The sequence below is a fragment of the Schistocerca gregaria genome, chromosome 9 (assembly GCF_023897955.1).
Source record: "Schistocerca gregaria isolate iqSchGreg1 chromosome 9, iqSchGreg1.2, whole genome shotgun sequence".
Classification (NCBI taxonomy): Eukaryota; Metazoa; Arthropoda; class Insecta; order Orthoptera; family Acrididae; genus Schistocerca; species Schistocerca gregaria.
Window position 1 is genome coordinate 160417715 of NC_064928.1, and position 144179 is coordinate 160561893.

General features: G+C 42.7%; 1 protein-coding gene across 1 annotated transcript; it reads left to right on the forward strand.

Annotated features, from left to right (window-relative positions):
- The first annotated feature begins 28549 nt into the window (after positions 1 to 28549).
- On the forward strand, positions 28550 to 120412 carry LOC126291966 (gamma-interferon-inducible lysosomal thiol reductase-like). The gene is made up of 6 exons (XM_049985720.1): positions 28550 to 28657; positions 31998 to 32165; positions 50133 to 50306; positions 111349 to 111495; positions 116475 to 116537; positions 120267 to 120412. The coding sequence occupies exons 1-6, from the start codon at positions 28598 to 28600 to the stop codon at positions 120327 to 120329; spliced, it is 675 nt and encodes a 224-aa protein (XP_049841677.1). The 5' UTR covers positions 28550 to 28597; the 3' UTR covers positions 120330 to 120412.
- The last annotated feature ends 23767 nt before the right edge of the window (positions 120413 to 144179 follow it).

The following is a 144179-nucleotide window of genomic DNA, read 5'->3' on the forward strand; positions in this document are numbered from 1 at the left end:
GTAGCACCACATTTCGAAAGCTTCTATTCTCTTCTTGTCCAAACTAGTTATCGTCCATGTTTCACTTCCATACATGGCTACACTCCAAACAAATACTTTCAGAAACGACTTCCTGACACTTAAATCTATACTGGATGTTAACAAATTTCTCTTCTTCAGGAACGCTTTTCTTGCCATTGCCAGTCTACCTTTTATATCCTCTCTACTTCGACCATCATCAGTTATTTTACTTCCTAAATAGCAAAACTCCTTTACTACTTTAAGTGTCTCATTTCCTAATCTAATTCCCTCAGTATCACCCGATTTAATTGGACTACATTCCATTATCCTCGTTTTGCTTTTGTTGATGTTCATCTTATATCCTCTTTTCAAGACACTTTCCATTCCGTTCAACTGCCCTTCCAAGTCCTTTGCTGTCTCTGACAGAATTACAATGTCATCAGCGAACCTCAAAGTTTTTACTTCTTCTCCATGAATTTTAATGCCTACTCCAAATTTTTCTTTTGTTTCCTTTACTGCTTGCTCAATATACAGATTGAATAACATCGGGGAGAGGCTACAACCCTGTCTCACTCCTTTCCCAACCACTGCTTCCCTTTCATGCCCCTCGACTCTAATAACTGCCATCTGGTTTCTGTACAAATTGTAAATAGCCTTTCGCTCCCTGTATTTTACCCCTGCCAACTTTAAAATTGGAAAGAGAGTATTCCAGTCAACATTGTCAAAAGCTTTCTCTAAGTCTACAAATGCTAGAAATGTAGGTTTGCCTTTTCTTAATCTTTCTTCTAAGATAAGTCGTAAGGTCAGTATTGCCTCACGTGTTCCAACATTTCTACGGAATCCAAACTGATCTTCCCCGTGGTCGGCTTCTACTAGTTTTTCCATTCGTCTGTAAAGAATTCGCGTTAGTATTTTGCCTGTAATTTTCACATCTGTCAACACCTGCTTTCTTTGGGATTGGAATTATTATATTCTTCTTGAAGTCTGAGGGTTTTTCACCTGTCTCATACATCTTGCTCACCAGCTGGTAGAGTTTTGTCATTACTGGCTCTCCCAAGGCCGTCAGTAGTTCTAATGGAATGTTGTCTACTCCGGGGGCCTTTTTTCGACTCAGGTCTTTCAGTGCTCTGTCAAACTCTTCACGCCGTATCTTACCTCCCATTTCGTCTTCATCTACATCCTCTTCCATTTCCATAATATTGTCCTCAAGTACATCGCCCTTGTATAAACCTTCTATATACTCCTTCCACCTTTCTGCCTTCCCTTCTTTGCTTAGAACTGGGTTACCATCTGATATTCATACACGTGGTTCTCTTCTCTCCAAAGGTCTCTTTAATTTTCCTGTAGGTAGTATCTATCTTACCCCTAGTGAGATAAGCTTCTACATCCTTACATTTGTCCTCTAGCCATCCCTGCTTAGCCATTTTGCACTTCCTGTCGATCTCATTTTTGAGACGTTTGTATTCCTTTTTGCCTGCTTCATTTACTGCATTTTTATATTTTCTCCTTTCATCAATTAAATTCAATATTTCTTCTGTTACCCAAGGATTTCTAGCAGCCCTCGTCTTTTTACCTACTTTATCCTCTGCTGCCTTCACTACTTCATCCCTTAGAGCTACCCATTCTTCTTCTACTGTGTTTCTTTCCCCCATTGCTGTCAATTGTTCCCTTATGCTCTCCTTGAAACTCTGTACAACCTCTGGTTCTTTCAGCTTATCCAGATCCCATGTCCTTAAATTCCCACCTTTTTGCAGTTTCTTCAGTTTTAACCTACAGGTCATAACCAATAGATTGTGTTCAGAGTCCACATCTGCCCCTGGAAATGTCCTACAATTTAAAACCTGATTCCTAAATCTCTGTCTTACCATTATATAATCTATCTGATACCTTTTAGTATCTCCAGGATTCTTCCATGTATACAACCTTCTTTTATGATTCTTGAACCAAGTGTTAGCTATGATTAAGTTATGCTCTGTGCAAAATTCTTCCACACGGCTTCCTCTTTCATTTCTTAGCCCCAATCCATAATCACCTACTATGTTTCCTTCTCTCCCTTTTCCTACTACCGAATTCCAGTCACCCATGACTATTAAATTTTCGTCTCCCTTCACTACCTGAATAATTTCTTTTATCTCATCATACATTTCATCAATTTCTTCATAATCTGCAGAGCTAGTTGGCATATAAACTTGTACTACTGTAGTAGGCATTGGCTTTGTGTCTATATTGGCCACAATAATGCGTTCACTATGCTGTTTGTAGTAGCTTACCCGCACTCCTGTTTTTTTTTTATTCATTATTAAACCTACTCGTGCATTACCCCTATTTGATTTTTTATTTAAAACCCTGTAGTCACCTGACCAAAAGTTTTGTTCCTCCTGCCACCGAACTTCACTAATTCCCACTATATCCAACTTTGACCTATCCATTTCCCTTTTTAAATTTTCTAACCCACCTGCCCGATTAAGGGATCTGACATTCCACGCTCCGATCCATAGAACGCCAGTTTTCTTTCTCCTGATAACGACGTCCTCCTGAGTAGTCCCCACCCGGAGATCCGAATGGGGGACTATTTTACCTCCGGAATATTTTACCTAAGAGGACGTCATCATCATTTAATCATACAGTAAAGCTGCATGTCCTCGGAAAAATTACGGCTGTAGTTTCCCCTTGCTTTCAGCCGTTCGCAGTACCAGCACAGCTAGGCCGTTTTGGTTAATGTTGCAAGGCCAGATCAGTCAATCATCCAGACTGTTGCCCTTGCAACTACTGAAAAGGCTGCTGCCCCTCTTCAGGAACCACACGTTTGTCTGGCCTCTCAAAAGATACCCCTCCGTTGTGGTTGCACCTACGGTACGGCCATCTGTATCGCTGAGGCACGCAAGCCTCCCCACCAACGGCAAGGTCCATGGTTCATGGGGGGGACATATCGATACTTTTCTGATATATCGAGGATCGTTGAAGATTTTTTTAAAATATTGATATAGGATTCTCGCTAGTTTCAAAAATATTAACACTCCTGTTGTGATTCTTGAAGTTTAATCGGCATACTGAATATTATATGAGGTTTCGGTATTGCTTCCGGATCATGTTGACTAGAGTCAGCTAGTTCAGGAACTATAAGGCCGACACCGTGAATTGGCCGACTCCAGTGGAGGACACTGATTTGAAGATGGCTGGACGATTGCCAGCCAAAATATTGTGGCAACAAGTCAACACGATCCGGTTGCAATCCTGAAACCTCACTGAATAATCGACAGTCCTATGCACAAGTAACCTACACTATATGATCACACATGCGTTTACCGTATTAGGTGCATTATGGTGCCACCTACTGACAGGTACTCCATATCAGCTACCTCAGTGGTCACTACACATCGTAAGAGAGCTATTGGGGCGCTCCGCGCAACTCACGGACTTCGAACGTGCTCAGGTGGTTGGGTGTCACTTGTGTCATACATCTGTACGCGAGATTTCCACACTCCTAAACATCCCTAGGTCCACTGTTTCCGATGTGATAGTGAAGTGGAAACGTGAAGGGACACGTACAGCACAAAAGCGTACAGACCGACCCAGTCTGTTGACCGACAGAAACCGCCGACAGTTGAAGAGGGTCGTAATGTGTAATAGGCAGACATCTATCCACACCATCACACAGGAATTCCAAACTGCATCACGATCCACTGCAAGTACTACGACAGTTATGCGGGAGGTGAGAAAACTTGGATTTCATGGTCGATTGGCTACTCATAAGCCACCCATCACGCCGGTAAATGCCAAACGACGCCTCGTTTGGTGTAAGGAGCGTAAAAATTTGACGATTGAACAGTGGAAAAATATTGTATGGAGTGGCGAATCGCTGTACACAATGTGGCGATCCGATGGCAGGGTGTGGGTATGGCGACTACCCGGTGAACGTCATCTGCCAGCGTGTGTAGTGACAACAGTAAACTTCTGAGGCGGTAGTGTTACGGTGTGGTCTTGTTTTTCATGCAGGGGGCTTTACGTGCCGGTATGATAGTGCAGGCCTACACTGAGGTTTTAAGCACCTTCTTGCTTCCAACTGTTAAACATCTATATCTACATGGATACTCTGCAAATCACGTTTAAGTGCCCGGCAGAGAGTTCATCGAACCATCTTTACAATTCTCTATTATTCCAATTTCGTATGGCGCGCGGAAAGAGCGAACTCCTATATCATTCCGTACGAACTCTGATTTACCTCATTTTATCGTGGTTATCGTTCCTCCCTATGTAGGTCGGTGTCAACAAAATAATTTCGCATTCGAAGGAGAAAGTTGGTGATTGGAATTTCGTGAGAAGACTCCGTCACAACGAAAAACGCCTTTCTTTTAATGATGTCCAGCCCAAATCCTGTATCATTTCTGTGACACTCTCTCCCATATTTCGCGATAATACTTTGAACTTTTTCGATGTACTCCGTCTGTCCTATCTGGTAAGGATCCCGTACCGCGCAGCAGTATTCTAAAAGAGGACGGACAAGTGTAGTGTAGGCAGTCTCCTTTGTAGGTCTGTTACATTTTCTAAGTGTCCTGCCAATAAAACGCTGTCTTTGGTTAGCCTTGCCCGCAACATTGTCTATGTGTTCCTTTCAATTTAAGTAGTTCGTAATTGTAATACCTAGGTATTTAGTTGAATTTACGACTTTTAGATTAAACTGATTTATCGTGTAACCGACGTTTAACTAGTTCCTTTTAGCACTCATGTGGATGACCTCACACTTTTCGTGATTTATATATTCGCATTCGGAGGAGAAAGTTGGTGTCTGGAATTTCGTGAGAAGATTCCGTCGCAACGAAAAATGCATTTCTTTTAATGATGTCCAGGCCAAATCCTGTACTGCCAGTTTTCGCACCATTCAGATATCTTTTCTAAATCGTTTTGCAGTTTGTTTTGATCTTCTGATGACTTCATTGGTCGATAAGCGACAGCGTCACCTGCAAACAACCAAAGACGGCTGCTCAGATCGTCTCCCAAATCGTTTGTATAGATAAGGAACGGCGAAGGGCCTTTAACACTACCTTGGGGAACGCCAGAAATCACTTCTGTTTTACAGGATGACTTTCCGTCAGTTACTACAAAATGTGACCTCTCTGACAGGAAATCACAAATCCAGTCACATAACTGAGACGATATACCATAAGCATGCAATTTCACTACGAGCCGCTTGTGTGGTTCTGTGTCAAAAGTCATCCGGAAATCCATAAATACGGAATCGATCTGAAATCCCTTGTCAATAGCACTAAACACTTCATGTGAATAAAGAGATAGTTGTGTTTCACAGTAACGATGTTTTCTAAACCCATGTTGACTGTGTGTCGTTAGACCGTTTTCTTCGGGATAATTCATAATGTTCGAACACAATATATGTTCTAAAATCCTGCTGCATATCGACGTTAACGATATGGGCCTGTAATTTAGTGGGTTACTCCTACTACCTTTCTTGAATATTGATGTGACATGTGCAGCTTCCAGTCTTTGGGTACGGATCTTTCGTCGAGCGAACGGCTGTATGTGATTGTTAATTATGGAGCCAATGCATCAGCATACTCTCAAAGGAACCTAATTGGTATACAGTCTGGACCAGAAGACTCGCTTTTATTAAGTGACTTAAGTTGCTTCACTACTCCGAGGATATTTATTTCTACGTTACTCACGTTGGCAGCTGTTCTCGATTCGAATTCTGGAAAATTTACTTCGTCTTCTTCTGTGAAGGCATTTCGGAAGGCTGTGTTTAGCAACTCTGCTTTGGCAGCACTGTCTTCGATATTATCGCCATTGCTTTCGCGCAGAAAAGGCATTGATTGTTTCTTGCCGCTAACATACTTCATATACGACGAGAATCTCTTTGCATTTTCTGCTAGGTTTCGAGACAAAGTTATAAGCATCTCGCATTCAAGTCCGCGCTAAATTTCGAGCTGCTGTAAAAGAACGCCAATCTTGGGGATTTTGTGTCTCTTTAAAGTTGGCATGTTTGTTTCATTGTTTCTGCAACAGTGTTCTAACGCGTTTTATGTACTAAGGAGGATCAGCTCCGTCGTTTGTTAATTTATTTCGTATAAATCTCTCAATTGCTGCCGATACTATTTCTTTGAATTTAAGCCACATCTGGTCTACACTTACATTATTTATTTGGTATGAGTGAAGATTATCTCTCTGCTGGTTATTAACTCAGAATTATTTGTTGCTAATAGGTCATGTGTGTTTTCACAACCGTTTTGTTTTCACAACCGTTTACTATTTGTGTGGGCTCATGAACTAACTGCTCGAGACAATTTTCAGAGAATGCGTTTAGCACAATGTCAGACGATATCTTATGCGTACCTCCGGAATTAAACATGTATTTTTGCCAACATATCGAGGGTAAATTAAAGTCACCACCAACTATTATCGTATGAGTCGGGTTACGTGTTTGAAATCAAACTCCAGTTTTCTTTGAACCTTTCAGCAATTGCATCCTCTGAATTGGAAGGTCGGTAAAAGGATCCAATTATTATTTTATTCCGGTTGCCAACAATGACCTCTGCCCATGCTAACTCACAGGAGGTATCTACTTCAATTTCGTGACAAGTTAAACTACTTCTGACAGCAACAAACACGCCACCGCCAACCGTGTTTAGACTGTCCTTTCGGAACACCATTAGGTTCTTCGTAAAAATTTCGGCTGAGCTTATATTCGGCTTTAGCCAGCCTTCAGTGCCTGTAACGATTTGAGCATCAGTGCTTTCTATTAGCGCTTGTAGCTCTGGTACTTTCCCAACAACGCTACGACAGTTTACTACTGTAATACCAATGGTTCCTGTGCCTTTCGGGGATGGCGGTTGCATGTTTCAACATCATCGAGCACCTCTTCGTAATGCACGGCCTGTGGCAGAGTGGTCACAAGACAATAACATCCCTGTTATGCACTAGCCTGCACAGTTCTGATCTGAATCGGCCGGCCGGGGTGGCCAGGCGGTTCTAGACGCTACAGTCTGGAACCGCGCGACCGCTACGGTCGCAGGTTCGAATCTTGCCTCAGGCATGGATGTGTGTGCTGTCCTTAGGTTAGTTAGGTTTAATTAGTTCTAAGTTCTAGGGGACTGATGACCTTAGAAGTTAAGTCCCATAGTGCTCAGAGCCATTTTTTTTATCTGAATCCTACAGAAGACCTTTTGGGATGTTTTGGAACGCCGACTTTGTGCCAGGCCTCACCGACCGACATCGATACCCCTCCTCAGTGCAGCACTCCGTGAAGAATGGGCTGCCATTCCCAAGAAATATCACCTGATTGAATGTCTGCCTGTGAGAGCTGTCGACAAGCCTAAGTATGGACCAACACCATACTGAATTCCAGCATTACTCGATGTAGAGCGCCACTAACTTGTAAGTAATTTTCAGCCAGGTATCCAGATACTTTTGATAACAAAATGTATGTTGCAAACGGCTCGTTAGCGGATCTACACTATCCTATCAAAACTATCTGGGCACCAGTTAATGGAGATCAATATGGGTTGTGCCCACCCTTCGCCTTTATGATGACTTGCATTATGCTTGGGTCTCTTCCAATGAGGAGTCTGAATGTCCTCAAGAGCCAAAACCAGAGAAGGAAGTGGTGCGCGTCGAAGGTCCAACACATCCAAAAAAGTATTCCGTTGGGTTCAGTTCGTGACTATGGACAGGCCAGTACATTTCAGGAATTTTGTTAGCTACAGACCGTTGCATGCAGCTTCACTGTATGATTAAATGATGATGGCTTCCTCTTGGGTAAAATATTCTGGAGGTAAAATAGTCCCCCATTCGGATCTCCGGGCGGGGACTACTCAAGAGGACGTCGTTATCAGGAGAAAGAAAACTGGCGTTCTACGGATCGGAGCGTGGAATGTCAGATACCTTAATCGGGCAGGTAGGTTAGAAAATTTAAAAAGGGAAATGGATAGATTAAATTTAGATGTAATGGGAATTAGCGAAGATCGGTGGCAGGAAGAACAAGACTTTTGGTCAGGTGAATACAGGGTTATAAATACAGGATCAAATAGGGGTAATGCAGGAGTACGTTTAATAATGAATAGGAATGTGGGTACGCTACTACAAGCAGCATAGTGAAGCATTATTGTGGCCAAGATAGATACGAAGCCCACGCCTACAACAGTAGTAAAAGTTTATGTGCCAACTAGCTCTACAGATGACGAAGAGATTGATGAAATGTATGATGAGATAAAAGAAATTATTCAGATAGTGAAGAGAGACGAAAATTTAATAGTCATGGGTGAGTGGAACTCGATAGTAGGAAAAGGAAGAGAAGGGAACGTAGTAGGTGAATATCGGTTGGGGGGAAGAAATGAAAGGAAGAAACGAAAGAGGAAGCCGCCTGGTAGAATTTTGCACAGAGCATAACTTATTCATAACTAACACTTGGTTCAAGAATCATGAAAGAAGATTGTGTACATGGAAGAATCCTGCAGATACTAGAAGGTATCATATAGATTAAATAATGGCAAGGCAGAGATTTAGGAACCAGGTAGGCCATTTCCAGGAGCAGATGTGGACTCTGACCACAATTTATTGCTTATGAACTGTAGATTAAAACTGAAGAAACTGCAAAAAGGTGAGAATTGAAGGAGATGGGACCTGGACAAACTGAAAGAACCAGAGGCTGTACGAAGTTTCAGGGAGAGCATAAGGGAACAATTGAAAGGAATGGGGGAAAGAAATACAGTAGAAGAAAAATGGGTAGCTTTGAGGAATGAAATAGTGAAGGCAGCAGAGGATCAAGTAGGTAAAAAAAGGGATTGTAGAAATTCTTGGGTAACAGAAAAGATACTGAATTTAATTGATGAAAAGAGAAAATACAAAAATGCAGAAAGTGAAATAGGCAAAAAGGAATACAAACGTCTAAAAAATGAGATAGGCAGAAAGTGCAAAATTGCTAAGCAGGGATGGCTAGAGGACAAATGTAAGGATGTAGAGTGGCATATCACTAGGGGTAAGATTGATACTGCCTACATGGAAATTAAAGAGACCTTTGGAGAAAAAGAGTCACTTGTATGAATATCGAGAGCTCAGATGGATTCCCACTTCTAAACAAAGAAGGGGAAGCAGGAAGGTGGAAGGAGTATATAGACGGTCTATACAGGGGCGATGTACTTGAGGACAATATTATGGAAATGGAAGAGAATGTAGATGAAGATGAAATAGGAGATATGATACTGCGTGAAGATTTGATACAGCAGTGAAAGACCTGAGTAGAAACAAAGTCTTGGGAGAGCCAGGCCTAACAAAACTCTACTATCTAGTGAGCAAGATGTATGAGACAGGCGAAATACCCTCAGACTTCAAGAAGAACATAGTAATTCCAATACCAAAGAAAGCAGGTGTTGACAGAGGTGAAAATTATAAAACTATCAGTTTAATAAGCCACGGCTGCAAAATACTATCACCTCTTTCTTTATAGACGAATGGAAAACCTGGTAGAAGCCGACCTCGGGAAAGATCAGTTGGAATTCCGTAGAAATGTTGGAACACGTGGGGCAATACTGACCCTACGACTTACCTTTGAAAATAGATTAAGAAAAGGCAAACCTACGTTTCTAGCATTTGTAGACTTAGAGAAAGCTTTTGACAATGTTAACAGGAATACTCTCTTTCAAATTGTGAAGGTGGCAGGGGTAAAATACAGGGAGTGAAAGGCTATTTACAATTTGTACAGGAACCAGATGGCAGTTATAAGAGTCGAGGGGCATGAAAGGGAAGCAGTGGTTGGGAAGGGAGTGAGACAGGGCTGTAGCCTCTCCCCAAAGTTATTCAATCTGTATATTGAGCAAGCAGTAAAGGAAACAAAAGAAACATTTTGAGTAGGAATTAAATTCCATGGAGAAGAAACAAAAACTTTCAGTTTCGCCGATGACATTGTAATTCAGCCAGAGACAGCACAGGACCTGGAAGAGCAGCTGAACGGAATGGACAGTCTCTTGAAAAAATGATATAAGATGAACATCAACAGAAGCTAAACGAGGATAATGGAATTCAGTCAAATTAAATCGGGTTATGCTGCGGGAATTAGATTAGGAAATGACAGGCTTAAAGTAGTAAATGAGTTTAGCTATTTGGGGAGCAAAATAACTGATGATGGTCGAAGTAGAGAGGATATAAATTGTAGTCTGGCAATGGCAAGGAAAGCGTTTCTGAAGAAGAGAAATTTGTTAACATCGAGTTTATTTTTAAGTGTCAGGAAGTCGTTTCTGAAAGTATTTGTTTGGAGTGTAGCCATGTATGGAAGTGAAACATGGTCGATAAATAGTTTAGACAAGAAGAGAATAGAAGCTTTCGAAATGTGGTGCTACAGAAGAATGGTGAAGATTAGATGGGAAGATCACATAACTAATGAGGAGGTATTGAATAGAATTGGAGAGAAGAGAAATTTGTGGCAAAACTTGACTAGAAGAAGGGATCCGTAGGTAGAGCATTTCCTAAGGCATCAAAGGATCACAAATTTAGCATTGGAGGGCAGTGTGGAGGGTAAAAATCGTAGAGGGAGACCAAGAGATGAATACACTAAGCAGATTCAGAAGGATGTAGGTTGCAGTAGGTACTGAGAGATGAAGAAGCTTGCACAGGATAGAGTAGCATGGAGAGCTGCATCAAAGCAGTCTCAGGATTGAAGACCATAACAACAACAGACCGTTGCCTCACAGATGATGCTGTATGACAGGGTGCAATCTCATAGCGATACAATGTTATCATCTGCAAACTGTTCCTCTACGCTATACGCATTACACAATGCTGTACAATGTCTTCATATAATTCTGCATTTACCGTTTCGTTAAGTTCAATAAGGCGACCACACCCTAACCACGAAAATCACCCCATTCATTACACCAACTCCATCATCCTTCACTATTGGCATCACACACGATGGCCGGTGACGTTCCCCAGGCATTTCTTAAGCCCTAACCCATTCATCGGATTGACACAGAGTACAGAGTGATTCATCACTCCAGATCACTCGGTTCCAGTGGTGTCGTTGTTTACATGAGGGGAGCGACAATGATCTAGAAAATACTAATAAAATATGATGCTTTTGAAACTCCCCTAAACACGAACGACGAAGAGCGGAACATTAGCACGAACAAACAGCGGAATTAGGGTCAGGTAAACATATCAGAACATACCGTGCAAGTTGAGAGGAGCCGCGCGGCAGCGGACACGGCCTGACTGACTGGCCCGATTCTAGGCGCTTCAGTCTGGAACCGAGCGACCGCTACGGTCGCAGGTTCGAATCCTGCCTCGGGCATGGATGTGTATGATGTCCTTAGGTTAGTTAGGTTTACGTAGTTCTAAGTTCTAGGAGACTGATGACGACAGATGTTAAGTCACATAATGCTCACAGCCATTTGACCCATTTGACTGACTAGCTGAAACCCTGAAAACGTTCACGCAGTGGCGCGAGAATCGCCAGAGGCCGGATGACGTGTACAAGGTGTGAAGAGTGGCGGGTGCTGAACATTTGATAAACAATTCCTTATGTATATTGTTTTTAAAAAAAGTCTAATACCACACTAGGTGGCGAATATAAAAAATGAGCAGTTAGTTAAAACCATAAGAATAATAAATGTGGTGGTTCTGAATGCGTAAGTCCCGGAGTACGCATAAAAATATATTGTACAGAACCTACTAACAAGTAAGGTATAGGGGTTAGGCTATCTGTTTAAGTAATCAAAATTTTCTAAAAGATCCTTGTGCCTCAGATCGTTCTTCTTCAGAACTCTGAAGATTTCAACCTCTTCCGATTCATTAAGGGTGTTGCCCTTACTTTCCAAGAGGAAGATAAGACGTCAATTATTCCGATGAACCCATCGGCTCCCAGACTTCGTGGTGTAATACAGCTCCATAAGGAACGTTTGCCTATCTGACCCATCTTTAATTCCAGGAATGGCCCAGGTGTTCAACTTGAGAAACATTTGCCTGAATATTTGAATAGAAACTTCAGGCATCGGGTAAATTTCAGTATCTCAAATGGAGAGGAATTGATTGGCAAACTTTTAGCCTTGACGATCCCAAAGGGTACTTCTCTGGTTTCATTTGATGTAAAAAATATGTATGCATGCATCCGAACCGATAACCTCCACGAAATAATTAGTGAAAATTTAAAGAAAAATAGTGGCAGACCATTAGAAGAGATAGAAGAGATATTGCAGCTTCTCAAATTGTTATTACTTTAAAACTATTTTAAATTTGGGGATAGTACATATATCCAAAAACAGGGCTTGGAATGGGATCTCCACTGTCTTATTGCCTTGCCAAGCATTTTTTAAGCATAATATGATGGTCGACTTAAGCAGGAATACCTGTACTCAACCTCCTCAAACGCATGTATGTTCACTTACATACGGACCTGTGATTTATGTAAACTCACCGGAAAAATATTGCTTACTCTGAAAGGATAATTTTTTGGGCTAGATATGTGGATGACATAATTTTGCTGTATAACGGTTCTTTCCAGGATTGTAACGTTTTCCTAGGTGAACTAACCAAAATACACGAGAGGATCCAATTTACTATGGAACAGAGCATTAATGGCACCCTTCCCTTCTTAGATCTATTAGTTAAAATCAATGGGAACTCGGTTAATTTTGACATTTTCAGAAAGCCCACTACTTCTGACGCCGCGATACATAGATCATCTAATCATCCTTTGCAATTCAAAAAGACAACATTCAAGGCTTTACTATACAGGAGACATACGGTCCCATTATCTCAAGAAACCAGGGATCGGGAATTTAAAGTAATACACACCCGGGACATTCACTTCCCTACAGACAGCAAATAGCGGATTAGCTATTGGAGTAAATTCCACGGGTACCTTTCTATCGTAACATTTCAAGCAGAATCGCCAAATTCTTAAGTTCTAAGAGAGTAAATCTGGCCTTTTATATGCCTAAAAACAATGGACAGAAGTTCAGGCACAAGTAGGCTGCATTACGGAATTGTTTCAGGTTGTCGGGGGTCTACCGCCTGTGATGATTGTGGAGCGGGGTACATAAGCCAGACAGGAAGACGTTTTGAGTGCCGCTTTAAGGAGCACATCAGCAGCCCAGGCTCGAAATCGGCCGTAGGTGCGCATTTGCGGGAAACAGGTCACCATATCACTGGTATCCAACTCAACATGCGGGTGTTCCACTTGGAAAGTAAGGGCAACACCCTTAATGTTTTGGAAGAGGTTGAAATCTTCAGAGTTCTGATGAAATCCCCTCGCTCTACACTTAATTCCCAGACCGATCTGAGGCACAAGGGTCTTTTAGAAAACTTTGACTACTTAAACAGTTAGCCTAACCCCTATAGCTTACTTGTTAGTAGGTTCTGTACAATATATTTTTATGTGTACTCCGGGACTTACGCATTCAGAACCAACACGTTTATTATTCTTATGGTTTTAACTGAAGCTTTTGAAATGTGGTGCTACAGAAGAATGCTGAAGATTAGATGGGTAGATCACGCAACTAATGAGGAAGTATTGAATAGGATTGGGGAGAAGAGAAGTTTGTGGCACAGCTTGACCAGAAGAAGGGATCGGTTGGTAGGACATGTTCTGATGCATCAAGGGATCACCAATTTAGTATTGGAGGGCAGCGTGGAGGGTAAAAATCGTAGAGGGAGACCAAGAGATGACTACACTAAGCAGATTCAGAAGGATGTAGGTTGCAGTAGGTACTGGGAGATGAAGAAGCTTGCACAGGATAGAGTAGCATGGAGAGCTGCATCAAACCAGTCTCAGGACTGAAGACCACAACAACAACAACATGGTTTTAACTAACTGCACATTTTTTGTATTGGCCACCTAGTGTGGTATTAGACCTTTTTTTTAAATAATAGACATAAGGAATTGTTTATCAAATGTTCAGCACCCCCCACTCTTCACACCTTGTGCACGTCATCCGGCCTCAGGCGATCCTCGCGCCACTGCGTGAGCGCTTTCCGGGTATCGGCCAGTCAGTCAGACCGTGTCGGCTGCCGCGCGGCTCCCCTAAAATAGCACGGTTAAGTTCCGGTATGTTCACATGGCCCTAGTTCCGCTGTTTGTTCATGCTAATGTTCCGCTCTTCGTCGTTCGTGTGTAGGAGGGTTTTAACAGCATCGTATTTAATTTTAATTTTTTAGGTCATTGCCGCTCCCATCTTTTAAATTTTTTTTCAAAAGAGCTTTAAGTTTTAACTACTGCTTTCACCAGACAACGAAATGTTGGACGTGAATGGTGGGGAGTGGCTACAAGGCAATGTTCAACGTTACTATGTTGTAAATAGCGTAGGTGAGTACTTTCTTGTTTCATTCAAAAAACTGGCTATTTAAAAGTTTAATTTACACCTTAGAATTGGGGGATCGAATAGTTTACATGAGCTCTTATTATATTATTTTTTGTACAGATTGCCTGAGGATGCACCGATAAGTGGTACGAAACCGGTCTCAGATTTAATAAAAATCATTCATACAGGCAGGGCGGAATTTTCTTTGAAAAATGGGGAAAACCTTATGGAAGTTCTGTTGAAATTAATCTGTATTTGATGAAGCATAAATTCTTATATTTGACATTACTGTTAACATTTCAAACAAACACATTTTAAAAAGGAGCGTTTGATACTGACCACGAAAATCATAAAACGTAACATTTTGGTGAGCCTGAATGTGCCACGCTATATAGCCAAGTAGACGCTGAATGTCCACTCAAGGCCTTACACTCTGACACCATTTACACAGAAATTCATTAAATGCTATATATTTCACATCAAGAAAAGAATCATAACAAGTAGGTCCTCTTTTTCTTCCCTTCTAGTTTTCTAACAGACAGGGAGCAGTATGTCGTCCTGAACGGGGTGACTTCAACAGAAACAAGGGCAACTTCAGGTGTGCCCCAAGGCATTGTAATAGGTCTGCTGCTTTTTACGATTTACATAAACGATCTGGTTGATGATACTGAAAGTGGCATTAGACTGCTTGTCGATGATGCTGTTGTCTACAGGAAAGTAGTATCACACGAAAGTTGTGAACAAATCAATGAGGCTCTGCAGAATTTAAATGCGTGATGTAATGACTGGCAGTTATCTCTAAATATTAGTAAGTATAACCTACTACGTATAACAAGGCGAAAAGCCCCATTAATGTACGAGTACAAAATAAATGCCCGGTCTTTGGAAGCGGTAACATCCGTCGAGTATCTGGGTGTGGCTATTCGAAATGGAATGATCAGATTACGGAAGTAACGGGCAAAGCGATTTCTAGATTGCGGTTTATTGGTAGAATCCTGAAGCGATGCAGTCCTCCAGCAAAGGAAATAGCTTACAATACAATAGTTTGTACAGTCTTAGAATATTGTTCGTCTCCATGGGACACTTACCAGTTGGGTCTGATTCAAGAGATTGAGAAGGTCCAAAGAAGAGCGGCGAGATTCGTGACTGGTACATTTAGCAATCGCGAGAGCGTTACAAATCTCACTGAAAGTTTGAAGTGGGACGCATTTGTACATACACAGCGCGCTAAGCGGAAGGGGCTGCTCACTAAATTCCGCAATTCGACCTTCGCCGAGGATGTAGAGCATATATTATTACCACCAACTTGCAAATCGCTCAATGATCACCATTCAAAGATAAGGGAAATAAGAGCTCGTACTGAGGCGTTCAGACAGTCGTTATACCCTCGCGTGATCCGCGAGTGGAACAGGCGGGGGGAATTGTGCCCTCCGCCACACACCGCTTGGTGGCTTGGGGATTATATACGTAGATATGTAGAAAGGAGACTTATTTTGCTTGACAGTCGAATTTGGGGTACATTACCTAAGGACGCTCATTGAAGTTCTGTCCCTTTTTGAAAGCAGAGAAATCAGTCCAGTCTGGTTCAATAATTTCTTATCTGAAGTGAAACATATTAGTGAAAGTTTGGTTGTCTTTAGTTTGCTGGTGTTAATATTCGTATTAGCTAAAGAAGCCGGAGCCTAAAAAATGCCTTCATCCATGTTGATCACCATAAAAGGTTATTTTTCTCTAGCTGTGGCCGCCATATTTTCCAGTTCTTCACTATTTTCCAGTTCTTCACGCAACATGCGTCTAACATTTTTTCCCTTATCTCAGTAATACCAGAGTCTCGATCGGAAGGCATGTTACTATCACCAAGGCACTGAAAATTTAATTCCAACACTTTTAAAGAAACCTTCTGGTACAAGCAAATTAAAGCTATCAGCATCATACGATTCTTGTTTTGCCGAACACAGTTATCACACCACAAAATGAGTTCACAAGGTATTCAAAGTACTACAATGGTAGGAGCTCACAGCAATCACAGGTTACAACAATCACTGCCTTTAAGGGTGTGTCACATTCAGCGTCCACTGGGCTGGTGCCGATGGAACATCAATTTTTCCACATCTATTGAACGTCTTGTGAACTAAAAGGAAACCTTTGTGATACTTCCAAAATTTTCCATGTTATTCGTCTTGGCACATGCAATGGTTTTTATGAAAAATCTTACACAGAACAATTTTTGCACTTTCAGGATTTCCCATTTGTAGTTTTCAGTTTTTGGTTATTTATTTACATTTTTAGGTTGATTCAAGTGTAAGTAAGTTGTTGTGATACTTATTTTACATTCTTAGTCTAAAAAGTTTTTTGTTCATTCTGTTATTGATCATAGTTAGTATTACTCGATTTGCACAATTAGGTATGAGTGTGTTAATGGCTTGCATGTTAACAGATAATGCTGTTGGTGTTGTTACTTTACTTATATTGTGCAAATATACATGTAGATGTGGTGTGAGGCATTGTGGAGCTATTTGACTGTTAGGAGGACGTGATGGTTTCAATTTCAGCTACGCTTGTCGTACATGCATGGGATAACTCTACAGTTAGTATAACTCTATAGTTAGTAGTTTGTATATACATGTATGTTGTTGTTGTTGTTGTCTTCAGTCCTGAGACTGGTTTGATGCAGCTCTCCATGCTACTCTATCCTGTGCAAGCCGCTTCATCTCCCAGTACCTACTGCAACGTACATCCTTCTGAACCTGCTTAGTGTATTCGTCTCTTGGTCTCCCTCTATGATTTTTACCCTCCACGCTGTCCTCCAATACTAAATTGGTGATCCCTCGATGTCTCAGAACATGTCCTACCAACCGATCTCTTCTTCTGGTCAAGTTGTGCCACAAACTTCTCTTCTCCCCAATCCTATTCAATACCTCCTCATTAGTTACGTGACCTACCCATCTAATCTTCAGCATTCCTCTGTAGCACCACATTTCGAAAGCTTCTATTCTCTTCTTGTCCAAACTAGTTATCGTCCATGTTTCACTTCCATACATGGCTGCACTCCAAACAAATACTTTCAGAAACGACTTCCTGATACATAAATCTATATTCGATGTTAACAAATTTCTCTTCTTGAGAAACGCTTTCCTTGCCATTGTGGACTCAAACTTAACAATTATGTCATAGTGTGTTAATCTAGCTTGGACAAGACCTACAAGGAAAAACTATGGCTGCAGCTATTGGCGGGGTTACATAAATGGGTCGGATATAGGAGCTGGAGAGAGTGAGATTAGCAATAGGCGATAAGTATTTATTGACTCTTCATCAACATCCATTGCATGTGAAGTAACAATGTTCGAGAATCTTGTGCGATTGGTAAAGTTTTTGTGCTTACGTTCAGTTTTTTTGGTTTTGTTAGTCTGGATGCACTGAGTGTTGAGTCACATGAGTAAGTATGGTGATAAGTGTTTCGTTTAGTGATGCTGTGATTTGTACTACTGTTTTAGCTATGTATGTGAATCTGTGGTTTGGTCATCTGTGTGTATGTAGCCAATGGTGTGTTGACAATGTCTTCCATGTTTCCTCTGTGTTGTAAGATGTGCCTCCCATATCTCGCTGTTAGTTTGAGCACGCCAGGTTCAGATTGGTTCAATTCTTGTTGTTTCATTGACATCAGCAGTGGGTGTAATTTTTCAATGCTGTGTAATAATCGCTGTTTTGTGTCGTACAGTTTTTGTGTGTATGATTTGGGTATGAAAGCCAGAGGGGCATTGGCATATGCCATTTACACGCATACTCACAAAATTTTATGAGCATTAAATATAAAACTGCGCAAGCTGATATTTTCTGCATCTTATCTAAGGCATTTGCGTGTGAAAATCGCAGTATTCTCCCAGAGAAATTGAAGTTTTGTGGTATTGATGGTATAGCAGACAAGTGGATAATATCAGAGGTAACTGAAAGACTGTACAAAATTATACTTAGTAATTAAACGAATGTAGTCTGTGGACATTATTCTAACTGAGGAGAAATCAGGCATCGGTTTACCAAGGCTTAATTTAGGACCACAATTGTTCCTCACATATGTAAACGATCTTCTGTCTAATATACAACACGCAGAATTACTTCTTTTTTCAGATGACACGAGTACTGTAATCAACGCAAGCACACGTGCAGACAGAAGAAATGGTAAACAGAGTTCTTAAAAGTATTATTGACTGCTTTTCTGCGAATGGTCTCGCCCTCAATTAAAAAAAATAAATCACAACATATTCAGTTCTGAACATCCAGGGCGACTACACCAGTGATAAGTATAATACATCGTGAGGAAATAATAAATAGGAGGGAAACTGCAAAATTATTAGGTGTTCATATTGACGAGAATTTACACTCCTGAAACAGCTTTCTTCAGCCACATTTGCACTTAGAATCATGACAAATCTTGGGCAGTAACAAATCAGAAGTTGAAATACACTCCTGGAAATTGAAATAAGAACACCGTGAATTCATTGTCCCAGGAAGGGGAAACTTTATTGACACATTCCTGGGGTCAGATACATCACATGATCACACTGACAAAACCACAGGCACATAGACACAGGCAACAGAGCATGCACAATGTCGGCACTAGTACAGTGTATATCCACCTTTCGCAGCAATGCAGGCTGCTATTCTCCCATGGAGACGATCGTAGAGCTGCTGGATGTAGTCCTGTGGAACGGCTTGCCATGCCATTTCCACCTGGCGCCTCAGTTGGACCAGCGTTCGTGCTGGACATGCAGACCGCGTGAGACGACGCTTCATCCAGTCCCAAACATGCTCAATGGGGGTCAGATCCGGAGATCTTGCTGGCCAGGGTAGTTGACTTACACCTTCTAGAGCACGTTGGGTGGCACGGGATACATGCGGACGTGCATTGTCCTGTTTGAACAGCAAGTTCCCTTGCCGGTCTAGGAATGGTAGAACGATGGGTTCGATGACGGTTTGGATGTACCGTGCACTATTCAGTGTCCTCTCGACGATCACCAGAGGCGTACGGCCAGTGTAGGAGATCGCTCCCCACACCATGATGCCGGGTGTTGGCCCTGTGTGCCTCGGTCGTATGCAGTCCTGATTGTGGCGCTCACCTGCACGGCGCCAAACACGCATACGACCATCATTGGCACCAAGGCAGAAGCGACTCTCATCGCTGAAGACGACACGTCTCCATTCGTCCCTCCATTCACGCCTGTCGCGACACCACTGGAGGCGGGCTGCACGATGTTGGGGCGTGAGCGGAAGACGGCCTAACGGTGTGCGGGACCGTAGCCCAGCTTCATGGAGACGGTTGCGAATGGTCCTCGCCGATACACCAGGAGCAACAGTGTCCCTAATTTGCTGGGAAGTGGCGGTGCGGTCCCCTACGGCACTGCGTAGGATCCTACGGTCTTGGCGTGCATCCGTGCGTCGCTGCGGTCCGGTCCCAGGTCGACGGGCACGTGCACCTTCCGCCGACCACTGGCGACAACATCGATGTACTGTGGAGACCTCACGCCCCACGTGTTGAGCAATTCGGCGGTACGTCCACCCGGCCTCCCGCATGCCCACTATACGCCCTCGCTCAAAGTCCGTCAACTGCACATACGGTTCACGTCCACGCTGTCGCGGCATGCTACCAGTGTTAAAGACTGCGATGGAGCTCCGTATGCCACGGCAAACTGGCTGACACTGACGGCGGCGGTGCACAAATGCTGCGCAGCTAGCGCCATTCGACGGCCAACACCGCGGTTCCTGGTGTGTCCGCTGTGCCGTGCGTGTGATCATTGCTTGTACAGCCCTCTCGCAGTGTCCGGAGCAAGTATGGTGGGTCTGACACACCGCTGTCAATGTGTTCTTTTTTCCATTTCCAGGAGTGTATTTTCAATCAATAATGTCATAAGGAATAATGTAATGAAGTAATTCAACTAGAGGACAGAAAGAATTCGTTGCTCAAAAACGTGCTGTAAGAATAATATGTGGTGCTCACCCACAATCATCTTGTCGACATCTGTTTAAGGAGTTTGGCATTCTTGTTAGGACGTCGCAGTATACAAGGTGTTTATAAATGAATATCTGTGTTTTAACGCTTTATAATATTTATTGTATTAAACTTACAGTTATAAATGATATGTCAAATGAAAGAGCAGCTCAAGCAGCTTTGCCAAGAACCTTACAAATGTTCAAGTGACCGCCATTTGTCATACGGCACACATCAATTCTATAGCCGAGTTCTTCCCAAACGTTGATAAGTGTATCTTCAGTGACTATAGCAACAGCTGCTTCAATCCGGTTTATTAATTCAGGGAGGTCTGCTGGTAGCGGAGGCACGTACACACGATCCTTGATGAAGGAACAAATCGCATGGCGTTTGGTCGGGTGAACGTGAAGGCCATGCAAAGCAAGCCCTATCATGGGGCCCCTTGCGGTCTATCCAGCGCTTGGCTGCAGTGAAGTTCAACCGATCGCGTACTTCGCTATTATTTAACATTTATAAGGTTCTTGGTAAAACTGTTTGAGTTGCTCTTTCATTTAACATATCATTTATAATTGTAAGTTTAATATAATAAATATTATGCTTCGTTAAAACCTCGATATTCATTTATAAACACCCTGTATTTATTCCCTCATGAGGTTTGTTGTAAACAATTAAATGCACTTCAAAAGAAACAATGATGTAAATGATTATTACGGTACTAGAAAGAAAAATGACGTTCGTACTCCACATTAAGGTTGGCTTTAGCGCAAAAAATGGTGCACATCACTGCAACTAATGTCTAATAAATGGAGCGTTCTAAGCGGTGAGAAAGCAGTGACATGCGTCGTAGTGATAATGTTTGTTTTTAATTGTTAAACGGAGTCGTTGTTATGTTCTTGCGTTCCATGCGTTAATAGTTTATCAAGAGACGTGAAATAAATGTGAAAACAGCCAAATAGCACTTATTCAGTAACATAAGCTACAACTCATTCATGAATAAATACTTTAGAATATGTCTTTATTTGTAGGGTATTCCGCTGAAAGCAAGAGAATATATACACATTTCATGCATGAGTAGCATAGATATTTCAGTTGTTGTATGTTGCTATTATAATAGGCACTTTCCTTGACATTAAAAATTTTTTGTGGGGTCCTATGATCCCCCCTTTATTACGTATCACTCGACTTTCTAATATACGAGTACTTTTGTAAATGTAATTACTTTTGCTTCGAAAGCGAATGTTTTGAAGATTCTTGCTGTTAGTGGCTCAGATTTAGTAACAATTATGGAATTTATTTTGCCTGCAGTTTTATTGTTTTTGACGATATATCATCATGTCTGTGCGATCTTTCCTTGAGCTACAATTGTGGTGTCTTTATTAATACGTTAAATAATGCGGGTATTACATTCCATACAGGTTTCCTACGTTCCGCATTCGCCAATTTGGCTGAAAGTGTAGCGAACAAAACTCTGCTTTGTAGGATAGATATATGACGACTTTCTGTAAAAGGTCAGATCTTATGTTGTACATTAGCAATTTCGTTGTTGTTAAAGGAAACCGACATTATTCAGTAAATGTCTGTACGTTACAAGAGAATCGTAAATAAACTGTCCCGTAATGCACTGTTTTGTATCTCCCAGGGACCTTAGGAAACTTAATAATCACAAACGTGGTGTAATTTTTCACCTATTGTCGATTTTTGTGGCATTCCATACACTTCCTCTTGTAAGAACTATGTTACAAATCAGTATAAACGCTATTAATCGCACTCATGCAGTGTCGGATTTATAAGTGTCGCTTGCTGCCCACTTGGGGCACTGCCATCGCTGAGATAACAAAAACGACATGGAACGTCGCGACTGTTATGTTAGACTGTGGCTGCATCTAAGAACTTTGATGAGCTTCCCAGTGATATAAAATGTCTGACAGACACCAAAGTAAAATTTGGAAACAAGTTGAAAAATTTCTTCTTGACAACTCATTCTGTTCCATAGAAGAATCTCTATTATTGCAATATACACTGAAGAGCAAAATAAACTGGTACACCTGCGTAATATTGTGTAGACCGTTCATGGAGCCACTTTGTAGCAATTCCGGAAGCGTGGAGTGTCGCATTGTCTTGCTGGAATTGCCCAAGTCCGTCGGAATGCACATGAATGGATGCAGTTGACCAGACAGGATTCTTAAAGTACGTGTCACCCATCAGAGTCGTATCTAAGACGTATGACCTGGCCCATATCACTCCAAGTGCACACGGCCCACTCCATTACAGAGACTCGACCAGCTTCAACAGTCCCTGCTGACATGCAGGACCCATGGATTCATGAGGTTATTCATACCCATAAACGTCCATCCTCTCGATACAATTTGAAACGAGACTCGTTCGACAGGAAACATGTTTCCAGTCACCAGTCATCAACAATACAATGTCGGTGATGTCGAACCCAGGCGAGGCGTAAAGGTTTGTGTCCTGCAGTCATCAAGGGTACACGAGTGGACCTTCGGCTCCGAAAACCAATGTCGATTGTGTTTCATTGAATGGTTCGCACGCTGACACTTGATGATGGATCTGCTTTGAACTCTGCGCGGCTGATTCCGGCGGAGGTTCGAGCTCTCTCTCGGGCATGGGTGTGTGTGTTTGTCCTTAGGATAATTTAGGTTAATTAGTGTGTAAGCTTAGGGACTGATGACCTTAGCAATTAAGTCCCATAAGATTTCACACACATTTGAACATTTGAACTCTGCACCAATTTGCGAGAGAGCTGCACTTCTCTCACATTGAACGATTGTCTTCAGTCGTCGTTGGTCCCGCAGGGATGTCGGAGATCTGATATTTATCGGATTCCTGATATTCACGGTATACTCGTGAAATGGTCGTACGGGAAAATCCATCGCCACCGCGGAGATCCTGTGACGCATCGCTCGTGCGCCTACTATAGCAACACATTCAAACTCACTTAAATCTTGATAACCTGCCGTTGTAACTGCGACAGAAAAACAGCGCCAGACATTTGTTGTCTTGTATAGGCGTAGCCGAGCGCAGCACCATATTCTGTCTGTTTAGATATCTCTGTATTTGATGATGCATGCCATTATCAGTTTCTCTGGCGGTTCAGTGTATAAAAGGTATTGGGTAAGAATTACTAACTCTTTTTTATGTATTTTCTTTAAAAAAATAAAAAGTTCAGCGGGTAACCATATTTATAAACTAATTTACGTTGTGAATGTAAACTGACTCGCTCCACACCATTACGATTTATCATGGCAGTGATCCCTGGAACAAATGAAATTTCCCGCCTGCTGAGTTCTTTCACTTCGACTACTATTTGCTAAAATGTCCACTGTAACTTCGCGTTTTATGCCAGGAATTACTAAATCGAACATTATATTTCAAAACTTCTTTTTATTATATCACCTAGTTCTTAACCTTTTTACGTACACTGGTGTAATGATACGTCAGTCTTCTTACGTGTTCCATACAACTTGCCAAGTCTGACAGGGTTACTGCACGGATTTACATAAAGTACTCACGCAAGCAATTACATGCTTCTTGCACAAAATCTTATAAGGCACTGATGTAGTGTCTGTAGTGATATCTACCAGTTCCCACGGACGTACATAAGACGGGGGGGGGGGGGGAGAGGGGGGTGTCCAGGGGGTCCGGATGCCCCCCCCCCTTTCCTTAGTTTACACAAAAAACCCCAATGTTAGAAGAATACCCGCTTTTAAAACCACGTGCCACAAAATAGTCGCACACTGCGCTAGGTTGACGTAGTGACAAGCCACGGAGGAATGAGGCTGCAAGAAATAGCTGTGCCCTGCGGCGGGGTGTCTATCCCCACCTTTACATTGTGTGCAACGGAAGTGGGTGCCATCTTGTCAACCGTAGCGGAATTCCGCTACGCGTATTGGAGTTTTTTGGCCTTCGTGGCGTAGCGGCGAAATTCTGAAATTGTTAAAAATACAGTGGAATTCAATTTTCTTTGGCGAAATGTAAAACCCTCGTAAATTTTGACTGCCAAGTACAAAACATGTAATATATGCACGGGAATGCAGATACGGAAAAGTCTTTCTCCATGATGACAGACATTAAAACTAAAAGACTTACTAAGCTACTCGCAGAAACGTTAAGTGACTCGTTGAAAGTATGCCTAGACATCCAAAACAAGAACCGTTATTGATAATTATTATATTTCGTACACAATTACATAAGTTTGAAAAACGTATCAGTTATTATCTGCGAACTGAAGGTGATCAAAATATTGCTGCATCAACAAATTCATACATTTCACTGTGATTTTAATAAACATTGAAACGTTTCACACACACAATGCTAAGAAAAACCTTGTAAATTAACTCCTTACGCCTTAGCCAGTTCAGATTCCATATAAAGAGGAAAATTACCTGTCGCATCAAACTACCATTACTATGTTAACAGTCCGCAGCTCGTGGGACTGCAGTAGCGTTCTCGCTTCCCGCGCCCGGTTTGCCGGGTTCGATTCCCGGCGGGGTCAGGGATTTTCTCTGCCTCGTGATGACTGGGTGTTCTGTGTTGTCCTTAGGTTAGTTAGGTTTAAGTAGTTCTAAGTTCTAGGGGACTGATGACCATAGATGTTAAGTCCCATAGTGCTCAGAGCCATTTGAACCATTTTTTTACTATGTTAACAGCAACTATTTGAATGAAGCACGATATTCAGGTCGTTCTAGCTGTCGCTGATCATTAAATGCCCCAGCTGGAAAGATATGGAATATATTTGTTTATAGCTTAAATTATTTATTTAGCCTGTAGATCGTCAGGAATTAAGTAGACTATATCACATATTACATCCGAAACTGTACTGGAATTTGGATGTGCTCGAGGCGGAATTAACTTATTTTTGGCTGGCAACACTGAACGGAACCAATCCAGTGTGTTCTGTCGCTTCCCCTTGGGCAGTCACAATTAGAGTGACGAAGTTTCGGGCGTCGTGTGTTAAGCCAGCTTAAACTGTGCGTGCGTGTGTTTAGTTGTTAAAAGAGTTGTGTTTGTAAAAAAAAAAAAAAAAAAAAAAAAAAAAAAAAAAAATCAACTATTAAACGGACAAGACAGAAATCCCTTTTTGTTTTTTTTTTCTAAAAAAGACACAGAATTCTGATGCACTTGTTGCGAAAGAGAGTGGCATGTCACCACGTGATGCGGAATCCCAGCATGAAGAAGCGGGACCATCCAGAAAAACTGAGGATGAAGCGAAGAAGGGTGAGTCTCCTATTTACCATTATAAGAAGAGTTATATGATTTTGAGCAGCAGTTTTGTAAAAAATAAAGAAGAACCTTGTAGTTTAACATTTTATTACAAGTGAAAAAATGGGTCTACCGCAAAATACGTTATACCAATTTTTTCTAGTTTAATTCTGCCTTAGGCTATTATATGAGAGAATTTGGCTATAATGTTTAATAACTATTTTCTATTTATATTTATAGTAACAATTGCTTGGAATGTGAGCGTTTTCCCTAGGAACTACTCACTTCAAAACTCTTGAAACGTGTTAGCCTGATGTTAATGCAATCACTTATTGAAAGTTTCTTATAATTTTTCTAAAATAAGTTTTCCTTGGCCAATATAAACATAGAAAGCGTGCGATTGTTTTGGAGCTCTCTTTTTGTGGTACCTAATCTTGAAACTACGATCGCTGAGACTGTACAAGGTGATATAATTTTATGAAGTTTAATAGTGAATAATGGTTGCAACTTTGTCCATGTTGAAGTAGCTTTATTTGCCAGCAAAATTGGTGACTGCTGATTGGCTAAAAAGTAAATGTGACAAACAGTGGCGGATAAAAAATTTTGCACCCTTCGCAGTGCAACTTAATTGTGAAGAAATTATTAGTAAGTTAGCAGCAAAATGTAAAAGGCTAAATATAATACTTTAAATTAAAGTAATTAATGTTTATTTTTAAATTAACTTACGACCTGAAGTTACAGCAAATTGCCAAAGTGTCACGATTTAAATACAAAGACTAATATAATATTATTATTGCTTAATATAAATGATTAATAATGATATTCAAAAATATATAATTACCTCCAATGTTAGCTTACAATTAGTTGCTTTTTCATAAATAAATACCTCAACAGCTACAATACATATGTTTAATTTAAAGACGCTTGGACCAATTAGTGTTTCTCTACAGTTTTACCCGCATGTAATATGGATGCTAACGTATTTGTGGTTTTTTTTTTTTAATTTCTGCTTGATTGACTGTAATGGCGTTAACAGCAAAACCTTTCTAAGTGGTGGTCGATGACAGGTTTGCCTTCCTAGATGATAGTGTTGGACCCCCCCATGCAAAAGCTGTAGGTACGTTCCTGCTAGTTCCGCATAACATGGGGTGTCTTCATACTGTTGACCAGATAATGCACTTCTCCCACTTCATTCTTAACCGTAGGACGCCTAGGGGGGGGGGGGGGGTTCGTTGAACCCACAATTTTTTTATGTCCCCTGCTTTTGCCCAAGTAACTTTCATACTACATATTCCCTTTTGAGTTATTGTTTGTTGGCTATTTTATGAAACGTTAGTGTCAATATATTTTATCCTGCTTTGAAAGAAAAAATAAATAAACTTATTATGGGTCCTACAACCTCCCCCCCCCCCTTTGGCTTCCATGCTATAGAAAATTTCCCTTCATAGGATTTCGTATTTCTCATCTCTACAAGTATGCAAGTTAGTTTCGTGTTGGTTGGTATTCCTGATATTCACAACAATCGGTTTACTTTCAGAGGAAGTGATTGTTGATGTCAGTCAGCTGTTATTTATGTTGTAAACTTGCAGTGAGTTAGTGCAGTTCCAAACACGTAGGCCTCCAGTAACTTTGGTGTCCTACACAGCAAAAACGAAACCAAGTAAAAATTGATGTTGTCAACAATGCACCAAGATGAAGGCACTGTTGGAGGAGAGAAGAATAAAACCGAGATAAATGCATATTATAATTCCACTAAAGGTGGAATTGATACCATTGATCAAATGGCGCGTATGGACACCTGCAAGAGGGGAACAAAGAGATGGCCTCCATCTATATTTTACTCTCTCATAGACATTTGTGCTATCAATGCAACCACCATATTCATCCAGCATCTTCTAAGATGGAATGAAAAGAAACACAACAAACGGAAACTTTATCTTCTGAAAGCTGGGATGGAGCTAGTGAAATTGCAGGTAGAAGAAAAAAGTTCCAATGCAAGAGGGTTATCTAACCAAATTGTTCAATCAGTCGAGACTATTCTACAAAAGAAAATCAAAGAAGTGACAACAGAAGCACGTCAGCCTCCTGCAGGGGAAGGTCGGTGCCAAATTTGTGTAAGAAAAGCTAAAACAAAGAAGCAGAAGTTCAACAATCTAAGTAAACCAAAACAGTATTCTGGACAGTGTCATAAACATGTGTGTAACACACATTCAGAAAAAATTCTGAAGTGTGTCTGTTGCCTTGAAGTTGAGGACTCAGAGTAGTCTATTGTATATGGACACATCTATACTTTGTATTGTAATATGTCAATTTTTTATTCACTCAATCCAGTATTTATAACAATTAACAACATTTATAAACCGATGCCTTGGTTGAAATACATAAACCATTTTGAAAGTTGTAATTTTTCGTCAGTAAACTTATTTAATACCTGTGGGCTTGCCGAACCCCCCTCCCCCCTTTAGGCATCCAAGTTAGAAAAAAAGGCTTGGGCGTCCTAGGGTTAAGCCTTCTTCCTTTAAGTCGCGCGGAGTGGCCGCGCGCTTAGAGGCGCCATGTCACGATTCGCGCGGCCCCTCCCGCAGGAGGTTCGAGTCCTCCCTCGGCCATGGTTGTTGTCCTTAGCGTAAGTTAGTTCAAGTAGAGTGTAAGTCTAGGGACCGGTGACGTCAGCTGTTTGGTCCCTTAGGAAACCACACACATTTGAAATTTCTTCCTTGGCCTTTTTTTGTGGTCAGCTGCGCGACCCTCTGCGCCTGCACCCTACGCTGGGGCCATCTCGCCATCCTCGGCAGCGTCGGTTTTCGCTACATCCTCTCCACGTGCGTGAGTAATGTGGGGTCAACACACCCGGGACGCAGTGTTTTCCTATCAGCTGGCGCGTTTTGCTATCGGCACGTGAGAAACCACGTGCTACCGGGCAGGCGTAAGCGCATCGGGTCTTGGCCGTCACAGCGAAATGTCAGGGTCATTCGATAGTCGCGTTGATAGAAAATAGTCGATATGCTTTTGTTTGGCTTCCGACGGACGCCGGCCGGCCAGCGGTACATAAATAGAGGACGCAGCAGCTCCGCGCCCTGTAGTAACCACAATAATGCTTCTGCCACTGGCTGTGTTCTTTGCGTTCGGTCTTACCAACTTGCTTCACGCACAGGTAAGTACGCTGCAACGCCTTCCTCGATGCGAAATACCAGTTTCATCGCAAAAGTGTAGCAGACCATTTCTTTCTCCACAAATTTTTATTCGAGACAATGAAAGAAACCTTACAAGGGACATTCAATACGTAATGCGACACATTTTCTTTCCTCGTCCAATGTCATTTGGAAAAAAAAAAAAAAAATGCGGAATTTGCTGTGGGCGATTGTGCAAGTCTCCCAAATCGTACCCCCATAGTTCCGCGCATTTCCGATAGATGGCAGCGCTACCCGTTGCCTACAGAATGGCGTCTTTATTGCAGGTGTCTTCCAAGTAGAGCGCTGTCATTGAGTTTCTTTTGGCGGAAAACCAGAGCATCGCAGATATTCACAGGCGCTTTCGGAACGTCTACGGCAGTGGTTTCCAACTTTTTCTAGACCATTATCCCTGAGTGCAGTCAGACATTAGCTACAAAACGGCCCCTTCCCCACATTATCACAAACATTAGCACCTAACTAATCTGTAGAATGAAAGACTTTTCTTGGAAAACTTTTATTTTTAAAATGATGGAATATGAATCATATTTAGTTTGTGTATGTGAGGGAGGGGGTGGGGTGGAGGGGGGATGTTAGAATCAATGACGAAGGAATTCGTGGTGTATCACAAGTACTACCCACAATTCCTACTCAGATAAGAAAGCTATCCACAGTGAGAGTAGACACTTGTTGCAAAACATACTTCACCTGCATTATTCATCTCCATTGTGGCACTTGCTTGACCTCTTACACACTGCAACCCCATCAACCCCATTTAAAATCAAACAAGTTTAGATGGTGCACTATACATTATGTGAATAACTCACTTGGTTGTTGCTCTCCCTACTTCTGAACTGGCAGAAATTGGAAAACTTCAGGCTGTTAACGCTTTGTGCCTAATCACTCTAATAATAATAATAATAATAATAATAATAATAATAAATTCAGGTTGTAAATGATTTGTGTCTAATCGCTCTAATAATAATAACAACACAGTTTACAGCACAGTAGTAGCCTTTGTGTAGTTAACTGCTGTCTTGTGGTGTCATTAACTACACTACTGGCCATTAAAATTGCTACACCACGAAGATGACGTGCTACAGATGCGAAATTTAACCGACGGGAAAAAGATGCTGTAATATGCAAATGATTAGCTTTTCACAGAATTCACACACGGTTGGCACCGGTGACGACACCAACGACGTGCTGCCATGAGGAAAGTTTCCAACCGATTTCTCATACGCAAACAGCAGTTGACCGGCGTTGCCTGGTGAAACGTTGTTGTGATGCCTCGTGTAAGGAGGAGAAATGCGTATCATCACGTTTCCGACTTTGGTAAAGGTCGGATTGTAACCTATCGCGATTGCGGTTTATCGTATCGCGACATTGCTGCTCGCGTTGGTCTAGATCCAATGACTGTTAGCACAATATGGATTCGGTGGGTTCAGGAGAGTAATACGGAACGCTGTGCAGGATCCCAACGGCCTCATATCACTAGCCGTCGAGATGACAGGCATCTTATCCACATGGCTGTAACGGATCGTGCAGCCACGTCTCGACCCCTGAGTCAACAGATGGGGACGTTTGCAAGACAACGACCATCTGCACGAACAGTTCGACGATGTTTGCAACACCATGGACTATCAGATCGGAGACCATGACTGCGGCTACCCTTGACGCTGCATCACAGACAGGAGCGCCTGCGATGGTGTACTCAACGAAGAACAAGGGTGCACGAATGGCAAAACGTCATTTGGCGACAATGCGGAGAACAACATTGGAAGCGTGTATTCGTCATCGTCATACTGGCGTATCACCTGGCATGATGGTATGGGGTGCCATTGGTTACACGTGTCGGTCACCTCTTGTTCGCATTGACGGCACTGAACAGTGGACGTTACATTTCAGATGTGTTACGACCCGTGGCTGTACCCTTCATTCGATCCCTGCGAAACCCTACATTTCAGTAGGATAATGCACGACCGCATGTTGCAGGTCCTGTATGGGCCTTTCTGGATATAGAAAATGTTTGACGCTGCTCTGGGTAGCACATTCTCCAGATTTCTCACCAACTGAAAACGTCTGGTCAATGGTGGCCGAGCAACTGGCTCGTCACAATACGCCAGTCACTACTCCTGATGAACTGTGGTATCGTGTTGAAGCTGTTTGGCCAGTTGTATCCGTACACGCCATGCAAGCTCTGTTTGATTCAATGCCCAGGCGTATCGAGGCCGTTATTACGGCCAGAGGTGGTTGTACTGATTTCTCAGGATCTATGCACCCTAATTGCGTGAAAGTGTAATCACATGTCAGTTCCAGTATAATATATTTGTCCAATGAATACCCGTTTATTATCTGCATTTCTTATTGGTGTAGCAATTTTAATGGGCAGTAGTGTAGTTTTCCTGTTTTGAAGCGAGTAACAAAGCAATTTCTGGACTACTGCAAATATTATCTACAACTTTGAGAAGATATTTTCTTGAGACATTTAGCATTGTTACATTATATGTCTCGCTTTTATCATCAGCGAAGTATGGGATAAAGCATCACATATGTGTGTAACAGGTGGACTATGTGAGGAACCTATAACCTCCACCACACTAATGCTACTCATTGAGAAAAGTTAATTATTGATAAATTATATAATCAGTTTCAGAGTCTTACAAAATGTAGATAATAGTAATAATCTAGTTCGTTACTGAAACAGAATCGAATAGTTTAATTTTTAGCTCTCAGAAAATTTCATATTACGACTCAGGGGGTAATTACCCCCAGGCTGGGAACCCCTCGTCTATGGAGACCTGGTAGCGAACAGAAGCACGATGAGTCGTTGGGCGAGACGTCTGTCATCATCTCAAGGTCGCGCAAACCTGTGCGATCTTCCGCGTGCTGGCCGGCCGCTCACAGCTGTGACTCCTGCAGTGTTGGAACGTGTGGACATTCTCATTCGACGTGATCGACGGATTTCAGTCAAACACCTCTCTGCTCAACAGGACGTCGACCACCAGTTTGGTTACTAAAAGGCGGCCAGCCGTTGTGACCGAGTGGTCCTAGGCGCTACAGTCTGGAACCGCGCGACCGCTACGGTCGCAGGTTCGAATCTTGCCTCGGGCATGGATGTGTGTGATGTCCTTAGGTTAGTCAGGTTTGAGTAGTTACAAGTTCTAGGGAACTGATGACCTCAGATGTTAAGTCCCATAGTGCCCAGAGCCATTAGAGCCATTTTTTTTATACTACCGCTATCCATATATGCGCATATCGCTAGCCTGTGACTTTCGTCACCTCACTGCGTTACCAGTCGTTACGGCAGATATTGTGTTACAGGCGTCCGCTGTAAACGCAACACCTCTCACGAGCCCAGTGGAGGTCGGCCTCTACTATGAAACGCTTTGCCCGTACTGCCGGGGTTTCGTCATCGAGCAGTTGCTTCCGGCGTATCTAAAAGCTCCAGAACGGATCAAGCTTAAACTGGTGCCGTATGGAAATGCTGAGGTAAGTAAACCTTACTCCATATCAATATTTTTAGTAGCTACTGCTCGTCGTATTTCAGAGGGCTGAAACAGTTAACTTCAGCACATACGGCTATTTCACGGTCTCCATCACAGGGTTATTGGCGAACGTTTGATGGTATGGAGTAGAAAGCGAAATTCTGGACTGGATTGAGGATTTCTTGATAGATGTGGAGAGTTGTCGACACATGTAGAAGACGTGTCAGCTGTCCCGCAGGAAGTGTGTTGGGACCCTTGTTGTTCATGCTGTATATTAATGACATGGCAGACTTATGGCAGATGATGTAGTTAGGTACGAGGGTCATTCGATAATGAAAGAGACAAACTGATGTAGAAACGAAATAGTTTGTAGAAGGTCTGTACTTCCTTGAGTTTAGGTTGGTATCACTGGGATGAGCTGAGAACAGCTGATGGATAAAAATTGTTTTGTTTATACCCTCAAAACTGCATTTAGCGATGATATGTCCACTTGAAGTCTCCACATTAGTTGAAAAATGTTCAGTGATCCGGTTTTTTCTTTTTCTGAAGGTGAAAATCTGACCAAAACCTTTCCTCGAATGATTTTTGTTTTTTGTGGTCTGGTGGTGAAAATCCGACTAAAGTCATTTCCCGAATGGTTTTATAGCATGATGAAATCTGTACAAACCGCAGAAACTTTTACAAACAGTGGAACAGTCTAAAAACACTCGAACCTCAGCGACTAACGGGCAACGTATCGGTCGCCAATTCACGTGTCATCTCCTTCCCTTGAAACCGACACTGATGAGATTATTCGTGAAGCCGGCGTGTTTAAATTCGGCACATAGCGAAATCAGTTGCAGTAAGTTTTGGTACCGTTCCTAACGTTGTCAATAACAAGCTCAAGTTCAGGAAAAAAGGTGTAAGGTGTATCTCGAAACATTTAACACAACACAAAAAAGACTCAAAGTGTGTGCAGGCTTGAAAGAACGCTATGAAAGGGAAGGTGGTCCTTTTCCAAAAATGCTTTTAATTTGTGATAAAACTTGGGTTCACCATTTTGAACCAGTGTCCAAAAAACAAAGCAGTGAGTGGAAGCGCACCAGCTCACCTGTCCGAAAGAAATTCAGAGCGCAATCAGCGGCGTGAAAAGCCGTGCTGGGCGTCTTTAGGGGTGACCAACGTGCAGCCTTTGGTAGTTACTTCGAAGATCAGCGTACAAGAAACAATGCCCGCTACTCAGACACGTTTATGAAGAAAGTAAAGCCATCAATGAGAGAAAAACGTCGTGGATGTAAAAGGAAACGCGTGATATTGCTTCTCGACAATGGACACCCTCACACCGTCCATTTGGCCGGTTGAATAATTGGGTTGGGAGATACTACAGTTCGTTCGTCATAAGAATAAACCTCGTACCTAACTACATCATCTGCCATAAGTCTGCCATGTCATTAATATACAGCATGAACAACAAGGGTCCCAACACACTTTCTTGCGGGACAGCTGACACGTCTTCTACATGTGTCGACAACTCTCCACATCTATCAAGAAATCCTCAATCCAGTCCAGAATTTCGCTTTCTACTCTATACCATCAAACGTTCGCCAATAACCCTGTGATGGAGACCGTGAAATAGCCGTATGTGCTGAAGTTAACTGTTTCAGCCCTCTGAAATACGACGAGCAGTAGCTACTAAAAATATTGATATGGAGTAAACAAACACAAGCGCAATGATTGGTCTGCTACACTGGTGTTGTGCCGCTCTTGGGAGTAGGTCCTACTTACGTATTAGCTATCTTATTACGATGTCGTTGTAAATGAAACTTTAAGACGTTTTGATATATTAACAGCCATCAACGTTTTTCGTAATCATACTTTAGCTACGAAATTTTTATTTAAAAATCGTGTACAGTACCAGTCTCTGTAAACGCTACTTTTGGCCTGATTGTCCCACTGTCCGTACGTACTGTGCAAATGGATGACACTGCTTCCTGCTTCGTAGTAAAACGTGCCGGCGGTACAACGTTAATGGCGAGGAACGAGTTATTCTTAATGTTTCTCACAAGCTTACAGAGAAAAAATCAGCTTTATTTTTAATCTTTGGGACGCAAAATCGGCAGACGGCCCAACACTTAAAATTCAACTACATTAAAATTTTTAAAATGCCAAATGCCTTACCGTGAAACAGTTCTTCGAAGTAGGGTGAAGGCTCTAAGAGGAAAACAACTCAAACTCAAAATCGGCTGAAGGCTCAACACGTAAAATCCAACGACATTAGAACCTTTAAAATGCCAAAGGTCTTACGTGAAACAGTTCTTTAAATTAGGCTGAAGGCCTAAAGAATCTTATACCTTAAGGGCAAAACAACCTTAATTTTAAAAATCGGCTAGAAGCCATTCAACTACAAACAACAGGAACAAATAAAAAAAGGCAGTACACCCAAGAGCGCTCAGATGTTCGAGAGTCGGCCTGGAATTCAAACACTAACGCTCCCTTAGGTGAGTCAGGCAGTCGGGCCAACCATTCACGATCCGACGACAACCCAACCAACCGACAGTCGACGGAGCAAGCGACAGGACGTCCCAACAGCCCACAACGAAACTCAAACGACACAATGTGAACAGTTGGGGCTGGCTGGTAGATTAAGTAAAGACTTAACTTTCGTGTCCGGCATCGGTGAGCCACGGGCCTCGTAGCAATGGGAACAGCCCCTCACACTCCGACTCGAATAGAGACCGCCAGGGGCCCCGGCCAAACTACGTCCCGCGGAGGAGTGACGCCAGTAAATGGAATAAGACGAGGCGGTGGTACCGTAGTAGAAGATGACAAAGAATAAATGGGAGAAACGTGCACGGCTTAGTGAGGTTACAATACTGAAGTACAAAAAATGTATTTTAATAAAAAATTTACATGCATTGTAGTATACACTCCTGGAAACTGAAATAAGAACACCGTGAATTCATTGTCCCAGGAAGGGGAAACTTTATTGACACATTCCTGGGGTCAGATACATCACATGATCACACTGACAGTACCACAGGCACATAGACACAGGCAACAGAGCATTCACAACGTTGGCACTAGTACAGTGTATATCCACCTTTCGCAGCAATGCAGGCTGATATTCTCCCATGGAGACGATCGTAGAGATGCTGGATGTAGTCCTGTGGAACGGCTTGCCATGCCATTTCCACCTGGCGCCTCAGTTGGACCAGCGTTCGTGCTGGACATGCAGACCGCGTGAGACGACGCTTCATCCAGTCCCAAACATGCTCAATGGGGGACAGATCCGGAGATCTTGCTGGCCACGGTAGTTGACTTACACCTTCTAGAGCACGTTGGGTGGCACGGGATACATGCGGACGCGCATTGTCCTGTTGGAACAACAAGTTCCCTTGCCGGTCTAGGAATGGTAGAACGATGGGTTCGATGACGGTTTGGATGTACCGTGCACTATTCAGTGTCCCCTCGACGATCACCAGAGGTGTACGGCCTGTGTAGGAGATCACTCCCCACACCATGATGCCGGATGTTGGCCCTGTGTGCCTCGGTCGTATGCACTCCTGATTGTGGCGCTCACCTGCACGGCGCCAAACACGCATACGACCATCATTGGCACCAAGGCAGAAGCGACTCTCATCGCTGAAGACGACACGTCTCCATTCGTCCCTCCATTCACGCCCGTCGCGACACCCCTGGAGGCGGGCTGCACGATGTTGGGGCGTGAGTGGAAGACGGCCTAACGGTGTGCAGGACCGTAGCCCAGCTTTATGGAGACGGTTGCGAATGGTCCTCGCCGATACCCCAGGAGCAACAGTGTCCCTAATTTGCTGGGAAGTGGCGGTGCGGTCCCCTACGGCACTGCGTAGGATCCCACGGTCTTGGCGTGCATCCGTGAGTCGCTGCGGTCCGGTCCCAGGTCGACGGGCACGTGCACCTTCCGCCGACCACTGGCCACAACATCGATGTACTGTGGAGACCTCACGCCCCACGTGTTGAGCAATTCGGCGGTACGTCCACCCGGCCTCCCGCATGCCCACTATACGCCCTCGCTCAAAGTCCGTCAACTGCACATACGGTTCACGTCCACGCTGTCGCGGCATGCTACCAGTGTTAAAGACTGCGATGGAGCTCCGTATGCCACGGCAAACTGGCTGACACTGACGGCAGCGGTGCACAAATGCTGCGCAGCTAGCACCATTCGACGGCCAACACCGCGGTTCCTGGTGTGTCCGCTGTGCCGTGCGTGTGATCATTGCTTGTACAGCTCTCTCGCAGTGTCCGGAGCAAGTATTGTGGGTCTGATACACCGGTGTCAATGTGTTCTTTTTTCCATTTCCAGGAGTGTAGTTCTTGCATTATTTTTCCACATAGTCACAGTTTACCTAAATACATTTTGTCATCCGCGGGACGAGTTTTTTGAATCCTGTGTTTTAGTCATTTTAGTCCTCCCCCGCCTCCTTTTTCAGCCAGTTCTTCACTTCGTCGTCGGAAAAGTGTTTTCCACGAAAGCGTTTCTTCAGTTTAGTGAACAGTGACTAGGTGCGAGGCAAAGGCTGTAAGAGAGGTGGCTACAAACTTCCCAACCTAAAGAAGTCAACAGCTCTTGTGTTGCACGGGCGGTGTGCGGACGGGCGTTGTCATGAGGGAGACAGAGTACCGTTGTTGGCATACGGCGACGTTTGTTTTGTATGCCTCTGCGAAGTTCCTTCACGGTCTCACAATATCTTGCAGCATTAATCAATCAATCAACGAAGAGAACCCTTTTCCTGTCGCAAAAAACTGACACCATGATTTTCCTCGCTGTTTGCTAAGTTCTAAATTTTTGGCTGAAGGAGAATAAGTATGGCGTCACTACATTGTTGTTTGCTCTCAGGAGTACGGCGATAAGCCCAGGTTTCATCCCCCGTCACTGTAGTGTTGAGAAAAGCCTCGCCTTCAGTCTCAAAACGGTCAAGAAATTCGCCAGCAGCACTGACTCTGTTCATTTTGTGTGCTTCGGTAAGTACCTCGGCACCCCATCGCGCACACAACTTTCGATGATTTAGTCGACCAGTTACGACTTCACGAACAACGGTTCGTGAAATGTTCGGACAAACTGCATGCAAGTCGTCAGTTGTCGAACGGCGATCAGATAGATGCCCAATTTCCTGCTCCACATCATCAGTCGCAAGAGACGGCCTTCCGCTTCTGTCTTCGTCGTGAATTTCCGTCCTTCCAGAACCGAAATTCCGTACATATTTCGTCAATGCTGCCTTTACATTTCGTGCTCTCCGCAAACTAAAACAATTTCACTATGAATCGCAGCGGCGTTCATGCCCTTAGCATTTAGGTAGCGAATTACATCCCGCACTTCTCACTTGGCGGGAGCCGGAATGATAGCGCTCACTTCTGACAGTCACCACGACAGTAATGGACAAGGAGGTTCGGGGGAGGAGGGAAGAATAACGAGAGCGGTGCCGCCACACCCTCCTGAACGAGAAGACCTAGGACGCAGCGTCCAGACGGCGGGAGAACGGACCCTGTACCTGGACCAAGCGCGTGGCGCGGACTGCACCGCCTCATAGGAAGCGCCTGAGGGAGGAGCAAGAGGGGGATTGTCCTATATATACCCGGTGAAGCCCACCTCCGGTCACTACATCAGCGCACCTGATGATGGCAACGTGGTCGATTGCCAAAATATTGTCTCATATGCACACTCATACCAGGCTGTTCACCCGACATTTATTTCGTCATAAAATACACCTGGAGAAATTGAAGAATCACATCGCATACCTATACGGGGAGGAGACGTATCGCAGCATGAAAAGGATCGACAAGCTGTCATCGGAGAAGTCGCGTACTTAGTTCTTTTGTTTTTCTTATGAAGTGCCAAGAAGAACGTTTGGTACCGAATTTTGCTAAGGTCAAGCATCACATCGACTCAGCGGCGTCCAGAAGAATCAAGAAACGTGACAACCAAGCTTTGGTATGAGAGAGAATGGGGATGCTCGTTCCTTTCGCTGGCTTTCCGCGATGCGGCAGTCGTACCACCGTCCCCCACGGACATTCCATGCTGAAGCTACATGCCTTATAACCTTAGTTTCCCTCGTGCAATGATCTCGCGAGTTAACATCCATCGAGATGAGGTTTTCACGAAAATGTTGGCGATATGGTCCCAACATTGGTTGCACAACCCTGTTCCACGGGGAAGTGACATCTACGTTTATACTCCCCAAGCCACCCAACGGTGTGTGGCGGAGGGCACTTTACGTGGCACTGTCATTGCCTCCCTTTCCTGTTCTAGTCGCGTAAGGTTCGCGGGAAGAACGACTGTCTGAAAGCCTCCGTGCGCGCTCTAATCTCTCTAATTTTACATTCGTGATCTCCTCCGGAGGTATAAGTAGGGGGAAGCAATATATTCGATACCTCATCCAGAAACGCACCCTCTCGAAACCTAGCGAGCAAGCTACACCGCGATGCAGAGCGCCTCTCTTGCAGAGTCTGCCACTTGAGTTCGTTAAACATCTCCGTAACGCTATCACTGTTACCAAATAACCCTGTGACGAAACGCGCCGCTCTTCTTTGGATCTTCTCTATCTCCTCCGTCAACCCGATCTGGTACGGATCCCACACTGATGAGCAATACTCAAGTATAGGTCGAACGAGTATTTTGTAAGCCACCTCCTTTGTGGATGGACTATATTTTCTAAGGACTCTCCCAATGAATATGAACATGGCACCCACCTTACCAACAATTAATTTTATATGATCATTCCATTTCAAATCGTTCCGCATGCATACTCCCAGATATTTAAGAGAAGTAACTGCTACCAGTGTTTGTTCGGCTATCATATAATCATACAATAAAGGATCCTTCTTTCTATGTATTCGCAATACATTACATTTGTCTATGTTAAGGATCAATTGCCACTCCCTGCACCAAGTGCCTATCCGCTGCAGATCTTCCTGCATTTCGCTACAATTTTCTAATGCTCCAACTTCTCTGTATACTACATCATCATCCGCGAAAAGCCGCATGGAACTTCCGACACTATCTACTAGGTCATTTATATATATATTGTGAAAAGCAATGGTCCCATAACACTCCCCTGTTGCACGCCAGAGGTTACTTTAACGTCTGTAGACGTCTCTCCATTGATAACAACATGCTGTGTTCTGTTTGATAAAAAAACTCTTCAATCCAGCCACACAGGTGGTCTGATATTCCGTAGGCTCTTACTTTGTTTGTCAGGCGACAGTGCGGAACTGTATCGGACGCCTTCCGGAAGTCAAGGAAAATAGCATCTACCTGGAAGCCTGTATCTAATATTTTCTGGGTCTCATGAACAAATAAAGCGAGTTGGGTCCCACACGATCGCTGTTTCCGGAATCGATGGTGAGTCCTACAGAATAGATTCTGGGTTTCCAAAAACGACATGATACGCAAACAAAAAACGTGTTCTAAAATTCTACAACAGATCGACGTCAGAGATATAGGTCTATAGTTTTGCGCATCTGCTCGACGACCCTTTTTGAAGACTGGTACTACATGTGCTCTTTTCCAATCATTTGGAACCTTCCGTTCCTCTAGAGACTTGCGGTACACGGCTGTTAGAAGGGGGGCAAGTTGTTCTTCTGACGCAGAATTCAATTCTGGACCACATTACCCATGGCCCATTTCACTTTAAAGTCGTAGATATCGGATATCCTGTGTTCTTGTCGAACGTGGAGGGCCTGAGCGGTATAAGTCCTCAGCACTACCTGTCAATTGGAACCAATCGCACAGATCACTTTCACATTTCGAGCGACTTCCCCAATAGATGATTCTTCAGCGCGTAATACTATGATGCGGATACGATCATTGGTCACGACTGACTTTCGTGCCATGAAGGGTGCCCACTACACTGCCCCACAGGCGTCTCTGATGCGTCCTTACTGGTGCTTTACTTTCAACTGAAACGATTCAGTGCTTTCGAGTGCCGGCCGGAGTGGCCGTGCGGTTCTAGGCGCTACAGTTAGGAACCGTGGGACCGCTACCGTCGAAGGTGCGAATCCTGCCTCGGGCATGAATGTGTGTGTTGTCCTTAGGTTAGTTAGGTTTAAGTAGTTCTAAGTTGTAGGGGACTGATGACCTCAGCAGTTGAGTCCCATAGTGCTCAGAGCCATTTGCTTTCGACTGCGCTCAAGGTAGCTGTGTGTATGTGTACAAACAATGTCAGCGGTGACCTTCCGATCATTACAGGAACAGTCACAATAGCAGCACATATCGGGATGATACAACACTTTTGTCGATGTGTGTATATACAGGGTGTTTCAAAAATGACCTGTATATTTGAAACGGCAATACAAACTAAACGAGCAGGGATAGAAATACACCGTTTCTTGCAATATGCTTGGGACAACAGTACATTTTCAGGCGGACAAACTTTCGAAATTACAGTAGTTACAATTTTCAACAACAGATGGCGCTGCGGTCTGGGAAACTCTATAGTACGATATTTTCCACATATCCACCATGCGTAGCAATAATATGGCGTAGTCTCTGAATGAAATTACCCGAAACCTTTGACAACGTGTGTGGCGGAATGGCTTCACATGCAGATGAGATGTACTGCTTCAGCTGTTTAATTGTTTCTGGATTCTGGCGGTACACCTTGTCTTTCAAGTATCCCCACAGAAAGAAGTCACAGGGGTTCATGTCTGGCGAATAGGGAGGCCAATCCACGCCGCCTCCTGTATGTTTCGGATAGCCCAAAGCAAACACACGATCATCGAAATATTCATTCAGGAAATTAAAGACGTCGGCCGTGCGATGTGGCCAGGCACCATCTTGCATAAACCACGAGGTGTTCGCAGTGTCGTCTAAGGCAGTTTGTACCGCCACAAATTCACGAAGAATGTCCAGATAGCGTGATGCAGTAATCGTTTCGGATCTGAAAAATGGGCCAATGATGCCTTTGGAAGAAATGGCGGCCCAGACCAGTACTTTTTGAGGATGCAGGGACGATGGAACTGCAACATGGGCTTTTCGGTTCCCCATATGCGCCAGTTATGTTTATTGACGAAGCCGTCCAGGTAAAAATAAGCTTCGTCAGTAAACCAAATGCTGCCCACATGCATATCGCCGTCATCAATCCTGTGCACTATATCGTTAGCGAATGTCTCTCGTGCAGCAATGGTAGCGGCGCTGAGGGGTTGCTGCGTTTGAATTTTGTATGGATAGAGGTGTAAACTCTGGCGCATGAGACGATAAGTGGACGTTGGCGTCATTTGGACCGCAGCTGCAACACGGCGAACGGAAACCCGAGGCCACTGTTGATCACCTGCTGCACTAGCTGCGCGTTGCCCTCTGTGGTTGCCGTACGTGGTCGCCCTACCTTTCCAGCATTTTCATCCGTCACGTTCCCAGTCCGTTGAAATTTTTCAAACAGATCCTTTATTGTATCGCTTTTCGGTCCTTTGGTTACATTAAACCTCCGTTGAAAACTTCGTCTTGTTGCAACAACACTGTGTTCTAGGCGGTGGAATTCCAACACCAGAAAAATCCTCTGTTCTAAGGAATAAACCATGTTGTCCACAGCACACTTGCACGTTGTGAACAGCACACGCTTAAAGCAGAAAGACGACATACAGAATGGCGCACCCACAGACTGCGTTGTCTTCTATATCTTTCACATCACTTGCAGCGCCATCTGTTGTTGAAAATTGTAACTACTGTAATTTCGAAAGTTTGTCCGCCTGAAAATGTACTGTTGTCCCAAGCATATTGCAACAAACGGTGTATTTCTATCGCTGCTCGTTTAGTTTTGATTGTCGTTTCAAATATACCGGTCATTTTTGAAACACCCTGTACAACCATCTACATATCACTCCCATAGGGATCTCGAAGACAATGTTAGACTAATTACAACACACACAGAGACATTTACCAAGCAATCATTCTTACCGCGCCCCATTCGTGGATGGTACGGGTAGAAGCCGCAATAACAGGTACAGTGGTAAGTGCCCTCTACCGTGGACCTGACAGTAGCCTACAGAGTATGGATGTAGATGTACAAGCGAAGATTCCACTGGATGGAATGTTCTAGAACAACATTACCGCAGCTGTCCGTTATTACGTAAGTGACCTCTATTAATGTAAAGGAAACGGGAATGACTTAGACAAAAGGTAGCTGCTGATACGACATAAATAGAGTTTACGTGTCATTGTGGGAAAACCAATAAGATCGCCATGTCGTCATCTTTAGCTCTTTCATACGTGAATGATGCTCCTAACGTCTGATTAATGGAATGGAATGTGTGTGAAATCTTATGGGACTTAACTGCTAAGGTCATCAGTCCCTAAGCTTACACACTACTTAACCTGAATTATCCTAAGGACAAACACACACACCCATGCCCGAGGGAAGACTCTAACCTCCGCCGGGACCACCCGCACAGTTCATAACTGCAGCGCCACAGACCGCTCGGCTAATTCCGCGCGGCGTCTGCTTAACAATTCATGTATTTAGAATGTACATTTTGTAAAAAATCAACGGCACAGAAGTAAAGACTGACAAAAAAGTGTGTGTACTCCGCGCTGTAGTAACATACATACATAAAGATATAGATGACAATACGAATCAGCGTTTAGCACAGCAACCACCAGGTAGAGAGCAAAGAAATAATAAAAGTACCTTTTATTTCATATGTCTCGGAACAAAGCTTGTGCTATTATAATATCAGTAGTTTCGCAAAATTAGTATGAGATTGTAGTTACTATTGATATTATTATAGTACATGTTTTCGCGCCTTTATTTTACCGAAATTCTCAACAATTCGTTGAAATCTGTTTCATTTAAAAATTTTCTTTCAATGGACAAAAGAGAGTAGATAGTCGTTCTTGATTCATCGTAGAGCGAACATGTTTTGTATTAGCTTCAGTTTAGAAAACCTATTCGCATTATGTAATTGAGGCGCATATGGTCAAGAAATACTGGATTATAAGTGCTGTTCAGGGTAATGATTCACTGAATTTCCATTTAGTTAGATGGCTGTATATCTAACAGAGACGTACACACTTCTATCGGTTGCGCACAGATGCCTGCAACACCTTTTTACTTCTTGCAGGATCTGCTCCTTTAGGGAGTCATCGTAATGCTACAGCCAAAGCGTCATCGGAAGCTATAAGCACAAATTTTGTTTCAACAATTTGGAAACTTTTGGTGGTTTCCTTCAAGGCGCGAATATTCTTGTATAAATCGATCGATGCATTCAGACATTGGGCGACGAACTTCTTCCTGAATCGATAATCCAACGTCATTAGCTACTTCGCCCACCATTATTTTATTTACTCTTTTTTTCCTCGTCCGGTCAGTGTTAATATTCATATGATTGCATTTTTAGTGCAAAAAGTAACAGCGTTGTCTGTAATAGATCTTCGTTCCGTCATTAAACCCTCATTCATGATTTTCAGTTTGGCGAGTCCTTTATACAAAGTTATCTTTGGAAATTGTACATATCATTGGACAAAATTTATTTCCTTCAGTATCATGTACCTAAAGCATATGTAGGTCAAAAAGGTGAAATCACATATAGATGGAAGGAGCAAGCGTGCTGCAAATCTTGTAGTAATGTATGACTTGAATGGATCTTACCCATCTTCCAAATTGCTCACAACTGTTTCCAAGTTTCCTTTTATGGCTTTAGCTGAATTGTAATGAGCATTCCAATGCTTACCAAACAATCGTTTCAAGCGTGCTTTTTTTCTTTTTTTTCAACAAGTTATTCCCATCTGTGTGTGGAAGACAAGAACAATGATTATAACTTCTCTACAGTCCCAAAACAGGTCATGCTAGAGGGAAGACTAGAGAATGCATATTATTAGCGCAGGGTGTGAATGGAGCTTTCGGACTGACTTTTCGAATTTTCCGTTATACTCCTGCATGTACACCCGACACTTGCCATGTCATAATACTGAGACCTGCACAAGGCAGAATGCAGCCCTCCTTTTTTCCAACTGCTATTGATTATCCTTTGACATACTCTCTGTTTCACCCAGTTGGATTTTCATATTCGTAAAATAAAACCCGCCTTGGTAGCCGCAGATCTTAACGTGACTATTTTCGGGATGGAGAGGTATGGCAGCAGAGATCGAATCCAGCCAGCAGATGAACGGTGGGTTGGCCAGCCGATGTGGTTTTCAGGCGGTTTCCCACGTCCCACGAGGAGAATACTGACCTGGTTCGCATTTTCTGCCTCAGATACACTCTACGCATTCGATTAGAACACTTTGTCACACTTGCACCCAGTATTTACTGTATACATGTAGTGGGTACACTGCTTTCATCTTGGAGGGTGAGTATGAGACTAATGACCTCAGCTGTTTGGTCTCCTTAAACGCTTACACAGTGTCAACGTAAAATAAACTACATAATAGTTACACTACTGCCATTAAAATTGCTACACCAAGAACAAATGCAGATGATAAACAGGAATTCATTGAACAAATATATTATACTATAACTGACATGTGATTACATTTTCACGCAGTTTGGGTGCATATATCCTGAGACATCAGCACTCAGAACAACCACCACTGGCTGTAATAACGGACTTGATACGCTTGGGCATTGAGTCAAATAGAGCTTGGATGGCGTGTACAGGTACAGTTGCCTTGCAGCTGCAACACGAAACCACAGTTCATCAAGAGTAATGACTGGCGTATTGTGACGAACCAGTTGCTCGGCCACCATTGACCAGCCGTTTTCAATTGGTGAGAGGTCTGGAGAATGTGCTGGCCATGGCAGCAGTCAAACATTTTCTGTATCCAGAAAGGCCCGTACAGGACCTGCAACATGCGATCGTGCATTATCCTGCTGAAATGTAGGGATTCACAGGGATCGAATGAAGGGTAGAGCCACGATTCGTAATCCATCTGAAATGTAGCGTCCACTTTTCAAAGTGCCGTCAGTACGAACAAGAGGTGAAAACGAGACGTGCAACCAATGGCACCCCATACCATCACGCCAGGTGATACGCCAGTATGGCGATGACGAATACACGCTTCCGCTGTGCGTTCACAGCGATGTCGCCAAATACGGATGCGTCCATCATGATACTGTAAACAGAACCTGGATTCATCCGAAAAAATTATATTTGGCCATTCGTGCAACCAGGTTCGTCGTTGAGTACACCATCGCAGGCGCTCCTGTCTGTGATGCAGCGTCAAGGGTAACCGCAGCCATGGTCTCCGAGCTGACAGTCCATGCTCCTTCAAACGTCGTCGAACTGTTCGTACAGATGGTTGTTGTCTTGGAAACGTCCCCATCTGTTGACTCAGGGATAGAGACGTGGCTGCACGATCCGTTGCAGCCATGCGGATAAGATGCCTGTCATCTCGACTGCTAGTGATACGAGCCGTTGGGATCCAGCACGGCGTTCCGTATTACCCTTCTGAACCCACCGATTCCATATTCTGCTAACAGTCATGGATCTCGACCAATGCGAGCAGCAATGTCGCGATACCATAAACCGCAATGGCGATAGGCTACAATCTGACCTTCATCAAAGTCGGAAACATGATGGTACGTATTTCTCCTCCTTACACGAGGCATCACAACAACGTTTCACCAGGCAACGCCGGTCAACTGCTGTTTCTGTATGAGAAATCGGTTGGAAACTTTCCTCATGTCAGCATGTTGTAGGTGTCGCCACCGGCGCCAACCTTGTGTGAATGCTCTTGAAAGCTAATGATTTGCATATGGCAGCATCTTCTTCCTGTCGGTTAAATTTCGCGTCTGTAGCACGTCATCTTCGTGGTGTAGCAATTTTAATGGCCAGTAGTGTATGAAGGAGAAACCACTGCCGGATCGATAATTAGAACACCCAGAATGGATTGCAGACTTAGCATTGCAAGTGGACTTGACTACAACTGTCCACACACAGAAGTTGCAATGTAACTTTTTTTCTGGTTTGATGGGGATGCATTTAAAAAGAAAATCGCACTGTAGACTGTCAAAAACAACCCACTTCCCTAAACTCATCGGCGATAAAGAAAACGCGAAGTTTGAACAATTCATTGTGGTTTGACAAAATTAGAAGGGCAAGTCTTACACCTCTTTCCGTACCGTGTTCGAGACCGTTTGCCGGTTCAACTGAAAGTACCACAGTGCATGTGCTGATCTAACTGATTGACCTGCAAGGTAATTCCAGTTTTAATGACAAACCATTTTACGTTAAAACTGTCTACGGCATCTGCATTGCTTTCCTCATGTAGCGTTTCCAAGTCTCCATAATCAGATTGCAAAAGCGCTGAAGTAGTTCCATCGACATATTTGTGTGAAACACTTTTTTTCAATTATGAAACTAAGTAAGTCACGATTACGTGGAACCTGAGTGCTAGGCTCTGTGAAATTGGCTGTGTCTGTCCGTATGCTGACAGTTTGTACCACATAAAAATTATATTACGTCTTCAGTCACCCAAAAGTTCTTAAATAATACTGACAATTTGTTTGTGACCTGCACTGAAGAGATATAATGGCTCTTCTTCTTGATGATTTGGTTTGATTTGTACTTGGCCTCGGCTAAAACTCGGTGATAGTCGGCAGTGTTGAGATCGTTATCAAGTTACGAAGACGACGTTACACAAAATAACAGTGCTGAACCGAAATGTCGACGTGCGTGAGATATTTACCTCAGCAAGAATCGTAATTAATCGTTCGTAATCGATGTTTAACTGATTAATGATGAAATATTAATGATGAAACCAATACAGTCACATCCACAACACATTCCCTACAAGCTGGTCGTAATTTCAAGTATCTAAGAAATCGTAACAGTGGGCTTGTTATTTGAGTCAAAGATTCTACACAAGCGCCGAGCGCTACATCCAAATATTATCGCTGCGAGTAATTATTACTCGGGAGTTTCATGTCAATAATTTGATAGAATTTTAAATCACAAATGCACGACTTGGCACGAGAGGGTGTTTTATTGCACAATATCAGTCACTTCCTAACCGAGCCTTGAGAAGAAAACTTTCCCATGTGTTGGGGGGATTTGAATTATATGCTTCGGACCTATCACTGAAGTTCCATAAACCACTGGCTATTATGAATGAAAATTGTCTATCAGTGCTCGTTGCCTAAATCACTGTCTAAGTAATGTTTAATTAAATTATCTAGTTCACTTTATTCTAGTAGGTAAAAGTCCTCCGTTCGAATTCTAATGCCGTGATATTTGAAGACAGATCATATTGCTGCGTCATAACAGATCGCAATTATTCAATCTAAAAAATAATCTAAGCGCGCATACATGTACGAGCATTCAAATATATGACCTGCTTCGGCTAACTCTCGTAACGTAGTGACAATGAATTTAATTATACTTAGTCATTACTCACGATTTCCAAAGAGTACTCACACGGATTATTCTTTGGGATCGTTGGTTCTACTTTGCGAATGTTAATTTATGCTAATTTTGCGATGTATTAAGATTTTGATTTTAATTTTACTGAAATTTAATCTTTCTTTCGTAGATTGATAAATTGTCAAGTCTTAGATTCCTGATTTAATTACTTGTTACTGTCCTAGTAATAGTGATAAATGGAACTTCGTTCGCTTATTCACTTTTCTGGGAATTTGGGACTTTGGGGTATTGGGAGCTAATTTTTGATTTTTATTTTTCGTCCGAGGAAGTGGCATTACAGAGCCTAAGATACTGGTACACCTGCCTAACATCGTTTAGGGCTCCCGCGAGCACGCAGAAGTGCAGCATCATGTGGCATGGACTCGACTAATGTCTGAAGTTGTGCTGGAGGGAACTGACACCATGAATCCTGAGGGCTGTCCATAAATCCGTAAGAGTATGATGGGCTGGAAATGTCTTCTGAACAGTACGGTGCAAGGCAGCCCAGATAAGCTCAATAATGTTCAGAGTATGGTTGGTAGCGGAAGTGTTTAAACTCAGACCTCCTGGAATTGCCGAAGCCCGCCGGAGTGCACAATGGACAATATGCTTACGTACGTGTCACCCGTCAGAATTGTAACTAGACGTGTCTAAGGTCCCGTATCACTCCAACTGCAAACAGTCCACACGATTACAGAGCCTCCACCAGCTTGAACAGACCCCTGCTGACATGCAGGTTCCATCGATTAATGGGGTTGTCTCCATACCCGTATACGCCGATCCACTTGATTCAATTGGAAACGGCACTCGACCGACCAGCCAACACGTTTCCAGTCACCAACAGTCGAATGTCACTGTTGACAGTCCCAGGCAAGCCATAAAGCTTTGTGTAGTGCAGGTCAAAAAATGGTTCAAATGGCTCTGAGCACTATGGGACTTAACATCTGAGGTCATCAGTCCCCTCGAACGTAGAACTACTATTGGTTGGTTGGGTTGTTTGGGGGGAAGAGACCAAACAGCGAGGTCATCGGTCTCATCAGATTAGGGAGGGACGGGGAAGGAAGTCGGCCGTGCCTTTTCTAAGGAATCATCCCGGCATTTGCCTGGAGCGATTTAGGGAAATCACGGAAAACCTAAATCAGGATGGACGGACGCGGGATAGAACAGTCGTCCTCCCGAATGTGAGTCCAGTGTTAGAACTACTAAAACCTAACTAACCTAAGGACATCAAACACATCCATGCCCGAGGCAGGATTCGAGCCTACGACCGTAGCGGTTACGCGGTTCCAGACTGAAGCGTCTAGAACCACACGGCCACACCGGCCGGCTGTCGTGCAGTCATCAAGGGTACATTAGTGGGCTTTCGGCTCCGAAAGCCCATATCGATGATGTTTCGTTGAATGGTTCGGTTCACACGCTGACGCTTGTTGATGGCCCAGCATTGAAATCTGCATCAATTTGCGGCTGGGTTGCACTCCTGTCACGTTGAACGGTTTTCTTCAGTCGTCGTTGGTCCCGTATTTGCAGAATCTTTTTCCGGCCGCAGTGATGGAGATTTGATGTTTTACCGGATTCCTGACAGTCATGGTACACTCGTGAAATGGTCATACGGGAAGATCCCCACTTCATCGCTACGTCGGAAAAGCTGTGTCCCATTGCTCATGCGCTGACTATAGCACCAGTTCAAACTCATTTAAATCTTGATAAGCTGCCATTGTAGCAGCAGTGAGCGATCTAACAATTGCAACAGACACTTATTGTCTTACGTAGACGTTGCCGATCGCAGCGCCGTATTCTGCCTGTTTACATATCTCTGCAGTTTGAATACGTATCCCTATACCAGTTTCTTTGGCGCTTCAGTGTATCTGAAATATAAAACCAAGCACTGCCATTTAAATGTGGCGTGTTTGTGGTTTTCCCTTCTTCCTCCTCGACGCGCAATTAGACAGCGTGCCGTGCTGGCGGGGTAAATGTGCAACGAGGTTGCGCTCTTTGACACTCGTACCGGGGCACGCTGAAATCTTGGCCACCCGAGCCTTAGAGTATAGGTAAAATCTTCATATTTTCACTTCTATGCTTTGCTCATGTTTAAATTTAAGAAATAGTGTGAACTGATAACACAAATTTGTGTAATTTGCTTATCGTGGTATTTATTAAAACTTTGTGTTGAAAAATTGCGACAGGTTGAGCTTTTAATTCCATGAATTTGTGATTAAGTACCGGTATACAATGTAAACATGTGTTTTAGATGGCTAAACAGAGAACAAACTCTGGAAGCGAAATAAAAAAAATGGTTAAAATGGCTCTGAGCACTATGGGACTTAACATCTGAGGTCATCAGTCCCCTAGACTACTTAAACCTAACTAACCTAAGGACATCACACACATCCATGCCCGAGGCAGGATTCGAACCTGCGACCGTAGCAGCAACGCGGTTCCGGACTGAAGCGTCTAGAACCGGTCGGCCACGGCGGCCGGCAGCGAAATAAAGCGAAAAAAATTACTCGAAATATAAAAACTCATTGACTAGTTTAGTGACTTCATTGCAAATTTCTACAGTTTTGGTTTACATGTGTTTATTTCACATTGTGTGTATTCTCTACTTTTGCTTTGGTTTCCACAGACGTTTGAAACGCCAGAAGGATACAATTTCTCTTGCCAGCACGGGCCACAGGAGTGTGAGGGAAACAAAATCCACTCGTGTGCCATAGACATCGTCGAGGACCAGACCTCTATGGTAAAGCTGGTGGAGTGCACCATCCGCAACGAGACATTTCCTGAAGCCATTGGCGAGCAGGTAAGCTGTTCACTCATTCCTTTCAATCGACTCAGTTTGGCTGTAATCATACAGTGAGCACTCCATGACAGAGAACTCTCGTCGTCCGGTTCCCATGCTGCCATAAACAGACTTTTGGGTCGGTATACCACGTGTAGTAGCATGAAACCGGAATTACACGTCTGTTGTTTGAAACTGATAAACAATATTTTATTCAAAATAATCTTCATTGTTATTTATACATTTCTCCCACCTCTCCGGCAGCCTATGAATGCAGCGCCAAAATAATAAAAAAATATGTTCTTCTTTTGAAGCAAACCATTCAGCAATCCATTTTCATACAAACTGAAGCGTTGTTCAGCGAGAGCGTGTCCCAGTGATGCAAGTAGATAATAACCAGAAGGAGCTAAGTCTGGAGTTAAGCCGCATGCCGTAGTAACGCCTCGACCGTTTCCCTGACCCGTTTTGCTGTGTGTGATTGGGCGTCATCATGGAGCAATATGGCTTTGTGTTGCCTTTTTCCACATTATGGTAGTTTTTCATGTAATGCTCGATTAAAATCGATAATTTGCTGTTTTTTGTGTTGCCTTTTTCCACATTCTGGTAGTTTTTCATGTAACGCTCGATTAAAATCGATAATTTGCTGTTGGTAGCAAACAGTGTTAACGGTTCCACCAGGGTTTATCAGCTCTTAATAGATGACACCCTTCTGATGCCACCAAACACAGTGCATTGTACTCTTTCCAAAGCGATTTGGTCTTACAGTCGATATCGACGGTTTGCCTGAATTCAACCATGATTTACGACACTTTTGAGTCAAAATATATCCATTTTTTATCACCTGTCACTATTCGATAAAGAAACGACTTTCTTTTGTATCTGGCGAGCAGCATTTCACAAATGGTCTTGCGATTTGCTTGTTGTTTTTCATTCAGTTCGAGTGGAACCCATTTTCCCACTTTCTCCATTTTTACCATTGCTTTCGACCGAAGAGAAAACGGCTTTCTGCGTCACATTCAATTGTTCCGAGAGTTCCTGTTGAGTATGTGTATCACCTTCATCCGATAAGTCCTGTAATTCGTTGTCCTAGAACTTTTTCGGTCGTTTCCCACGCTCGTCGTTTCTCACGTCAAAATCACCACTTTTGAATTTTTTCGGCCACTCGAAACACTGTGTTACCCCGGAGCATGTTCGCCGAAAGCTTCGACAAACATTCGATGCGACTCTGCAGCAGTTCTCTTCAACTGATAAGAGAAAACCAATGCTGTTCGCAAATCGTAGTTCGTGGGCACAAAACTCGATATGTTTACGAGTTTGAAACAGTCACTGATGTATGGAACTTGGGTAACTGTGTGCTGACATTCGTCGTCAGCCGTTACAGGAAGCAGATGGCGCTGCAGACGCGGTCTCACGGGCTGTACACTGACGGCTAGCACCATCTATAGGGAACAGAAGCTGCGAGATTGTCGCGAATAAAACAGTGACCCGAATATAGAATAAATTTCGTTTACTTAACGTCTATGGTCACAAAATTTTTGTGAACAGATTACCGGTTTCAGATCTTGTTTTCGGTCTATAATGACAATCTTCAGACCGAAACTGGTAATCTGTTGAGAAAAGTTTGTGACCATAGACGTAACGTAAAGGAAATTGGTTGGGAAGGGAGTGAGACAGGTTCGTAGCCTCTCCCCGATGTTATTCAGTCTGTATATTGAGCAAGCAATGAAGGAAACAAAAGAAAAGTTCGGAATAGGTATTAAAATCCATGGAGAAGAAATAAAAACTTTGAGGTTTGCCTATGACATCGTAATTCTGTCAGAGATAGCAAAGGACTTGGAAGAGCAGTTGAACGGAATGGACAGTGTCTTGCAAGGTGGGTATAAGATGAACATCAGCAAAAGCAAAACGAGGATAATGGAATGTAGTCGAATTAAGTCTGGTGATGCTTAGGGAATTGGAAATGAGACACTTTAAGTAGTAAATGAGTTTTGCTATTTGGGGAGCAAAATAACTGATGATGGTCGAAGTAGAGAGGATATAAAATGTAGACTGGCAATGGCAAGGAAAGCGTTTCTCAAGAAGAGAAATTTGTTAACATCGAGTATAGATTTAAATGTCAGGAAGTCATTCTGAAAGTATTTGTATGGAGTGTAGCCATGTACGGAAGTGAAACGTGGACGATAAATAGTTTAGACGATAAGAGAATAGAATAGAAGCTTTCGAAATGTGGTGCTACAGAAGAATGCTGAAGATTAGATGGGTAGATCACATAACTAATGAGGAGCTATTGAATAGAATTGGGGAGAAGAGGAGCTTGTGGCATAACTTGACTAGAAGAAGGGACCAGTTGGTAGGACATGTTCTGAGACATCGAGGGATCACCAATTTAGTATTGGAGGGCAGCGTGGAGGGTAAAAATCGTAGAGGGAGACCAAGAGATGAATACACTAAGGAGATTCAGAAGGATGTAGGTTGCAGTAGGTACTGGGAGATGAAGAAGCTTGCACAGGATAGAGTAGCATGGAGAGCTGCATCAGACCAGTCTCAGGACTGAAGACCACAACAACAACAACTCTACGCCTGTTTTTCTGCATATAAGATTTCCCCTTACATTATTTGCTGTGATGAATGCAGACGCTTTCGTCTGTAGAAGGGAAGAGGGGTTGGACATTAAGATTTGTAGGGTGTAGGGGGCGGGATGAATGCCGTAGGTTTCAAATTTTAGTGACATCGGTACTAATATGTAAAAAATTCTCTAAATCGTTTACATTTAATGAAATTATGTTTAGGTACTAAGTAGGTATAGCCTAAGTTAATTATCTTACAGAATGAAATTATGAGAATCAGTAAAATAATACTATCGTATGGAAACTTGCATTTACAGCAAATTTATGTGACAAGACTTTTTTACAGCATAGCTGTTGGTCACATCAACAATAATAGCTTCTGTGGGCCTTTTGTCCACTTCTGCTGACACCTTTACACAAGCTCGAAACATATCCTGAACCATCCTGTTTCTTAATTTTGTCATCATCCCTGAATGATTCTTCTGCACTGGAATTGTAAATAGGAATGCACAGCACAAATTCAACGATTGTCGGTAGCACTTCATAGCCAATGTCCGACCCTATGATAATAGAAGCAACAACAGAAGACGAATCTCGTGACTTATTATGAACAATATATTTCAAAGAATACAATTCTGCAATAACAGCGTCTACATTTTTAAATCCTAACGTCAAACACAGATCTTTACAATCATTATCACTAAATTCTTGAAACGTTTTAAAACTTTCAAAATATGTATCTAGTTCTATTCCTTTTCAGAGCCTTTTCATTGAACAGTTGCTCAATTTCATTAATAATTATTTTCGTAATTTTTTTTTTTTTACATTTTTCATTGTTCGTTCCTTATTCTGCGTGAATGGCACACCGTTAACTTCTGTTGGGTACACATGTAGTTTCTAATTTTATTTAGTTTTTCATTTTCCGCACTATATTCATCGCAATGGTAAAGGCAGCCGATGACTCGGTGTGTCTTAAATATTCCAGAGACAGAAACAAGTACAACGGAGTTGTAAAATTCTGAGCAGTTGTTTTTGCAAAACTTTACTTAAGTTTGAGATTGCATTTAATATATCATCCAAAGTGAAATTGTAATTAACAAGATTCCTCTCGCCAATTTGCTAAACCGTCCTTGTGCATATGTTAGCCGCGCGGAGTGACCGCGCAGTTTGAGGCGCCATGTCACGGATTGCGCGGTCTCTCATGCCGGAGGTCGAGTCCTCCCTCGGGCATGGGTGTGTGTGTTGTTCTTAGCTTAAGTTAGTGTAAATGAGTTTAAGCAGTGTGTAAGTCTAGGGACCGATGATCTCAGCAGTTTGGTCCCTTAGGTATTCACACACATTTGAACGTTTTTTGTGCATATGTTTACATGTCATCATAATGGACCTGTATCACCGGAATATAGCACGAACTGTGCAATAGGTACTCATCCAACTGATGTGGATAGCTTCGACTATTTTTAAAAACGTTTGTTCTAGAGTACTTTGAATTTCACACAATACATTTTCTCGTTTAGGTGAAGCATGAAAATGTTTCAAAATGAGCTTAACAACATGTAACGTGCATTTCGTTATGGAGTGTTTATTCCTACATTTGGTGACAGCCATTGAAAAGCATAAACATCTGATAACCGAACACATACCGCAGTGACAGAACCACTAAAATTAGCAGCACAATCGAAAGAGCATCTTAGTAATTGTCGTAAGAAAGTTTTCGTTTTTTAGTTCATTATCAATTGTTGTAAATATAGATTCAGCTGCAGTACGCTTCAGTTCAATCAGACGTGAAATCTTTCCCTTCACTCCAAAAGACGGGGATGGCGCATCTTAACAAAGTAGCAAAAACAGTTCTCTTTGTTTAAAAACACCTGTAGATTCATCTGTCGTAAAGGAAAAGTATTTATCGTGGAAAATTGTGTCATTTTGACTGTCTAGAACCTCTCCAATGCAATTTAGTAATTCTGAAGCATTATATTTGCTAAAGTGTGTGCCCCTTCGACGCTGAAATTTAACCTACTTCCCAAGTTTTGTCATGAAACAAAGACTCATATTTTGTTGTGTGGGGTATTTCTCCCTTACAAAGGAAATACACACTTCGAATTAAAGACGCTGTTTGGCGATTTAATACTTTTTCAATTTAATTTTGTTTAATTATCTGCACATGAATTGGAGTGTTTAATGTCAGAAATTTACAATTTTAAAGGACAACAGCTATTGCATGTTTTTCTGACTAAGTGTGCTTTTCCAGTTTTCCTGCACTTCCCACAGATTTTCTACATTTGGTGAAACGATCACAAATGACCATTCCTCCTGTTTTTTTGTAGAGTTTCGATATTATTTTTTGTGCATTTCACAAAATTTGCAAGAAGCTTCACTCCCATTTCTGCCGGTTTTCCTCGCGTTCAACAGTTTTTCGCTCGAAGACGGAGTGAGAGTAACTGAATATTCAGTAAGCAATTCACCATCACATTCACTAGTATTCTTTCATTAGACTCACATTGGTCTGTTTCTTCTGTAATACGCTGTCCTTTATTAGAAAAGAGAGCAAATAAAGTTTGTTGTTGCGATATTGTATTTCGCCACTAGCGGTTCTTTTTATCCGATGAATTAATGAAGACCGCATGCAGATTGCATAATCACATCACCCTTCCACAGTAAGCTGTTGACTAACATACATCACATACAAGAAGTTGAAATTTGTTAGAGCAATGAATTACAGCAACAGCCGTAGTCTGTAGCTGGCTCCAGTCTTTGTATAGAGACAGATCTTTCTTGCACGTACCATTTATACGCAGAGTTATCACGACATGTCCATTGCTCATTCTAAACTTCTTATACAGCTGCTGCCGGTACACTTGAAATTTGTCAAAACAATGCAAGCTTATTAGTTGTTACATTACACCAGCCCCGACGATTATTTAAATCAGTACATTATTTTGACTGTTAATATCACACATGCACTGATCAGCCAGAACATTATGACAACCGACCTACTATCGATATAAACCCGTCCAGGCGATAGCAGCGTCAACTGGTAAGGAATGGCTGCTAGTCAGACTCACGCACGGTGCATGTAGCATCAGTGAACATGCTGTCCGAGGGGTAGAATGGGGGAGGATAGCGATCTATCTGAGTTTGACCGAGGGCAAATTGTGATGGCTCGGTGGCACAGCACGTACATTTCGGAAACTGCACGACTTGTCGCGTGTTCGAGGGGTGCTGTGGTGACTTCAAGATGTGACGAAACCGAGGTGAAACCACGTGCAGACATCGAGGTGTTAGGCAGCCACACCTCATTACAGACGTGGGACTCCACTGGACAGAAGTCCACATGCTACCTGTTGTATTCAGTTGCGATGCAATTTCTGTGTTTCATCGTCGATGTGAAGGTCCAAGCGTTACAGTACACCTGCAGTTGTGCATCGGTAACAACTACTGGACTCCCAGGTATGGATCAATGCACAGACCGTTCGAAGTGTTACTCGCCTGGACAGAAGTCAGCATGGTGCCTGTGGCATTTAATCCCGATGCAATTTCTGTGTCTCATCGTCAATGTGAAGGTCCAAGGCTTACAGTAAATCTGCAGTGGTGCATCGGAAACAACTACTGGACTCCCAGGAATAGATCAAAGCACAGACCGTTTGAAGCGTCACTCCCCTGAACAGAAGTTAGCATGGTGCCTTTTGAATTCAATCCCGATAAAATTTCTGTGTTTCATCTTCAACGTGAAGGTCCAAGGGTTAGAGTAAACCTGCAGTTGTGCATCAGAAACCAATACTGGACACCCAGGAATGGGGAGCCTGGTAAAACAGCACAGACGGCGAACTGCGGCTGAACTAACATCAGACTTTAATAATGGGCAGAGAACAAGCGTGTCTGAACACGCACTGCACTGAACACACCTAACGATGGGCCTCCACAGCCGTCGACCCACGCATGTGCCACGACACCGGCAACTACGACCGATGAGCACGTGACCATCGGTACTGGACGCTGGCGCGATGGTAGAGCGTTGCCTCGACTGATGAACCGCGGTGCCTTCTTCATCGTGCTGATGGGAGGCCGCGAATCCGTCGTCTTCCAGGGGAACAACTCCTCGACACCTGCACTGCGAAATGGAGACGAGCTGGCAGCGGCTCCATTATGCTCTGGGAAACATTCACGTCAGCATCCGTGGGTCCACGGAGCTCGTGCAGTGCGCCATGTCGGCCAAGGAGCATCACTGGTTGCAGAGTACTTGCACGGCTTCATGACGATCATGTTCCCTGATGGCAGTGGCATTTTTCAACAAGATAATGCGCTATGTCATGAGGCCAGGAGTGTGATGGACTGGTTCGAGGAACACATTGGCGAGTTCCAGTTGAGGTACTGGCCCTCCAACTCGCCAAATCTGAACCCGATCGAATGTGGGATGTAACTGAATCTGGCATCATACCCATCGTCCCCCCCCCCTCCCTGGAATTTACGGAAATTGGTGTGTGCAGATGTGATGGCAGCTCCCTCCAACGACATATCAAGGCCTCATTGTGTCCATGACGCGACACATCGCCATTATTACCGGTGCCAAAAGTGGACATACTGGCTATTAGGTAAGTGGTCGTAATGTTCTGGCTGATAAGTGTAACTAATAGATACGAATTTCTCAGAGGGGATGGAGATATATAATGTCTTGGGAATCTTTCTCCCTATGACACCCTCTGAATTGATCACTGATTACTTGCACTCTTTATTACCAGTATTAAGGGAGTGGTATTACTTTGGCTCATGTCTAGATAATCAGAGACAGCTACAACTGTAGTCTCCATCGGCATGTATGAGGTGATGAAAAAGAGAGTGACACATATTCCTACAAGAGGAAATATTCGTCAAAACTAGAAGGAATGTTGCAATGTGATTCTGTCCTAAAACTAATACCTGTTGATAAATGGGCTGTTTTATTTGTGACGAGTAATGTGCATTTTATTAACAGATGACGCAGGATTCACAAGATCTGACACACTAAATTACCACAATATGCACTTTTAGTGTGTTGTAAAGATAACTGCCATCTGTGTAGTTCAGTGAAGCTCTTGGTGGAGGGGAGAATCCAGATGGAGCAGTTGTGAAGCAGCCATTGAAACTGAGCTTATTATGCTCAGCTATATGTTGTGACATCTAGTGGTCAACTCTGTTCTGGCCATTCATCCTGGTGTGCAGCTAATTCACAGTCACACCAACATAAAAATCTGTGCAGTGTTTGCAGCAGTGGGCCAGCCTCTGATGGGATAGGACAAGCTTTTGACAGGACTGGAGTAGGAAGTATTAGGTGGGTGGACTGGGTAGGCCGTGCACCTTGGTCTACCACAAGGATATGTGGCAAGAAATTGGGAGTGAGAGTAGCATAGGGTGCACTAGGGTGTTATGTGGGCCAGGGGGCGACAAAACACAACACCGACTCAAAGGAAGGCCTCGGCGCTTGTTCGTGACGTCACGTCAGCTAGGCATGGCGAACGCCGGGTCTGTTGCAGGCATACTCATAATGGTGGTGTCTCTCTCACTGACCCAGGAAAATGTGAAACTATTGGCAGTAGTTGACTAATACATATTGTTCTGAGAGATTTCTGCAATCAATTAATTGTGTAATTCATTACACTTCTTAACCAATAGTGTGCTCCTCAACTTAAATTTCCATGTGTTTTAAGGATTGACGTACAAAAACAACTTCATGGTCCAGCAGCAACAGAATTCGTGCTTCTTTAGCTTATTTGAAAATCTGAGGGAGATACGTTTGTACTAGGTTGCTTTTACAAGAAGCTGTGAACATATTGGTGTTCTTCTTTAGGTATCTTGGTTGACTATGGGGTGAGGAGCACTGAATGTTAATGAAATATCTTGCGATTGTACACGTTGGGGGACGTGGTGGGGGACAGAAGAAGAGCGAGACTTGTTTTATCAAATAAAATTTTTTTATCTTATAAAATTTTTCCTTTTAGTTGCAAGAGGGGAATATTTATCTTTTCTAATGTGCATGTTTACAAAGTTTAAGCTCAGCAGTATTTTCGATGTATGAAGCTATTTTGTCTCCTGTTTAGAATTCCTTTCGTTGAAAACGACTGCACTCTAATGACTGGCAACAGTTGGACATTTACACATGTAAATTAGTTCACATTTCCAGTGACGATGTGAAACGAAAATAAATAAATAAATAAAAGAAAGAAACGAGATCATTGTAAGGGGGCTGGGGTAAGTTTCGATAACAAAATGGATTAAGTAAATATAGTTACTTGAATGTAAAATTTCCGAAGCTTGCAATGGGGCAAAGCATCTTCTCATAATGGTCTATGTTTGTTTCGACAGGATTCAGTAATACTGAACTATGATCTTCATTTGTAGCTTTACGATAGTAAGAAAATCTTTCATCTAAATACCAAACATTTTGTCCAAAAATAAGAGATTTATAGTGATAAGAACGCCAAAGTGTTTCTGCCTGCAACAGACCTGGCGTTCGCCGTGCCTAGCTGACGTGACGTCCCGAACATGCGCCGAGGCCTTCCTTTGAGTCGGTGTTGCAGAACACTAGTTTAGGAGGGGTAGGAACGACCTTGAGCAGGACGTCCCTCATTTCAGGGGAGGATGAGAGATAACAAGAGCCCTACAAGGATATACACTCCTGGAAATTGAAATAAGACCACCGTGAATTCATTGTCCCAGGAAGGGGAAACTTTATTGACACATTCCTGGGGTCAGATACATCACATGATCACACTGACAGAACCACACGCACATAGACACAGGTAACAGAGCATGCACAATGTCGGCACTAGTACAGTGTATATCCACCTTTCGCAGCAATGCAGGCTGCTATTCTCCCATGGAGACGCTCGTAGAGATGCTGGATGTAGTCCTGTGGAACAGCTTGCCATGCCATTTCCACCTGGCGCCTCAGTTGGACCAGCGTTCGTGCTGGACATGCAGACCGCGTGAGACGACGCTTCATCCAGTCCCAAACATGCTCAGTGGGGGACAGATCCGGAGATCTTGCTGGCCAGGGTAGTTGACTTACACCTTCTAGAGCACGCTGGGTGGCACGGGATACATGCGGACGCGCATTGTCCTGTTGGAACAGCAAGTTCCCTTGCCGGTCTAGGAATGGTAGAACGATGGGTTCGATGACGGTTTGGATGTACCGTGCACTATTCAGTGTCCCCTCGACGATCACCAGAGGTGTACGGCCTGTGTAGGAGATCGCTCCCCACACCATGATGCCGGGTGTTGGCCCTGTGTTCCTCGGTCGTATGCAGTCCTGATTGTGGCGCTCACCTGCACGGCGCCAAACACGCATACGACCATCATTGGCACCAAGGCAGAAGCGACTCTTATCGCTGAAGACGACACGTCTCCATTCGTCCCTCCATTCACGCCTGTCGCGACACCACTGGAGGCGGGCTGCACGATGTTGGGGCGTGAGCGGAAGACGGCCTAACGGTGTGCGGGACCGTAGCCCAGCTTCATGGAGACGGTGGCGAATGGTCCTCGCCGATACCCCAGGAGCAACAGTGTCCCTAATTTGCTGGGAAGTGGCGGTGCGGTCCCCTACGGCACTGCGTAGGATCCCACGGTCTTGGCGTGCATCCGTGCGTCGCTGTGGTCCGGTCCCAGGTCGACGGGCACGTGCACCTTCCGCCGACCACTGGCGACAACATCGATGTTCTGTGGAGACCTTACGCCCCACGTGTTGAGCAATTGGGCGGTACATCCACCCGGCCTCCCGCATGCCCACTATACGCCCTCGCTCAAAGTCCGTCAACTGCACATACGGTTGACGTCCACGCTGTCGCGGCATGCTACCAGTGTTAAAGACTGCGATGGAGCTCCGTATGCCACGGCAAACTGGCTGACACTGACGGTGCACAAATGCTGCGCAGCTAGCGCCATTCGACGGCCAACACCGCGGTTCCTGGTGTGTCCGCTGTGCCGTGCGTGTGATCATTGCTTCTACAGCCCTCTCGCAGTGTCCGGAGCAAGTATGGTGGGTCTGACACACCGGTGTCAATGTGTTCTTTTTTCCATTTCCATGAGTGTAGGTCAATTGTGCCAAGGTATGGGAAATCTGCTTGTGGACTAGGTTTAGTGGGTGCCTGTCTGTGAAGGACTTAGTGAGGCCTTCAGCCTACTATGCAAGGGAGTTCTCATCACTACAGATTCGTTATCCACGAGTGGCAAGGCTGTATGGGAGCAATTTTTTTGTTGTTTGTGTTGTATGATGGTGAGAGAAGAGAAAGTGTGAAACCCTCTGCAAGCACATAGCCTACTCCTCTCAAGTAGTACCAAAGGGACAAATAATTAATAGTGCACAGTGCTCTGAGTCCTTAAAAATGGCAGAGGGCGATGCAGAGCTAAAGAAGGTGTCTATTAATGAAGGGAATGTCGTTTTCACATGACAGTGCTTTTCCCGCACAGGTAACGGCACTGAGCAATTCTTGGAATTATTTGGTTGAAACATCATCAACCACCCAACCCACATCTCTGATCTGGCCTCTTCAAATTCGCATATTTTCGCGGCTCTGAAGTTGTTTGTGATTGAAACAAGTTTTCTACCGACGATGAGGTTCAGAGTGCTGTCAAGTGATGGGTCAGAAAGGCAGTAGGGAACTTTTTTTGACGAAGGCGTCAGAAAGCTCATCCCTTGGTCCACAGAGTGCATTGAGGACGAAGGCGATTACATCTACGTCGAAAAATAAAAAAAGATCACGAAATTACTTCTTGGTTGCAAGTTAGACGTTATATGATGCAAATCAGTGGTTCACAATCTGGGGGTAGTTACACCTTCAGACGTAAAATGAAATTTTGTAGGGGTAAAAACTGAACGATTCGATTCTGTTTCAGTCACGAAATCAAGTTATTTCCAAAAGATCATTATTATTATCAGAATTTTGTAAGACCCTAAACTGTTTATATAAATTATCAATAATTGCTTTTTCTCAGTTAGAAGTCCATCCACTACATACATATGTTATGCTTCGTCCTGTACATCGGTGCTGATAAAAGTGAGACATATACGTAACAAATGCTAAATGTCTCAAAAAATATATCTTCTGCAAGTTGTATACAATAACTGCAGTAGTCCTGAAATTGCTTAATTACTCGCTTCGAAACAGATCAATTAATTAAGGGGGGTAGGACGTCAAACGGCCGACTTGGAGCAGGAGAGGCACCATAGGACATTTTAATTTCCACTGTCTACACGTTTACAAGTAAATTCATAAAACTTTGTCAGAACGACCAGGAAGGATTCAGGATTCATACTCGTAGCAGCGGAAGCTCAAAAACATAACAAAATAATTTTTTTACATGTGAAATTTCATCATTTTTTCACTTACTATTGGCTGCATATATTGCTATAGGTACACTTTTGTTCATAAGTGCCGGCCGGTGTGGCCGTGCGGTTCTAGGCGCTTCAGTCTGAAACCACGTGACCGCTACGGTCGCAGATTCGAATCCTGCCTGGGGCATGGATGTGTGTGACGTCCTTAGGTTAGTTTGGTTTAATTAGTTCTAAGTTCAAGGCGACTGATGACCTCAGAAGTTAAGTCGCGTAGTGCTCAGAGCCATTTTCTTCATAAGTAAGAGAGACTGTTCGATGAATTTTGCACAGCATACAAACCATACTAACAGGTGTCTGAAACTCTAGAATCTATTTACTTTAAGAAAAATGAATGAGCTGTTAGGTTTTAAACTTTATGTTTAGAAAAAAATCATATTTTGTAGTTAATTTTTACCACAGTTTTTAATAGATTTGAAAAATTCTAGAGTTTCGTACACCTGTAAATATGGTTTGTATGCTGTGCAAAATTCATCAAAGAATCTCTCTTACTTGTGAAGAAAAATGTACCTATAGCAACAAATGCAGCCAGCAGTAAGTGGAAAAATGATGAAATTTCATATCTAAAAAAAAATTATTTTGTTATGTTTTTGCACTTCCACTGCTATGAGTGTGAATCCTGAATCCTTCCTGGACATGCTGACAAAGTTTAAGAATTTATTTGTATAAGTATAGACAATAGAAAATAAAATGTCCTGTGGTGCCTCTCCTGCTCCAAGTTGGTCCGTTTGTCGTCCTACCCCCCCCCCCCCCCTCCCCCTTAATTGACATCACGACACAGCAATAAATGCATAAGGAGCCATCATAGTGCTGTACACAGTATTATTATTATCATTATTATTTATAATTTCGTAGGCTTCCGCGGCAAGACATAAAAGTTTTCTGGGTGTGACCCAGAAGAAGGCTACTGCAACTGTGGGCGAAACATTGGTTTTTATCCAGCAGCATTAGCTTTCTACATTATGACGCGGTACCATACCCAGAAAACTTTTATGTCGATCATTATTATTATTACTATTAGTGGTTGTGGTCAGATACAGAGCACTGACAGCCGGAAGTCGTCCAATTTCTGTCACTCCAGGAGTAAGGGGAGCAGCAATGAAGTGCCTTACGAACAGCAAGTATAGTGCACACATGTGAACTTGCTTGACTTTGAATGAGGTTGCAGTGTGCAAGTCTAGCAAGTGCCACAATGGAGAGGAGTAATGCAGGGGAAGCATGTTTTGTAAGAAGTGTCTACCCACAGTGTGCGTAGTTAGCTTTCTTACATGAGAAGGAGTTGTGGGCAACACTTGCGGAGCACCACGAATTCCTTCGTCATTCATTCATTCTAAAACACACTCACACGCAAACTGAGTGTCATTCACCTTTTATCATTTTAAAAATAATATGGTTCCAAAAAAAGTCTTAGTTTAGTTAGGTGGTACAGTTGGTGATATATGGGGGAGAGGGGCAACAAGAACATCACACACATCCATGCCGAGGCAGGATTCGAACCTGCGACCGTAGCAGCAGCGCGATTCCCGACTGAAGTGCCTAGAACCGCTCGGCCACACCGGCCGACGGAACATCACTCCACCATCACGGACGGCTGATTTGCCTTTACACAAACAACCTGTTTTGGGGAATTGTTCATACCATCGTCTAATGCTCTGTGCTGTAGGGGAATCAACACCATACCTAGTACGAAAGTCACGCCGGACGGTTTTTACTGACCCATACTGCTGAAAACGTAGAACACAAAAAGCTTTCCGTTGTCCCGACACCATTGTTATTAGAACATAACGTGGGCGGACATTGCTGCTACCAAGCAGGAACCATATAAAACTCGAGAGTTTGCTCTTTCCAACAGTACGTTGTTCATGCACATATCTCAAATAACATAATATTTATAATATTTTTAAAATCTGTTGATTCTTTTTGATAAACCCTGTATTTTGCTTCTCTGTTTTATCTAGCGTCAACACTGATAACTTATCATACGATGCAGAATTCATCGGAAAATAATTTATGAAATCTTTCGGGTGCGTGATTTGTCAGTAAATTAATATGCGACTGCTCCTTTTGTCAACCAATCTCGGACCCATTCCCTCTTTTTACGCTATTTTCTGTTGCTTCCAAACTATAGCTAGTATACAGGGTGGCGCACGAAATGTGTTACCAGTTTGTTTTTGAATATGAACTTTATTATCGATACAATCTGAAAGGAACATATACTACAATGAATAGCCGTCCATGGAGATTTGTTCTAACTCAGCACATGCTCAATATGTCCACCATTTCGTTTCCTCACTTCCTTCAAACGAACACTGAAGTTAGTGATTACCCTACGGCACATGTCTTCGGTAATTTCACTGTAAGCTTGAAGAATAAGTCTTCTATGCTCCATTAAATCACGAGGACGCTTCGGGAAATTTTTTTTCCTTTAGGTACCCCCGTGGATTGAGGTCTGACCAACGGGGGGGGGGGGGGGGGGGCAATTTTGTCCGTCATTGAAGCGACTTGGAAATCTTAGTGAAATGATCCGCATGTCGAAATGGCTCTGGCTCTGAGCACTAAGGGACTAAATTGCTGTGGTCATCAGTCCCCTAGAAGTTAGTGTTACTTAAACCTAACTAACCTAAGGACATCACGCACATCCATGCCCGAGGCAGGATTCGAACCTGCGACCGTAGCAGTCGCACGGTTTTGGACTGCGCGCCTAGAACCGCGAGACCACCGCGGCCGGCGCATGTCGAAATGCTCGTGTAAAACCTCCAACACAGTGTTTGCAGTATGTGGCTTTGCTCCATCTTGCATGAACCACTGCGTGTTGAAGGGCAAGGCAGTAGCAAGAAGCTGTGGAATGAAGCTTTTGCGAAGCATGCTCAAATAACGCTCGCTGTTCACTGTTTCTTCAAAGAAAAAGGGTCCAATAAGTGCGTGACTGGAAATTACTGCCCACGCTGTAATCCTCGGAGCATAATTTTGTCGTTCATGAAGCATTTGTAGGTTTTCGGTGGCCCAAAAGCGTACATTTTGTTTGTTAACCACACCGTCTAAATGAAAATGCGTCTCGTCTAAAAACCAAACGTTGTTAAGAGCTTCTTCCCTATGCTCCGCCCACTGAGCAAACAGTAGTCTCTGCTGCTTGTGTTCTTCAGTTAGCTTCCGTGCACAGGTCACTTGGATGGGTACATATGGAGGTCACTTTTAACTTTTAAGAATGCGTTGAACGGAGCGTCTGGATATTCCCAGTTGCACTGCTGCCTTTCTACACGATTTCCCGGGACTTCTCTGTACAGAAACTCGTACCGCTTCAATATTCTCCGGCGAACAAACAGGCTTCGCTTCCAATAAAAATCGTTCAAATGGCTCTGAGAACTATGGGACTTAACTTCTGAGGTCATCAGTCCCCTAGAACTCAGAACTACTTAAACCTAGCTAACCTAAGGACATCACACACATCCATGCCAGAGGCAGGATTCGAACCTGCGACCGTAGCGGTTGCGCGGTTCCAGAATATAGTGCCTAGTCGCTTCAAATACTGTTCCTTCCTGTACAAATGTATCGTACAACCTGTGGATGGTCTTCTTGCAAGGGACCCATCGTGTGTTAAACTGTTGTCGAAAATGCCTCTGAGTCACAACACGGCTTTTCGTTTCATGAAAAAGGAACACAATTGCGGATCGTTGCTGTGTCGTCAGTCTTCCACTGTCAGCCATTGGTAGCATTCATCTCACGCCAGGTGAGGAGAGCCCTACGTCATAGTGACGTAGGCATGCGTCATCATGAGTTTCACGAGTTGTCCTATCGACTGTTGTGTGAATTCTGTATATATCGACTGTTGTGTGCGTCTTGAATCTGCACTGTTATTTGTTTATGTGCTTTCATTGTGCTATTGTCCGGTGTTGCTAGTGTGTACGTCGTTCTGAACATGGTCTCTAACGGAGATGGGAGAACTTTCGAGCAGATCCATGAAGATAGTCATTCGGAATTATCTTCAGAACCACTTCAATGTCTCAGTTTAACGTTTCTGCCCACATGAATTATGTATAATTCATTGGATTTTATAAAAATACGAAACACTAATTTCTTCCAATTTCACGTTTTTATCTCATGATTTATTTTATATTAATCGGATTGAAAACATGACTTGGCCTTTTTTTTTAACTTTCGTTATGGTTATGATTCCTTCATTCAGATATTCGTTACGTTCACAAAACACAATAACATCCCACATTCTTTGGATTGCGGCTTAATAATTAATTACTTCACTTTTCTGTCCACACGATTTATGCAAGATTCATCGGATTTAAAAAGAATGACAAGCTTTTTTTATTTCGTTGTGGCTCCCTCACCCAGACATTAATTATGTTCATGAAATACACAATTACTTCGCAAATTATTGGGATTACATTTAACAATTCATTCAGCTGGGATGAGCATATCACACAACTCCTACCACTTCGTTTGTACACGTGTATTTACATTTAGCTCTGACGTTATCGGTACAACTGCAAAGATCGATATACGTACTCATTTAGTCGATTTAGTTTAGTTACGTCGTGATGACGAAGCGTCATCTAGCGTGAGATGAATGCTACCCGTCAGCCATTGCTGCTTACTAGTCTCCTAGCGGCAGTATCGAGAATTACACGTCATTTCGTTACTCATTTATTTTTCCAAGCTCTTCTGGTACCGCTGTAGAGATCCCAGCGGGATATCTAATTTGCGTCGTAAATAGTGAAAAAAACAATTGTTTCTGAGCACTATAGGACCTAACATCTGTGGTCATCAGCCCTCTAGAACTTAGAACTTCTTAAACCTAACTAACCTAAGGACATCTCACACATCCATGCCCGAGGCAGGATTCGAACCTGCGACTGTAGCGGTCACGCGGTTCTAGCCTGAAGCGCCTAGAACCGCACGGCCACACCGGCCGGCGAAGAAACTATTCATAACACATTTCGTGCGCCACCCTGTAATTGCAGCACACGCTTTCTTTTCGCTGTTAGACATCCTAACCTTGTAAAATCGTGTTGCCAATTGATGGTTTTTGTCAATGTTACTGTTACCATGGGGTCGCTTCGATATACTGAAGGTTTGACAAACTAGCATTGTTAATAAATATTGAACGTGAGCAGGTCCCTTAAGGGGAACAGCTGGCATCGTGTTCGGTTTCACAATAGCGGCAGCGAACAGCGAGGCCTCCCGACAACATTGTGTGCGGCCTTGGGCAGCTGTGGGTCCCTATTCTACTACACACGGGGAGAGTGAGAGTGGGGTAGGTGGGGGACGGATCGCAGCCAAGGGCAGAAGCACAGAGGGAGCGCGAGACTGGCTGCGAAAACTCTGCGTGCGCAGTTCGGGTCCGCAGCTTAGATATCTCGTGAAATCGTCGGGATAAAAATCAGTCTCTTTAACCCTCTTAACCAGAAACCTTGTTTTGCTCAACCCAACTGTGAGAAGCTCATCTGGAGGAACCAGCACGGTTTTAGGAAACAGCGGTCATGCGAGAAACAGCTGGCCCTCTTTGTGCATGATATACAACAGGCTCTAGATACCGGCTCGCAGGTCGATGCCATATTTCTCGACTTTCGAAAGGCGTTCGACTCAGTTCCGCACTGTCGCTTGCTACAAGAAGTGCGCGATTATGGTCTATCCGATGACATATGCGGTTACATAGAAAGTTTTCTAACAGACTGGGAGCAGTGTGTCGTCCTGAACGGGGTGACTTCAACAGAAACAAGCGTAACTTCAGGTGTGCCCCAGGGCAGCGTAATAGGTCCTCTGCTTTTTACGATGTACGTAAACGATCTGGTTGATGGTATTGGCGGCAGCCTTAGACTGTTTGCCGATGATGCTGTAGTCTGCTGGAAATTAGTATCACAAGAAAGTTGTGAATAAATCAATGGTGGATTTGTAGAAAATAAATGCGTGGTGTAACGACTGACAGTTATTAAATGGCTCTTAGCACTATGGAATTTAACTTCTGAGGTCATTAGTCCCCTAGAACTACTTAAACCTAAATAACCTAAGGGCATCACACACATCCATGCCCAAGACATGATTCGAACCTGCGACCGTAGAAGTCGCTCGGTTCCAGACTGTAGCGCCTAGAACCGCACGGCCACACCGGCCGGCTGACAGTTATCTCTCAATATTAGTAAGAGTAACCTTCTGCGTACAATAATGTGAAAATCCCCATTAATGTGCGAGTACAAAATAATGCCCAGTCTTTGGAATCGGTAACGTCCGTCAATTATCTGGGTGTGACTATTCGAAATGATCTCAAATGGAATGATCAGAGTACACAAGTAACGGGTAAGGCGAACTCTTAGATTGCTGTTTATTGGTACAATCCTGAAGCGATGCTGTCGTTCAACAAAGGAAATAGCTTACAATACGTTAGTTCGCCCAGTTTTTGAGTATTGTTCGTCTGCATGCGACCCTTACCTGTTGGGTCTTGTAACGTACCCTCTCTCTGTTATGTTTTTGTTTTTTGTTATTGTTGTTGTAGAGATATTAAATTATTGTAGCGGTTTGCTTAGTCAACCATACGTCGGAATTTTTTGACATTAAATGGAGCCTGAAACTTGCGTAATAAATACTTCGCGTGAAGTGCGATTTGCGGCATAAACAAAAATTAATTGCGGAGACGTAATCCACAGAATATTAACAGAAAATAATCGCGAAACATGTGGGAGGGTGCCACAGACGTGATGCGTGAATTGGGGTAGCAGTTATTAAAACAATGGCGTTTTTCACTACGGCAGGATCTTCTCCTCAAATTTCAATCACCAAGTTTCTCCTCTGATTGCAAAAATATTCATTTGGCGCACACCTATATAGGGAGAAATGATCATCATTATGAGACAAATCAGAGCTAGCACTGAAAGAGTAAAGAGTTCGTTTTTTCTGCACCCTGTTTGAAAGTGGAACAGTAGAGAAATACACTGTGTGATCAAAAGTATCCGGACACCTGGCTGAAATTACTTAAAAGTTGGTGGCGCCCTCCATCGGTAATGCTGGAACTCAACATGGTGTTGGTTCACCCTTAGCCTTGATGACAGCTTCCACTCTTGCAGGCATACGTTCAATCAGGTGCTGGAAGGTTTCTTGGGGAGTGCTGCACTGAGGAGAGGTATCGATGTCGGTCGGTGAGGCATGGCACGAAGTCGGCGTTCCAAAACATCCCAAAGGTGTTCTATAGGATTCATGTCAGGACTCTGTGCAGGCCAGTCCATTACAGGGGTGTTATTGTCGTGTAACCACTCCGCCACAGGCCGTGCATTATGAACAGGTGTTGGATCGTGTTGGAAGATGCAATCGCCATCCCCGAATTGCTCTTTAACAGTGGGAAGCAAGAAAGTACTTAAAACATCAATGTAGGCCTGTGCTGTTCCATGCAAAACAACAAGAGGTGCAAGCGCCCTTCATGAAAAACATGACCACACCATAACACCACCGCCTTCGAATTTTATTGTTGGCACTACATACACTGGCAAATAACGTTGACCGGGCAATCGCCATACCCACACCTTGCCATCGGATGCCACATTGTGTACCGTGATTCGTCACTCCAGTCACCGGCTTCCACTGTTTAATCGTCCAATGTTTACATTCCTTACACCAAGCGAGGCGTCATTTGGCATTTGCCGGCGTGTCGTGTAGCCTAAGAGTAGCCGCTGTACCATGAAATCCAAGTTTTCTCACCTCCTGCCTAACTTTCATAGTACTTGCAGTGCATCTTTATGCAGTTTGAAATTCCTGTGTGATGGTCTGGATAGATGTCTTCCTATTACACATTACGACTCTCTTCAACTGTCGGCGGTCTCTGTCAGTCAATAGACGAGGTCGGCCTGTATGCTCTTGTGCTGTACGTGTCCCTTCACGTTTCCACTTCACTATCACATCGGAAGCAGTGGACCTAGGGATGTTTAGGAGTGTGGAAATCTCGTACAGTCGTATGACACAAGTGGCACCCAATCACCTGACCACGTTCGAAGTCCATGACTTCTGCATAGCGCACCATTCTAGTCTCTCACGATGTCGAATGACTACTGAGGTCGCTGATATGGAGTACCTGGCATTAAGTGATAGCACAATGTACCTAATACGAAAAACGTATGTTTTTGGGGGTGTCCGGATACTTTTTACCACACAGTGTAGCTTCAAGATATTCGATGAACCTTCTGTCAGTCACTTAATTGTGAAACGCAAATTAATCATGTACACGTATATGTAGATCTAGATTTCAAATGTAAATCAACTTTTAACAAACATTGTGTTATTTTTTCTAAGTCTTATTTCTCAAATTTAACAGATATTTTTAGTCACATACTTTGAGCTACAGAACAGAATTGAGGAGAAGAGGAATTTATGGCACAAGTTGACTAGAAGAAGGGATCAGTGGGCAGGACATGTTCTGAGGCATCAAGGGTTCACCAGTTTAGTATTGGAGGGAAAAAGGGAGACGAAGAGATGAATACACACAGCAGATTCAGGAGGATGTAGATTGTAGTAGTTACTCAGAGATGAAGAAGTTTGCACGGGATACAACAGTCTGCCAACGCTGGGGTACTTTTCGATTCTGCGACTGTAGAAATGACGTAGTTCTGAGGCGAAGAACTCGTCGAGCAATCATCATTTAACACTTCCGGGCTGAAATGCCGTGGTCCATATATAAGACCCCTGACGTTTCACCTTCGACTGCGGAAGGCATCCTCCGAGACAATCGGCGAGCAGTTCGCCGATTGTCCTCGGAGGAAGCCTTCCGCAGTCGGAGGCGAAACGCCAGGGGAGAGTCTGATGTTTGGACCACGGCATATCAGCCCGGAAGTGTTAAGTGATGACAACACCTGCCGTGAAAGCCTTCATTCCATGATCGTCGAGCAATTTTCGGAGCGCATTTTCATTCGGAAAGCAAATTCCTAGAAGGTTGTTCGATATACAGCGGAAAACGCTAAAATCAGAGGGACAAAGATCAAGTGAATATGGTAGGAGCGGAATGACTTTCCAATTCATCTCCTGCGTAGTGCTTTCTGTCAGTCTAGCAGAATGCGGGCTGGCATGATCGTGGAGTAGCGTCACTTCATGTAATCTTCCTGATGACTGTTTTTGGATTGTGTCTGCAGGACGTCTCAGTTGTTGGCAATAAATGTCAGCAGTAATGGTGAAACCTCGGGGAAGCATTTCGTAGTAAACCACACCATTGCTGTTCCACCAGATGCGTAACATTATCTGGTGTGGATGCGCACAGATATTTGCACACCGAGTCGCACGATGGTGGAATGACCGACCACATTTCATAACATTTGCCAGTTCTCGAGAAAACTGACTTGGGCCAGTGTGGATTAATGCGTTTAAACGATCTTCATCAGACCCTCAAGGTTTCTTTGAACGTGGAGAATCACTAATGTCAAAACGATCCTCCTTAAGGGGAGGTTTACTATCTTTGGCCCAAAAAAAGCATGTTCTTTGATAGTTTTTTTCTCGGGATGTGTTATAGATATCAATGTCAAATTTGGTCAAAATGTTTATTGATATTTCCTCTAAAAACTGGATTTTTTTTGTCGAAGAGCAGAGACGAAAGTGCCGTCGGAACGAAACAAAATTTCGATGTAGACCTCCACGCGCGGTATGTTACAGGTGAGCCGGCTCGTCTGAAATCAAAATTGAGTTGACGTTAGCGAAGTATATAAGATTCTTTAGGAATTGTACCTCGCTTAAGTTATTTGGACCATAGGAAACAAAATGGCGCCCATATGAAAAAAATATGTTTTGTTTTCATCGATTTTTCGACTTCGTCGGCCAAGTAAAAATATTTATAGTTGATGGATCGGAATAAAAGTGGTACAACTCCAAGACAATTTAGTTAGTTCGACGGAAACAAAGAATCATGCCAGTCGGCTCAGCAGATTTGAAGTTACCATACCGCGCGATAGAAAAAAACGTCATTTCGAGAAAAACGCGTTTGAAGCTTTGACTACCTATAAATGCAATATTATGCAACTTAACGTTCAATCTGCTATTCCGGGTCCATAAACTAGTCCTTCCTCTTCCCGACAGAGGGCGTTCTGCTCCATCTGGGCCATCCTGCGCTGCTCCAGAGCCGCTCGTACGGCCGGTGACAAGCGGTTTACGGCCGCTTGAGTGCGGTGGTCGTCCGAATGCTCGGAGAACTGCGTCGAATAGAGTCCCAGGGTGACGTCCATTGTTGTCATGGTCTTCAGAATTACTGAATACCCTTCGTTGAAGCTGCTCACTGCCAGAAAAGTCGCAATCTCCACAGTCTTCGCACCAGAATGCAAATGCTTGGGATCTTACTTCCAAACACACGCGTTCAAACTTTCATTTTAATTTTGTGTGTTTCCTCCCAAGCACCGGTACAAAAACTCGTCCTCCGAAAGAGAAAAAACTGGTGCATGGGAAAGCCCGATTTCAGGCGGGTGCAGTTTTTTTGTTCAACCGCGAGTAACAAACATCTGAGCCACCGAAGCACGACTCACGCCCGGTCCTCACAGCTTTACTTCTGCCAGTAGAGCACTACCTGGTACAGCACTTGCCCGCGAAAGGCAAAGGTCCCGAGTTCGAGTCTCGGTCGGGCACACAGTTTTAATCTGCCAGGAAGTTTAATGTCAGCGCACACTCCGCTGCAGAGTGAAAATCACATTCTGGATTTCCGTTCTGTATTCGGAAAATCCATTTCAGGGGTGGGTTCTAAACACTTTTATGGATCCAAAAATGCAATTTTTTGAACCAAAATATATTAAACCTCCCCTTAAAACGAGAGAACAATTTTCTTGCCGTCCTGTGTCCAGTAGCATTACGCCCATAGACGGCGCAATGTTTCCTGGGTGCCTTCGCTGCCTCTACTGAGAAGGGGAAGGCCTCAGACACGGCCAACCGATTCGGCTCAGATTTGGCAAGTCTCTTGTGTACAACCTACAACGAAGGAACCTAGGATATTTCGGCTCAACACCCCCGCGTTTTTGAGAAAATCACCCCTAAAGGTTATGACGAAAGATCGACTCAAAGTTGGCGGGATCGATAGATAATTGTAAATAGAGCATTTTTCATCACCAGGTATGGGGTCCGAAAACGCATACTTTTCCAGGAATCGAGGTAAGAAACTTTTACAACTGCCGCTTCTGTACCCACATGGTCAACGCTTTTCGCCGGTCGCACCGATAGCGCAACGACCAAGCTAACTGGCTGCGAATCTCGAAGAAACGTAGTGGATGTTATTCTTTTGGTTTGTATTTTTCCATACCTCAGTTGATAGGGATAGGAGGTTTAATAAGGTAAGTAAATCAACAAGGAATGATAATAAGGTAGGCAAAAATTTCTCAAACCTCTTGGGATAGTAAACAACTAAAATGTTACTCCAGGTCACTTTACAATGGTTCTTCCAGTCACTGTTACGTGTCCTCACTTTTCTTCGAACAACTAGATGGAGAGAACTTGTCATATAAACATTCGAAACAAATATACTCACGGCACCAAGAGCATCTAATGAATGCAATCTTTCGACAGCTACACTGTTCCTTCCCTATGATGTTACAAGAGGCAACCGGGACCACACAACTCTCCCCGCGTGCATTCTATCCCGTGCCTCGGAGTTGTTTTCTTGTAACAAGGCTTAAAAGTTTAATACTTTACTAACTCACGGCGTTTGGGAAATTAGTTTGCCTACCTTATTATTATCATTCCTTATTGATTTACTTACCTTATTAACCCTCCTATCCCTATCAACTGAGATATGGAAAAATACAAACGAGAAGCATAACATTCGCTAGGTTTCTTCGAGATTCGAACCCGGGTTTTCAGATTCCCAGCCACTTACCTTGGCCGTTGCGCTATTTTTTTTAACCTCATTTTGTTCGTTGCATGTGCTCGGAGCGGACGTCGTAAGACATCCGTTTAACTTTGTTGTTGATCGATTAACTCAGTTTTTTTGTTACAGAGAGCAACTAACCCTCTGACCGAACACGCTGAGCTACCGTGCCGGCAAACTATCGGTGCTGTCGGCGATAGGTGTTAACCATGTGGGTAGAGACGCGGCAGTCGTAAAAGTTTCTTACCTCGATTTCTGGAAAAGAACGCGTTTTCGGACCCCATACCTGATGACGAAAAATGCTCTATTTACAGTTATCTATCGATCCCACCAATTTTGAGTCGATCGCTCGTCATAACCTTTAGGAGTGATTTTCTCAAAAACGTGGGGGTGTTGACCCAAAATATCTTAGAGTCCTTCGTTTTAGGTTGTACACAAGCGACTTGCCAAATCTGAGCCGAATCGGTTGGCCGTCTCTGATGCCTTCCCCTTGTGAGTTCAAAACAGAAGAATATGTCGGAAACGTTCCGATTTCTCCACTTGGCTCTCCATTTTCTAGCGGTCACAGCTCCACTCACTTTCTCCACATGACAAAATTACAATATGTAAACTCAAACAGTAACAATGAACTACAAATAAAAAATGACAACCGATAAATAAAACCATGGCTACCGGAATACTAACACGCAAAACAAAAATGCTACGAACCTATACTCCAACGTAATAGTACTTGAAAGCTGGTATCTCCTTCTACTGACTCGTCAGACGAAGAGTTACTTGAGTCAAAAGAAATTTCATGTTGTGTGTTTTCATCGTCGCTTTTGTTCACATCGTCAGAAGGTTGAAAATCGCTTAAAGATGCTGAGTCCGAATAATTTTCGTCTGGTCTCCCGCATCGTTCCCTACGATCCTCGGAGTATGGGACCTCATCCTCATCAACAGCTCAAAGATTTATTTTTGAGTACGACCCCGCACTACTGTGGCAATAAAGTGGCTAAAACACCACAAAGTAGGATAGTATACGCTGACTAAAAAATTCCGTAATTGGAATCGCGGGTCAAATTCGACTTAGGCACGTGCCTCACTTCTACAGGGTGGCGCAGGGGAACGGGAAATTTTGAACGTTACAGTTGGCAGCACTGTAGCGCCGGCAGATGTTCGAAACTTTTTACAATGGATGTGAACGCATTGCCATTTAGTAGAGATGGGCAAACTGAAACACGTAAACAGTACAATGTAATGTTTCGATACGCTGTTTCGAAACGATGAAACAGTTTCTGTTTTGTAATCTAATTTCCCTACATATTTTATCATCTTGAATGTCTACTGTATAAGTATGTCCATATAAACACAAATGAGGTGCGAAAGCGCTAATCATATCGCAGAATGTATGAAACTATCACTTAGGTGTCTTGGCAGTTTCGTATTTCCTGCAGCAAACGCGCTGCTTTCGTGTCGTGTGACTTTCATACTTTTCAATTGGCTGAGGACAGCCGTAGCTGAAGATAGAAGAAACCGCCACGAACGTAACTGGAGGTGGGAGCAAACTGCAGAAACAACGGATATGCTACTGGGATTGCCACATTCCGTTGGTATGGGTAATATACCCATCCTGCTAATTTCCATGCATGCAAAGGGAATCATTGTGCATAATAGTGACTATAGACTCACAAATAACGCCAAATAATTCGAATAAATAACAAAGAGTAACAGAAAAAAATTTTGCCTTTCAAGGTGTTTCGAACCATCAAATTTATGTATATGCCTAATAACTGTCACTCTACGCCTTTTTTATTAAAAATGTTGTAGGCTTACTTGCGTTTCTTAATATGATTATTGCAGATGAACAGAGAAGCGTATGTTATTAAAAAAGTGTAATTTAACCAAATGATTTTCACATATTTATTACTTTGAATGCGAATAGTATGCGTTGTTTTATTGTTTGGCTAGTGTTTAAAAAAGCAGATGCTACGCCATTTCGGAATAGGACAGTCAGCTAGAAACGAAGCTTTATTTTCGCATATCTTAAGCTTCACGCTATTGCTTGTCAAAAAGATTTCGACACTCTTGAAAGTGTTTCATGAAGTGGTATGTTGTGTTTCAGTACCTGTGCCGAGCCCGAATCTCGTCCGGCACAGAGCGGAATGAAACATCACTGTTTAGATACAATTAGTCCGTTCCAAGCACAGGTGGACTGAAACAGCCTTATTTTGAAACAACGATACAGTTTCGGTGTCTGGCTCGAGATCGAATCTGGTCCGGTTATCCGAGACAGGGGCAGAATGAAACAGAACGGTTTCGAAACAGTGAACCACAGCCGTTCCGAAACACTAAAACAGATCCACGTATCGATACACTGTATCGAAACATAGAAACGGTGGCCAAGTCTACCATTTAGTAATGATGGAGAATTGGACTGGTGCGGACCGTGCAGTAGCTGTGAGAGCGTTTTACAAAAATGGTGATAATGCGACTGCCGCGCAGAGAACATTTCCACAGCATCACCAGCTTGGACGTCATGGACGGGTCCCATCTGCTCATGCGATTACAACGTGGGTGCGTAATTTTGAAGAAACAGGATCTGCCTTGAAAAAGAAACCTCCAGGTGGCATTCCAACGGTACGTACCCCAGAGAACATTGCAGCTGCTAGAGCTGCAATCGAGAGAGGTCCTCGCCGCTCCGTTCGACAACATGCATCTTCGCTAGGGATTAAGCGACAAAGCTTACAAAGAATACTGCACGAATTACACTTCCATCCCTATAAGTTGCAGATTGTGCATCACTTACACGAACGAGACCCAGCGTCACGTATGGAGTTCAGTAGCCAGATATTGTCTAAAATCAACGAGGACGCGAATTTTCTTGGTAACTTATGGATATCAGACGAAGCCCATTTCCACCTGAACGGATTCGTGAACAAACAGAATTTTCGTTATTGGGCACAGGACAATCCTTGTGAGTGTCACCAGCGACCACTACATAGCGCCAAGGTCACAATATGGTGTGCTGTATCATGTCATGATGTTATCGGCCCTTATTTTTTTGAACGTGAGGATGGTAGTGCAGTGACAGTAACATCCGCTCGATATGTTGAAATGCTTCAAACATTCTTTACACCGAGACTGTACGAGCTTAATCTTAACGTCGAAAACATGTGGTTTCAGCAGGACGGAGCCACATCATCACACACTTCTCGACAATCGATGGCAGCAGTTCGTCATTTGTTTGAAACACGCATTATTTCGCGTAACGGTGACGTTGCATGGCCTGCGAGATCCCCTGATCTTAGTGTGTGCGACTTCTTCCTGTGGGGATATCTTATTGGCAAGGTGTACCGTAGACGTGCTGCAACAATCCATGAACTGAAGGAGAACATTGAAAATGAAATCACTGCCATTCCCCAAGATTTGCTACACCGCGCATTCCAGAGTTTTCATAACAGGCTGTTAGAGTGTGAACGCCGAATGGGAGCACGTCTTTCCAATGTCATCTTTAAAACGTGAAGAGGCACTTTTGGACATTTTGATTGTAAAGAGATTCTGAATATTGGCATACTGAATACATTCACTTTCGTTAATAAATTACTAGTTTTATGAATTTATTCATGGAAATGACGTTATTTCGAATTTTCCCGTTTCCCTGCGCCACCATGTAGTATGTTTCAAGCGACGAACGCCCGACCCCTTACAATGTAGAGAGATTAGACTAGCGCTCAAAATTGAAGCTCCGTCCGCCCGTTTCGATTGTTAGAAGGTTTTATTGTTGTTGGCTGGTCCACATTAAACCACTATTGCAGTTACTGCTTAATACAACAGTTATGCAGAGTGCTGCAATGGCTACAGAATAGAAAAGTCAGAAGTATGGACTGCCGCTGTCCGCTGTATGCCCGAGGGGGCAGCTACGTAATCGCTTTGTGCCATTTTTTTCATTTTCATTTCCTTTCCGACGATGCCGTAGCTCTCGCATTCGTCAGTTACTGGAAGTTTTAGGCTTTTTGCATTCCTTTCGACATAAGCTTTCCTCTTAACTGTATTTTACACGATTCCCAGAATATTTACGAGTCGTAGGAGACGACAAGATTCATTATTTTGTGATTTGCAGTTAATACTGATTTTCAGTCATAGTCTGACGAATATTTTTGTAGCCTCTCTTTCAGTCATAGTAGTGTGCCCGTATCAGTGTTCTAGCTAAACGCATTTCCACGCACCACCGATTCACGTAAATTTACAGAAAACTAATTCGAAACAGTTACGCGCATGCGTAATCGCAGGTAAAGCATGTGTTGACAGATGTGAAAATTACCGAACTATCAGTTTAATAAGTCACGGCTGCAAAATGCTAACACGAATTCTTTACAGAGGAAAAGTGGTAGAAGCCGACCTCGGGGAAGATCAGTTTGAATTCCATAGAAATGTAGGAACACGTCAGGCAATACTGAACCTACGACTTATCTTAGAAGATAGATTAAGGAAAGGTAAACCTACGTTTCTAGCATTTGTAGACTTAGAGAAAGCTTTCGACAATGTTGACTGGAATACTGTCTTTCAAATTCTGAAGGTGGCAGGGGTAAAATACAGAGAGCGAAAGGCTATTTACAATTTGTACAGAAACCAGATGGCAGTTATAAGAGTCGAGGGGCACGAAAGGGAAGCAGTGGTTGGGAAGGGAGTGAGACAGGGTTTAGCCTCTCCCCGATGCTATTCAATCTGTATATTGAACAAGGAGTAAAGGAAACAAAAGAAAAATTCGGAGTAGGAATTAAAATCCATGGAGAAAAAACAAAAACTTTGAGGTTCGCCGATGACAAAAAATGATTCAAATGAATCTGAACACTATGGGACTTAACTTCTGAGGTCATCAGTCCCCTAGAACTTAGAACTACTTAACCTAACTAACCCCTAAGGACAACACACACTACAATGTCCAAGGCAAGATTAGAACCTGCGACCGTAGCGGCCGCGCGGTTCCAGACTGCAGCGCCTAGAATCGTTCGGCCACCTCTGCCGGCTCGCCGATGACGTAATTCTGTCAAAGACAGCAAAGGACTTGGAAGAGCAGTTGAACGGAATGCCCAGCCGGTGTGGTCGAGCGGTTCTAGGCGCTTCAGTCTGGAACCGCGCGACCGCTACGGTCGCAGGTTCGAATCCTACCTCGGGTATGGATATGTATGATGTCCTTATGTTAGTTAGCTTTAAGTAGTTCTACGTTCTAGGGGGCTGATGACCTCAGATGTTAAGTCCCATAGTGGTCTGAATCATTTGAACGGAATGGACAGTGTCTTGAAAGAACGATATAAGATGAAAATCAACAAAAGCAAAACGAGGATAATGGAATGTAGTCGAATTAAATCGGGCGATGCTAAGGAAATTAGATTAGGGAATGAGACACTTAAAGTAGTAAATGAATTTTGCTATTTCGGGAGCAGAATAACTGATGATGGTCGAAGTAGAGAGGATAGAAAATGTTGTCTGGCAATGGCAAGGAAAGCGTTTCTGAAGAACAGAAATTTGTTAACATCGAGTATTGATTTAAGCGTCAGGAAGTCATTTCTGAAAGTATTTGTATGGAGTGTAGCCATCTATGGAAGTGAAACATGGACGGTAAATAGTTTGGACAAGAAGAGAATAGAAGCTTTTGAAATGTGGTGCTACAGAAGAATGCTGAAGATTAGATGGAGGAGGTATTGAATAGAATTGGGGAGAAGAGAAATTTGTGGCACAACTTGACTAGAAGAAGGGATCGGTTGGTAGGACACGTTCTGAGGCATTAAGGGATCTCCAATTTAGTATTGGAGGGTAAAAATCTTAGAGGGAGACGGAGAGACGAATACACCAAGCAGATTCAGAAGGATGTAGGTTGCAGTAGGTACTGAGAGATGAAGAAGCTTGCACAGGATAGAGTAGCATCAAACCAGTCTCAGGACTGAAGAACACAACAACAACAACAAAAACAAACAGACACCACCGTTCTTAAGAGGATTGAGGTAGGAGAGTTGGGTCCCTACTTCTTTTTCCAAGATTTCACCACATAAATCACGCTCATCCCGGTTTCCCATAAAGTAGATAATTAATCATCCACTGATCTATCGTGGTTGTCGTCAACTGCATCGTCCATAGGCGTGAAGTTCGCGAACGCGTGTGTCTTGACATGTGGCTTGTAGACATTCGAACGGCCGACTTGCAGTGGTGGAGTGGGGGCGTTTCTTCCGCAGAAACTGTTTTGTCATGCGCCGCACTCTGTTGTCGTCCAGTCTGAGGGTGGCGATTTTGCAGTCCCAGACACGATTCCTATAGTGATCGACAACGACCTTAATTTCACGGCGAAGGCGATTTATTTGCCGTTTTATCGCAGGTTGTCGTGTCATCTGCCATCCTCGAAATATGTGGTTTTTCTCTCTGATGAACCCCAGAATATTTGGTGGTAGCTGCTTGGAGATATCTCTCTGTTAATGCAGATGATGCGGGTAGGTGTGGGATGGGGAAGGGTGGCTGTGTCAACGACTTGCAGTACTGTGAGCGCCTCATCCACCCCGGTTTCCTTATTGTTGGGGACAACAGCAGCGATGTCGGTTAGATACACTTTAATGTACTCGCAGTCGACATCTCTATGCTGTCCACGATCACCCATTGTGGAGTGCTCGTCCAGGTCAAGACCAAGAGTGACAGGAACACGACCTGATGAAAGGACACATCTGGTGGATACATACATCAGCTGACCTGTGCCTTTCAGGGTAGCCATGTCTGGGACATTGGGACGGCCAAGGTGTACATGAATAGTTGGATGATAAAGCCCAACTATTATCACTTCGTGCATCTCTGCTGTTAGAACAGTGGACTCACATTCGGGAGGATGGTTCAAACCTGCGTCCGGCCGTCTTGATTTAGGTTCTCCGTGATTTTCCTCAATCGCTTCAGGCAAATGCCAGGTTGGTTCCTTTGGAAGGGCACGCCCGTCTTCTTTCTCCATCCTTCCCAAATCCGGTGGGACCGATCATCTCGCTGTTTGGTCCCCTCCCTCAAATCAACCGACCAACCAACCTGCTGTTCGCGACGACCACTAACGTTGGCAATGCACGAATCCATTCAGCGTGCTTCGCGCTAAGATCTCCACCAGTCAATATTCTGCCGCGTATGGAGAGAAGCTTAGAAATATCTCTACGTATTAAGTTCCCTCTAAGAGGGCGATGGGCCGCGATGAACGTGATTTGGGCCACCGATGTACTGACTGAGACACCAGTAGCTTCATGGACCTTCGAGCTCGGAAAGCTGTATTACATGGTGCTGCAGTTTGGTTTTAACGTAGACGGCAGTACCGCCTGCAATAAGCGGCATTTTTCAAAAAATATCTTTAGGCCACACGTGAATCATAAATAAACCCCTAATGTTCTGTTTCATACCTCCCAGTGTCCTCCATATCTTATTGAGATGTGACCCACTGAGCGGGTGTATCGCAGGCCCCCGTAAACCATCAAACGTTTTGTCAAATTTAACTACGCTTGCCAAATATTTGACCGTGTACGGTGGTGTTTGATGTGTTTGAAAAGCATAGATTGTGTTTTAGGTATTTGCAGAAATTTTGATTGACCGACAGTTTGACAAGATAGCGGATTTTATTTGCGACGATGTTTCGCCACATATTTTTAGTGAAAAATTATATTATTACAATTTTATCTCATTATATCCCGAATTTCCACAACCATGAAAACTGCTGTCAAATATAAAAACAAAATAGCACTGACAATTACCAAAATCTTAGAGGTATATCATCTTTTCTAGTCATATACTCTAAAGAGCCAAAGAAACTGGTACACCTGCCTAATACCGTGCAGGGACACCGCGAGCACACAGAAGTGCCGCAACACGACGTAGCATGGACTCGACTAATGTCTGAGGTAGCGCTCGAGGGAATTGACACCATGAATCCTGCAGGGCTGCTCTTAAATCTGTAAGAGTACGAGGGGGTGGAGATCTCTTGTAAACAGCACGTTGCAAGGCATCCCAGACACGCTCAATAATGTTCGTGTCTGCGGAGAGTAGTGACCAGTGGAAGTATTTAAACGCAGGATAATGTTTCTGCAGCCACTCTGTAGCAATTCTGGACGTGTGGTACGTCGCATTGTCCTGCTGGACAAGATGCTTAACGTACGTGTCACCTGTCAGAGACATATCTAGACGTATCAGGGGTCCCTATCACTTCAACTGTACACACACCCACTCCATTACAGAGCCCCCATCAGCTTGAACAGTCCCCTGCTGACAGGCAGGGTCCATGGATTCATTAGGCTGTCTCCCTACCCGTACACGTCCATCCGCTCGGTTCAATTTGAAACGAGACTCGGCCGACCAGGTAGCATGTTTCCAGTCATCAACAGTCCGATGTCGGTGTTAACGGGCCCAGGCGAGCCGTCATGCTTTTTGTCGTGCAGTCATCAACGGTACACGAGTGAGCCTTCGGCTCGGTAATCCCACATCGATGATGTTGCGTTAAATGGCTCGCACGCTGACACTTGTTGATGGCCGAGCATTGAAATCTGCACCAGTTTGCGGAAGGGTTGCACTTCTGTCACGTTGAATGAGTCTCTTCAGTAGTCGTTGGTCCCGTATTTGCAGGATCTTTTTTCCGTCCGCAGCGATGTCGGAGATTTGATATTTTACAGGATTCTTGATATTCACGATACACTCGTTAAATGGTCGCAAGGGAAAATCGCCACTTCATCGCTACCTCGGAAATGCTGTGTCCGATCACTCGTGTGCCTACCTTAGTACCACGTTCAAATTCGCTTAAATCTTGATAAGCTGTCATTGTAGCAGCAGTAACCAATCTAACAATTGTGCCAGTCGCTCATTGTCTTATATAGGCGTTCCCGAACTCAGCCCCATATTCTGCCTGTTTACAAATCTCTGTATTTGAATACGCATCTCTATACCAGTTAAAAAATGGCTCTGACCACTATGGACCTAATTTCTGAGGTCATAAGGCCCCCAGAACTGAGAACTACTTAAACCTAACTAACGTAAGGACATCACGCACATCCATGCCCGAGGCAGGATTCGAACCTGCGACCGTAGCGGTCCCGCGGTTCCAGACTGTAGGGCCTAGAACCGCTCGGCCACCCAGTATACCAGTTACGTTGGCACTTTAGTGTATTATGCTTCAAGAGGTTATGAACAAAATCAGTATTTTACGCATCCTGTCACATACAAGTGACATGAAATAAAAGAAATCGAAGTTCACCGGGTCTTCCGCCGATGATCTGGGCTATATTTTCCTACGTTGTGATATTTTAATGAACAGTCTTAGAGGAATAAGTATAAGAGAATACGTTTCCGCACACTTGTGCCTTCTGTTTCAGCGTGAGGTCGAATTAAAGCTAAACAAGTTACTGAACGTTTCACTGTTCTTTCTCAGAAAGTTGATGTAACCATCAGGTTCTGAATTCATTTTAAACTGGGTTGGTCTAGGCGCGCAGTCCGGAAGCGCGCGACTGCTACGGTCGCAGGTTTGAATCCTGCCTCGGGCATGGATGTGTGTGATCTCCTAAGGTGACTTCGGTTTAAGTAGTTCTAAGTTCTAGGGGACTGATGACCACAGGTGTTAAGTGCCATAGTGCTCAGAGCCATTTGAACCAACCCTGGGTTGGTTCTTCTTACACACAGTGTTAGAGTTAATAATGTTGTTTTTGTCTTTAGTCCGAAGAAATGCTTTATCTGCATTTTTAGCTATCCCCACTAGTGCCACAATACAGCACACAAGAAAAACTTATGCTTCAAAAGTAATGTTAAATTGACAAGCTTTCTTGGTACGTATACGGGCTTATCTGACGCATCCATGGTTAGACAAGGATGAACTCAACAGACAAGTTTGCTCTTTCAGGAGGGACTTTACGAGATTTAAAAACTTTCATTGCCCATTCGAAGAAAGTTGCTGCAATCATCGGGATCTGACGGCAACATTTCCTTTAGCAGATATTCATGGGAAAATCTCTCATTTTAAGCCGTTCCCTGGACCAGAGTCTTGTTTTCTTCTCCTTATTCTTTAAAGAAAGTGGCAAAGCCTACGCCAGGACTGATTTGTCTGCATTCGTGGCCTTTCGCACTACTGTCAAAATACTTAGAAGACGGACAGCGTCTGCCGCAAAGTGAGATAAAACTCATAAACGTTTTTTCGACGGGTACGGGCTTGCTTGGCAAATCCGTGGCTAGATAAGGGAAATCTTGTCAAACACGTTTGATCGTTTACGGGGCCTTCAGACTATGGTTCTCTGTTCGTCATAAGAATAAACCTAACGTAAACAATACGCCATATTTTCTTCCGCGTTTGCTTGAATTTCATTGGCTTTCGTTTCACGTGGAGCGGAAGCCAAGCTGTGTCCAGTACAGTCAAGTACGATCATAAGGATGTGTTTTATGCAGTGTTACACGCACGTAGCGATAATGTGGGACGGCAGCGTTACCGGCCTACTAAACTTGGACAACGCTGGCCAGGCAGCTGCTCCAAATAACCTGCAACGATGTGAACAGTTGCCTTTCAGACATAAAAAGAGATGAGCAAAGAAACAATACAGCTTCGAATGTCACTTAATTTTTAAAGTAAATGAAATGATATTCGCCCAAATTCCAGCTATACCACACACTTCTTAGGTGACCAGACGGAAAGCATAAAATGCTCTCGTTCTCACCTGACACAGTATTCTAATTACAAACAAGAGTGTTGAAAATTCCTAACTTGAACACAGGGTATTTTTTCTGAGCGAGCTATGCGTGATGCGAAGGCATACTGCAGTGGTTTCACAGTACTGTTGAATGATGAAGCTACTATAGGTATTAATTACAGTCAGTCGTCTGGTAATCTCTTAGCTCCTTCTTTATCCGAATCCGAGAAATACATGTCAGTACTGGGACTGTCATCTGCTATGTTGATAACGAGTCGATCAACAACAGAATCCTGACTCCATCCAGGCGCCGCATTTTCTCCTTCTTTTCTGACGTGCTGTTCTATATCCCGCCAGCGTTCGGCAGTGATATGTGAAAAAGCTGTGTGCGTTTGGCAGCTTCGCTTTACATCTACATCTACGTGATTACTCTGCTATTCACAATTAAGTGTGCGGCAGAGGATTTAATGAACCACCTTCACGCTGTCTCTCTATCGTTTCACTCTAGAACGGCGCGCGGGAAAAACGAGCACTTAAATTTTTCTGTGCGAGCCCTGATTTCTCTTATTTTGTCGTGATGATTATTTCTCCCTATGTAGGTGGGTGTCAACATATGTTTTCGCAATCGGAGGAAAAAACTGGTGACTGAAATTTCAAGAAAAGATTCCGTTGCAACGAAAAACGCCTATGTGTTAATGATTGCCACTCCAATGCACGTATCATGTCTGTGGCGCTATCTCCCCTATTTCGAGACAAAACAAAACCAGCCACCCTTCTTTATTGTTATTTGTCGGCCCAAATCTCCAGGTCAGTTGGGTTCATATTGTAATGGTACAGTGGCAAATGTAAAAACGTAGCATTTGTATGATGTGTCGATGCTATGAAAATGATTGTTTTTCATGTTTCTACGATATTTATCACTCTGATTCGTGTGAGACTACATCCGTGGTATAAAACAATGGACGTAGCCCAAATAAAGTGTATTTGGTTTTCATTTATGCCCTAAAAATTAAATTGTTATGTTTTCTTAATTTAAGCAACCTTTATAAATGATCTTTCATAAAATACCGATAGTAAAGAATTCATATTTGAAATGAAAACAGTAGTTTAGCGAGCATTATGTAATCAGGAACAAGAAGACGTGTATTATTTATAAAAACTGATGACGAATTTTGTAATTACAAAATATAGGTATTTCAAGTTGAACGAAAAACATTACGAAGACAAGACTTGAACCAACGATCCATCAAGCTACTGCGCTACCGATTCGGCTAAGCATCCAATGTGTATACGCATTTCGTTTGTATCGAATACAGTCTCTCGGAAAACTTCAAAGCCGATTTGCTCTGTAAATTTATGAAAAACATAAAGAACAACCTACTTCTCGACACTTTTTAACCATTTTGCCATTTTCATACTGCGTATTAACAGCGCGACAGAGCACAACAGTACAGAGACTGACTGTATACGATTTTTGAAATGAAAACTACATAGCTAAAGCTTCATTAAGGAAAACGTTGATGGCTGTTAATACTTTAGAATATCTTACAGTTGCGTTTAACATAACTCAGTAATAATATATACTATACATAAATAGCATAAATAGGACCTACTTCCAAGAGCGTAACAACATCTACGGCTTGTGGCCAATCATCTCGTTGTTTACATCAGGCCTGGCACGGCGTGCAGACTCAAGGTGGTCGTGGTCAGCTGCCCCGAGCAAACAGCTGGCAGGGCCGTTAACAGCACACGGACAGTCCACATACACACAGATAACAGTTTGGATGACTGGGCGCGGAAGAGTGGTTTTAAGTTTTCCACCGAGAAGTCTGTATGTGTTCTTTTTAACCGTTCTCGTTCGATTTTAACCTTTCCTGAGTTGCGGATGAGGGACACTATTCTTACTTTTAAAGACACGGTGAGGTTTCTGGGGCTCATTTTTGACTCGAAGCTCACGTGGTTACCTCATCTTAAAGACCTGAAACGGCGGTCGCTTAAGGCTTTAAGTATTTTAAAATGCCTTAGCCACAGTACATGGGGAGCTGACAGGACTTGTCTGCTCCAGTTTTACAGGGCGTTTGTGCGATCTCGGCTCGATTATGGGTGCACGTTGTATGGGTCTGCTAGGCCTTCTTACTTAAAGATGTTGGACGTTGTGCACCATGAAGGGCTTCGGTTGGCCACTGGGGCATTCCGAACTAGCCCCATACCAAGCCTCTGTGCAGAGGCTGGTGAACCGCCACTTCATATGTGGCGGCGGCTACTTACGGTGCGCCAGGCGTATAAAACTTTGTCCACACCATACACACCTGCATACCATACCGTTGCACAGCCTCCTCTAGCACGGTTATTTCATAACAGGCAACGAGCGACGCGGCCCTATGGGATTCGCGCACAGGATTGCCTCGCTGCGATGTCTATGGCTGGTCTTCGTGTTTTGCGTCGCGGTTGGAGCAGATCCGCACCTTGGCTCCTCCGGAGACCCAAACTTATTTTAGATTTGACTAATTTTAAGAAAGATCGCACACCAGATTTTACGTTCCAATCTCTGTTTTTTAACATTTTAGATGTGCATCACGGTTTCACTGTCGCGTACACTGATGGCTCCAAACAGAAGAATTTCCTTGACTGTTCTGTAGTGTTCCCTGATCAAGTTACCCGGGTTCGCCTCCCTGCTGAATATACCGTTTTCGCAGCGGAGCTCCACGCGATCCTGAAGGCTCTGGAGCAGATGAATCGTGTTCGGGGCGATCGATTTCTTCTCTGCTCCGATTCTCTTAGTGCCTTACAATCACTGCAGAACCTGTACCCGACTGAGGCGATGGTCCAGCTGATACATGACCAACTGTACTTGCTCCAACGGCGGGGTACAGAAGTATCCTTCTGCTGTGTGCCTGGTCATGTTGGCATCTGGGGCAATGAACAGGCCGATCGGGCTGCCAAGGAGGCCTGCAGAGAGCAGGATGTGGTCCAGTGTCCTATTCCCTTGCAGTCAGTCATCGATGCACTCCACAGGAAGTGCATGGAGTTGTGGGAGGACGAATGGCTGGCGGTGACGGCCAATAAACTGCTGTTGTTGAAGTCAACAACTCGGTCGTGGCTTTCCTCCTGCCGGTTGCTCAGGCGGGAAGAAGTGACCCTCACGCGTCTTCAGATCGGGCACTGTCCTCTCACACATAGCTTTTTATTACGGCGGGAGGATCCACCGTTTTGTGATGCTTGTGGTGTGCACATCTCTGTCCGGCACATTTTAACAGACTGCATTTTATACCGTGATGCACGGGCAGAAGCACAAGTTGCTGGGGATCTGCCTTCTGTTTTAGCTAATGATGAGACGTGTGTTTCTAGGGTATTTAAGTTTTGTGATGTGTCGGGACTCTGGCCTAAACTTTTAGGCTGGAGGTTTTAGTGTATTGCAGAGTGGCTGACTCCTCCCCTTTTTTCCTTGCGGTCAGCCAGCCACTTCCATCTGCTACATTGTTTTAGCTTCCTCTATCATTTTCTTCCTGTGTTGTCCATGTTTTACTGCTGACGCTCTGCTTCATCCCACGCTTTGGTGTGGGTGAGCACATGTTTTTCAACGATTGTTGCCCATGTTTTCTGTTCCGTTTTATATTCCTGTTCTGGGATGTTTCTTGACACCCGTCTCACTAAGTTACTGAACGGGCGCTGAAGACCTTGCTGTTGTGCGCCCAAAACCCCTCTACTACTATAGATAACAGCTGGGCTGCTTGTTCGGCCAACGGTTTCAAGCGCGTCTATAGAACCAGAATCGGCATTCCTTGCATTTACCGTGGGCTTGGAGGGGCTACTTAGCGCGCCTACCTCAGCCAGTCGCGTAACGGCATTTTATATACGTTTCCGTGGCAACGTCTCAGTGTTGTCGCATCTCTGCAGGCGATATGTATACTACATAAGAACGAAACTCGTCTAGCTTGAGGGGGAACCAGATGGCGCTATGGTTGGCCCGCTAGATGGCGCTGCCATAGGTCAAAAGGATATCAACTGCGTTTTTTTTTTTTTTTTTTAATAGGAACCCCCATTTTCATTACATCTTCGTGTAGTATGTAATGAAATATGAATGTTTTAGTTGGACCACTTTTTTCGCTTTGTGATAGATGGTGCTGTAGTAGTCAGAAACGTATAAGTACGTGGTACCACGTAACGGTGTGCGGACATTTGCCACGCAGGACATCTGCCACGATTTCACCTGCTCCGAAGTGTTGGGTCCCTTGTCTCCCCCTCCTCCTGCTCCTCCTCACCGCGCAATAAAGATGCTTCTGAGTCTTTCCACTGGTTTACTTAACATATGACCAGTGTCTTTATGGGTTTTCCGCAACATTTCTAGAGAGAGTTTCGTTGTGGAAACTATTAAATGCATCTCGCATTGAAATTCGCATAAAACTTCGAGCCTCAGCAGTAAAACTTCGCCAATCTTGGAGATTTTGCGCTCCTCTAAATTATACGTGCCCTTTTCGGTGCTCCTGCAGCAGCCTTCTCTCTTGTGTACCATGGGGAATCAGTCCCGAATGTTATTAATTTATTTGGTATGAATCTCTCTAGTGCTCTTGATACTATTTCTTTGAACTTAAGCCACATAAGGTCTTCACTTACATAGTTTGAAAGGATTGGAGACTATCTCTTAGAAAGCTGTCAACAGAATTTTTAGTTGCTTTTATGAATATATATACTTCGCGTTTCGTTTTAGTGAATTTCTCTGTTACGGAATTGATCCTCACTACTATTGTGTGTTCACTAATCCCTGTGTCCGTCGTGATGCTCAGGATTACTTGTGGCTAAGAGGTCACGTGTGTTTTTGTGACCATTTACAATTTGAATGGCCTCGTGAACTAATTGTTCAAAGTAATTTTAAAAAAAGCATTTAGAACAATTACGGAAGTTGTTTCCTATCTAGAATAGGGTCTGAAAATGTATTTTTGTCAACATACAGAACGTAGATTCAAGTCACTGCCAATTATAATTGTGTGAGTAGGGTACCTATTTGCGATGAGACTCGAGTTTTCTTTGAAATGTTCAGCAACTGTTTCACCTGAGACCGGGGGTCGGTAAAAGGAGCCAGTTATTGATTTATTCGGGTTTTCTAATATAACCTCTGCCCATACAAAGTCACAGGAACTACCTGCTTCAATGTCGCTTGTGAGCTGGAACACACATTACATTATTTTTCCTTGAGTTGTGCTTCTTGTTTCTGTTGTTGTGGAGATCATTACAATTACGGCTTTTCCCTCCAAAACATAGGGTGCTTTCTCTGTGACCCTGTAAATACCAGAGCTAAACAGTGTAGAACAACGTACGTTACAAGCATAGCATTCTGTATTACTTCATTTCCTTATTTCTAACATTTTAAAACTGTACGTCGAATTTAGATGAGATGTCAATCATAGATGTTCTTATCTCTATTTTCTGAACGTATTTTCAGTCATGTTTTGAACATTGTCCCACTACACTTTATTAACTAATGTTTCGCGGCAAGGGATATCGGATTTTAGAGAGTAAATTAATATGGAGAATGTCGTTCTTCTTTTAGAACATTCACGTACCCATTTCTTGTTTCCTTGTTGTCTTTTGGGCATGCAGGTGTAGTAATTAAAGTAGGCACAAATGCAGTGATCAAAAAGAAATGATTAGGGTACATTCGCATTCTCTTTACATCGTTCCTTTCTTGTTGCTCCCATGGCGATGGACTGTTTCTGTCGCAATCAGTAAGCGTGAAAAGAAGCTACCGTACAGACAGAGGTATCTATACTTAGAAAAAGTAATTACATACTGACGTAATCGTCGGAATTGCTTTCGTTTCCCAAAACTTATAAATATTTCGATTTCGGAAAAGAAACTCTGTATTTCGCCAAGATGTCGAAGAAGAAGGTCCCTTGCATACTTGTATCGAGTAAGATGTGGAGACAGCGGTTTGAAAGCGGACAGAAGTACGGGTAAGGGCGTCCCTTACCTGAGGGATCGCTACTCAAGCTACCTGGCGAAGGGGCAAGTGTGGCAAATGTCCGGCACTCCACGTAACATTCCGCCACTGCGGACGGTATTTGCTTCGTGATACATTACCCGTGTTAAAATGGACTTTTACCAATTGCGGAAAAGGTCGATATAGTGTTGATGTACGGCTGTTGTGATCAAAATGTCCAACGGACGTGTGCTATGTTTGCTGCTCTGTATCCTGGATTATATTATCCAAGTTTCCGGACCGTTCGACGGATAGTTACGTTATTTAAGGTGGTGGTGGTGGTGGTTAGTGTTTAACGTCCCGTCGACAACGAGGTCATTAGAGACGGAGCAGAAGCTCGGGTTAGGGAAGGATTGGGAAGGAAATCGGCCGTGCCCTTTCGAAGGAACCATCCCGGCATTTGCCTGAAACGATTTAGGGAAATCACGGAAAACCTAAATGAGGATGGCCGGAGACGGGATTGAACCATCGTCCTCCCGAATGCGAGTCCAGTGTGCTAACCACTGCGCCACCTCTCTTGGTCGTTATTTAAGGTAACAGGAAGTGTTCAGCCACATGTGAAACGTCAACCACGACCTGCAACAAATGATGATGCCCAAGTAGGTGTTTTACAGCTGTCGCGGTAATCCGCACATCAGTATCAGACAAATTGCGCGAGAATCGGGAATCTCAAAAACGTCGATGTTGAGAATGCTACATCAAGATCGATTGCACCCGTACCATATTTCTATGCACCAGGAACTGTATGCCGACGACTCTGAACGTCGGGTACAGCTCTGCCACTGGACACAAGAGAAATAACGGGACGATGACAGATTTTTTGCACGCATTCTGTTTAGCGACGAAGCGTCATTCAGCAACAGCGGTGACGTCAACCGGTATAATATGCATTATTGGGCAACGGAAAATCCACGATGGCTGCAACAAGTAGAACATCAGCGACCTTGGCGGGTTAATGCATGGTGCGGCATTATGGGAGGAAGGACAACTGGCCCCCATTTTATCGATGCCAATCTAAATGGTGCAATGTATGCTGATTTCCTACGTAATGTCCTACCGATGTTACTGCAAGATGTTGCACTCCATGACAGAATGGCGATGTACTTCCAACATGATGGATGTCCGGCACATAGCTCGCGTGCTGTTGAAGCTGTATTGAATAGCATGTTTCATGACAGGTGGATTGGTCGTCGAAGCACAATACCATGGCCTACACGTTCATCGGATCTGACGTCCCCAGATTTCTTTCTGTAGGAAAAGTTGAAGGATATTTGCTATCGTGATCCACCGACAACACCTGACAACATGCGTCAGCGCATTGTCAATGTATGTGCGAACATTACGGAAGGCGAATTACTCGTTGTTGAGAGGAATGTCGTTACACGTATTGCCAAATGCATTGAGGTTGAGGGACATCATTTTGAGCATTTATTGCACTAATGTGGTATTTACAGGTAATCACGCTGTAACAGCCTGCGTTCTCAGAAATGATAAGTTCACAAAGGTACATGTATCACATTGGAACAACGGAAATAAAATGTTCAAACGTACCTACGTTCTGTATTTTAATTTAAAAACCCACCTGTTACCAACTGTTCGTCTAAAATTGTGAGCCATATGTTTGTGACTATTACAGCGCCACCTATCACAAAGCGAATAAAGTGGTCCAACTAAAACATTCATATTTCTTTACGTACTACACGAATATGTAATAAAAATGGGGGTTCCTATTTTAAAAAAACCGCAGTTGATATCCTTTTGACATATGGGAGCGCCCTCTAGCGGACCAACAATTGCGCCATATGGTTTCCCCCTTCAAGCTAGACAAGTTTCGTTCTTTGTAGTTTTTTCGTTTGCGGCTTATTTCGTGAGATATTTGGCCCGGTCGCTATCAATGGACCACCGTATATTTTCGTTGCGCCGTTGGTCTGAAACAGCACAGTGCGGCACCCAGACTACTCAGTACGTAAACGACTAATCGAAATGCACACAGTTCACACAAGGGTCGCTCGCTCGCAAAAGTCGATAGTATAAAGTCCATTAGTGTCACTACAGCAAAAAAAAAAAAAAAAAAAAAAAAATTGGGAGAGTACTTGACCATTATGGGGTCAACTCTCGCCGATCTACTATAGCCATTATTTATTGACAATGCTAGTTTGTCAAACCGTCAATACACTGAAGCGACCCTCAAAAGGGGCGTACCCCGACGGGATAGCAAGATAGACATTCGTCCCCCCCCCCCCCCCCCTTCCCCGGGAAAGCAAATAGGCACAGAGAGGACGCAAAAACCGAGAAAAAACACAAGAAAGCAATACAGTTTGAGAATTAAGCTGTGGGTAAGGGACGCTTATTCAAACATCATTCAGGAGTATAGCTTCATGTGAATGCGGTTTCAGCAAATTAAAAACAATAAGTTACTTAACGTCAAAGTATGTGTAAAAGAGGACTCTGATATTTAGCTACCATGCCAAGAGAATACGACAAAGCATTTAAACGTGACGTCATTGATATACTGAATTAGTTGGCACTGGTCAAACAAAGGAAAACCAAAGTAAATTTATAATAAAAACACAATTCCCCGAAAGGGATATTTTCCCAACGCTTAATCCCCTTTTTACTATTATGTCAATTATTTTAGCACTTAATAATTTATGAGAACCAAATAAATGGTGTATTTTTAATTATAGCATACGTCTTATAAGAACCAATATACAGTAGCTGTCATAAAGAATAAGATACTGATTTTGTTTTACTTTCAGCATTTTTAGAAAGTTTATATAATTGTTAGTTATTTACTACATTGTTGTATTTTATTTACAGCGTGCAATATTTTTCTTAAAAATGGTTCATTCGATTATTATTTTTTCATAATGCTTCATTTTTATTAAACCTACTTACAAACTTACAAACATGACGACGGTACGGCCTGCCCTAACACCATCAGTAATATCAGGTGGCAGCGAGATTCACAAGGTTAAGATGTCAACAACCTACGTGTGTCGTCACTCAAACTGTCGAGGCCGCGCAGACTTGGAAAACCCCGGACATTTCAGACACATCAGGTTGTTTTTCCGGACACATAGTGTGTAGATAACGTCAGCTTACACACGCCTCGTACCGAAACTAAGAACGATTTGTGAAGGGCATTAAAGAGACGCTCTTCTCGATTTTCGATGGCTTCTCATTGTTCTCACTGAAGTATGGAAAGTACTGAACGCGTATCCCCCGCCCGCAACACAGGACGCGCCCAAGACTTGGGGAAATCCGGACGTATGGTAACCCTAAGAAAAACAAAATAAAGCTTGTGCCTGTATTAGTTATAGCTGACAAGAAGTAACAAAAAACAACGAAAATTGGGAAACTATCCGACTATCAGAACCATGGACCTGAAATATCTCATAAACTAAGAGGGGCGTTCAGTAAGTAATGCAGCACATTTTTCCCGGCCAGTTTATGTTGAAAAAATAAGGAATTTGTTGTGGGACATCGTGAAATATTCCCGCTTCAACCCCTATAGTTTCCTGACGTTTCGATAGGTGGCGGCGCTATGCATTGCCTTCAGAATGGACGTGTAACAAGAGATGCGTTCTAAGCGGGGAACGTCATTGAGTTTCATCTCTCGGAAAACAAGAGCATCGCAGATATTCATAGGCGCTCCCAGTATGTATGAGGAGACCTGGCAGTGAACAAAAGCACGAAGAGTCGTTGGGCGAGGCGTCTGTCTTCCTGGAATGTTGAAATGTGCGGATACTCCCATTCGAGATGATCAACGGGTGACCTCGATGCTCAACTGGACGTCTTTGTTGGTAGTGCTGACCCATTCGCCCACCAGTTGGGGTAATCAAAGGTGTGTGGCCGCTGGATTTCTAACAGAAGACATAAACAGCGATGTGGGACCATTTGTGCGGAATTGCTTGCGCTTTATGAGGCTGATCGTGGCAATTTTTTTGTTCATAGACGATAAAACATTATGAACATTCCCTTTTGAATGTAAAGAATGACTGTGCTGGTAAAACTTCTACGTTACTCGATTTTCAAACTCCAGAGTGAAACTGAACGCACTGAGACTGTTTTCTCTTTACTTATTCTTATCATTTCCAAACTGACACACAATATTTTAGCGCAACACAATCCGACTTTCAACAATCCCTACAAAAAATAGCCCTGACTAACAATAACCTATACCCTACATGAATCACTTATCTCACAAAACCCTTCGGTACTTGAACTACTGCAATACAGCGAGCGCCATTACTGCCAGCTAAATAAAAGATTCTAACTACGGAAAGCACTAATTACTGATAGGCATATAGTTAGCAAATGAAAGATTTTGATAGAGAACAATGTATTTACCTTAATAGTGTACAAAAGTATATATATATACTGGCCATTAAAATTGCTACACCAAGAAGAAATGCAGATGATAAACGGGAATTCATTGGACAAATATATTATACTAGAACTCACATGTGATTACATTTATTTTCACGCAATTTGGGTGCATAGATCCTGAGAAATCAGTACCCTGAATAACCACCTCTGGCCGTAATAATGGGCTTCATACGCCAGGGCATTGAGTCAAACAGAGCTTGAATGGCGTGTACAGGTGCAGCTGCCCATGCAGCTGCAACACGATACCACAGTTCATCAAGAGTAGTGACTGGCGTATTGTGACGAACCAGTTGCTCGGCCACCATTGACCAGACGTTTTCAATTAGTGACAGATCTGAGAGAAAGTGCTGGCCAGGGCAGCAGTCGAACATTTTCTGTATCCACAAAGGCCCGTACAGGACCTGCAACATGCGGTCGTCCATTATTTTGCTGAAATGTGGGGTTTCGCAGGGATCGAATGAAGTCGTAACACATCTTAAATGTAACGTCCACTGTTCAAAGTGCCGTCAATGCGAACAAGAGGTGACAGAGACGTGAGACCAATGGCACCCCATACCATCACGGCGTGTGATACGCCAGTACGGCGATGACGAATACACGCTTCCGCAGTGCGTTCACAGCGATGTCGCCGAATACGGATGCGTCCATCATGATACTGTAAACAGAACCTGGATTCATCCGAAAAGATGATATTTGGCCATTCGTGCACCCAGGTTCGTCGTTGAGTACACCATCGCAGGCGCTCCTGTCTGTGATGGAGCGTCAAGGGTAACCGCAGCCATGGTCTCCGAGCTGATTGTCCATGCTGCTGCAAACGTCGTCGAACTGTTCGTGCAGATGCTTGTTGTCTTGGAAACGTCCCCATCTGTTGACTCAGGGATCTAGACGTGGCTGCACGATCCGTTACAGCCAAGCGGATAAGGTGCCTGTCATCTCGACTGCTAGGGATACGAGGCCGTTGGGATCCAGCACGGCGTTCCGTATTACCCTCCTGAACCCACCGATTCCATATTCTGCTAACAGTCATTGGATCTCGACCAACGAGATCAGCAATGTCACGATACGATAAACCGCAATGGCCATAAGCTACAAACTGACCTTCATCAAAGTCGGAAACGTGATGGTACGCATTTCTCCTCCTTACACGAGGCATCACAACAACGTTTCACCAGGCAACGTCGGTCAACTTCTGTTTATGTATAAGAAATCGGGCGGAAACTTTCCTCATATCAGCACGTTGTAGGTGTCGCCACTGGCGCCAACCTTGTGTGAATGCTCTGAAAAGCTAATCATTTGCACATCACAGCATCTTGTTCCTGCCGGTTAAATTTCACGTCTGTAGCACGTCATCTTCGTGGTGCAGTAATTTTAATAGCCAATAGTATATATACATTTCTTTTTCTGACGGACACACGTCCAGATCGTCCGCTCACATTAACATCTCAGAACTCTGGCATCTCTCTCCCCACATCCACCACTGCTGGCGGCTCACCCCCAACTGCCCAACACTACAATGGCGTAAAACTTACAACAATGAGTCCAACCAGCCACAGACTGCACACATGGGTTCATAACTTCGAACCGGAAAGAAAACGGCAACTCGTGGAGCGGTGACACATGGGTTCATAACTTCGAACCGGAAAGAAAATGACAATTCGTGGAGCGGTGACACATGGGTTCATAACTTCGAACCGGAAAGTAAACGGTAATTCGTGGAGCGGTGACACACCACCACAGCGTTCTAAGTCGCACTGTCAGTCAGTAAAGTTAGAAGACGGTCTTCTGGGAATCTGAAGGGGTTATTTTAGTGAATTTCCTCCCTCACTGGGCAACAATCAACTCTGAAGTGCGTTGTGCCACCGTCAGGAAATTGAAGAAACGACACTAGCGTTTTCGTCCTACCGTCCTCCGTGACAATGCAAGGCCTCACGCAAGTCTGCGCATGCGAGAGCAGCTAACAGAACTGTACTGATCTGTTTTTCCTCATTCACCCCACAGCCCGGATCGCACACCTCCCGTCTAATTGGCCCAACGAAGGATGCAGTCCATAGGGGAACAGTACTTGGAATCGGGGGGGGGGGGGGGGGGGGGTTATTCATGCAGCAAGACGTTGGCGTCGACCAATAGTGGTACCAAATGGGTATACAGCTCCTCCCAATAAGGTAGCGTGAGGCTGTCGCATTGAATGGAGATTATCTAAAAGTGAGCACTAATGTGGTGTATTGGAATCCTGAATAAAACCAACCAGCTTTCAGAATAAAGTGTAACATTTCTTATTGAATGCACCTCCTATTTTCGGATGAGACCTGTTGCGTACAACAGGTTGGTAATATTGTCAGCTCGTAAAATGGAGAAGCAGAAGACGTTAATGGGAGAACCAATCGGCGGCCGCTGTGGCCGAGCGGTTCTAGGCGCTTCAGTCCGGAACCCCGGTGCTGCGGTCGCATGTTCGAAGCCTGCCTCGGGCGTCGATGTGTGTGTCCTTAGGTTAGTTAAGTTTAAGTACTTCTAAGTCTAGGGGACTGATGACCTCAGATGTTAACTCCCATACTGCTCAGAGCCATTTGAAAGTAAAATTATGGTCTACTACAATTTCGAAACATCATATATTTACCGAAAATTGTGAAATAATTAATATAAAATAAAAATATGGGTACTCGATATTGCCATTTTGATATCGATATACCGGAGGATATTCTGAAGGTGACAGGGGTCAAATACATGGAGCGAAAGGCTATTTACAATTTGTACAGAAACCATATGGCAGTTATAAGAGTCGAGGGGCATGAAAGGGAAGCAGTGGTTGGGAAGGGAGTGAGACAGGGTTGTAGCCTATCCCCTATGTCATTCAATCTGTATATTGAGCAAGCAGTAAAGGAAACAAAAGAAATGTTCGGAGTAGGAATTAAAATCCATGGAGAAGAAATACAAATTTTGAGGTTTGCCGATGACACTGTAATTCTGTCAGAGACAGCAAAGGACCTGGAAGAGCAATTGAACGGAATAGACAGAGTCTTGAAAGGAGGATATAAGATAAAAATCAACAAAAGCAAAACGAGGATAATGGAATGTAGCCGAATTAAATCGGGTCATGCTGAGGGAATTAGATTAGGAGATGAGTTTTGCTATTTGGGGAACAAAATAACTGATGATGGTCGAAGTAGAGAGGATATACAGGGTGTCCGAAAAGACTTTCCCTGATTACATAAATTGATAACTCAGGCTAGAAGTAAGAGACAAATATGAAACTTGTGTCGAATTGTTTACAACTATCAAGTAGTTGATGAGGTGCAGTGACCAAGAAGCCATGTTAACTAATCAGGAGAAGGCACAGTGTGTCCTGTGGTACCATGAGACACGATCACCAACCACAGTGCAGAGACACTTCCAGACAACATTTGGAAGGAATCCACCTGATGTCAAGAGCATTAAAACCTGGCATGAGAAGTTCAAGAACACATCGGTTGCTGACCTTCCGAGGTCTGGTCGACCAAGAACATCAGCAGAGAGGGTGGAAGCTGTACGGCAGTCCTTTTTGCGAAGTCCGAAGAAATCGGTGCGCAGGGCCTCACGTGAATGCTGTCACGTATTAAGGACGATGATGGTTATCTCAGACGAATTGCCTTTTCCGACGAAGCGATCTTTTTTGTCAGTTGAGTAGTGAATCGCCATAATGTGCGCATTTGGGGTTCACAACCCCCTGGCGAGGTCATGGAGTGCACCAGAGGCAGTCTAAAGGTGAATGTTCGGTGCGCGCTATTGCGCGATCGAATTATCGGGCCATTCTTCGTCCCTGAAGCTACCATCACATCTGCAGTGTATCTGCACTTGTTGCAACTGTATGCTGTTCCTCATCTGCTTCAGTATCACCCCGATGTCTTGTTTCAGCAAGACAGTGCACCACCTCATTGGGGTTTGGACGTCCGTGCCTATCTCGATATGACCTTTCTTGGGCGAAGGATTGGGCGTGATGGGCCAACGGTTGGGCCTCCACGCTCTCCTGACATAACCCCATTAGACTTCTTTTTATAGGGTTATATCAAGGACGAGGTCTATCGAACACGTGTACCAGTTCTTGGAACCCTGCGGCAACGGATAACTACAGTCGTTGAATCGATCCCTCCAGTGATGTTGGCTAATGTGTGGACGGAAATTGAATATCGCCTAGATGTGCTACGTGCTACCAAGGGTGCTCATGTGAAAGTGAACTGATGTGTGAAAAAAACTTTGATAGTTTGTAAACAATTAGACACCAGTTTCATATTTATATATTATTTCTAGCCTGAGTTATCAGTTTATGTAATCAGGGAAAGATTTTTCGGACACCATGTAAAATTTAGACTGGCAATAGCAAGGAAAGCGTTTCTAAAGAAGAGAAATTTGTTAACATTGAGTATAGATTTAAGTGTCAGGAAGTATTGGTATGGAGTGCAACCATGTATGGAAGTGAAACATGGACGATAAATAGTTTGGACAAGAAGAGAATAGAAGCTTTCGAAATGTGGTGCTACAGAAGAATGCTGAAGATTAGGTGGGTAGATCACGTAACTAATGAGGAGGTAATGAATAGGATCGGGGAGAAGAGAAGTTTGTGGCACAACTTGACTAGAAGAAGTGATTGGCTGGTAGGACTTGTTTCGAGACATCAAGGTATCCCAAATTTATCATTGGAGTGCAGCGTGAAGGGTAAAAATCGTAGAGGGAGAACAAGAGATGAATACACTAAGCATATTCAGAAGGATGTAAGCTGCAGTAGTTACTTGGAGATGAAGACGTTTGCACAGGATAGAGTAGGATGGAGAGCTGCATCAAACCAGTCTCTGGACTGAAGACCACAACAACAACTGCAACAACATATCGGAGGAAACTTCTGGCAATTCCAATCGATATTTTATGGAAAAGGTATATATGGATAATAATTTACGAAAGAAATAGAGATGTACCGATATTTTATAAGCAGCCCTAGTCTAGTGGTAAAACGCGTGCCTGCAAACTGAGACGTAGCTACATCGAATCCCGCCAGGACTGCGGAGATTCTCAGTCTACCAATAATCTACAGTCCAAATAAAATGACTTGCTAGTTGATAGTTCACGCGTTGAAGCTGGTTTCCTCCAATCAGAGCGCTCAACGTCACGTCCGAACCGTTCGCCGTTGCCAAACTGTCATAACAACTGGTCAGATCAGCTTGTCCGGCTTTCTTATTATGTTTGGATACCGAGTCCTGGGTCAGGCCCCTTGACTACGTATTTCATCACACTTGATAACCAAACCAAAACACCCCCCCCCCCCCTCCCACACACACACACACATACAGTGCGTATCATATACGGCACTAACCAAAAACTACTGAATCCTTCCACACCATACGTGAGTCAGTCTCACATATACATTTCGTTACGGAGATGGAGTTAGTTGCCAGAATTGTAGCTGCCCATGATGTGATTCGAAAGACACCGGGGATATTTGCTTGCATTGAGCCTGATTGGCCGTCAGTTTCAGCTCATTTTGTAAGATACAGTACAAATGGTACGTTCATTGTGTCAATGATGGTATTTGCAGTTAAATAAAAAAAAATACGCAGTACTGTTATTTTATTCGTGTCATCTCCTCGTGCTGGCATCCCCGTACTCAGGTCCCCTACCTCAAATTGTTCAGTGGAGCATTCTCTGTAGTCCAGCACCCTGTGATCCACTTACTAGATAACAAACATGTTTATGGAAGTGACAGTAGAACTTTTGGTTTGGTCACCACGTTGGTGCGGGCGTGCTCTGATACAAAAGTGGAGCATTCTCTATGTCCTGTTACATTTTTGCACGCTCTTATGGAAACACACTTTATAAGCTACGCACTACATTATATGAAGCCAAATTTTTGAAGGCCTCAATTCATCGTGGCTACTGGGACACCATACTTTTAAATGCAACAACTTCACGAAGCAGACTGGCATAGTGCAAGGGTTAGCGGATAAACTTTCCACCTAGAAGGTTGTAGGTTTGAATCTCGTCAAATTAAGTTAGATTATTTTTTTCTAAATCTAATAAAAAACTTTCATTGTTATTTTTATTAAATTAATAAGTTCAAATGTAGTTTTCTTTATTTCTTATAGTTCGCCACGTGATTTCCAATATCGTATTGCCTTTTTTTGGCTCTTATTTTACCTGCTATCATGCTTTTTTTTTCGTTTGGAATCTGATTTATTGCCCACAGACTGCAACCAAGTGCCAAACGGGACTGCTCATCGGTTGGTAAGGACAAGTTCGTGCAGCCAGTGTGAGGATAGTTTCAGGTAAACAATCAACGTCAGCTAAAAATTACGGTCTGTTCCCTTGAACTGAGCCTGAAAATTTTCTGTCTTGAGCTTCCTTGTAGAGACAAGCTTTAATCGGCGTGAACAAAACGATCGTGATTTTAGTTCTGTCGCTGATTGTTGACCGCCGTCTTGTAGCTTACATTCACCAAGTTGTGGTTACATGGTTGCCACAAGTTTCCCCAAGCGAAATTCCCTGATATTTACCTGATTTCCAGACAAATTTTGAGATCTCAATGGTACGTAAAGACATACGTTGACAAAAAAATGTAAGCTATTCCGTATTTCTCCCCCGTGTGAGCAAAAATCTTAAGTGCTGACATCAACAAATTTTATAATGAACTGGTTTTAAATGGAGAAAGGAAGGCAAATGGTATATGCGTTCCATTAAGACCACTGTTGTTGCCGGCCGCTGTGGCGTGCTGTTCTAGGCACTTCAATCCGGAACCGCGCTGCTGCAACGGTCGTAGGTTTGAATCCTGCCTCAGGCATGGATGTGTGTGATTGTCCTTAGGTTAGTTAGGTTAAAGTAGTTCTAAGTCTAGGTGACTGATGACCTCAGATGTTAAGTTCCATAGTGCTCAGAGCTATTTGAACCACTGGTGTTATTTTATTTCAGTAAAACGAAACACACTTGTGACAAAAATACCAATATCTTTGGAGTAAGAAGACAGATTGAAAATACATTCAATGATTTCAGAAATAACCTCAGAAAAAAGTAGGCCTCTTGAAAGAAGCGTATAAGGGAGGGAACAGTTGTGTAAACCTAGGGTGACCAGACGTCCGGAGTAATCTTGACATGTCCTCCTTTTCAGCTCTTTTTCCTGGTTCCGGGCGGATTCTTACACTGTCCGGCTTTTTTGCAAAGTTGAGCGTAATACAGTTAAATTTACAATCCGTCCCGTTCTATTGCTCCTTTCTTAAATACTTTAACTATTTGCACAGCCTTCGTAATAAACACGCACGAAGGCGGTGTTAGTAGGTGGCACCAGGATCGTCGATGTTATCGTTGATCGACCCATAAGCGAATGTAAATATCGATTATTTAAAATTTTCGTTTCATATATTCGCTTTTATACTGGATAGGCATTCTGTAGTGCACTTGTGATTTGCGAGTGTAATTTTTAACCGAGTGAGTTACGTAAAATATTTGGCCATGCCTAAACGAAAGTGTACATTTTCTGATGTCCTTTCCTGCAAATATCAGGCTTTAAGAAAGGGAGAAGTGAATTTGAAACAGGATGTAAGATATGTGGAGCTGGAACGTACGTCTCAGTGGCCAATAAAGGTAAGAAATAACTCGACAGATTAACTGTCATGGTTTTATTTCATTGTTTCATAGTCATTCAATTTATTTGTATTCGGAAGGTTAAAGTGCAATTTACATGTCGTCAGCTGCTGCTTGAATTGTAGATACTGGTAGCGGTGCGTCGAATGAAGGGAGGTGAATGGTCTTACGTTTTTCGCTTTGTAAACAATTCCGTGTTATTGACATAACAAAACAGTTGACGCCACACTATCACCACAATCAATGTTTTTTTAATTTTTTTATATTGCTCAGTTAACCACCCCTTGACCATCAGTAACAATTAACTACTAGTTTTACCGGTAATACCTGGCAGTCACGTGACTTGTCCAAAGCTGATGGGTGGTATCCTCATCAGCATTTTGTAATGTCTCATGCAGCTGTCTCTCCGCGATATTTTCAGAAATTTTATAAATTATATAACTCAGTACATATCTCGAAATATCTCTTCTTATCTTACCGATTTCTGAGCTTTAATATACGATAGTTATCAAAGCAAAGTAGTTTCAAGCCCTATTATTCCTTGGAGAGCGCATTTACTCCATGGAATAGCTTCTCTGCTATCTATGTTTTCTCTTATGAAAAGAATGATTCAGATCTTGCCGATTAGCCGTGAAAGAACGAAGATGTATATGTATGTATTGTTGAGCTAGCCGCCATCTTGATGAGATTCTGTATGAGAAGGAATTTAATACATGAACTAACTAAAGTGTGTTCGCGTATTATTTAACTGGTTATTATTGACAGTGTCTGCTTACTACGTTGTGTTGCACGGGATCAGTGGGGAACGTCTGATTTACATTGGACGAACCTGCCGTTTTGTACGCTCAAGACATCCAGTTTATTACTTTCAATAAATGGGCTAACACGTCTTACCAGCAGATCTCCGGTCTTCCCCATGTGATCACCGAAAGTTAATAATTATTTCAAATGTTTTCAGGAGATCGACTGACAATTTTCATCGCACCGAGACTTCGAAATTGCTTCACTGCCTTATGGAATTTAAGTTAAGCTCAATTTAATCAGGATAGAACAGTATTGAACTGTGTGAATGTGATAAGCCCGCTTTGTGAATGAAAATTACCTTAATATACGCATGGTTTTTTTTTTTCCATCCTGATCAGTGAAGCTAAATCAGGCCGATGTGAGAGAGGTTTTTAAATTTCGGATCCCACAAAAAATGTTAAAAGTTGACCTGTTTATGTGTCCTCTTTCTTCTTCCTTTGTCCTCCGTTTTGAAGCTGTTTGTCCTTCTTTTTAAACGATTGAATCTGGTCACCCTATGTAAACCAATACTATAGGTGACCACCGATAAAATGTTGGTTCTACTATGTTCGTTATTGCTGGTTATTACCCACTGCGTTATGTCTATTATTTTGGAGGTATTGTGTGATCTTTCTTTCGAGAACTATAGCGTACAAACCGCTATCGACTGCCACAATTCTCTTGTTCTTATCGTCAATACTTTCTAATATATACATTATTTTGGAAGTGCCAAAATGTACTGGAATAAATAAAATGACTATAAAACTCTGCACTGTACAATGTACTTGCGGTGAGGCTGTCACAATTGCTGAAACCCATCGTCTGTGGCCTTTTGTCTGCCGAAGAGCACCGCAGTCCTGGCTCCAAGCATAAACCACGAAAATCCGCCGCATTACGCCACACACAAACAGACCTGTCCTGCAGGCATGTCGGTGAGACAAGATCTAACGGGCAGAGCCCCCACATTAGTGGGAAATGATGGGCTTCAGATCGGCAGGCCCGATCCGTTAGAGACAAACACAGAAATAGCCTGCGCTTTTGGCTCGTCGTGGAAATCCAGTCGTCTTATAACACTTCCGTCTGCCACTACTATACCATAACCTCAAAGCCTAAGGCAGTTCGTATAAAGAAATTATTCTTATTCTAGTAATTATAGTATGAAGAAGCAGAGCAGTGTTACCCTCTGAGAGGAATTTTGTTATGTTGACCATGTTGTGCTTAACGGGGGTGGCTTACCGGAAGTGAAAGTCAGAACTGCGTAATTATTCAAACAGTAACAAATAATGTTTTACCTAGCTACAGTGTTTAAAGAATAAGGGAAACGGTCGCCAGCCTAATTAGGCAAGAGAAAGATTAACGTTCTTGTTTAAGAAAGTAGGTATGAGTAACTTTAACGGATAAACACAACTTATACTTTACCACACGCGAGTGCAATGAACTCCGACACCTGCATATGTTAACGTTAAGGTTGGAACTAACACTAGAGCAGCACAAACTATTCGCAAAGATATAACAGATAACGAAACACACTATTACTTTCAGTGCTTATTCAAACTGAATGGTCTTTATAACTCCAGAATCATTAGTTGGACATAGGTTCAGTGTTATTGTTCAAACATTTTCCTAGCTGTCATAAAATTATACGTGCAGTTCACTGCAAAATTATGAACTGATCACAGGGGAAGTCTCACTCAACTAAATACTTTTCTATTAAGAATGAAGGTTAAATCGAATTCATTAACAGGTTACTTCTCACTGTCTTTTGAATAAAAAAATAATGTTTTCATAGATAGTGGTCTTCCCGTCACTTGTTACCTAGCATTAACACAATAGACAAAGTGTGAATCGTCTTATACTATAACCACCAACGTTGTTACGCATATTGTACCTCCGAAGCATGTTCTGATACACTCTCTCCATCCCGGCTGATGTCAAAAAAATGGCTCTGAGCACTATGGGACTTAACTTCTAAGGTCATCAGTCCCCTAGAACAGAACTACTTAAACCTAACTAACCTAAGGACATCACACACATCCATGCCCGAGGCAGGATTCGAACCTGCGACCGTAGCGATCACGCGCTTCCAGACGCGCCTAGAAGCGCACGGCCACCTGGTGTCACTTTAATGTCTTGTGCAGCGGCCAGAACTCATGTGAACAGATCTTCCTCTGTCCCACATGAAGTAGTCCATAGGGGTTAAATCCTGCGATCGAGGCGGCCACGCGGTTGGACCATCACGGGCTATCCATCTTTCAACATACCGTCTGTTGAGATGTTTCCGGACAGCCAGTGAAAAGTGAGGTGGTGCTCCATCATGTTGAGACCAGATTTCCTGATGGACATTCAATGGCACAGCTTCCAAGAACGGGTCCATTACGTGTCGTAGAAAGACTGAATATGCGGGACCCGTGAGCTTGGATGGAAGGAGGTATGGTTCAATCACATGACCGTCCAGAATACCTGCCAGTCTTGAAATCCCTGAACATGCGTGGCATGAGGGTTTTCGTCCACCCAGACCTGGCTATTTCGAGTATTCAGAACACAATTCCTTCTGAACCTACATTCCTCTGTAAAGAGAACTCGACGTGGAAACCGAGGCGCCTCGATGCAACGGTCTAGGAACCATGTGCAGAAGGCGACGCGTTGTGGAACGTCTGCTGGACTCATAGCTTGTACCCTCTGTAAGTGGTACGAATGTAATTGTTGCTCATGCAGGACGTCCAAGACGGTACTGTGACTAACAGCCACTGCAAGCGCAATTGTTCGCGAACTCGTTGACGCGCTATCTTCAATGTGACGCCGTAGAGCACCACAGTCCTGCCTCCTCACGGTGAAGATTCCCCCTTTCTCGTAGCCGTTGTGGAACTTTGGCAAACAGTTTGCGCGATGGAGTGACGGTGTGGAAAACGTTCGTGATATAGCCGACTAGCAGCTCTTCCGTTGCCTCCAATTCGCCGTACACAAGGATTATGTCTGTGTATTCCGCAAAAGTGTACTGAACCATGTTTCCTCTATAGGTGGTGCACAGGTATTGACTCGGTCTCACAGCAAAGCGGACAATAAGTGACATCTGGGGATCGTTTGACGTAGTACACGTCATCGTGTCATCTTGCCCTAAGCAGGCGTTGACGAGGTATACACCTGAACTGAAACTGACGTAGAACGGAAACGATACGATTCCGGGCATGGGTTCCTATTTAAAATGTTCTGTACTCACTACCCTCTACATGCCCTAGAAATTTGTAACGGGAATTTCCGACCACCCTGTATATACCCTTTGACGTGTTCAATTTGTGAACCTCTTTCTTTTTAGTAAATCATCCATTTTTCTGAAATTGTGATCATTTGCTTGTCCATACGTTTACATCACAACCACCGATATCCGTCCCTTCGGATAATTCCTTTGTGGCGTGCTTTTTTTCCCTCCTAGATTATATTCGGCTAACCCGCTTAATGGTTCATTGCGCACAGTTCACTTGCAGTTTGCCTATCAAACGGCTTCCAAGGACAACAAAAATTAGATTTTTCAATACAACACCGTATTTAAAAATTTAAAACGTAAATTCCACACTAAAGCGATAAGCTCCCTTCCATCTCCATGTTAAAATGTCCGTTTTCAGTGTACCTTTTCTCAAGTATTTACAGTAGAACACTGAAACTCTTTTGACATACATTTGCACTATTTGCTTAAACATTGACATTTTTAAGTCTAGTATAGTAAAATTGTAGATATAAAAATGTGTTAATAATGACCCATTTTTGGCAAGCTCATCGGTTTCTTTGTAATATAACTTCAAAGCTAAAAACTGTCACTTCACACACGTTTACTAATACAATTGACTGTTAGAATTTCATTGCTCTGGCTCAAAGGAAAAGTATATTAGGCTAGAAAAAGACAAAATGTATGGGAAGGTGAGTTTAAAATTTTCTCGCATTTACGGAGTACCTAATAAATTCTTGCCACCCTCTCATAATTGAAATTAACAACTTTGTTGTCCGCCCCCGGTAGCTGAGTGGTCAGCGCGACCGAATGTGAATCCTAAGGGTCCGGGTTCGATTCCCGGCTGGGTCGGAGATTTTCTCCGCTCAGGGACTGGTTGTTGTGTTGTACTTATCATCATCATTTCATCCCCATAGACACGCAAGTCGCATAAGTGGCGTCAAAATCGAAAGACTTGCACCCGAAGATCGGTCTACCCGACGGGAGGCCCTAGTGATATGACATTTACATTTTTTTACAGCTACGTTCTCTGGCGTTGTCATATATTACTCTACCACTGATTTGCAAGCAGCACGCAGTGGGAAATTACATTTCTGAAATTTTGTAGAAGAGAGTGGTAAGATCACAATGGTATAAAGTTTCCCCTGCTGTTAACTCTTTTTCAATAGTACTCGTGCCATACGCAAACCTTACGTTGTTTTCATTATATTCACTGTTCTCTTTCTTCCAAGTCTTCCAGACCTTTTCTTGAAAGCTCTGGGGGGCGACATCTGCATTTGTTTGCTCAGAAACGAAAAAACACTCGTTGCGTTATTACCAGAGAGCCTATGTATAGTCTCTTTAGTTACTGCCATTGTGGTACGCAGTTACAGGACGATCCACGAAGATAACGGTTCGCTCAGGTCGAGATACGGACGCGATTGCATCGTTGCCGGTTCCAAGCGACAGTTGCGCTAAACGCATGTACGAGGTCTCTTCAGATATTCCAGAACTTTGTCCACAAAATTTTTCTGCGCCCACCTTTTGCTTATTGTGCATGGTCTCCCTCGAAGTGCTCTCTTCCACAAGTCATACACCACTTCCAACGCCGTTCCGGAAGCAGTCCTGTTGCGCCTCTTGCTGGATCGCCCGAAGCGCCGTCTGTGAATTTTCTTTTTTCTCGTCTATCTTTGTAAATCTTCGTCCTTTCAGTGGGGTTTTCAACTTTAAAAATAAAAAAGGGGCAAGGTCTGGAGAGAGAGAGAGAGAGAGAGAGAGAGAGAGAGAGAGTGTGTGTGTGTGAGAGAGAGAGAGAGAGAGAGAGAGAGAGAGAGAGAGAGAGAGAGAGAAATCTTATGGGACTTAACTGCTATGGTCATCAGTCCCTAAGCTTAAACACTACTTAACCTAAATTATCCTAAGGACAAACACACACACACCAATGCACGAGGGAGGACTCGAACCTCCGCCGGGACCAAAGGTCTGGAGAGTACGGAGGATGAGGCAGCGCAGTGATTTCATTTTTTGTGCAATAGTCACGCATCAACAGCGATAAATGTGCGGCTGCGTTATGGCTATGCAGGAGCCATGAATTGTCTCGCCACATTTCAGGCCGTTTCCTTCTCACATTTCCTCGCAGCATGTCCCGATAGTACCACCGATTAACAGTTTATCCCTGTGGCACGAATTCTTGATGAAGTAATGCTTCAAAGTAAAGCAGAACTATCATCATGACTTTGACATTTGGCCTGACCTGACGAGTTTTTATTTTTTAAGTGTTAGGACCTTTCTCGAATCATTGTGACGATTGAACCTTGGTGTCAGCTTCATAACCGTAGACCCGTTGTGTTTCTCTTAAGCAGCATCTCGTTCTCATTTGCGCGATCGAAAAGCTCTTCACAGATTGCGAAGCGGAGGTCTATCAGGTCTTGACTCATGAGCCGTGAGGCGAACTCGGCGGCAACACGACGCGTTCCAAGATGCTGTGCCAGGATTTCATGACATTATCCAGCTGAAATGTTATATTCTTCCGCAATCTCTCTGACAGTCACTGTTCGATTGGCATACACAATTTCGTTGACGTTCCTTACACCGTGCGGGATTAGCCGAGCGGTCTGGAGGCGCTGCAGTCATGGACCGTGCGGCTGGTGCCAGCGGAGGTTCGAGTCCTCCTTCGAGCATGGGTATGTGTGTTTGTCCTTAGGATGATTTAGGTGAAGTAACGTGTAAGCTTAGGGAAAAATTAAAGAGACCTTTGGAGAAAAGAGGACCACTTGCATGAATTTTAAGAGCTCAGATGGAAACTCAGTTCTAAGCAAAGAAGGGAAAGCAGAAAGGAGGAAGGAGTATATGGAGGGCCTGTACAAGGGCGATGTTCTTGATGACAATATTATAGAAATGGAAGAGAATATAGATGAGGATGAAATGGGAGATAAGATACAGCGTGAAGAGTTTGACAGAGCACTGAAAGACCTAAGTCGAACAAGGCCCCGGGAGTAGACAACATTCCATTAGAACTGCCGACAGCCTTGGGAGAGCCAGGCCTAACAAAGCTCTACCTCTAATGAGCAAGATGTATGAGACAGGCGAAATACCCTCAGACTGCAAGAAGAAAATAATAATTCCAATCCCAAAGAAAGCAGGTGTTGACAGATGTGAAAATTACCGAACTATCAGTTTAATAAGCCACGGCTGCAAAAATCTAACACGAATTCTTTACAGACGAATGGAAAAACTGGTAGAAGCCGACCTGGGGGGAGATCAGTTTGGATTCCGTAGAAATACTGGAACACGTGAGGCAATACTGACCCTACGACTGATCTTAGAAAAAAGATTAAGGAAAAGCAAACCTACGTTTCTAGCATTTGTAGACTTAGAGAACGCTTTTGACAATGCTGACTGGAATACTCTCTTTCAAATTCTGAAGGGGGCAGGGGTAAAATACAGGGAGCGAAAAGCTATTTACAATTTGTATAGAAACCATATGGCAGTTATAAGAGTCGAGGGACACAAAAGGGAAGCAGTGGTTGGGAACGAACAGGGTTGTAGCCTCTCCCCGATGTTATTCAATCTGTATATTGATCAAGCAGTGAAGGAAACAAAAGTTCGGAGTAGGCATTAAAATCCGTGGAGAAGAAATGAAAACTTTGAGGTTCGCCGGTGATATTGTAATTCTGTCAGAGACAGCAAAGGACTTGGAAGAGTAGTTGAATGGAATGGACAGTGTCTTGAAAGGAGGATATAAGATGAACATCAACAAAAGCAAAACAAGGATAATGGAATGTAGTCGAATTAAGTTGGGTGATGCTGAGGGAATTAGATTAGGAAATGAGACGCTTAAAGTAGTAAAGGTGTTTTGCTATTTGGGGAGCGAAATAACTGATGATGGTCGAAGTAGAGCGGATATAAAATGTAGACTGGTAATGGCAAGGAAAGAGTTTCTGAAGAACAGAAATTGGTTACATAGAGTATAGATTTAAGAGTCAGGAAGTCGTTTCTGAAAGTATTTGTATGGAGTTTAGCCATGTATGGAAGTGAAACGTGGACAATAAATAGTTCATACAAGAAGAGAATAGAAGGTTTCGAAATGTGGTGCTACAGAAGAATGCTGAACATTAGATGGGTAGATCGTATAACAAAAGAGGAGGTACTGAATAGAATTGGGGAGAAGAGGAGTTTGTGGCACAACTTGACTGGAAGAAGGGACCGGTTGGTAGGACATGTTCTCAGGCATCAAGCAATCACCAATTTCGTACTGGAGGGCAGCGTGGGGGGTACAAATCGTAGAGGGAGACCAAGAGATGAATACACTAAGCAGATTCAGAAGGATGTAGGTTGCAGTAGGTACTGCGAGATGAAGAAGCTTGCACAGGATAGAGTAGCATGGAGAGCTGCATCAAACCAGTCTCAGGACTGACGACCACAACAACAACAACCACCTCTCATGTGGAAATAAAACTGTGTTTCATTTGTTATTTCTCATCCGCATGTCCTTGCAAATGTTTCTGTGAATTTTCATTGTCCTTAGATCAGTCCTTGTTCATGGGGGCCCTCTCTTGAAGAGAAGATTTTATTACAAACATTCTTTATATTGTGTGAGAAAAGGAGAAGTTGAGCTTCGCAGGATCGCTTCTTTGGATATCCGTGTTGATTTGTTGATACAAACATTTCTCCCCTCAAGGAAATTTACTGTCATTCACTGTCGGGTTTGTTTCCAGTGCGCCGGCGACCTGGGGATCACCTGGCAGCCGATACTTGAGTGCTCCAGAGGCTCGAGGGGCAGCCTGCTGCTGAAGCGGAACGGGGACGTCACCGAAGCGCTGTCGCCGCCGCTTCACGGCGTGCCCACGGTCACTCTCAACGGGGTGAGTAGGCGGCCCGACTGCTCTGTAGACTGCAGGGCTGAGACCGGCATTACTTTTTAAAATGTTTTGTTTTTGGTGGCAGTTGTTCGGGTATGGTGATCTTTCTTTGTTCGTACAAGAACTCTGAAACGGAACAGATATTGTATGAAACGAAACTATACGGTTCTATAAATCTTTTCAAACATCTCTGGCGTATATGTGCATACTGAAGCGACGATTGAAAATTTGTACTGGGGCCAGGATTCGAACGCAGGTCTCCTGCTCACTAGGCCGATGCGCTAGCCACTACACCACCCTGGCACAGTAGCTTTGCACAACTGCACGGACTACCTTAGCATACCTCCCTCCTTAATCAAAATTCCTATTCACTCCTCAGATTCCCGCTAAATTCGAACAGCTTTGCAGAGGCTCTCCAGCTGTACTGGAATAGCGCCTAGGCATCGAGTGAAATGATGAACCGTATCTGAAATCAAGGCGTTGCTTTATGTTTCTGTCGATTAAAGTGCCTCTGCCTGGGTTTCAAGCAGGATCCACCGTTTCGTTCGATGTTGACCTGCTGTTCCTCAAACAAAAAAACAAAACAATATGTGTGAAATCTTATGGGACTTAACTGCTAAGGTCATCAGTCCCTAAGCTTACACACTACTTAACCTAAACTATCCTAAGGACAAACACACGTACACCCATGCCCGAGGGAGGACTCGAACCTCCGCCGGGACCAGCCGCACAGTCCATGACTGCAGCGGAGAGCCTCAACAAAGCTGTTTAAGTTTAGGGGGCATGCCAAGTGATGAAGTGGGGATCGCATCAGACGCTGCCATAATTCGCGCTATCAGCTCTTCATCTATCTCTGTATGTGATTCAGATGTCCCCAGATAAAAAAATCAAGAAGCCTCAAGTTGAGAGGATATGCAGACTATGCCAGCAGCCCATCACGCCCTACCAAGTTCCCATCAAGGCTCTCACCAAATGATTTCGCACCGCATGAGTGAAGAGTGCAGGTGCACCATCATGTTAATACCACATACACTGTCACCCGTTGAATGGGATATTTTCCAATAACTTTCTTGCAGTGCGCACACTGTATGTAGTAGGCCTATAGCTCTGTTGTAGAAATAATTCAAAAGCCAAGGTTGCGTAAATACTGTTTACTAGATGACCGGTTTCAACACACTAAAGGTGCCATCATCGGGTCTGTCAAGATATAACATGACAGGCTTGAGGGAGGGCTTACATGAGTTACACTATATACATTACTATTAGTACAGTACCACATACCTGACTGTAACTTAACATTTATAAACCATTTGGATACACGAGGCAGACCAGATGATATAAAATCATTGTTACAAAAGTAAAAAAAAAACTGCTATCATGGCCATTCTTTTCCATCAGATATGTAAAACTGCAGTCACAAGATAAAGCTATTTGGTACATGACCGCTGCTCGACTAACAACAGTCGACATTACACTGCCCTACTCTGTGCCAGTTTACTTGCTACAGTTCTAGTGGTTCACAATCGGCCACTAGATAGTGCTGTCCCAGCAGTGCACACACAGTCCCACGGTATAACCACTCATTACTACTATAATACAACTTTACTATTACTGTTAATCAAATACCCGTGCAAAGAACACTTTCCCATACACTTACTGTACATACCATACATGCTATACATACTATGAAGTACATCAATTACAGAGTAAAAACATCTGCAGCAAAGGCATTATCCACATTAGCACCATACAAAACTACATATTATAATTTACCCTTATTCATACATGGAAGTCAGGAATTTACGCATAGTAAGCTGTTCATAACACGACTTGAATACAGTGTGACGAGTGATTAAACCTATATGTTGTGATTTACCTGTCTGAACTGGCCTCCCGTAATTCATGTGCTTATGCAGGTTTTCATAGTTGGTCTGTACTACGTTCATAATGAGTGTATAGACGGTGAGAGCCTTTTATGGCCGTTAGTACTTTTTTAGCGTTCACAATACCTAAGACCGTAGTGCCCAGACAGGTAAAGCGCAGCATATAGGTTTAATCACTCATCACATTGTATCTGAGTCGTGTTATGAACAACTTACTTCCATATATGAATAAGGGTAAATTACAATATGTAGTTTTGTATGGCCCTAATATGGATAATGCCTTTGCTTCAGATGTTTTTACTCTGTAATTGACGTACGTCATACTTTGTATAGTATGCATAGCATGTATACTTTGAACAGTAAGTACATGCGAAGGTGTTCTTTGCATGGGTATTTGATTAGCAGTAATAGTAAAGTTGTATTGTAGTAGTAGTAGTAATAGTGAGTGGTTATACTATGGGACTGTATGTGCACTGCTGGTATAGCGCTATCTAGTGGCCAGCTGTGAACCACTAGAATTGCAGCAGGTAAACCGGCACGGAATAGGGCAGTGTTATTCGAGCAGCGGTCATGTACCAAACAGTTTTATCTTGTGATTGCGGTTTTACATATCTGATGGAAATGAATGACCATGAGAGCAGTTGTTTTTTATTTTTGTAACAATGATTTTATATCAGCTGGTCTGCCTCATGTACCATTATATGCAAATGGTTTATAAATGTTAAGCAACATTCAGGTATGTGGTACTGTACTAATAGTATTGTATATAGTGTAACTCATGTAAGCCCTTCCTCAAACCTGTCATGTTATATCTTCACAGATCCGATGATGGCACTTTTAGTGTGTTGAAACCAGTCATCCGGTAAACAGTATTTAAGCGATCTTGGCTTTTGAATTATTTCTATTTTACAATAACTTTGGCTGTATTTCCCCTAAGAAGATTAATGTTTATTTGAGTTTAGTCGTCGGGAGGAATGTATGGACCAATCAGATTGTCGCCTACCAAGCCAGTGCAAACTCTGGTGGTGAAACATTCTCGTTGACTACAAACAAAGTTGCATGCGGATTTTCCAGTGCCTACTCGTGTTCATTGTAGCTGTTGAACAATCTTCCTTTGTAAACGATGCATTAGCTGGAAAAAGTACAGAGTGTGGGAATTCTACATCTACATCTACATCCATACTCCGCAAGCCACCCGACGGTGTGTGTCGGAGGGTACCCTGAGTACCTCTATCGGTTCTCCCTTCTATTCCAGTCTCGTATTGTACGTGGAAAGAAGGATTGTCGGTATGCTTCTGTGTGGGCTCTAATCTCTCTGATTTTATCCTCATGGTCTCTTCGCGAGATATACGTAGGAGGGAGCAATATACTGCTTGACTCTTCGGTGAAGGTATGTTCTCGAAACTTTAACAAAAGCCCGTACCGAGCTACTGAGCGTCTCTCCTGCAGAGTCTTCCACTGGAGTTTATCTATCATCTCCGTAACGCTTTCGCAATTACTAAATGATCCTGTAACGAAGCGCGCTGCTCTCCGTTGGATCTTCTCTATCTCTTCTATCAACCCTACCTGGTGCGGATCCCACACTGCTGAGCAGTATTCAAGCATTGGGTGAACAAGCGTACTGTAACCTACTTCCTTTGTTGTCGGATTGCATTTCCTTAAGATTCTTCCAATGAATCTCAGTCTGGCATCTGCTTTACCGACGATCAACTTTATATGATCATTCCATTTTAAATCACTCCTAATGAGTACTCCCAGATAATTTATCGAATTAACTTCATGCTGAATGCCCCACTTATGCAAAAACCACTGGCAGAATTGAATGTGATACATCAAATCTTCTACGTTAAGGGCTTGAAGTTTCTGAAGGCAGTAAGAGTGCAAATCATCCTCATTTGCATGCACTAGACAGTGAAATGGCTTGCATCCATTTCTCAAGCAACACTTCACGAGGTTGTTGAGGGTGTGTTTCGCAGCAGTGCTAACGCCACCTCTTCAAACTCTGGTCTCCACACAGGCTTTGTCGACTGTGTCTGTGCAGCCTTTGCATCTGTATCACAAAATTAATGCATCGGGTTTTAATGTAGGCTTAAAATGCATATGCACGATTATGATACCATGTCAGAAGACAACTCACCTCAAGCGCATCTGTCTCTCTTAGGACTTTGTGGAGGGCAGTGAACATGCGTGGATCTGGCACTCAGTTATTCGGAAACAGATAAATGTACCTCCACTGTGAGCATTTCCATCTGCCACACTGTAAGCCCAGTGCATGTCTGCCCTCTACTCCCAAGAAAAGTGCTCCATTTCCCATCAGCTCTGCACAGTACGGAACACAAGAGTGCCTCACTTGCTGGTACACTGACACAAGGCGAACAAGACTCTACAGTATGCACAGTAGCTGCCCTCTGTATGACATTGTACCAAACAGGAATTTGGACTGCCAAATGCAATGTGTTCACGTTCCATAAAATGCCAGGAGAAACTCTATGGTATTGTCCCATCAGGAATACCTGATACCATATTGACTCATATGGTGGGTTGTATGCCTATCCTCCTGGCAGTGTGTGACACTGTTAAATGAGGCCTACTGCCGAACACTGATGCAGACATGGTTGCTATGTGAAACTTGCTTCTTATGATCCACCCTACCAGCGCTCTCATTTTTTTACATTTATTTTAAAAACACCCTGTATAACTGTGCATTGTCTAATAGTTCCACAGACGAAATTCAAATATCTTTAATAACGCTATTTATCACAGAACATTCTGCTGAAGTATGAACATCATTTTAATATCATATATAAATTTCGCCTCTGAAGATGTGTTCATTAGTGTTTGTCCTACTTTAGCATTTTGCCCCTTTTAAGGTCAAAGCAGTGTATCACTAAGAGGTTCTGGGTCTTCAGTGCAGCACACATGGCAGATATTTTCTTATTAAGAGAAATAGTCAGTCTTTATTTTTTAAATTTATTTTTTATCAAATGCGAAATTAATTACTATTAACTATCAGATATATTGTTTAGATGTAGATGTCTTGTTTGACACTAGCAGTGCTGGTAATCGTCTTCAACTGACTTCCTGTTTATCTGCTTTCAGAGCCGGGGAAACAAAACAGCAATACGGGCAGACCTCTGGGGCGAAATTTGTAAGCTGTTGTCGGTGAGTGCTATATTCTTGGTGTTGAGCTGTTCCACATCAAACAGTGTACCAGTGAACCCTCTTTTGACAACTAATGCAGTTTAAAGATATTTAAATGCAAACATTTTTTGTCACACCTAAGAGAAATTATTATGAATATTAAATGAAATTCAGTAATAACTGTAATTAGTCAATATTATTGATATTCCCATTATCAGGTAGAGTTATATCAATTAAAACACAGAAAAACTTCATATTTGGGAAGTAGGAACCAGACAATTTTCCTCTAGTGTCAACAAAAAGCAAACAGGAAAGAGATCTGGATCTGTCTGATGTAATGTAAAGTGTGTGCTTGTTTGGGGGGAGGGGGCGGGGTACCACAGACTTATTTTCTGGATTTTTCCTGCCACTGAATGTGCTAGATGATTCAAACATGTTTCTCTTTGCATATCACACAGGTGATAAGTGGCAGGATTCTTAACATAATTCTAGCATAATTTCATGCTCTATACAATGTGTGAATGGTTGTGTGGCTAACAGTTAGTGTCAATAAATTTTTGTTTAAATTGTTACTACCAAAAAACAAAATGAAATAGTCTCTGAAGTTGTAGGCTCTAAGGCAGTGTACCACAAACTGGAAACTTGTACACAAACAATGTCATACAATAGGAAAAGGAATAAAAATACTGAGTACATATATTAGTCTCACCACTGATATTTTATCACGCCCATCTTTGTTGTAGATGAACAACTAGAATGTCAGTATTAATTGTGCAAGTACATCAAATGCACTAAAACAAAAATGGCAGCATATCCCTCCAATTAAGAGTACATGTATGCCTAATGAAGTCAAAGCGATAGCAAGTACTTTCTTTTGTAAGAAATTGTGAAACAGATGAAATTCATTTCAATAACAATGCACACTCTGCATTCTTTCTGCAACTAATCAAACGACAGCTATTCTGACGCATGAAAAAAAAAAAAACATAAAATTCTTGTAAGACATTAGATAGGCCACAATAGGAGCAGGAATCTTTAAATGTTAAATTTTATTGCTATCACAATGCTTTTGGCTGAAGGTCATACATTTATCATTTTTTTTTATAATAACTGATTTTTGTAGGACTGGCTCCTTTTGATCAGGTTGCGATGGGGTTCCAGGTGGAAGAAATTTTTCATTCATATTCATACAAGATTTAGATATACACATATAAAGTCAATATGTTATAAAATCATTAATATTCACAAGATTTGTAACAAGTAATCTTATTAACATTCATCAGTTCAATGGCGTTTTTTGTTGTTAGAATTCAACATTGCACAGTTTTTTACTTTGAATGCAAAGCTCAGGATTTGATGCAATTTTCGCATTAGCAGAGCAAATGATCTATAGTAATGATTACAATATTTTACTTTACCAGCATGTCTCTCAAGGTTGGATAATCATCACACTTCCATACCAGTTTCCTTTAACTTGCAGCATAAGCTCCACTGATTCATCTCATCATTACAAAGGTGAATATGGTTAGTCATATCACATATGCAGGTCAGTTTGTATTCACAAAGGCTCTGTACATTTAAATAATTAATTCGAGCTGCCCCCAAATTCAGCTTGTCAGAGTGATCTTTAATATTATTGATACCTAATCTGACAATATCCTCAATATGCTCTTAAATCAACGTCAGAAAATTTTGCTCCTGCAACATGCATAATCATATTCCAGACCACAGAACAATCAAACAGTCGGTATTGCACTGACTAATGTTTAAATGTAGATGCCTTGTTTGACACGAGCAGTGCTGGTAGTCATCTTCAACTGACTTCCTGTTTATCTGCTCTCAGAGCTGGGGAAACAAACCAACAATACAGGCAGACCTCTGGGGTAAAAATTTGTATATAGCCTGTTAAAATTTCAACAATCAATAATGTTGGAGATCTGTGCCAGAGTTGTTCATTAACAAGTTGACTGTCCTAACACAACTCTCACCCCAGCCCTTGGTCAACATATTTGGTCTAGTTGGTTGATTACTGTCATTGACTACCTCTGTAAATACTGGTGGCTGACTCCTTCAATCATTTTCATTTGTTTGTTATCACCATCTATTCTGCCAATGATTGTTATTATTATTATCATTATTATTATTCGATGGAATGTAACTTGATTTGTACAGATGTTAGTGGTGTTTTTGATTATTTCTTATATAACTATGGTTTTTCGTAGCCATTGACTTTGTGCTGATTCTGCGAATTCAATTTCGTCTTGCTGCAGACAGCAGTATAATCCTTGGGTGCATTACATGCTAGACTGTTACTTGCTTGACAAAGCCCAGATTTAAACACTGCTCATTTTTTGACAACATTTTTATCTATTAAATCAGTCGAGTCAAGAACCAACATGAATTCTTTGAGGTTAACCTCTGATACAAGAATCAACGTCGTGAATATATCACTAACAGAGCCTATCTTTGGACTGTAATTCCGAGATTAAGGTTGTATACTACGAAATGCACGAGTAAACACTCTCAATTTTGCCCTATAAATGTACGATGGGACTCATGTCGGGTGGTCTGGGTAGCCAGACCAGTCACTGCAATTGTCCGGAATATTCTTCAAACCTGTCATGAGCAATTGTAGCCCAGTGACATGGCACATTGTAATCCATAAAAATTCCATCGTTGTTTGCGAACATGAAGTCTGTGTTCAGATACGTGGAGACCACTTGCAGCCATTCATAGCCATTTCCAGTCCATTCCGTGTAAACACAGTTCACGCCATGGAGTCACCACCAACTTGCACACTGCCTTATTGACTACTTGAGTCCATGACTTCGTGGTGTCTGCGCCACACTCGAACCCTACCATCAGCTCTTGTCATTGAAATCAGGACTTATCTGACTAGACCACGGTTTTCCAGTCTTCTAGGGTTCAACTGATATGGTCACGAGTCCACGAGAGGCGCTGCAGGCCATGTCGTGTTGTTATCAATGGCACTCGCTTCGGGCGTCTGCTACCATAGCCCATTAACGCCAAATTTCGCCGCACTGCCCTAGCGGATATGTTCTTAGTATGCCCGACATTGCTTTCGCTGTTATATCTGACAGTGTTGCTTGTCTACTAGCACTGACAACTCTACGTAAACGCGCTGCTCTTGGACGTTAAGTGAAGGCCGTTGGCAACTGCATTGTCCATGGGGGTAAGTAATACCTGTAATTTGGTATTCTCGTCACACTATTGATACTGTGGATCCCGGAACATTGACTTCCCTAACGATTTCCGAAATGGAATGTCCCATGCTTCTAACTCCTATCATTCCGCTTTGAAAGTCAGTTAATACCCTTCGTGTGCCCATAATCATGATGGAAACCTTTTCACACGAATCACCTGACTACGAATGGCAGCTCCACCATTGTACTGCATTTTATACCTTGTGTACGCGATATTATCTTCATCTATCTATGTGCATATCGCTATCCCACGACTTTTGTCACCTTTTTGTAAATTTTAAAAATAATTAAAAGTGTTGCATCAATGCATCCAATTTTTGCCAATGTTAAAGAAGGAAAGGATGGACTGTAGTGAGTTAAGTCATTGGGCTGGTTGTATGAGTTAATTCTCACTGGAATCGACTGAAGAGATGAAAATTGTAGTAGGCGTAAGGGAACCTTATTTTTACTGATGGTATTCTGGTTATTTGTGAGGACTGTCATCTATGGACTATCAGTAACTGACAGGGTGCAAATTTTTTTTCAGCGTCCGATACCTCCAAATTGTCCTCAGCCGATTGACACTTCGTTGGCTAACGCTGAAGAATAGAAGATGAGGAACTGAAAGTCTACAACACTCTGCCAATTCAACTTGTAAAACTGTTTAAAATAAAATGATTTTTATAAACTTCATAGTTGCTATTTCATCTTTGCTACATATAAAATTATTCATAAGGCTCAGAAATATTTTACGATCATTCGAACCTTTAACAGAATAAATGGAACTGCTTACAGTGCATATAATCTGGGACCGAGTAAGGATACCAAATTAAAGCAAAACACAGACTACTGCAAGGATGCACTATATCATCCAGTCCTTCGAAAATGTGTTGTTGTAATCGTCATTAAGGGACTAATTTGCCTTACTGGTGTCACAGTTTGGTCTCTCTCTGCATTCTCCACTTCCCCACCCCTCCCCCCGGCCCCATTCGTTGTCGTTGCCTCCCATTTCTTCCCATTACCAAATTAGTTGTCCCTTTAATGCCTCATATTCCTACTTCACACGCCCCCTTTTCCTGTTCTTATTGGTTCTTTTTCTTGCTGCCTTTTGCCTTCTAATTTAATGCTACCCTTTCATTATTTTCCAGAAGCAGCAGTGAAAATTCGCCTGTTACTGCACTGCATACTGAATTTATTGAAACGTGCTGAAACGGCTTAAATACACTGATCAGCCAAAGCATTATGACCACCGACCTACTTTCGATATAAACCCACCAGCCTCTGTGGCCGATCGGTTCTAGGCGCTTCAGTCTGGAACCGCTCTGCTGCTATGGTCGCAGGTGCGAATCCTGCCTCGGACATGGATGTGTGTGATGTCCTTAGGTTAGTTAGGTTTAAGTAGTTCTAAGTGTAGGGGACTGGTGACCTCAGATTTGAAGTTTCATAGCGCTCAGAGCCATTTGAACCATTTGATATAAACCCGTCCACGCGACAGCAGCGCCACCCTGAGAGGAATAACTGCTAGTCAGACACACGCACGGTGCATGCAGTTTCATCTAGCGTGCTGACCGTGTGTAGAATGGGAAAGGCGCGCGTTCTATCTGAGTTTGACCGGGATCAGATTGTGTCAGGCGTGCGAGGAGTGCTGTGGTGAGTGTCTTCAACATGTGGCGAAACGAAGGTGAAAACATGTCCAGACGTCGATGTTGGGTGTCGTAGGATGGGCAGACTGGTGAAGCAAGACCAGTAGTGAACTGTGGCAGAACTAACATCAGATTTTAATGGTGGGCAGAATACAAGTGTGTCTGAATACACAGTGGACAAAATACTCCTAACGATGATCCTCCACAGCCGACGACCCATGCATGTGTCAATTCTAACACTTCAACATCGGCATCTACAACTGAAATTGGCATGTGACCATCGGCACTGGATGCTGGCACTGTGGCAGAGCCTTGCATGGTCTGACAAATCTCGATACCTTTCGTCCTCATGACAATGAGAGGATGCGAATCCGTCGTCTCGCACGGGAACGGCTCCTTCACGCCTGTGCTGCGAGATGGAGACAAGCTGGTGTGGCTCTGTTATGCTCAGCACAAAATTCATGTTTGCGTCCATGGTTCCAATGGAGCTTGTGCAAGGCACCGTCATGACCAAGGGGGGGTTACACACGTTGCAGACCACGTACTCCAGTTCATGAAGATCGTGTTTCCCGACGGCAGTGGCATTTTTCAACAACATAATGCGCCATGTTACACGACCAGGAGTGTGATGCAGTGGTTCGAGGAACAGATTGGCGAGTTCCAATTGGTGTGGTGTCTCCTCAATTCGGCAGATCTGAACCCGATCTAACACATCTGTGATGTGACTGAACGTGGCAACAGAACTGATCCCTCCCCCCTTCCCCTCCCAGGAATTTACAGGAGTTGCGTGACTTGTGTATTCAGGTGTGGTGTTATCTCCCTCCACTGACCTACCAAGGTCTCATTGCTTCCATGTCGTGATGCATTGCTGCTGTTGTCTGTGCCAAACTTCGACATCCCAGCTATTCGATAGATGGTTATAATGTTCTGGTTGATCACTGTGCAATACCATATAATTCAGGTGAGCCCAAATTTCTTTTATTACATATTTGCAGTTGACTTACAGAATGTTCACAAATTAACATGTGCCCACAGAAGAACGCCTGCCTTCATTTACATATGGACTCCAATAGATAATGAAATATATAACTTCCATTTTGAATGACAACTGAAGCCCTGTCATTAGTAAGTGAGTTACTAACAGATTTCAGAAAACACTCAAAAGCAAACAACACAAACGCTAGCATGGCTTGCATGTCAAGCAGATTAATTTAGGTAGCAACAGGGGAGGTGTAATACCATAGTTATCACTCAATCCCTTATTTTTGCTACTAAGCGCCATAAAGCTCTTATCTCCCAATGTAGGTCATTACCTCTTTATTAAATTTATACTGAAATTTATAATGAAATGTTATGAAATTTATAATTAACCAAATGCTAACATAAAATTTAATCTATTCCATGACAAATGAATATCATTATCCAAAAACAGGAAAAGGGATGCGTATCCTTCGGCAAGAACAAGTACGGATCCCTCGGTAGTTGGACACAACAAAAACACTCAAAATTACTAAGGAAGGTAATTACAAAATCGAGGAACAAGCACATAATGATGACATAAATTAGTAATTAGGACAGCAGACTTAAGGCTATATAGAATGTACTGAAACGAGAGGTGGGACAACCAGTCACAAAACGAGATAATATCACTGTTGAACTGAATGCAAGGCTAATAAATGATGAGTCACATGTAACAAACATATTTAATAATCATTTCTTAAATATAATAGAAAGTATAGGGACAAACAGTTTAAGAGAAAAATCACAGCAGGATGCTGCAAAAGTATTCTCATTAAATTCAATCATATGAATGTATCACCAACTCCTGCTTCTGAAATAAAGAAAATTGCACATTCTCTCACACATAAAAGCTCATTTGGTTTTGATAGTGCTTCGAAATCAGCATTAAAGATCTGTTCTCTTGTAATAAACCTAGTCTTATCTGAAATATGTAATGCGTCATTAACTCAAGGCATTTTTCTAGAGAGACTTAAATATGCCATTGTAAAACTGCTCTTTAACAAATGTGTTAAGAGAAATGTCGACGACTGTCGACCTGTTTCATTGCTGACACCATTTTCCAAAATTTTTGAGGTTATGTATACCGGAATAGTATCTTACTGCAGCAGTGATAATATCTTCAGCAAATCAAAGTTTGTGTTCCAGAAGGGTTGTTCTACTGAGAGTACCATTTACAAGCTCACTCAGCAGATTAAACAAGTATTTAATAATAAAATAGCGCCATCTAGTATTTTCTGCGACGTATCTAAGGTATTTGCTTGTGTGAATCACAGTATTATCCTAGATAAGCTGGAATTTTATGGGACTGAAGGTATAGCCAACTAATGGAAAACGTCATATCCAACCAAAATAATTCAGAAAGTTGTACCTAGTAATTCAATCAATATAGCCCAGTAACTTAATTCTGACTAGAGAGAAATCACGTATGGGATTCTCCGAAGGCTCAGTGTTAGGTCCACTATCGTTCCTCATATATGTAAATGATATTCCGTCTAATAAACACACATCAAAAAAGGTTTTTCTTCACTCTGGTACCCAGAACTCCTGAAGGTAGACGTTGACTGTGGATATTACCTTTGACCAGAGATGTCACTAAACCCGCCCAAAGATTAAACAATCGTTGTAGTTTTACATTACAAAGGAAAAATGAATCTTTGTTACCACAATCCGTATTTTAACAAAATGGAACTGGAATCTTTATTATGACAACGATAGCGAAGATAGTATGTGGAAACATGAGTAATGTAAAACTCATGTATCCGCATTTATATGTATAGGGTGTCATATAAAAGTTCCATATCCCTTCCTATTTTGTTAAAATACAGGTTGCCATAATAAAGATTCTTTTTCCTTTTTTTAATAAAAAATGGTTGTTGTTGTTGTGGTCTTCAGTCCTGAGACTGGTTTGATGCAGCTCTCCATGCTACTCTATCCTGTGCAAGCTTCTTCATCTCCCAGTACCTAGTGCAACCTACATCCTTCTGAATCTGCTTAGTGTACTCATCTCTCGGTCTCCCTCTACGATTTTTACCCTCCACACTGCCCTCCAATGCTAAATTTGTGATCCCTTGGTGCCTCAAAACATGTCCTACCAACCGATCCCTTCTTCTAGTCAAGTTGTGCCACAAACTTCTCTTCTCCCCAATCCTATTCAATACCTCCTCATTAGTTACGTGATCTATCCACCTTATCTTCAGTATTCTTCTGTAGCACCACATTTCGAAAGCTTCTATTCTCTTCTTGTCCAAACTAGTCATCGTCCATGTTTCACTTTCATACATGGCTACACTCCAAACAAATATTTTCAGAAATGACTTCCTGACACTTAAATCTATATTCGATGTTAACAAATTTCTCTACTTCAGAAACGCTTTCCTTGCCATTGCCAGTCTACATTTTATATCCTCTCTACTTCGACCATCATCAGTTATTTTACTTCCTAAATAGCAAAACTCCTTTAACTACTTTAAGTGTCTCATTTCCTAATCTAATTCCCTCAGCATCACCCGATTTAATTTGACTACATTCCATTATCCTCGTTTTGCTTTTGTTGATGTTCATCTTATATCCTCCTTTCAAGACACTGTCCATTCCGTTCAACTGCTCTTCCAAGTCCTTTGCCGTCTCTGACAGAATTACAATGTCATCGGCGAACCTCAAAGTTTTTACTTCGTCTTCATGAATTTTAATACCTACTCCAAATTTTTTCTTTTGTTTCCTTTACTGCTTGCTCAATATACAGATTGAATAACATCGGGGAGAGGCTACAACCCTGTCTCACTCCTTTCCCAACCACTGCTTCCCTTTCATGCCCATCGACTCTTATGACTGCCATCTGGTTTCTGTACAAATTGTAAATAGCCTTTCGCTCCCTGTATTTTACCCCTGCCACCTTTAGAATTTGAAAAAGAGTATTCCAGTCAACATTGTCAAAAGCTTTCTCTAAGTCTACAAATGCTAGAAACGTAGGTTTGCCTTTTCTTAATCTTTCTTCTAAGATAAGTCGTAAGGTCAGTATTGCCTCACGTGTTCCAGCATTTCGACGGAATCCAAACTGATCCTCCCCGAGGTCCGCATCTACCAGTTTTTCCATTCGTCTGTAAAGAATTCGCGTTAGTATTTTGCAGCTGTGACTTATTAAACTGATAGTTCGGTAATTTTCACATCTGTCAGCACCTGCTTTCTTTGGGATTGGAATTATTATATTCTTCTTGAAGTCTGAGGGTATTTCGCCTGTCTCATACATCTTGCTCAAAAAAATGGTATCCTTGAATATCTTGATGTCTCGACCAAGTACTGTGTCTTTAAATATCTGATGTTAATGTAAGCTACAGAATTTGTACAGATTCGTATATACATGTCTATGCACATCTTGTTTTTCTCCAACATAACAAATACTCGGAAATTATTTCGTCTGTTACATAAGATCTTAATCTATCTTCTCAGGATGTCCCTCCACGTGCTGCGATCTTGTATACCTTCTTCCTCTGCGCCAAGTCTTCTCATTGTTAAGGGTACATTTTGGAGCCAGGTGGTCATAGGTTGTCCCCTCCTCTTCTTTCCGTCCGGTTCCCATTTCAGGATCATTTTCGGAATTCTAGCTTCCTCCTTTCTTCTTACATGCCCATACCATTGTAACTTCCTTTTATCCATTACGTCATGTATTACTTCTCTTGCTTTCATTCTCTTTATTATTTCAAGTTTCTTACTTTCTCTTTTCTAGAGGTTCTTACTGATCTTCTCCAGAAGTTCCTTTCTACTGCTTGCAGTTTTCTTTGTGTTTCAGATTAATAACCCAAGTCTCCACTCCATAAATAACTATGCTCTCTAATCTCGATTTATATGATTTTTTGGTTCGGTTTATTACATTTCTACTCCATACGATTGAGCTGAGCATCCCAATGACCTTCCTTCCACTACTAATTATTTTATTAATTCCTACCTCTGATTTTCTCTCCATCTCTAAAATGGTTCCCAAATAACAGAAAGTAATGACCTTAATTTTCTTTCCATCTATGTAGAAGCCACCTGGATCATTAGTGAGGTATTCTGTTTTCTGGTAATTAATCTTAAATCCCCTGTTTCTGTATTCCATTGCTAATTGGTTACATTTATGTAATTTGCATCCTCCCTTTCTTGTGCTATAACTACTTGATCATCAGCAAATAGTAGCTGATGTAAAAAAAACTCCATATTTAATTTGTAGCCCATCCCATTACATTTACGACATCGTGTCTTAAGACTGACGTCTACTATATTTTAAATAATATTGGTGACATGGGGCAGATCCTTTGCTTGTTCAAAATTTCTGTGAAAGTGTACTGCCAACCTTCACTTGACATATGTTATCTTTATATATTCCTTGTATTACTTTAATAAAAGTTTCCTTTATGTGTCCTATATGTAATGCTCTCCAAAGTAGTTATCTCGGGATCGTATCATATGCTTTTCTAAATCTATGAAAATTATTCCTATGTTATTGATTTTTACCTATGGTTCTCTAAGATCTGTCGTAATGTGAAAATATGGTCTACGCTTGATCTACCAGCTGTTAACCCACATTGCTCTTCCCGGGTTTTAAAATTTATTTCCTGCTTATTTTTAATTATTTCCCCAAAAATACTCATTAATGCGTTTATGACACAAATTCTTCGATGGTTCGAGCAGTTTTGCCATCCAAATACTATTAATATAGCTCGGCTTTGTTTCCTTGGGTATTTAATCTCCATGTAACATTTTATTGAATAATCGTGTTATTACTTTCACAGTTTTATCACCGCCATATTTTAAGAGCTCCAGATTGATATGCCTGGTGCAGGTGATTTACCATTTTTCCCTGTTCATAATACCTTATTCACTTCGCTTTCTAAAACTTGAATCTCCTGCCCTTACTGTTCCTTTTCTTCCACTGCTCCTTCCTCCAGATACTCTTCTCTATCCTCATTTAATAATTTCGGAAATATTCTTCCTATTCTTCTGGTGTTATCAGCTGAAGACTTGTGTTGACTTTCGTCTCTTGTGGAAGTCCTTTTAATACTGGCCACGCTTCTTTCGCTCTCCCAAAACCAAATTTGCTTTTGACATTAGCACATGTCGTTTCCCAAGCATCATTCTTTGTTATCCTTAGTTTTTTTTATCAGTTCCTTCCACTTTTCCTTGTAGATTGTTCTTGTTAATTCCGATTTATCATTCAACCATTGGTTGAATGCGTTTCTCTTTTCTTTAACTGCCATCTCTATTTCCTCCGACCACCATTTCGCTGTACAGCCGCGGTTGTTTCCACTTATGCCCTGCACCTCTGTTGCAATACTTATAACAGTGCATTTTTTGTATTCATATATTTCCTCTGTACTTCCTTCAAATGATTCGTCCAATGTGTTTTCCATTCAAGCAGCGAAGAATGTTCGTATACTTTCGTATACTACCAATATTGAAGTGTAGATTTTGAGCTTCCTCAGCACAGTTCGTTTTAATGTTGTTAAAATCATACTTTGCATTCTTCCCTGGCCAAAAACTCTTCCTTTTTCCTAAATAATGATCTGTATCCACAATGGGCTCCTGCCCCCTTGTAACTACTTGCCTGCCTAATGATAATATAATCTATTGCAGAACGAAGTACTCTAGTGTTCTGTTGCCAAGTATATTTATGAATACCTTTGTGTTCAAAAAACGTGTTGGTAATTTTCAGATCAAACTGTTCACAAATTTCAATCAGTCGTTCTCCATTGTCATTCTGTCTCTCCATGTTCTCCCACTATTGAACATGATTCTCTAATTCCTTCTCTGTCGTTCATATCCCCCATGATAATCGACTCCTTCCTCCTTCGGATTTTTTCCAGTCTCCCTAAGGATCGTCCAGAAAGTAGCCTTCTTCTGGTCTCTTGCTTCATTTGTGGGTGCATGTATATCAGTAATTACAACTTCCCTGGCAAACAGAGTCATTTCTACCACAATAATACGTTCCTTATAAATTTTCAATTTGTGATTCTCTTTTCCATGAAAAAAAAATGAAATTTGAGGAAACTGTTGTGATTTCCAACATTTCCGGTTTTTGGAATAGTGTCTATAAAGAGGCGATTGAAATTAGGTTGGCTGATAATTTAATCAACAGAGACAATGGGTTTTCTCTTAGCAAAACGTGGAATCCTGTATTATCTCGCATCAAAACTGGAGGTTCTTCGGTGCGGCCTTGATTGCGATATATCGTTGCCAGCAGTGTTTCGCTAAGGGCGGCCGCACCTCCCTGTTTTGGAAGGCAGAAACCGTGATGGGCGACGCATGCGCCGTGTAGTGAACGGTGTCCTATATAGGACGTCGAATTGCAATCTTGCGTCAGTTCTCAGCGGGACTCGTCAGCAGAAGTAGCATTTTCCTGAAGATGGCGATCAGCTGGATCGCCGAAATATCGAGTCAAGTTGATTTTAGGATCCGGCAGCAAACCCGAAGAGACTTTCAAGACTTATTACGCCTACGTAATCACATCTCTTTTTCCATGCTTTGTTTATCATGATGGAGACTCCTGCTTTGGATATTACTGCTTTGGAGATCCCACTCCAGATATGTACATAATTACCGTCTCCTTTGCCTTTCCTCTTGGTCTCAGAGAGTACAACAACATCTATTCTGGAACTGTCAGGTTCTGTTGGTAATATATTCAGTTTTGTGGAGATACCTTGCACATTCCAGCATCGAAACGTCATCCCCCTTTTTTCCTTGCCAGTTCGTAGTCCGAGATTCCAGTTTTTCCGAGGCATATTGTTAGGTTTCCCGCATTTTAATTTTTTCACGTGAGTGAGGAGCTGGCCCACTGCACAACCCCCAACCTGGAGGACCAGGTAATTTATTCTCAAGGTTTCCTTCCTTTAGCCTTTGATAAGTCAATGTCACGCTACAAGACAGCAGCTGCTGATTTCAGTCCACCACAGGTATTTTATTTCATATCTGGAGAGCATTACCCTATCTGCCACCTGGGGAGGCACCCAATGGGAGACTAGCAACTCCACACGGGACTCCTGTTGTTTTGTGAAAGCCTTATCCGTTGCCACGATATAAGCAACATGGTTCGAAAGACAATTGTAAAACCTTATGCCGGATCAATGGTCGCCTGAGTCAACAAAAATCCACATCGGTTGCCAAGCTACGGCGGTCTAATGTCAAAATTATGGTAAAGCCGGGAACAGAATAAAAAGTGCTCCTATCGTATCACAAAAAGGTATATACGTCCTCGTCAGCGTAAGGGATGTAAAAGGAGTGAACCAGCTTTTCGACTTATCTTGTTAGTATTAGTAGCCACGTCACGTTAAGTAGAGTAACGTGCTAGATGATGTCACGTCGTAAAACATGACACATACCGCCATATCATCCAACATCGCATTTGTCATGTCGGGCAGTATCATTAAAGTTTTAGGATGTATGCATATTGTGCGAATCGATCAGTTCCTTTTGCAAATGATTTAAATTGGGGCTCAAATTAATGCTCAGCTAATGGTACCGCACCTAAGAGAGGTCACTGCACTAGGGAAGTAGAGTTAACTTGTAAAACAGCGTGAAATATGTCAAGATGTTTTCATTTGAATATATTTGAAGCTGCGAGATAAGTCGAAAAGCTCTGTCCTGGGCATATTCGCCTTTTCTTGGGGTACGATAGGAGCATTTTTCATTCTGTTGGCGAAGGACGCCTATTTTGTAGTACGCCGTACTGCAAGATCCCGTTTGACCTCTGATGTTAAGGAACAGCGTTTTAGAGTTGACTAGATACTATGTGTCCATTGGGGACGTAACTCAGCTGATTGGGTCATGTACAGACAACTGTTCTCCACCTGCTCTTGTGATAAGTTGTATACAGGATGGTCCATTGATAGAGAGCGCGCCAAATATCTCACGAAATAAGCATCAAACGAAAAAACTACAAAGAACGAAACTCGTCTAGCTTGAAGGGGGAAACCAGACGGCGCCATGGTTGGTCCGCTAGTTGGCGCTGTCATAGATCAAACGGATATCAACTGCGTTTTTTTTTAATAGGACCCCCCATTTTTATTACATATTCGTGTAGTACGTAAAGAAATATGAATGTTTTAGTTGGACCACTTTTTTCACTTCACCAACAGCGGTAACGTAAACCAGCATAATATGCACTATTGGGCAACGGAAAATCCACGGCGACTGCGACAAGTGGAACATCAGCGACCTTGGCGAGTTAATGTATGGTGCAGCATTATGGAAGGAAGGATAATTGGCCCCATTTTATCGATGGTAATCCAAGTGGTGCAATGTATGCTGATTTCCTACGTAATGTTCTACCGATGTTACTACAAGATGTTTCACTGCATGACAGAATGGCGATGTACTTCCAACATAATGGGTGTCGGGCACTTAGATCGCGTGCGGTTGAAGCGGTATTGCATAGCATATTTTATTGCAGGTAGATTGGTCGTCGAAGCACGTTCACCGGATCTGACGTCCCCGGATATATTTCTGTGGGGAAAGTTGAAGTAGTTTTGCTATTGAGATCCACCAACAAAGCCTGACAACATGCGTCAGTGCATTGTCAATGCATTTGCGAACATTACGGAAGACGAAGTACACGTATTGCCAAATGCATTGAGGTTGACGGACATCATTTTGAGCATTTATTGCATTAATGTAGTATTTACGGGTAACAGCATGCGTTCTCAGAAATGATAAGTTCACAAAGGTATATGTATCACATTGGAACAACCGAAATACAATGTTCGAACGTACCTACGTTCTGTATTTTAATTTACAAACCTACCTTTTACCAACTGTTCGTCTAAAATTGTGATATGTATCACATTGGAATAACCGAAATACAATGTTCAAACGTACCTACGTTCTGTATTTTAATTTTAAAAAACCTACCTTTTACCAACTGTTGTCTAAAATTGTGAGCCATATGTTTGTGACTATTACATCGCCATCTATCACAAACCGCAGAAAGTGGTCCAACTAAAACATTCATATTCATATTTACGTACTACAAGAATGTGTAATAAAAATGGAGGTTGTTATTTAAAAAAAAAAAGCTGTTGACATATGGCAGCGCCAACTAGCGGGCCAACCATAGCGCCATCTGGTTTCCCCCTTCAAGCTAGACGAGTTTCGTTCTTTGTAGTTTTTTCGTTTGACACTTATTTCGAGAGATTTTGGCCCAGTCACGATCAATGGACCACACTGTATATTGCGTCACTTTATAGGAAATTCGTTTTTTCTTATGTTATATGTTGTGTCACAGTGATCTGCTGATGCTGGGAGCGAAAAGAAGTTAAATACTAAAATAAAGCCGGCCGCTGTGGCCGATCGGCTCCAGGCGCTTCAGTCTGGAATGGCGCGCCTGCTGCGATTGCAGGTTCGAATGCTGCCTCGGGCATGGATGTGTGCGATGTCCTTAGGTAGGATTAAGTAGTTTCTAAAGCCGGGTTCACACACACAACGAAAAGTATTGCCACAAGTCAAGCCACTCTGGAGTGGCGCTGTGAGCTATCGTTCACACAGGACGCCACAAATGGCGTCACCTGTCTCAGCTGATTAAACGGCTGTACATATTACTAAATAAGATGTTTTGGAAACATAATAAATGTAAAATATTACTTACCAAAGTGTTTCTCGTCTCTCTTGTCTCGATTACATGTTTTAAGAACCGGTCTGCAGCTTCAAACCAAGCAAGGCTGGGTATATAAATACCGTCTGTAGACGCACCACTAAGTTATTTCAGTACTTTTTTATGTTCAGCCATGCAAGCATTTTGAATGCTTCGAATTTTTAATTTTGCTGTAGCTACATCAATTCCAGGTACATATTCACGCATACTGTTTACTATTTCAATTAATGCAGTATGTCTCAAATTTCTGTCTTTGTATGATTCGCTTTTGTGGTTCCAAAGGCATTCTCGTTCTTGATACACCTCCAAGAATCACATAATTGTCGCTGTTGACCACTTTTTCGACAAATTAATAGCAAACGCTCAAACAAAAAGCGCTAACTGCGAACTTATACGGCGCGAGGTAGCAATCGAATGACGTTATTCGACTGTGAAAGCAAAATGGCGCAACAAAGTAGAACCAAGTTCAACTTTTTGTGGCGTGACAACAGTTGCGCTTCTTAAATGGCGCCACCGAAAACTAGGAGTTCACACATGCAACTGCAAAGCAACTGCAGTTCGCCATTAGCAGTGGCGATACTTTTGTTGCCTGTGTGAACCCGGCTTAAGTCTATGGCACTGATGACCTCAGATGTTTAGTCCCATAGTGCTTAGAGCCATTTGAACCATTTTTGAGCAAAAATAAATATTGGAGAACAAGACAAGAGTAAATTTATTAGTGCCAAACGTTACCGCAGATTTCCTAAGGGACTTCGTGTCTGAAGTAATGCTGTAAAGGCCCGTCCACATGCAACGATCTGTCTGCGCAAATGTCTGCACACATCACATCTGTGCAGACAGATCGTTGCGTGTGGACAGAAGATTTGCACCAACCTGAGGTGTGTGCAAACCTGGAAGTTGGAGTTGAAGGTTTGAGCGAAACCTCTCAAATCTGTGTGTTCGAACCACATCTGCGCAGACAAGTTGGAGCGTGTGGACAGGAGTTCTCCGCAAATCTGGCCCGAAACAGCTGTTTGCTCAGTCTAGTGTTTGTATTTGTGCGCATAGGGCATTAAAATGACTGATACTCGTCAGTGTTCTCGAGAGTTTGTAAGTGAATTCATTAAAATACATAGAAACCACCCATGTTTGTGGAAGATTAAAAGTAAAGAATATAGTGACCCGAGACAAAAAGATAGCAGCATACAATGCTCTAATTGAAAAATTGCGGGCAGTTGACGCCTCGGCAAACAGAGAAACGGTAATTAAAAAAAATAAAGTCTTTGCGAACTGGCGAAATTATTTGCGAATGGACGTCGAAACTTATAATTCTCTCTTAAAGCTTGTAACCCCTCATATTATGAGAAAAAAATACTTGTATGCGAAGGGCAGTTTCTCCTCATGAACGGCTGGCGGTAACATTAAGATTCCTAGCAACAGGAAGGAGCTACAAGGATTTGGAATTTTTAACTGCAATATCGAAACAAATGTTGAGTAAAATAATAACTAACACATGTAAAGCTATTTACGTTGTCCTGAAGGATGATTTCATGAAGGCAAGTCAAGTAAATTAAGTCTGTCAGCGAACTGTTTACCGAAAAGAGTTATCCAAAGTTCAGTAATCTAGAAGATCTGATGTAAGAGTAGATCAAGTATACCAGTCAACGTTATGGTATTTTGATCTTCTTGGCTTTCTTAGTGATCAAGAAACGAAAAGACCAAGCAGGAGTACAATTGAAGATGAAATTGGAGTGTCAATGTGCCAGGAAATGGAACCCGAGGTAATGTAAAACAAAACAGGTTCGCCCTACAACTCTCGCAGTAAATATACGTGAGAAAACTGCTTTCGCTTTAGCATCCACTGTCTACACCATTTTGACCGCTTTCACTGTTTCTGTTTCCTGCGGTTGGTCTGAATGTTTCTTGCAAGACAAGTTACGAACACAGACCACAACAGAACTTCCTCCATTTCCATGTTTCAGAATAACTGAATTAAATTTTTGCCGTTCACGGGGAGCGTAGTCGCTTGCCACTGATATTTCTTTTCTACACCGACAGATGGCGGGTGAGTAGTAGATTGGGGTTTGTGTCGTGTGAACACACCACATTTGCAGCGATCTTTTGCATGTACAGACATTTGCGCCGATGTCTGCGCAGACAGATCATTGCGTGTGGACCGGGCTTTAACATACGTTTGCCTTTCTTCATTCTATCTCTTAAGACGTCGGGTCAGTATTGCCTCGGGTGTTCCCTCGTTTCTACGGAACCCACACCGACCTTGCCCCAGGCCGGCTGCTACAAGTCCTCCTTCTATTCTTCTGCTCGCAGGCAGATCAATGAAGACAGCCGACGACGGGGAAAGACATTAGCCAGCGAGGGACGTGCGTCAGGGGTGCACAAAGGTGAAATTTTCGCATGGCGGCGGCGCGAAGAGCTGTAGGGGTGACCAAACTTACGTGGGCCGAGAGTTGTTCTGCTCATCTTTCCGTCCTTTTGCAGTCGTACTTCCAACGATTTTCGATTATTTGTACACGAGTCAGAGATCGAGTAGCGAGTTCTGTAGAGCACTTCCTCCTTGGCGCAAGTGCAGATGCGGGTCAAACAATAACATCAGAATGAGAAACCGTTAAATACGGCTTTCTCCAAGGCTTGTGCCTTGGACCACTGATCCTCGTAGTATACATTAATGACCTACCAGCATCAGTAACTAACAAATCAAATACAGTAATGTTCGCCGATGACACTAGGGCGCGAAATCCTCAATGTAGATTACAACAGAAATAATAACACAGCGAGTATGCAAATCGTTCGCATCAAATACTCTATCATTAACGTCTCACAAACAAATTTAATGCAGCTTCAAGCCCTTGAAATAGATATCAATGGTCAGAAAATAAATCAAACTTCGCATAAAGATTTCTAGGAATACAAATGGATAATAAATTAACATAGAATTAACATATTATTTTCCTGCTCAAGCTCCAAGTCCTTGAAATAGATGTCAATGGTCAGAAAATAAATGAAACTTCGCATCAAGATTACTAGGATTAGAAATGAATAATAAGTTAAGACAGAATTAACATACTGATTTCCTGCTCAAGAAACTAAGCTCCACATATTTTCCACTAAGAGCTATTTTCCCTGTGTTTACAGGGAAACAATTTTGTCATACCTCTCGTTTTTCCAGTCTCTGACTTCGCATCATGCAATATGCGGGGGAAATGCTGTAAGAGTTGGAGACGTTTTCAAAATACAAAAACGAGCTGTTAGGTTCATCTGTTGTGTATCAAATCGGACACCCTGTAGATATCTATTCAAGATACTGGGGCTATTGACACTCGCAAGTCAATAAAGCTACTTGATGATATCTGTAATCAACAACAAATATCTTTTCCAAACTAACTGCGTTATTCGTAATCATAATACAAGGAAGAAGCAAGGTTTTCGCAAAGACTAAATTACTCTCAGTATAGTACAAAAAGGCGTTGGCCAGGCTGGAATAAGAATTTACAGTAAGCTCCCACTGAATATAAAAAAGGACATTATCCTGATGTATTCAAGGGGAAATTGAAACAACTGCTCATAAACCATACAGTACGTAATTTAAATGAAATTCTAGAGCTATAATACTTGCTTAATCTGATTTTATATTATAAGTGATGTAATTTGTGTGGCAGTGTATGTAATATTGTATATCTTGTATGTATATTGTCTGCAGTCCATTTTTTTAAACCTTGAATGTAGTATTCTATTTCTTGTATTTGAATTATTTACAGTATTGTTTGTTCTTCTCTCTTTGTCCAAATAGTATTGTATTCATCGACTTGGCCTATATTTCAGCAAAATCTTTGTATAAAATTTAATTCGACAGCACCAAATAAAAATAAAATCTAATCAAATCATGCCATCCAGCACTGATTCCAAAAATACAGATTATGTGATCCTGAAAGCCATAGATCGGGACGGTCAAGTAAATGCAATATTTCTTAACTTCCGAAAAGTGGATACCGATATGTGAGAACTAAGCTCATTGAAGCTTGCACATAAACAGGAGTCTGTGAAATTTGCACCCAGTACTCCTGGAAGTTACCTTCTCACGGCCCTTATTACACTCTAACAGGTGTTTGACAAAGATCTTTGTCACAGATTTCTTAAACTTCTTTGATCAAGCCACTACACTAGGCCTATAACATTGTCGTTAAATTTTTTGTCATAGATGCTCGGAAACGGATGCTGAACAGTTAATTGCCTGTAAAACAGGAGATCTTGGTGGCGAACGCATTTCCTGGAAAGAAAGAGAAGTGGAAACGATTGTGGATGAACCCGTGGACAACGAGAAAGAAGCTCAAGTTGTAAATGTGCAGGATTTCATGGCCGTTGTCACTGAAGTTAAAATCTTCTGCGTTATTAGGCCGCTCATATTTCTACTAAAATGATCGTCGTTTCGACCCCTCTGTTGGGATCTTCCTCAGGATCTTCTTGTGTCCACTACTATTAGAGACGAGTGTCGCGTCCTCTTATAAAGGGGAATTTTCTCGCCGTCGTGCTAGAGAAGTGATGTGGTCTTCAGTCATGACACTGGTTTGATGCAGCTCTCCATGCTACTCTATCCTGTGCAAGCTTCTTCATCTCCTAGTACCTACTGCAACCTACATCATCCTGAATCTGCATAGTGTATTCATCTCTTGGTCTCCCTCTACGATTTTTACCCTCCACGCTATCCTCCAATACTAAATTGGTGATCCCTCGATGTCTCAGAACATGTCCTACCAACTGATCCCTTCTTCTAGTCAAGTTGTGCCACTAACTCCTCTTCTCCCCAATTCTATTCAATACCTCCTCATTAGTTATGTGCTCTACCCATCTAATCTTCAGCATTCTTCTGTAGCACCACATTTCGAAAGCTTCTATTCTCTTCTTGATCAAACTATTTATCGTCCGTGTTTCACTTCCATACATGGCTACACTCCATACAAATACTTTCAGGAACGACTTCCTGACTTAAATCTATACTCGATGTTAACAAATTTCTCTACTTCAGAAACGCTTTCCTTGCCATTGCCAATTTAGATTTTATATCCTCTCTACTTCGACCATCATCAGTTATTTTTCTCCCCAGATAGCAAAACTCCTTTACTACTTTAAGTGTCTCATTTCCTAATCTAATTCCCTCAGCATTACCCGACTTAATTCGAAAACATTCCATTATCCTCGTTTTGCTTTTGTTGATGTTCATATTATATCCTCCTTTCAAGACACTGCCCATTCCGTTCAACTGCTCTTCCAAGTCCTTTGCTGTCTCTGATAGAATTACAATGTCATCGGCGAACTTCAAAGTTTTTATTTCTTCTCCATGGATTTTAATACCTACTCCGAATTTTTCTTTTGTTTCCTTTACTGCTTGCTCAATATACAGATTGAATAACATCGGGGATAGGCTACAATCCTATCTCACTCCCTTCCCAACCGTGCTTCCCTTTCACATCCCTCAACTCTTATAACTGCCATCTGGTTTCTGTACAAATTGTAAATAGCCTTTCGCTCCCTGTATTTTATCCCTGCCACCTTCAGAATTTGAAAGAGAGTATAGGCAGGGTGTGGTCTCCTTAAAGTTTCGTTTAACGTAACTTAATAATAATATATGCTGTATATAAATAGGACCTACTTCCAAAAGCGTAACAACACCAGTGTCGAAAGAAGTGCACAGCGTATTCTTAAACGCCATAAATTTCATCCTTACCATGTTCATTTACACCAGGATCTTCATGGAAATGACTTCCGCAATAGGGTAACATTTTGTCGGTGGGCTCAGCAAAAACTTCTGACTAATCCAAATTTTTTTGCAGATGTTCTCTTTACCGTCGAGGCATCATTCTCCAACAAAGGAATTGTCAATATGAGGGATATGCATCATTGGTCCGCAGACAATCCAAAATGGCTCCGTCAGGTAGAGCATCAACGTCCGTGGAAAGTTAATGTTTGGTGTGGGATTGTTGGAGATAGCATTATCGGACCTTTCTTTATCAATGGCATCCAAAATGGCAGACAACACTCCAGATTTATACGACGCAATCTTCCTGTTCTGTTGGACACCGTACGTCTGAACCGCAGAATTGCCATGTGGTATCAGCATGATGGATACCCTGCACATAACGCCTTACGAGCACGACGACTTCTGAACCGTAAGTTCTCTGGTACGTGGATTGGACGAGGTGGCCCAGTTAGGTGGCCTGCCCGATCTCCGGATCTTACACCGCTGGATTATTTTCTTTGGGGAACAGTGAAGGATGCTGTTTACCAACATGAACCAACAACACCAGAGGACATGAAGCAACGCATTATTGATGCTTGTACAGCCATCAAAGAGGAAACAATAGCAAGAAGTAGGGCATCCTTCATCCGCATGGTGACCCTATGTATGCAAGCCAACAGGCATCACTTTGAGCATGAGATGTGAACGCTATGTTTAGTTTGTAGTGCTGGTATCACAGTGGAAGTTTCTACAAAGAACCATTTTACCCAGTGATGTTAATAAACATTTGTTTGCAACAATTTGTCATTTAACACATTAGATAAACATAACATTGATAATTATGTGATAATAAAACTAATTGGTTAAACATGCTTACATTCATCTTCTAAGTCCTACCTGAACTTCCCAAATCAAAACATTTTTACCTAAACAACGGTATAACTTTTAGTCCACTTGCTCGTTTCACGAAAGCCATCAACAGGATTTTACTATTACGAGTGAATGATTAACTGTCACTTGCGCTAGATAAACAGTAAAGTAAAGTTTTAACGTTGAACGGCATTACCTTTTTAGTAACGGATTAACGATAAGCGAAGTTAACTTTGTAACCAACGTTGCGGTACACAGATATGTTACAGAACCGCATCACGCCTAGCCTATGGGATAAATACCTGCTGGAATGTACGACGTTAATGCAGGATGGCAGCAGACCGTATTATTCGTTTCGGACCACTTGATAAGTATGGAATCACGCATGTCAATCACATCGCGATTACGGGCAGCATGGGGTTCACGCCTGAGACTCAGGACGAGTGCTAGCAGCGCATGTTGGGTGTTTCAAGCGTCAACTTCGCGTCTCAATATCTCGGGATGTAATGGGAATATTGCGATGCAATCAACGCCATTGTGTATGTGCTTTGTCATGCTATGGATTGCTGAAGAAAAAATATAGGAGGTCCATTAAAAAAAAAAAAAACATACGTTTGTGTTAAAAAACAAATCGCTTTCGCTTTAGAATGTTTCCAAATGTGTACATTCATGGGCCCCAGCCCTACATTGATACCGGGGAAAGTCGTTTTCCAATAGCTGTTATTGTTCCAGAGATATTTTGGGTGGACAAGACAGCTGGGACAGCCTGTATATAAATACATACCGCCTGCTTGTGAGCCTGTGCACAAGCCGTGGGGATTGAACGCTCGTATTGCCTGCCGGCCGTAGCGTTGTTGCTTCCAAATACTGCTATGGCCCTTAACGGTGTTCTCTAAAGTTATGTGAGGCCACTTTGTTAATATTAGCGTTTCTGTAAGTCATTTTACTGATTGAGTTATTACTAGCCATTCTTATTTAACACTTATGTGCATCTTTAATGAATGTACAATTTGTTATTTTTCCTGTGTGCCAATTTTGCGGCCTTTGTTGGCTAACTATGTATTTTTAGTAAAAGCATGTTTCGCTGTGGACCTTTATGTGGGCAGTTCAGTTTTATTAAGCTTTAAGATCTTTGTTTTTTAATGAAGTTGTGGTATTATGTGGCTGTGTAACTTTGGGTCGGAAGCGTATAGTGTTACTAGCTTTTGAGATATGGTTAAACAAGAACGATTGTTTATGATTGATTATTTCACCGTGTCTACTATCTGTGATTTTGGTTGCGGACACAAAATATGATTCTTATTCGTGTTTATGTAATTCAATTAAAGTGAAGATTTGCATATTGCATCAGTAAGAGGGCAAGTGTCCGAATTGAAGTTTATAATAAAGTCTGTATTGAGTCAAATGAAAATTGTAAAACAGTCACAAGCATCTCCATCATTAGTGATCCCGGGCTTCCTATTCCCGTTAAATAACTGTGGTGAGATTTTAATTTTTGATTTTCTAAAGAATTGAGTAGTATCGTGGTTCAATGCTCTACAGTCATGTTGTCTTGGCATGCTCGACCGCCAGACCTGTCTCCAACCGAGCACGTATGGGACATCTTCGGACGACAATTCCAGCGTCATTCACTTCTGGTAATAACGGTATCTGTATTGACCGACTAAATGTAACAGGCATGAAACTCCATCCTACAAATTGACGCCCGGTAGCAGTACAACACACTTAACACTGGTTACTAACGTACCGCGCATTTCATATTTGCAGTGGTTTTCTTGCACTTAGATTCTTTTTTGGGGAACAAACGCACAAAAAATGAACACAATTTTCAAACTCCAGAAAAGAGCCATAAGAATAATAACCAAAAATACTAGTCGAGCTCATTGTAAAGATCTGTTCAGAACACTGGGGATTTTAACTGCTCCAGTCAGTTATACGCATCAAAAATAACATTGGTAATTACTGCACAAACAGCTCTGTCCATGAGCATGCAACAAAAGATAGACTCAACTTACGTTAACGAAAAAAAATAAACATCAAACTCAAAACAGCATTTTCTACCATGAAATAAAGCTGTACAATACATTTCCAAAAGAGATATAAAAAAATTGACAAAATACACTTATTTAAAAAGGCAGCTAAAAAGTACATGTTATGCAATACATTTTATACATTGAAACAGAGTAGGGGTTTGATAAAGAATGTTATACAAATAAATAGTAATGATAATGATTACGAAATATCCAACACTCCACATAACACCTTCAATCACTCCGTCTTCAGGCCACGAATGGCCTACTGGGACCATCCGACCCCCGTGTCATCCTCAAGGGAGGATGCGGATAGGAGGGGCATGGGGTCAGCACGCCGCTCTCCCAGACATAACACCTTCACTTTATATTTTTCCTTTCTAGAAATTCTTAGCCCCAAGCTATGCATAGCACAATGCTAACACCTGTGCCTCTTTCTGAGCTCAACATGTCACTCATTATGGAGGGATGCTGCCTCAGTTTTTCAGGGTAGCAAATGGGAAGTTGCGGTACAGAAAATGGCCCAGAGATCACCAGTGTGTGTGTGTGTGTGTGTGTGTGTGTGTAGTGAGCGAAGTGTTATGAAACAATGTGTGTATATTGTGTGCAGTGACTGATAGTGAGATATGAGTGAACAATGTGGCATTAGACTATTTAATACGTTATTTGTAAAACAAGTATTGTATACCAGGAGTAAATCTAATGTTTGTCTCTAACTAGAAGTCTGTAAATATATGTGTATACAAATTAGCTTATTTTAAATTGATCTAAATCTGTAAATACTTTGACATGTCCTATATCCTTGCAAAAAGAGGTCTACAGATGAATCAAGCTACTACTTCTACTAGATTAACGTGTGATCTTGCAATGTCTGAAGACTACTGAGGTCGCTGATATGGAGACCCTGGCAGTAGGTGGCAGCACAATGCACCTTTTTGTGTTTTTGGGGGCGTCCGGACAATTTTGATCACATAGTCGTCATAATGAGTGTCGGTCCTTTCTAGGAGGGAACTGCTGGGCACCTATGAAGTCTCCTGGGTCAGCTGCACCTTCTACACCTGTAACATGCCCAGTTTGCTATACAGGGTGTTACAAAAAGGTACGGGCAAACTTTCAGGAAGCATTCCTCACACACAAATAACGAAAAGATGTTATGTGAGCATGTGTCCGGAAACGCTTAATTTCCATGTTAGAGTTCATTTTAGTTTCTTCCACCTAAGCTCAATGGAGCACGTTATCATGATTTCATATGGGATACTCTACCTGTGCTGCTAGAACATGTGCCTTTACAAGTACGACACAACATGTGGTTCATGCACGATGGAGCTCCAGCACATTTCAGTCGAAGTGTTCGTACGCTTCTCAACAACAGATTCGGTGACCGATGGATTGGTAGAGGCGGACCAATTCCATGGCCTCCACGCTCTCCTGACCTCACCTCTCTTGACTTTCATTTATGGGGGCATTTGAAAGCTCTTGTCTACGCAACCCCGGTACCAAATGGTAAGACTCTTCGTGCTCGTATTGTGGACGGCTGTGGTACAATACGCCATTCTCCAGGGCTGCATCAGCGCATCAGGGATTCCATGCGACGGAGGGTGGATGCATGTATCCTCGCTAACGGAGGACATTTTGAACATTTCCTGTAACAAAGTGTTTGAAGTGACGCTGGTACGTTCTGTTGCTGTGTGTTTCCATTCCATGATTGATGTGATTTGAAGAGAAGTAATAAAATGAGCTCTAACATGGGAGGTAAGCGTTTCCGGACAGATGTCCACATAACATTTTCTTTCTTTGTGTGTGAGGAATGTTTCCTGAAAGCTTGGCCGTACCTTTTTGTAACACCCTGTGTAACCGATCGATTCCTCATAATCGATCACTGTGTTAGCGTTTTGGTTGGATTTGTTTGCGTTTAGCCTGCAATACGGCTTTCCTGCGAAGCCGGTTGGTTTACACATGGGGGTGTCAGTTATTTTTACTGTGTTGCAGGGGTTCACTAGTATTTGTCATGTATGTGCATTATTGTTATGTATAGGTGGCTAATTTTCCCTAAGCAGTTGTGTTTCCACGTATGATTGTGATCGTAGGTACTCAGATTAAGGACGAAACGATTGTTCGTATGTCTCGTTCTCTTGTACAGTCGTGTGGCAGACAAATGCATTCCCAAAATTTCATTACTCTACATCGATTACATTTTGGTGTTGCGACTTTTTTTCCGACAGTGTATTTACATAGGTATTTTATGTGGTGTTTGTATATGTGTTGTGTCTTTCTTGCTCTACAGTTCTCGTTTTTGGTTTACTGAAATCAGACGGTTTTATGTACATTGTTTTCCGAAATATCACATAAAAACCATGTAAATATCTATTCTTGATAATGAGAATACGTTCTCACAAAGCTTAGAGCATGCCATGAAAACATACGTATCTGGTGCTGTGTTTTATTACGTAAATCGTGAATGCCATGTGTGCTAAGGACAGGCTCTCGTTAGGTTAAGATTTTTAGCAACAGGCGAAAGCTATTCCCACTTGCAAAATATTACACGAGTCCCACAGCGTATCATTGAACGTATTATTCAAGAAACATGTAAACCAATGAACCAATGTTCACTTGAGGAGGGATTTATGAAGGGTAGATTATTTAGAGAACAAATAAATACATGTATCTCACTGTGTACACTTTGACAACATTTGGCTTTTCACAGCACCATCCCCTTCCACATCCTCTGTTTCTTTGTGCGAGCTCAATATCATCCACAGTGCAGGCACTTCAGATGCAGCTGCTTGCAACAGCTATTTCTTTATAAGATTCTGACGGCTTACTACTATTTTTGCCGTCAGCTTGCTTTTTGTAATGAAGACTTCTCTCTTCATACTTTGCAATGTTCACTGTGGTGGGAGTCACGTACCATATACACTTCGACGTCAGTCTGTGCGTGGAAGCCATTAGAGCAAACGAAGCGACATGGTTCTCGCTCTAACTACTGCCAATGATCTTTAGTAAAAGCATCAGTAGTACGCAGTCAAACATGTGACCAAAGAGCTTTGATAAAAGAGCTTTGTCAAAGATCTTTTATATTGTAATACAGGCCTACCTGCACCTCGCCCACCAGAAACGCTCACTGTGATAAACGGGCTACCCTTGTTCCATAAGTCCGCGTCCACCCATTGACTGACCGCTTGGACAATCTCATTACGACTACTGTGGCACGACCAGGACCTTCGCAGCTTTCAGTTGGTGAGCCTTGTGTGTCTGTGCTTACACGAGAGGCATTCAATAAGTTATGCAACACATACAGGGTGTCCGAAAAGTCTTTCCCTGATTACATAAATTGATAACTCAGGTTAGAAGTAAGATACAAATATGAAACTGGTGTCTAACTGTTTACAAACTATCACAGTTTTTTTCACACATCAGTAAACTTCCACATGAGCACCCTTGGTAGCACATAGCACATCTAGGCGATATTCAATTTCCGTCCACACATTAGCCAACATCACTGGAGGGATCGATTCAACGACTGTGGTTATCCGTTGCCGCAGGGTTT

Coding starts and splice junctions, on each gene's coding strand:
- LOC126291966 (XM_049985720.1), top strand. CDS start 28,598: ATGCTTCTGCCACTGGCTGTGTTCTTTGCGTTCGGTCTTACCAACTTG. Junction 111,496..116,474: donor CCACGGTCACTCTCAACGGG/GTGAGTAGGCGG, acceptor ATCTGCTTTCAG/AGCCGGGGAAACAAAACAGC. Junction 116,538..120,266: donor AAATTTGTAAGCTGTTGTCG/GTGAGTGCTATA, acceptor ATTTTTTTTCAG/CGTCCGATACCTCCAAATTG.